The 144,179-nt window shown below is 39.9% G+C and overlaps 9 protein-coding genes across 13 annotated transcripts; 3 read left to right on the forward strand and 6 right to left on the reverse strand.

The window, feature by feature from the left end:
* Positions 1-10,606: 10,606 nt before the first annotated feature.
* Positions 10,607-22,804, forward strand: LOC133124933 (PRELI domain-containing protein 2-like). Its single transcript, XM_061236525.1, has 7 exons — positions 10,607-10,643; positions 11,178-11,254; positions 14,887-14,944; positions 15,658-15,728; positions 15,992-16,152; positions 19,225-19,330; positions 21,481-22,804. The coding sequence occupies exons 1-7, from the start codon at positions 10,610-10,612 to the stop codon at positions 21,535-21,537; spliced, it is 564 nt and encodes a 187-aa protein (XP_061092509.1). The 5' UTR covers positions 10,607-10,609; the 3' UTR covers positions 21,538-22,804.
* A 9,161-nt stretch (positions 22,805-31,965) lies between these two features.
* nr3c1 (nuclear receptor subfamily 3, group C, member 1 (glucocorticoid receptor)) lies at positions 31,966-56,204 on the forward strand. 2 transcript variants are annotated; one of them, XM_061235134.1, is made up of 9 exons: positions 31,966-32,365; positions 37,864-38,984; positions 43,640-43,803; positions 45,748-45,864; positions 46,267-46,548; positions 47,423-47,567; positions 48,672-48,802; positions 49,095-49,252; positions 50,375-56,204. In XM_061235134.1, exons 2-9 carry the CDS (start codon positions 37,873-37,875, stop codon positions 50,525-50,527), a joined length of 2,262 nt encoding a protein of 753 aa, XP_061091118.1. In that variant the 5' UTR covers positions 31,966-32,365; positions 37,864-37,872; the 3' UTR covers positions 50,528-56,204. The 2 variants fall into 2 exon arrangements, with proteins under 2 accessions (XP_061091118.1, XP_061091117.1); XM_061235133.1 differs by lacking the exon at positions 31,966-32,365 and adding an exon at positions 32,819-33,133.
* On the reverse strand, positions 55,562-63,401 carry gnpda1 (glucosamine-6-phosphate deaminase 1). Its single transcript, XM_061235138.1, has 6 exons — positions 60,775-63,401; positions 59,951-60,052; positions 59,589-59,771; positions 57,709-57,893; positions 57,427-57,601; positions 55,562-56,908 (listed from the first exon to the last, which is right to left on the reverse strand). The coding sequence occupies exons 1-6, from the start codon at positions 60,896-60,898 to the stop codon at positions 56,841-56,843; spliced, it is 837 nt and encodes a 278-aa protein (XP_061091122.1). The 5' UTR covers positions 60,899-63,401; the 3' UTR covers positions 55,562-56,840.
* A 675-nt stretch (positions 63,402-64,076) lies between these two features.
* Positions 64,077-65,715, reverse strand: LOC133124176 (cytochrome b-c1 complex subunit 8). 2 transcript variants are annotated; one of them, XM_061235136.1, is made up of 3 exons: positions 65,619-65,715; positions 64,426-64,597; positions 64,077-64,288 (listed from the first exon to the last, which is right to left on the reverse strand). In XM_061235136.1, exons 2-3 carry the CDS (start codon positions 64,577-64,579, stop codon positions 64,194-64,196), a joined length of 249 nt encoding a protein of 82 aa, XP_061091120.1. In that variant the 5' UTR covers positions 64,580-64,597; positions 65,619-65,715; the 3' UTR covers positions 64,077-64,193. The 2 variants fall into 2 exon arrangements, with proteins under 2 accessions (XP_061091120.1, XP_061091121.1); XM_061235137.1 differs by having other exon boundaries at positions 64,426-64,610; positions 65,619-65,652.
* Positions 65,716-69,526: 3,811 nt separating this feature from the next.
* On the reverse strand, positions 69,527-71,883 carry gdf9 (growth differentiation factor 9). Of its 2 annotated transcripts, none has more exons than XM_061236193.1 (2): positions 71,445-71,883; positions 69,527-71,153 (listed from the first exon to the last, which is right to left on the reverse strand). In XM_061236193.1, exons 1-2 carry the CDS (start codon positions 71,800-71,802, stop codon positions 70,315-70,317), a joined length of 1,197 nt encoding a protein of 398 aa, XP_061092177.1. In that variant the 5' UTR covers positions 71,803-71,883; the 3' UTR covers positions 69,527-70,314. The 2 variants fall into 2 exon arrangements, with proteins under 2 accessions (XP_061092177.1, XP_061092176.1); XM_061236192.1 differs by having other exon boundaries at positions 69,527-71,246.
* Positions 71,884-85,849: 13,966 nt separating this feature from the next.
* On the reverse strand, positions 85,850-88,679 carry sowahab (sosondowah ankyrin repeat domain family member Ab). The gene has a single exon (XM_061236466.1). It carries the CDS (start codon positions 88,638-88,640, stop codon positions 87,186-87,188), a length of 1,455 nt encoding a protein of 484 aa, XP_061092450.1. The 5' UTR covers positions 88,641-88,679; the 3' UTR covers positions 85,850-87,185.
* Positions 88,680-91,135: 2,456 nt separating this feature from the next.
* LOC133123465 (gamma-aminobutyric acid receptor subunit alpha-4-like) lies at positions 91,136-97,584 on the reverse strand. Its single transcript, XM_061233931.1, has 9 exons — positions 97,550-97,584; positions 97,265-97,371; positions 96,425-96,492; positions 94,976-95,196; positions 93,947-94,029; positions 93,717-93,860; positions 92,408-92,560; positions 91,958-92,196; positions 91,136-91,411 (listed from the first exon to the last, which is right to left on the reverse strand). The coding sequence occupies exons 1-9, from the start codon at positions 97,582-97,584 to the stop codon at positions 91,136-91,138; spliced, it is 1,326 nt and encodes a 441-aa protein (XP_061089915.1).
* A 3,799-nt stretch (positions 97,585-101,383) lies between these two features.
* On the forward strand, positions 101,384-129,817 carry atp7a (ATPase copper transporting alpha). Of its 2 annotated transcripts, XM_061233605.1 has the most exons (24): positions 101,384-101,868; positions 102,319-102,470; positions 104,693-104,823; positions 106,720-107,179; positions 110,618-111,262; positions 111,762-111,983; positions 112,264-112,427; positions 112,519-112,680; positions 112,771-112,847; positions 115,367-115,589; positions 115,793-116,026; positions 116,529-116,620; positions 116,802-116,929; positions 117,099-117,253; positions 117,451-117,585; positions 119,041-119,235; positions 120,751-120,933; positions 121,089-121,275; positions 121,680-121,826; positions 121,909-122,051; positions 122,566-122,769; positions 124,591-124,708; positions 124,988-125,090; positions 125,941-129,817. In XM_061233605.1, exons 3-24 carry the CDS (start codon positions 104,704-104,706, stop codon positions 126,218-126,220), a joined length of 4,377 nt encoding a protein of 1,458 aa, XP_061089589.1. In that variant the 5' UTR covers positions 101,384-101,868; positions 102,319-102,470; positions 104,693-104,703; the 3' UTR covers positions 126,221-129,817. The 2 variants fall into 2 exon arrangements, with proteins under 2 accessions (XP_061089589.1, XP_061089587.1); XM_061233603.1 differs by lacking the exon at positions 102,319-102,470.
* Positions 129,818-133,803: 3,986 nt separating this feature from the next.
* On the reverse strand, positions 133,804-141,496 carry pmt (phosphoethanolamine methyltransferase). Its single transcript, XM_061233932.1, has 9 exons — positions 141,391-141,496; positions 141,012-141,169; positions 139,821-140,006; positions 138,845-138,934; positions 137,291-137,380; positions 135,840-135,962; positions 135,250-135,381; positions 135,016-135,132; positions 133,804-133,914 (listed from the first exon to the last, which is right to left on the reverse strand). The coding sequence occupies exons 1-9, from the start codon at positions 141,494-141,496 to the stop codon at positions 133,804-133,806; spliced, it is 1,113 nt and encodes a 370-aa protein (XP_061089916.1).
* Positions 141,497-144,179: the final 2,683 nt, after the last annotated feature.

Raw genomic sequence — 144,179 nt, forward strand, 5'->3', positions numbered from 1 at the left:
CATGGCCTGTCTGTTGCAGCTCAGAAATAAATGTATGCTTTATCCCAGTTATATTGCTACAGTGGTCAACAATATATAGTTGTATGTACATACAATGGGCTCCAGAATTATTGGCACCCTTAATACGAATTTAGAAAAAAGGCTGCATAAAATAAACAACCTGGATAATGATTTATATATATATAATATATAATACATCAAAATCCACACAGAAATGGTAAAGTAAAAACAACAACCATATTATGCAATGGCCATCTCAGTCTCCAGACTTAAATCCCATCAAGAATGTGTGGTCTGAAGAGGGGGGTATCCTAAGGATATCAATGATTCTGTGTTCTACATTGAGGTCAAAAACCCTCCAATTGTGTTCTTTAACCTTACCACAAATTATTGGAAAAGCCTCATGGCTGTCATCTTTGCCAGGGGTGTTTGTGCAAAGTATTATACGGGGGGTGCCAATAATTGTTTTCTGGGGAAATGTTTTTTTTATTTGAAAAATGTATGCTTATCTAACCCCAGGCATATACTTTTATTGATATCTTAATGCTAATATATTTGATTCTTCTTGACTTTGTCAAGCAACATGTCCTATAAAGACATTCAATTTATTTCTGGTTTCTGTCTTAATGTGGTGTGATGATGAGGTAATGACATATTCTTTGGGGTCATATATGACCCCAGTCCAAAGCAACACATTCCGCCAATGCAACTTGATAAATTATAACTTATGAAGTGATTATGATTATAAGAATCCAGATTTCTGTGGAGCCAAGATATCAAGTGATACATACCCACATATTTCTTTGGCAGGTAAAATGATGTTCCAAATGAAAATGATTATATACATGTGCTTAATTAATATGTCAGAGGCTATATTTAAAATGTTTATGTAATGAACATTGACTGTAAAGTAAAACATGTGGTATTACAGCCCATGGTACAATAGAGTGTCTGGGAAATATTTGTACAATTGTAAAATTCTTTGCTGAAACATGAACTAGGGCACATCTGTGGTGCAGTGGCAAATACAGAGCTTGTGAATAGCACCACTGACTCCCCTGAATGAGTTCACTAATAGATATCAGAGAGCAGTGTCATATCACATTCAAAACATTCATGATATAATTATGCAATTTATCACAATATTACCTCAATCCATCCATCCATCCATTATCTGAACCCGCTTATCCTGAACAGGGTCGCAGGGGGGCTGGAGCCTATCCCAGCATACATTGGGCGAAAGGCAGGAATACACCCTGGACAGGTCGCCAGTCCATCACAGGGCACACACACCATTCACTCACACACTCATACCTACGGGCAATTTAGACTCTCCAATCAGCCTAACCTGCATGTCTTTGGACTGTGGGAGGAAACCGGAGTACCCGGAGGAAACCCACGCAGACACGGGGAGAACATGCAAACTCCGCACAGAGAGGCCCCGGCCGACGGGGGTTCGAACCCAGGACCTCCTTGCTGTGAGGCGACAGTGCTACCCACTGCGCCATCCGTGCCGCCTGCTATTACCTCAATAACATTTTATGAGTGATTGCCCCCCCTGTTAAAACATAACTTAACTGTGGTTTATCAAACCTGAGTTCAATTTCTCTAGCCACACCCAGGCCTGATTACTGCCACACCTGTTCTCAATCAAGAAATCACTTAAATAGGACCTGCCTGACAAAGTGAAGTAGACCAAATGATCCTCAAAAGCTAGACATCATGCTGAGATCTAAAGAAATTCAGGAACAAATGAGAAAGAAAGTAATTGAGATCTATCAGTCTGGAAAAGGTTATAAAGCCATTTCTAAAGCTTTGGGACTCCAGCGAACCACAGTGAGAGCCATTATCCACAAATGGCGAAAACATGGAACAGTGGTGAACCTTCCCAGGAGTGGCCAGCCGACCAAAATTACCCCAAGAGCACAGCGACGACTCATCCAGGAGGTCACAAAAGACCCCACAACAACATCCAAAGAACTGCAGGCCTCACTTGCCTCAGTTAAGGTCAGTGTTCATGACTCCACCATAAGAAAGAGACTGGGCAAAAATGGCCTGCATGGCAGAGTTCCAAGACGAAAACCACTGCTGAGCAAAAAGAACATTAAGGCTTGTCTCAATTTTGCCAGGAAACATCTTGATGTTCCCCAAGACTTTTGGGAAAATACTCTGTGGTCTGACAAGACAAAAGTTGAACTTTTTGGAAGGTGTGTATCCCATTACATCTGGTGTAAAAGTAACACCGCATTTCAGAAAAAGAACCTCATACCAACAGTAAAATATGGTGGTGGTAGTGTGATGGTCTGGGGCTGTTTTGCTGCTTCAGGACCTGGAAGACTTGCTGTGATAAATGGAACCAATGATTTTTGCTGTCTACCAAAAAATCCTGAAGGAGAATGTCCGGCCATCTGTTCGTGACCTCAAGCTGAAACGAACTTGGGTTCTGCAGCAGGACAATGATCCAAAACACACCAGCAAGTCTGAAGAAAAACAAAATGAAGACTGGAGTGGCCTAGTCAAAGTCCTGACCTGAAAGGCGGTTCATGCTCAAATCCTCCAATGTGGCTGAATTACAACAATTCTGCAAAGATGAGTGGGCCAAAATTCCTCCACAGCGCTGTAAGAAACTCATTGAAAGTTATCGCAAACGCTTGATTGCAGTTGTTGCTGCTAAGGGTGGCCAGTTCTTAGGTTTAGGGGGCAATCACTTTTTCACACAGGGCCATGTAGGTGGATTTTTTTTCTCCCTTAATAATAAAAACCTTCATTTAAAACTGCATTTTGTGTTTACCTGTGTTGTCTTTGACTAATATTTAAATTTGTTTGATCTGAAACATTTAAGTGTGACAAACATGCAAAAAAATAAGAAATCAGGAAGGGGGCAAACACTTTTTCACACCACTGTATTATATATATATATTTTTTTTTTAATGAAAATAAAATGTATTTTACATGTTTCATGACATTTTAAATTGGGGTCATATGTGCAAAATATGTTGGTCGCTTGAGGGTTAATGTATGGCTCTGTGGTATCATGGGTGTGGGGAGGAACAGAGAGGGCTTTGGCAACTGACAAGGCTTTATGCTGCCTACCAAAGACTGGAAGCTATTCAGGACCACAGACAGTGGAGGCCACACCAGCAGCAATGAAACACAAAAGTTGTTCATTAATCAGCCCAGATGTTCCTTTTTGCCCCAGTTAGTCCTGGTAGAGTTTGCCTTAAGGGAAGGTGACTTGCAAGTGTTGTGTTACCATAGTTTTCTGGGGGGAAGGGGATGGGGACAGCAAGACTTTATCAGATGCCATCATCTTTTAATGATTATTATTTCAAATGCTATAAATTAATTTTGATATTCACTTTTGTGGTTACCTTCAGATGCCCAAAATTCTTAAATAGGACTGAGTCAGCTGTGATTTTTAGGGAGCTTGTTTGGTATCCTTTTATGTGAAATGGAAATGGAAAACCTTTCTTTTGAAGAGAAAATGTGTCATTCTATTGTGTACCGTCCATTCCTTTTTGTTCAGGACAGGATAGATAATAAGACTTGTTGAAAAGCACAAGATCTTTGCAAATTGGTGGGCAGTAGTGAAAATTCATACTAGCTGACCAGGCCTATCTAAACTATTTCGCTAAATCTATGCTTTTTGACTGCACAGTCCGGCCTGGAGTTTATCATGGGTATTATTGTGAGATGTGTCAGTCATTCAGTTACCAGTGTTCGCAACTGCCAACAGATTAGAAGTAAATGAGCTGAGGACTAGAAGCAAACCAGTTTGGATAGCTAGTACCTGCAGTGTTACTAGTGCAACATGAATCACACTGTTCTGGAGCTAAATCCTTGCCATTTAGTGTGAAACACAGATACACAAATGATCCCAGGCAAACTATTGTCACTTTAGTGGCTACTGGGGCAAGAAGGTTGTCTTGGTGGCAATATCTGAACATGAATATTTACAATTTATTTTTTTAATTGGTAGCTGGATCAAATGTATTGTGTCTATACTTATATGTATATATGTTTATACTTATACATTTGTTTTTTTAATCCAAAATTGTACATGCAGTCCTGTTGTAGAATATGACTTTGCTGGCTTTGCTCTTTGAGATTGATCAGGCATACATGGTGGAAACAATCACAATTTTAGTGTTAATAGTTCATTTGTAATACAATTTCTACATCCTCTATTCCAATACCTATTTAACTCATTTGACAAATAACATAGTTAAGTCTGATTTGTTTCCAGGTTATACAGGCACTAGATGATACCCCTGATTGTCAAAGAGACATATTAACATATTTTCAAGGTAGGTCTGACATAAGACATTCACAACAGAATGAAAATATCTTAATATTCCATACAGTTGTCTTAAATGAAGAATCTATTTTGTTCAATTCCTGTAAACTCTTCATTCATTAATAGAGTGTATACATAATATAGGTGTCTTTCTGTACTTTGATCTGTTCTCCCTCTGGTGGTGGACTGAAGAAACTGCAGAGGAAAAGCTCAAGCATGTGCACAGTTCTGTCACGTATGAATTCCTGAAGTTGCTGGTAATATTTGACACCAATACAATGAAAAAAACATAATGACCCCACAATTATTATTAATGAGGGATCATAAAAAGAGCAATGTCAGTTTTAGTAAAGGCATGGGTAACTACATGCAATAATGTCTGTTCATTTCTATACCCATTTGTAATTTCTGGAAATTAGAAATGTGCCAAGGTGCCAAACAGAAACAGTTAGTAAACCTTTATAAATCAGATTTTTTTTAATCCTAAAATTTATTATTATTGGATATTCAAACTAAAATAACAATTTAATTTAATAATAATATAGATTTGAAGTACAAATAATTCTATCATATAGAAGGAAACAAACTACTTTCAATTTTAAAATAACATTTTCATTCAAAGTAAGGCTGCAGACAGACTTAATGACCTGGAGGCCCTACTAGGCTTTTCAGTAAGTAGCAACTGCCAGGGCCAGGAGGCTGCAATCTGCAGGAATGTCTTTGTTTCACTGCCCACTCTCGGGTGCTGCTGTCTGCCTGTGCAAGCTGCACAGGGGCCTCATTTATCAATATTTTTGGAAATCTTTGCGCAAATGTATGTGTGATAGGAAACTGAATGAACAAATTCTGCCGGATTCATCAAACAAGTGTAGACACAGCTTTCTTTTGTATCTATGTGAGTATGTTGGTAAATACTGATCAATCCTAAACAAAAACCATGTACTCTGAATTGTGATTAGCATAAGTTGATACCCCGACAGTAAAATACCTGATAAGGAAGGCTGTGAAGGCTGCACATGATCTGATTATTTTTTATCATTATATGACTGGTGTGCTACAGCTACATCTGTCTTTGCGAACATGTTTTTTAAAACATATTTAGGAGTTAACAGTTGTATGCCGGAATGATTGTCCTGGTGGAGAAACATAAAGACATATAGCTACTGTATGGCCCAAAGAACCAGCTATATAAAGACAACATTGAAGCATATGCTATTTGGAGCGCTGTCAACCTCACTGTTGGAGCTTCTGATGAGTAGTCGATTTGTGCCAAACTAACATCTAAACATAGTTTGTAGCTAATTAGCCTACTATTGTTTATATAGGCTACAGAAAGATAGGACTGGAATGCAAATGAACAGAGACGGTGCTGTATGCACACTGCGGACCGTGCTGTGTGTGGAGTGAAATGGGGGTAAGCAGTGGAAAGTCAGGGCCGGGGAGATATTGCTGTTGTTGTCAGGTAAAAAAAATTGGTTGACATTAAACTAGCCAACCATTTATAGGAGAGATATTGCTATAATTACCCAGGAGGGCGACAGCACTGTCCTGGGCTAGTCCCCAAAAGCTGAGGACGGAAAGCACCTGTGTGTGTTCTGGAATTGGACAGAAGGGTATGTCGCAACTATTTTTATATGGTCTATGGTTGGAACCGACTTGTGAGCCTCACCAAAGAAATCGGCTCGGCCTTTGTAGATAGGCTCTCTCTTAAGTACCTACGCCATGCGCCAAATCTAATAAAGCAATACATGTAAATGTAATCTAAAGAGAGGCCAGCCATAGCAACGAAGGTCTGAGCTATGCCCTATTTATGGTCAATTTATGGCAGAAGGATTTATGGTCAATTTTGTCTGCCTCACCTTTGATAAATGAGGCCTATTTTAGTTTAGTTTAGTTTATTTGACAATTCACTTTCAAATGGACAAATACATGGCTACATAACCAATGTACCTGCACAATAAAAAGACAACATTGCCTATTTTTTTACCAAAGACAATTGACAATTCATATCAAACCACTCAGACTAACTAATAGAGTTCCTTACATCAGCTACTTACATACAACCATCCCCACACAACTGTGTTTACAGGGGTAAATTGTCTAAAAGGCAGTGCTTCAATTTTGCCTGAAATGTAACTGGGCTTGTAATCTGTTTAATGACATTAGAAACCATATTCCAATCCTGGGCACCTGAGTACTTGAGTGAACTTTTACCCATCTGGCTACTAAAACTTACCAGTGTGAGGTTTTCTACAATAGAGCGCAGACTATGGAGTGCAGACTACGCCAACATAATGACTGCACAGCTTGTTTGGCTTGCAATACACATATTGACCTGTGCTTGCCTTGGTCTTACAGTTTCCTAATATTTACATACTGTGTTGCTCCAGCAACCTGACTGTGGTGCCCCGGGTGGGGGAGTTTGGCAGCGAGGGCAACAGCAGCGCCCTGCCTCAGGTGAGTGCAGTCCGGGAGGGGGAGGGAGTGACCGACTGGGGTCCCCTGTTCATTTGTTTTGGCTTTCTGAGATTGAATGCAGTGCAGCTGGCACAGAATGAAAGGTTCTTGGCATTGTGACTGAGGGATTGTTTTATGCCAATAAGGTGAGGTAAACCAATAACTGTAAGCTGTGGTGTCACTTTGCAGAAAAGGTCAGACAAGGGTACAAGTAAACAGTTGACCTTTGTTGTTTTCTGTTGTTTGGTTTGTTATTTTCTTGATGTTTTTTAATGTCATGTCAGGTAATGACATTACCATACACATGGCACTCCAATGCAAATAAGAGGCAGTGATAACAACCAAGTAAAGCAAACGTTTTTTAAATAAACACACCCCACGAAGAGGGGGGTAGAAACAAACCCCAAAAGAACAAAGAAATACATCCAGTCAGTACAACTCTATAAACAAACTGTATAAAGCCTATGCACTAACCTTTACACCATGGTGTTACAATACAAACAAACAAAAAAAAGAATGATAGATAATACAACAATATTTTTTTTAAAGGCATAAAAGATACATAACATTTACTATCTAACATACATCAGGACACTCAGTCACAAGAGGAGAGTCAGGACAATACAAGTTTTACAAAACAATTTTACAATAAAATGCTACCATATTGTACACTACTGACTGTGCCAAGATAAGGAGACATGCACTGTGGCACAACCCCGCCGCACCTACCTGAGGCAGGAACAGAAAAAAGGAACAAACATACCAGCGAAAGCATTATAATGGCTTACATGAATAACAAAAAGTCATAGAAACCAAATGAAATGCCTGCTAACCTGGGCAATTTTTGAATGGGTAACCGGAGCAAAATGAAAAGGATTAAGAAGAAAATGCAAAAATGGCTAGAAAGAAAACTGCATGCCTTGTGTCTCTCTCCAAGCCAACACAAACAAAAAAGAAGACAGGATTATAAAGACAAATCTACTATAAGTGCTCTAGGTTTTGGCAAAACATTCCTACCATGACAATACAACATGTGCTGAACCTGGTACAAAGTTAATCAAATACCATGCAACAGTTATGGCATCCCTGGCAAGAGACTTTTCCTATCTATTATGATAAGATTATAGAACACATTTGGAGGGATTTTTGACCATTCCTCCATGCAGAACTTTTCAGAATCATTGATATCCCCTCAGTTCAGACCACAAACAAGTGGAGACTGGGATAGCCATTGCAGAACATGGATGTTATTTTCACTTAACCTTTTCTGTGTGGATTAAGATGTTTGGAGTACGGCAGGACAAATTATGACGAGTGTTAGCTTCCTAGCAGAGAGAACCTGATTTTCTGCAAAAAGTTCCTGGTACTTTGCTGATTAATTCATTATGCCATTGATCTTAAATAGTGCCCCTGGACCTATAGCTGTGCTTTGGGCTCTTTTTATCCTTTGGGGATGTTTCTGAAAAGGCGTTGATGCAGGTTATTTTTTGTTATTATTAAACCAGAGATTAATAAAAATGAATGAAAAAAAAAAGAAATGCAAGTGAATGTGTTGTAGGCTGCTCTGAAAGTCAACCTGTGCTGTTCTTCCGGAGTTTTCTGAGCCTCTGTGGAAGGTTGTTCTTGAAACTGTTCTATTTATGCTGGTGATTATATCCACTCAGTTTTTGCCAGACTAATGTCTTCTTCTTTGAGTTTTACAGTGGTTGGCAAACCAAGAAAAGTACATTACTGCCACCTACTTATTATATTATTATAGTATTATGTAATTTTACTTCTTAGTTTATTTCTTTAAAGAAAAAAAATCTCTTTCCTAAATGCAGTCCATCTCTATTTCCCTGGCGTCTGACTGCCCCTAAACATTTATCCAATATTCCCTGAATCTCATCCTTCACATCAGATTGTACCAAAAATCTCGCTGACTGCATCCACCACCATCCTGATCCTATCCATTTTCATTTCAATCTCACAAGCATAACTGATAACCATTACGATGAACGCTAAAAACATATCCAAATGTACAATTTCTCTGTCGTATCCCTCTTGTTGTTTTTTCCCTGTCCTAACTCCATCCTATTCTTTCCTCAAATCCTTTTTCTGCCCGTGCTCTCTTTGTGGCCTCTGCATACATCTTGCTCTGTTCTTGTCCTTTCCACCTCACATTCCATCTTCATTCTCTCACACTACTTTGCACCCACTTCATGCTTTTCCCCAGAATGAAAACATATATCCTGGTCTTTAGATGGTTTGCAGTCTTCCTCTGAACACCCATCATTGCCACACCTTCTACACCGTGAATCTTGACACCAATAGCACCTTTCATATGCCCTCATTCCTGTAACTAAGATGATCTAATCACTGATCTACTCTCATGCTCAATTCCCTCCCTGTGGCTTTTTGGCCTCCTCCAGGGGGCAGGGATTACCATTCTCTTCGAAGCTCCCAAACTCCAGTGGTCACTTGACGTATTGCAGTGTTGTAAGCTTCTTGTTCCAAAACGCGAATTTCCCCATTGAAGTCAATTAAAAACTATGAATTAACCTTAGCCAAATAATATTATTTTGGACCGTACTATTGAACTCTAAAATCTCTTCCCAATGAGCCAATTACTCTCCATCGACCATTTTTTTCAGTGGAAAATGTTTTATTTTCAAGATTTTCAGCAGCGTTTCTGAAATATTGATTAGTTGAATTTGCATTCAATGTTGCAATAGCAAGATCACAAATTCCTGGAGGAATGATTTTTAGTAAATGGTGGAATTCCGAAATTCAATTTGCTACATGTTCCTGTATCCAGGTATGGGGTCGAAAGATAGTTTAAAAATAAACTTGCCAATGCTAGTTACTCAACAGAATCACGTTTCAGCTAAACCAACAGCTTTCACACATACAAACACTAACAGCGATTGGCTACCATGCAAGGCACCAACCAGCTTGCAGGAGTAACTATGGGCTAGGTGTCTTGCTCAGAGCCTCTTCGATACATCCAGAGCGGGATTGAACTGGCAACCCCTCTGACTGCCAGACGACTGCCCCTGTGTAGGCTATGCAAAAATGAGCCAAGAGAAGTTAGAATATGAAACACTCATAGGTGGATAGCTAAAAGTAACACTGATTCCGCCAGCGATCCCAGGGACAAGGGCTGGCAAAAATTGCTAATAGTGTAAATTTGTGACTTATAAACTTATTTAGTGCTTAGGATACCTCGCTAACCCCGTAATCTCACTCCGTAGTACACCCAGGTCAAGTATTCACAGGCAAACAAAAGGCTCATTATCGACTGGTCGTCACTTTCTAGTCGGTGTAGCCAATCAAAATGTTAGGCCCACCCACTGGGTTTGATGGGTGACCTTCACAGATTTCATTATTTCACAGAGCAAACAAGATAGCGACAATGAACTAAATAGTGTAACTAGTGTAATAAAAGTAATTAACTAATTATGGTTTTAACTTATTAATTGTGGTTTAATGAATTCATTGTCATTTTAATTTTTGAGTCCTATTTTTGAGGCAGTCCTAACCCTCCATAGAATACTCTCATTCTTAATCCTTTATGCTGCTTTTTCATTGACTGACACTCAATTATTATTCCACTGATTTTATTTTTGATCTCATTCTTCACATGTTTCCCGACTTCTTGGCCATCGTTAAAGTTCTATCCAGCCACCCCGTTCTATCGAGTTTAATTCCAACTGCATATTTTCCTTACTGATTTTCAATCCTCGTGCTCAATCCAATACTGCCGGCAAAAACTTTTAATTCCTACCGAACTGCTGACAAGCTGTTTTCGTTTACGTGGCTAGTTTACGTCAGTTTTATTTGACGCCATTGCGTATATACGTCAAGATCTGTCGCATGTACAGGCGCTGGATAAAACATAATTCGCCAAGTTGGTAAACGTTAACTTTATTTGTATACAATCGTGTTCGGAAACATAAAACATATGTCACCTTCCTACTGTGTTTCTAGACCAGAAAGAAAATACATACGGCACACGACAAAGCTTGATTCAAGTAGCCCAGGTTCTTATTTTGAAGTTGACAACGGGTAGAATAACACGAAGTTAAGCATATTCGCAAGAACACATTTGTAGCTACATAACATTTGCAGCCAGTAAATATATACTTTCCTGGCGCCTCGTTACCTCGGGAATTCTACATTAATATATGGTATTCATTGCCGTTTCAGTTTTCACCTTCAAATAAAGTATAGCTGTATCCCAGCTGCAGGGGATGTAGCAACCATCATTCTTATTGCTGAAATAACCCGAATTAACCCCACGTTCGTTTGCTCTCTCGTAAGATTACGCGAGATAATACGAGGAGCAAAGTATGTAGCTTGTGGCTATAGTTCAAATGAACAGTTCCAGCCCTAGTTATTGGATTCATTTTCTGCTCTTGTCTTCGTAAATTTTTTCTTTTAGCAATGGTCATCACCATCGAAATACGGAAGATGTACAGATATCCGTTTGAGCGAGTGGTAGACATGCATCTGAACAAGGTAACTTTGTGCAAAGTTTAGTAATTTAGAAGACACCCTTGGGTTAGAATTTAGTTAGTAATTAGTTTAATAACTAGCCTATATAAGCGCTATGTAAATAAAAGTGCTTCTGTTTTGAACTGAATTGCTGGTGGCACATTGAGTTTGCGAGTTGAATGTCGACATGGTAAAATGTCCCTTTTGTCTTTGTATCGTGCACTAACTATGAAAATGTTCTTCACTACGGTAAGATGGCCATAGTAAAGAGTTATTTTTACATTTTTAATCCTTAATGAGGCTCTTTATCCACTACCTGTTCCTTATATGAAAATATTAGTAGTATATTGGTGGAATTAGATACCGATTACTTTTGTGACTCTTGGTTTCTGCTACTTTCAGTGGCAGTTATGTTCAATACCAGTCATGCGAGCGGGTCAGAAGCATAGATCGTAGAAAAAATAGTTTAGAACGCGGTTTGGACGGGTGGAGCTGGAATTTACAATGCGCATGGCGTGCCACAGGCATAGTGCAATTTCATAATTTCTTCACACTTTATCATCTGCTTTGCCAGACGATTTAAGCGACTAAATGAAGTACATTTTTGTGGGGTTGGCTATAATTGTTGAAATCAGGGCATCATGTTGTTTTATGGAGTAGCCTAGAATCGTCAGCCTATCACACATTCTACAGCTGAATTATGTCAACTTAACTGCTCCCATAGGCACTGCAGTTGAAGTAACAAAGGTATATGGTACTAAGTGGTACAGTTTCTTTCTTTTTTGATTACCTGTTATCTCTTAACCAACTTATGCTTGATCAAATATGGACTTAACATAGCCTAATATTTGAAATGTAGCAGACCCCAAACCATATTTCCACAAAATTGCCATTTTTGCCCATCAATCTACACACATTAACCCATAATGACAAAGTGAATGCATGTTTTTAGAAATTTCAGCAAATGTATTAAAAATCTAAAACTGAAATCTCTCATTTACATAAGTATTCAGACCCTTTGCCATTGCACTCCACATTGTGGTCAGCATCCTGTTTGCATTAATTATCCTTGAGATGCGTCTAGAACTTCATTGGAGTCCACCTTTGGCAAATTGAATTGATTGAACATACTGAAGTTTGGGACAACCAGGTCGGTGGTTCAGTCAATTTCAAATTGGAAATCAATCCATTTCAAATTAAATCTACAATAGGTAAGTGACTTTGACTGCGGAATGATTGTGCCAGACAGGGTGGTTTGAGTGTCTCAGAGTTTTCAGAGAAAATCAAAAACATCCAGTGAGCAGCAGTTCTGCATGCAAAACGTGCAGTTTTTCTTTGTTGTTTTTTTTTCTTTTGAATGTGCTGTTAATGAGAGACCTCCAAGGAGAAGGACCAGACTGGTCGAAGCTTAATGGTCCCATTCGTTCGTCTTTTTCAAACCCTGGTCTCATTACATGAAATTATTGAATTGCATTTATATTCCAACATAGTATTGTCAATTGATGAATATCCCGATAATATAAATTAAAATTCTCATGTTTGCGTTAATTGTGTGTGTGCTTGCTCTTGCTTTCTGTCAGCATTATTCTTACTTCCTCCTTCCTCTCTTGCTCAGTCTCAGGCAATTCACTTGAGGATGCTGAAGATATTTGATAAGAAACATGTTTCCACTTACCCAGAGTAATATCTGTCCATCCACAGTTTCACTGAGATTTGTTGGATTTACTAGATATCCACTGCAGCTCATCCAAATACAGTGGACCTCAACAGACCCATATTTTTGTGGTGCTCAATTGCTCAAAAGCTACATTTGAAAAACCCAACAGCAACATCTCTTTCCAAATATAATGCCACGGTTATTCAAGGATATCCATAGAACTACCTCTACCAAAGCATGCCAACTCTGCACATGCGAGCAAAGGCTTGTGCAGATGGACTAGTATGAAACTTGAGTGGTTGTAACCATTCCATCGATGGAATGCGACCATTTGTTGTTTCAATATAGCAACTTGTTGGCAACTTTATCACAACATTATTATGACACAACAGCTTCAATATTAATGGTTGAGATATTCACGGGTATAATTTAGCATAGAACAAATTGTGATACTTGCTAAGGCTTGTTAACTGCAGACTTTATGTTCTACATGAATTGAATTGCTGTTGTTCATTAAGCCAAGCTGTAGCTCCTATTTGGCTGTTTCCTCTCAGCTCTAGGTCCATGTTGAAGGAAACATTTTCACACATCCTTAAGATTTTTCTTCTGTTCAGCTGTTTAAAAGATACTTTGAAACATTATTTTGAAACATTGAGTCCACCTATTAGCTTAATTTTTGATTATGTGTTAGAATGAATCCATTCTAAATCACTCTCAATCTTTCTGTGGTCAGGGTTGAAAACGGGGTTACTGGCAGTGAGAGTATCAGGCCCCTTCAGTCCTCACTGTCTTTTCTGAAAGTCCAAGTGGCACTCATTCTGCTGCACTTTGGAGAAATGTCTGAATAAATGGGAGAATTTGACAAGAGTTTAAAATTATCAGGTATTTTTGCTTAATAAAATGATGCATGAATCATTTTTAATCATCAATGATTATTTCCATGTAGATCCAAGGGTTTTTTTTACAGAACACAGGTCTAAAGGTGGTAGCAGTTGAACACTGGTGGTACAGTAATAGTTGAACGCTGTTAGTTCAGAACAGTGACTGATCGCCTACATTTGACTATCTGCTCAGACTGGGGAATAGCATCTAGAGAGACTGTGCCAGTAATGGGAAATGTGTGTGAGAGGGTATTTGAGAGCTGTATTGCTTCCCGCCCCAACCACCCTGGCAGTGTAAATGAAACGATGTGAAACACAGCTCAAATTTTTAGCTTTATATTTTAACTCATGGTTACCTCTATTTCACCAAATTTTAAGGTCTGAATTGGCAGAAACTGATTAACATATTGAGATTGAGAGCCTGAAAAAGTATACCTACACAAGTTGGTCAGTAACTGGAGGACTGGAGTTGAAGTGCTTTAGGTCATATTTGGAGCACTCTTTTGGACAGCAAACTAGAACTGAAAGCTTATGAATAAACATTTGTGTGGTTGCTTTTTTTAATAGATTAATCTAACTGTTTTTATTTGAAATTAGAATTTTTGCATAAGAAAACTGCAGTGGAAATGCCTGAAATATGAAGAAAAAAAAACACGGCAAAGGAAATGTTGGTGTATCGATAGAGAAGATTTTTTGAATAAATAATGATGTCCCGGGAACCTAAGTCACATGCTTCTGCTCCAGAAATCCCAATAATGGTCAGCTGACCCTGAGACCCTCCCCCAGGCCTCTGGCTGGGCCTAGCTGGCAGTCTTTTGATCACATAATCTTGTTGCACCCTCTACAGAACATTCACAAACAGTAGTTGATAGAAACTCTGGCTGCATCTGAAATTGCATACTATCTTACTATTTAGGGTGTCAAAATGGTATTAGTATGTCTGAACCAGGTATAAAACACTGGACACTATGCTGGTATAAGTATCCCACAGTGCACTGCGCTAGGTCACGAGTCAAGCAAACAGGAGGGCTGTGCTCAAACCAAAGCGGTGAAAGAGTTGAATCATTTAAAGACAAGTATTACCTTCTTTTTTTTAAATGCCGATGTTTCTTCTGCAGTATCCCACACCACTTGAAGAGCACGTCAGAGATGTCGAAACAGTAGAAGAAAAGAAAGGTATGCATTAACCACTTGTGGCCTAATTCCTGAAGTAAAATACTCTTGACAAAGTGATGTTACAGTATGGCTGTCAAAGTGCATTAGAATGGCACCTTGTCACCCTTAACTGGTTGTTTTTTTTCTGTATTTGTTTCGATAAGACAGGCAGTAGAGGGTTATGTACAGTATGTGTCATGCACACTTTTAGGTCATGTTGCCATTCTGTTCAGTCAAGTAGTTTTTATTTATTTTTTAAGACTGCATACAGGACACACAGGGCTTGGTCTTATTTAGGACATATAGTGTAATATAATCCCAGCTAACTGAAAATGTTCTCACAATGTAGCTGCCATGTAGTGGCAATGTTATAACATTGACAAAACATTCCAGTAACAAAGGATGTTTAGTGACATTGGCTTGTAACTCAAAGGTTGTGGGTTCATTTCTCAGCTGGGGAGCTGCTCGTATGCCCATGAGTACGGTACCTGATATCAGCAAAAGATCCAGTAGAGTAAATCTGCTCTGTGTAATTTACTCTTGATAAGAATGCCAACTAAATGCCAAAATGTCCTGGTGTAATCTAGTAAGGATTAAAGAGAGGCCAGGACAAATCCAAACTTGGTTCATTATTAAATAAAGACAGGAGTGGGATTGTCCCGATGTTTGAAAGCTCCCACTATGGATTAGTTGGCACAATTGACTTACAGTAAACCTGGTTGAAATTTTTTTAGACAGCTCTGGAATTATTTATAGACGACGGATTGCAACCTGCAATAATGTGCTTCCCAACATCTTACGAAGGGTGAGTTGGTTCTGCATACAAACATCTACATCACACACTTTCAAATATACCCTTCTATCACAAATATTAGTGTTGCAACATAGCAATTGCTGATGTATAAAAAGGTACAATGACGATATAATAACTGCTTTCCACGGTAAATAGTTAGATGCATTTTGACATTCATTTAACAACATGACTGCATGTAGAAGTGGGTTAGTTTTGATAGTTCAGATTCATATGCACATGTGCTGTGCTTTGACTGCAGTGTTGATTACTTGCAGATGCGCCTAATGAATGTGGATAATGTTCACATGGAGGAGGAGTCCTGGCTGGACGGGAAACGGAAGACCATGAACATTCAGAGCCGCTGTCTGACTTGGAGCCAATATGCAACCTTACAGGAAGTGTCCATTTTCAGAGAAAGTACAGCCAACCCCAACTGGTGTGTGCCCTTCCAGCTTTTCTCTCTCTGACTCAATAGATGATTAATATGATTTTAATGTTGTATCAGCTCAGGAAGCTGAAAGTAATTGGACATAATGAAATGGTGCCATTCAGTGCTGTTTCTGGTGGAAGAGCTAGCATTTTAATGAAGAAATGATGTTGTGCCTGTGTAGTATTGTAAGGAGAAATGAATAGATAAAGCTCCCAATTGAGATGGGCTGCCTCAGAGTTTAACTGTGGTATTTTGAAATTAATAGGCTGGTTAATGCGGTCTTATTTGCTGCTCCCACAGTGGACAGATACACACACAATGAGATTGTTATAGCACTATTAAACAACAGTTCTGTGGTTATATTCATTTACGTCATTACTTTTTAGTAAATACCCCGCTAGTATCTTGATGAGTATTATCCCTGCTTCTAATTACAGTCTGAGTTGGTATGGTAAGATCTCCCTCTGGCCCCACCTCCCAATTTAATCCTTTCATCCCTCCCTGAAAATATCTTCCCCTGCATGGTAAATACCTATCCTCCCATGTTGCAGAATGTCTTTCCCCTCAGAAGGGTTTTCTTCCAGGATGCAATGCCCCTATTCACAGAGCATGAAAGTGTCATCCATTTGCCTTCTCAGTCACTAGATCTCAACCTAATTCAGCATTCATAGGAGATTCTGGAACAACTGATGCCACAATTTCCACCAACAAGGAATGCGTTGGTTAACTTTCTTGTGGAATAATAGTTCCATATATCCACATACCTCCTGCAGAATTCCAGATGCTGGTAGATTCTATGCCAAGTAGATCCAAGTTGTTGTCAGGTGGTGACCCAACACCCTATTAAATATCCTCATTCACATAGTTTTTTCTTTTTTTTAAACCACCTTTTAAGTGTAACTAGTTTGTGTGAAATTTATCCATAGCTGTGAAGTAACTCTTTCTCTTGTTATTATGGTGGCAGATTTAGTTTGACATGCATGGACATTATATTCAAATCATAATTTGTAGATGTGATACACGTGTATGTTTTAGTGTGAAACAGATTAATGGTGGTTTGAAGTAATGGATATCACAGTGTAGACTGACAAGTAGACTAAAGGCCCTGACAAGCCAAGCCAAGCCAAGCCAAGCCACGCCAAGCCGACCATCAGCCATAGTTGGGCCACGGGTCATTGAGCATGGGTCGCCTAACGACGTTGGCGCCAGGCTGCAGGCCTATGTGTAGACTACTGGCCTATTGTAATACTTTTTTCATGTGTTACAGATAATCATTGACTGAGTGGGCTGGTGTGCATTCAAATCCACATGAGTTTAAGCTTACGGCTTGTGACTGCTGCTCTGTTTGAAGCAAAACATTTTAACCCTAGAATGCACGATATTTAATACAGATATCAGATAACATCAAAAATGAATACGGGTTCTTTATGACCCATGTTGTCAAATTTGGGGCCCTACAAATATGACTATTTTTCAAAACCTAAGGAAGAAATTAATACAAGTCCATTTGGACCCATGTTGTGCGTTCTAGGGGTAGACAAAAGCACTTTTTATTATAAAAGTTCCAAGTTATAAATTAAAATAATGGTATTTAATCATAAAAATCTAATAAATTGAGGATGTCCTAGCATCCTGAATGATTCTTTTTTTTTTGAAGATACAGCAAAAAGAAACTCTCCTGGGTCCATTTGGACCCATTTTGTGCATCCTAGGGTTAAAATTCCCCCGTCAAATTCAGTCATGTTTGGGACAAAGACAGCACTGCGTATAATTATTATCTAGCTAGGCGAAATGCTAGCTATTGCTAATGATGCTATCATAAAGAAATTTACTGTAGGTCTACATCAACTGGTAGCCTACTATCTATCGACTTTTCTGAACAAATGGCAGTCGGCCTCCTAACTACTTCGCAATGAATAAACACAAGGTGACCAACTTTAAAAAGAAATATGTCAAAAAGTGTGTAGTTGTTTATAATGTAAGTACAGATGTAACCAGATGTCCGCATTGCTTCCCATTTCAAGCGTTTCGGAAATATGTTCAGATTGTCATTTTGGCCATGGCGTCAGACCTTGATGGCAGGTTTCAGTCCGATGCAGTTGCACAGTGAGGACTGGGGTTCGGGTCCAGGTCCTGCCAAAAGCCGAGTTTGGCCAGCTGAAGTGGGAGCGGCATAATTGACTCGCCGCTCTGAGGGCAGGGGGAGGGACTCGGCTGGGTTACTAGCTGTGCCCTGATCGCCTCGGAATCACGGGCTGGAACGATGCGGCTTGGAGAAGGCGTGTCATTCTACGGATCACTCCATCTCTCTGGGCCGCCACGAGATGAGGACGTAGACGGTGTATCCTGAGTAGTTAGCCTGGGTAATTGGTACAATTGGCAACCAAATTGCGAGAAAATGGGTGTAGAAATCTGAAAAAAAAGGTAATTTCTTGAATAAGACGTGCTACTGGAGTGTCATATGCATTATTCCTTCAAAAACAGGAAAAAGCTTTGTTAATCTGTGTTTATCTTCTCACAATCCTTGGTCTTCCCGTTTTCTTTTTTGAATTGTGAATACAGACAATCGGCACCTGGTATGGAGAGGCCTTCATTGCCGCTAGTTCTTTGATGTCACTGTGTGTCTGGGCCATAAAGTGTTCGGAAAGGCTGAGTACTCATGCCTTTTGCCACTTTACTCAGCTTTTAGTAGGTCACTAATGTCAGAGTCAATTTGTTCTGTAAATGAAGGGGAAGTTAAAGAACGTCAATACAATGCACCAGTGAGTCTAAGCAAGATCATTGTGACTCAGGTTTCAGCAGAACCTGGAAAAGCTGAATACGTCTCCCCAGGAAAGATGAGGAGGGGGGCCCTATCTCAAGTAAAATTATTGCTTGTCTCACATGCAACAGGAGGAGAAGACTCCAGCACCCTTCATGTTTTATTTAACGTTATACTTAGAGGCTTCCATTTCAGTGCATGTGATCTGCTTTCTCAACGTTCCCCACCCCACAGGAAATGCTTCCTCTGTCGTTTAGTATAGCAGAAACTAAGACTGTATTCCCTTTGTTTTAGTGTGTGCTCGTGTATTTCTGCAGGACAGAGTTCTGGCAGACTGGCAGCATCAGTGTGACCGGGGTGGGAAGACTCAACCGACTGTTCGAGCTTTTTGCCCAGTCCTTCTTCAGTAGGGGATTGAACAAGGTAAATTAATAAATTAATCAATCAATAAAAATGATCATAGTGTGTACTCTTGGAGAGATGTATATCGAGTGATGTTGGTTTTCCTTTAAAATATTGCATCTCAGAAAATCTGTTTAGTCTGGTGCTGCTTACTACAGAAGTGCCGCTTAGGTGAACTCGGAACACTTTGAAATTTGATGTTTGCATAGTTTTATAACTATTTAACTTACACCATCTAACCTTCAAACCATATAGCATTCACCTAACCTTGCACCATCTAATAAACTGCATGTGATTAAATTATTAAAATATCATTACATTCTTGTGGGTTTCCAAAAAGGCCATTTGGAGACTCCAAAATGACACTTAGTAACCAAATGATCTCATGGAGGTGTAAAATGCTATTGTATACTACATGCGAGAAGAAGTATGCTCTCATCTAGTTTACTAATCTATTGATTGAGGTCAACTGATTGAAGTTATCGGTACACCTATGATACACATATCTAGTACTGGGTACTCCCTTTCCCTCCAGTACAATGGCATAGGTTCATCAAGGTGCTGGAAACATTCTTTGGTGCTGGAGATTCTGGTCCATATTAGTATCACGCTGGTGCTGCAGATTTGTCGGCTGCACATTCATGATGCGAATCTCCCGTTCCACCACATCCCAAAGTTGCTCTATTGAATTGAGATGTACTGACTGTGGAGTACTCTGTGTTTGTGGAACCAACTCCCCTGACTGCTCTCATTAACAAGGCGTTTTTCCCCATAGAACTTCCACTTTTTGCCGCATTGATACTCAAACCACCCTGTCTGGCACCAACAATAATTCCATGGACAAAGTCACTTAATTACATTTCTTCCACTTTCTGATGTTGGTCTGAACAACTGAACCTCTTGACCATGTCTGCATGCTTGTATGCTTCTATATATTGGTTGATTAGATATTTGCATTAACAAGCTGGTGTACAGGTCTACTGAAAACTGGTCACATGTACGCTATATACATTTATACACTCACCGATATCTGGTAAAACCAAATGAACATAAAAAGGTTAGATAGCAAGAGGCCATTTGGCCCAACTTGGCTTGTCATTAAAAAAAATTATTTGAATAAGTGAACTAAATAAAACCATCAAACAAACTAAAATAATAAAACAATCAATAAATATAGTACATCAATAAAAACAATGAAACCCAGTAAAAGACTATAAAATCATGAAATCAGTTAGAACACTAAAACAAACAACTAAAAGCCAAAATATCAAAAAATATCTTGATATAAAAGTTAAATGGAGAACCTAAAACTAAATAAAATCCAGTGCCATGTCCAGCCTGGTCTTGCCATCATCCATTTATGCCCCCCTAGTCCTGTTAACAGAACTCAACCTAAAGAATCTCCTGTGGTTCAGTTTGTTGAACACTTTTATGAATTCAAACGCCCATCAGTCACCCATCAGTCTTCTTTTACTGAGCTTGAAGAGATTAAGCATCTTTAGTCTTTCTCATAACTATTATCTTTTATACCAGGAATCAGTTTGGTTGCCCTTCTTTGAACCTTTTTCTAGTGGTACGGTCCCCAGAACTGCACACAATACTCTTAAGTGTAGTCTGAGAAATGCATTGTATTCCAGTGAATATTAAATATTTAATACAAATATTAAATTGATGTTCTTTTCAATATTATCGAGGATGTTGGTAAACCATGCAAGTTTAGGAACACCTGAGATGGGCCTTTATAAGCACAAGGAATTTAACCTCATATCCTGTGTAATGTAAAATAAAAAAGAAGAAGCAGCAAGTGCACTATTTTTAGTTTGTATGTAAATAAATGTTCCTTTAAATGGCATCTTTTCACATGTTTTAAAAAGAAATGATGGAAAGAACATTGATGAGGAATGAGAGATGTAGAGGCATGGCGGTTTGGGAAAGGCAGGATATGCTAATTGATATTGAGAAAAGGTTGCAGACACCATTTGAACATTAATGAGTTTCCTCAATCTAATGAGGGTCCTTTATCTTGTGTAGAAGTATTACTGAACTGTACTTGTTACTTGTATCAATGTAATGGAAACCATGCAAATTTGATTGTTACTGAGATGGAAGCTGGTTTTTATTGTATAGCAATTTGTAAAACTAATTGAAACTGTGCTTATCTTCTGCTACAGAGTGTACATTTAATGGAAGTTATCCTAGAGCAGCGATATGGACACCCCTGTTCTTAAAGAAAGACCCATTCTGGCGGCTTTGAAGATGAACACCAAAGACAGAGGCCAAAGAAAGCAAAAAAGAGCTATTATTTTTTTATGATTTTCAGAATGTCCATGGTTTGGCTGTGGTGCAATGCCTTTCTGGATGTAATTGTATAGTTAAGGTCTAAAAGATTTATTACAATTTTGATATTTTAGAGATCCAACAATAGACTGAGGCTTTTGATTAGCTGTTCTTGCTTTGACAAAAATAAATATGAATCCTCATTTTACCTAAGTTCAGTTAAACTTTAAGTTAAACTTTAAATTCCCTTTAGAAAGTAAAATATCCCATGCTGTTCTCTGCCCAAAATGAAAGGCATGTTTATTTTTACAATAAAATGTAAGGCAGCTGGTTTGTACTAGATTATTTTAATTTATTTTGCTGAGCACTAAGTGATGAGTTATGTTACAGAAATAAACATACAGAGCTAATTTATGCTAGTTATGATAATACTAGTATTTATTTTGGACAATCCCATTTTTGTCAGGGAAATTATTTGGGCTGATCTTTAGCTTTGGGATTGTTTTCTGTAAAACATTTTTCCAACATCCTCCACCTCACTATACATGGATCATTTCCGATCCTCATTCAGATCAGAGAAGAAATATCTTGTATCATTTTCTGTGAATTAATCATTTAATCCATGTAATGGATGAACTGTCCAAGAGTGTAGGAACATGTTTAAAATGTAATTGTGTAGATAAAAAATAAAAAAATTTGCTCAGGTGTAGAGCGCTCATTATGGTCACCCTGGTAACCATAATTAACTCTTTATCAATTCAGTCAGAGTTGGTATTTGTTGCCATTGTATTAAATTAAATATAATGGATGCTTTATAGAATTGCAGTGAATTCTATTGCTGAAAGAATAGTGTGGCTGGGGAATGAAGGCCTTGGCCATTGGAACAGTGTTATCCTGTTTGTACTATTTTCCCAGTGCCTTTAATGAACTTTGACTGAAATTAAATCTTTGAATTGCTGTGGATTTGTACAGCTGGAAAAATTGGGACCATTCAAGTAGAATCTTGGTGCCTACTCCATTTGCTCTGTGAATTGCTCCTGTGGGAAATTTTGGGTTGTCCTGGTATTGCATATCAGCACTGTCCCTGTACAGATCTTACAACTTTGCTGTTTAAATTTCATAATTTCTGTAAACAAGCATTTTCTGTGTATAAGACAGTTCAGTCATCTGTATACACTTGTAATCAACATTTTTATTAAATTCTGCATTTGTTTCTTACATACTTGTTTGTGACACTCCATGCATCTCAAAGCAAGGGTGAGTGGGTAGTCCTAAGGGGTGCTTTTAGCAGAGATTTTAAATTGAGGCAAAATAGGACTGAGACTGAGGCAGTATAGGACTGAGACTGAGGCGGTATAGGACTGAGACTGAGGCAGTGTAGGACTGAGACTGAGGTAGTATAGGACTGAGACTGAGGTAGTATAGGACTGAGACTGAGGTAGTATAGGACTGAGGCTGAGGTAGTATAGGACTAACCCCATTTTACACCGCATCCAGCACCCGGAAGTAGCTAAAATAATGTAATTAGAATGGTAAATAACATAAAAAATGATATGGTGAACACAGTGTGTCACTGGTTAAAAGCAAGTCGATAAAAAGAAGTCTTTAAAAGTGATTTAAAAGATGACACTGATTTTGCCAGTCTAATGTCTTCAGGTAGGCCATTCGATAGCCAAGGGCCCTGATGGAAAAGGCCCAGTCACCCTTTGCCGCAAATCTAGACCTTGGAATGGAATGTTCTCCTTGAGGATCTGAGGCTGTGTTGCGGCTCATAAGGAGTTAAAAGGTCAGCGATGTAACCTGGGGCCCAAGCCCTGTTAGTAAAATAACTATCCTATTCTAAAGCTCACTGGCAGCCAGTGTAAAGAGGCTAAAACTGGGGTGATGGGGTCATATGTTTTCATTCTTGTAAGAAGACATGCAGTTGTGATAATGTGTTCTGGCTAAGGGAAGTATGTAATGAGTTACAATAATCTAATCTACAGGCGATAAAAGCATGAACAACCTTCCAAGTCATTTGATGACACAAAAGATCTGATCTTTGCTAGAGTTTTTAAGTGATAAATGCAGGATTTTATTTTTTTTGTGGCATCAAAGTTTATTGCTGAATCAAACATGACACCAACATTTCTAGCGGTAGGCTTCACACTTTAGATTGCCAAGAGAAAAGGATTGGGCCTACAATTGATCCCTGAGGGACTCCATAGTGGATATATTCATGGGAGGATAGTGAGCTACCTAAAGACACTGAGAACTGTCTACTTGAAAGGTAGGATCTGAACAAATCAAGTGCTGTGTTAGATATCCCTACCCAGTTTTCTAGTTGGGATATCTAACACAGGTTATGAGGACATTGTGACCTATGGTATCAAATAGGTCCAAGAGGACTAGAACAAAGCAGTCACCAGCATCTGCTGCTAAAAGCATATAATTCATTACTTTAAGCAGAGCCGTCTCAGTGCTATGTGTGGAACAGAAACCTGATTGGAATGATTCAAAAAGCCCGTTCCATGACAGATAAGTTATCAGTTGTTGAAAGACAGCTTTTTCTAGAACTTTGGATAGAAAGGAGAGCTTAGATATAGGCCTGTAATTGGAAGGGGTAGAGTGAACCAGGTTGGGCTTTATGTGGCTGGCAGGGACTACATCTAGCAGGGACTACATCTAGAGGGCATGAGGCAGTAATTAGGTCTACTTTGGTTTTTATAGTCTACACAAATCCACATTGGACTGAAATAGAGTCTAGCAGGGACTACATCTAGAGGGCATGAGGCAGTAATTAGGTCTACTTTGGTTTTTATAGTCTACACAAATCCACATTGGACTGAAATAAAAAATTTTTTAAAGAACAGAGTCATTGTAAAATGTAAATGTAAATCCAAAGCACTGTACAATTGATGCTTCTCATTCACCCATTCATACACACACTCACACACCAACGGCAATTGGCTGCCATGCAAGGCGCCGACCAGCTTGTCAGGAGCATTTGGGGGTTAGGTGTCTTGCTCAGGGACACTTCGGCACAGCCCGGGCGGGGGATCGACCCGGCAACCCTCCGACTGCCAGACAACTGTTCTTACTGCCTGAGCCATGTCGCCCCCATGTAGTGCTTCCTACATGCTGGATACGTGCTGCATGTGCTGCTGGGAGTGACAATGGCTCAGGCGGTAAGAGCAGTCGTCTGGCAGTTGGAGGGTTGCTGGTTTGAATCCCACCCTGGGTGTGTCGAAGTGTTCTTGAGCAAGACACCTAACCCCCAAATTCTCCTGACGAGCTGGTTGGTACCTTGCATGGCAGCCAATCGCCGTTGGTGTGTGAGTGTGAGTGTGTGTATGAATGGGTGAATGAGAAGCATCAATTGTACAGCGCTTTGGATAAAGGCGCTATATAAATGCCAACTATTTGCACTTGTGTGGACTAAAATGGTGGATCTGAGGCAGTGCAGGACTGAGACTGAAGTAGCGACTTGGAGGTTATAATGTGGTCAGCCAGCTCCAGTATGCATCCTGTGGCAGAATTTCCTCTAGAAAAATCAATTTGGAATTCAAAGCTCTTAAATGGTACTGGACGACACTAGTCTATTTTGCCTGAGATGGAATTTATCATTGAGCAAATCAAAATATACTGTATTTGCATCATGCATTTCACTAACTATTGTTACAACACACTTCACAGAAATCTGACCTAAAGCCCTACAAGGGCAAGCCTGGGAGCACCAGTGGCTTGGAAAACTCCCAGGTCACAGTTAGGAAACAAACTGTGAGAGGAACCAGACTCATCGAGGAGCCCATCCTCTTCTGTCCAACTCTGGATTAATCTATTTCAGGTTTTTCCCCCATTGCAAAACCATCCGTAATGGCCTATTTCTGTTGCTTTGCCTCTGTAGTGCAGCACATTGGATTTGAAATGAAACTATGAATGTGAGGGTAAAGTACAGTCTGTCAGCTTTAAATTGAGGGTTATGGTGCCAGGATGGGAATGCAGTCCCTTCGTATTTGGACAGTGGTAAAATTTCTGTTCTTTTGGCTGTGTACCCCAGCATATTGGATTTGAAATAAAACAATGAATATAAGGTTAAAGCGATTGACTGTCAACTTTAATTTGAGGGTATTCACAGCCATATTAGGTCATCCGTGTAGGAATGACATCCCTTTTTATAGTACATAGTCCCTCCATTTCAGGAGAACAAAAGTTAGGAACATCAAGAAAAAAGAGAGCTCTGGTGATCTCAGTAATCACAAAGGTCATGGTAGGCTGGAAGACATCTAGAATTGCTGGATGAAGAACTCTCCATAATGACGCACAAAACACTATTCAGGGGGCAGTTGCAGATGTGTCAGTGACCACTGTTCACAGAGGACTTCACAAACAGAACTACAGAGGCTATGCTGCTTCTTCCTGAACAAAATTGATAAAATCTTCAACAAATTTGACAAAGAGCATGTCTGGTGCAACCCAGGAAGAAGATCACTTCTTCTTTTTTTTTATGCAGCAAACCGTTTGTCCTTGACATGCCAATCAATTGTTATGGGTGTGGCTATTTTTATTAAAATTGTGGTAAATTCAGTTTTTTTGTCCAATCATCACAAAACCTGGTGAGTGCCTTGAAGTCTTACTGTTACTTACTACCACATAACATTTGAGATCAGATAACATTTAGGGGGCGCTATAGCAAATGTGCAGGTTTGAAAGAGTGTATCTTTGGCTATGGTTAAGGGAAAATACTATAACTTACATCAGTAGATTTTATTCCTTCCCATGAATAAATTAGCCTCAATAACAACATCAGTAACCATTTTGACTGCTAATTCAGATGTGGCATTGGAAAGCCATTACAGTTGAAGTACATCAGTCTTCATAATTGTAATGGAATATGAAAAAGTCCTGAATAATTGTTTGTATATTGTCTATGTCCTTCTGTGTTTTGCTGTGTGTAATATACAATGTGTTATTGTTATATTTTAAGCCATTTTGGCCAGGACTCCCTTGTAAAAGAGATGTAAATCTCCATGGGAATACCCATTCACAAAATTAGCAAATATCTTTGCATGGTCATGAGGGCTGCCAGGTAGCTATATTGCTAAAATCACTAGATGCACCCTGTTCTAATGCCCTATCATGACTGTTGCAGGCACCCCCACAGGAGAGATTATACATCTGCAGTTTGCAGTCTCACATGTTTTTAAAGACAGTTTTACAATGGATGCCTGCACTATAATTGACAGATAACATGGAAGATTTAAGGTAGACCTGAGTTACATGGTACAAAGGAAACATTATGGGAAACTTTTATAAACTGAGACATGAATATTATACCTTTTTATTGCTATAAATGAACTATACTGAACCAGTAATGTTGGAATCCATAGACTGCTTTCACTGCCACATAAATAAATGTAGTTGAACATGAACATGCATGTATGTGCTTGCAAGCACACACAAGCACACACACAATATAAATTATAATTAAAGTCAGAGCTTTTGCAACTTCAACTCAAAGCAGATTTGTCTGATGTTCTTCACTTCTTTGACAGACAATAAAAGAAGCATGCTAAATATATGTGGGCAGTAAGATCTGGTCTGCCATTGTCATCATTGCCTCCTCAGTGGTGTCAGATCACTGTACAGACATTGTCGCATCTGGGTCTGTGGGCTATTTTTGTGCCTGTTCATGAATATTAAAATAAATGACTGTATACTCTCAGCTCTAAGCATGCCAGATGCTTTTCATACGGGTTTAAGTGTCCAACTGTGCCAACTGTGTAAGCCTTTACACAAACCTGGTTGACTCATGAATCAGCAGGATAGAGGGTAAAATGTCCTTAATTGGATATTGAGGGTCTTATTCTTAGAAATAACATCTCCTGTTAGAATTCAGATGGTAATAAAAACCGGCATACACAGTGGGTCCCAGAATTGTTTGAAAACCCATGCATTATAACATCTAGGTTCAAAAAAGTGTATTCATTTGAAGAAGCAGTAAATCAATTGCTCCCTCTTGTGGTAACTTCCAAAACGTTATAGTCCATATTAGCCTACATGATTTGCCACTCAGCCAAACAAGATGTAATGTAATATAACATGCAAGCATATGGAATGCACATTCACCAAACATATGAAAATGTGGGCTGTCAGGATCCCAGCTCTCATTCAGGGTCTCCCTGTAGACCAAGGAAATCCTCCCGCAAATACAAAGTCTCAACTTTGCGTCGGCCTGGCATTCTCTGCCTGTGGTACAAGATGCAACAAACATGCAATAATAGAGGAACTCAGGAAGGGGCAAATACATTTTCATGGCACTGTTTCTGTGATAGTGAATTTCTGTTTCAACTAAGTTGCAACACGTCAGGAGACATTTTTAATGTGGGGGAGAGTGTGGTTCTTGGATCAGTAAGGCTGTGGATTATTAGGTAAGAGATGCTCTTCTAATTAAGAATTAGAATGCAGGATTGAGTCATTTCAGCTACTCCAGCATAGCATTCAAATGAACCATTTAATATTAATTTGAGGAATAGCATCATAAACTTACATTGACTCACCGATGAGCACTGTTGCTGCTTTGCAGAGACAGAACACAAATATTAACATGTGCACAAACTAGAGGAGAGTATGTGCATTGAATTCATCTCATTAAATACAGTCACCTCATGGAGACCATCTATTTCAAGGAATTAGGCTGTACTGTTCTAAATTAAGCACTTGTGGTCTTCCAGTAGCAGTGTGAATTTCAAGCAGAAATCTTAATTGTTATTTTCACATCACAAAGGTGGAGTCATTGGGCCTTTGCTGTAAAACATAAAATAATTATATATTTTACAACAAATCAACAGTTTTGACTCATGCGGTAACTTTACAACACTGAATGAAAGTACAAGTAGTAATGCGACCAAAAATGATCATATACCCCTTGGTCTTAAGATATCACTATATCACTAGCGGCCACACATGGTGTGTGAAACAGGTCTATTGTATACTTCAATTCCCATAGTTCCCACGTTTCAGTTTGACAGCCTTCTCACACATTTTCCTTTTTCTGATTGTTGGGGTGGTTTCCTTTTTCGGTCGCATTACTACTTGTACTTTCATTCAGTGTTGTAAAGTTACTGCAAACAAAGATTAATTCCTCCTCCTATTTTGTTTATGCCGCTCAAATTCACCTGTGTCACTTCCGAAAGTATTTATCCAACAGACTGACTTAAAACTGTAATATTTAGAAACTGAATTAAAGAATGCAAATGGTCTCAATGGTCATTGCTAGAGAAATACCAGTGGGAATACGTCTCAAATACGGAAGGGTATTTGTTCATATGAAGAAAAAAAAAAGGAGACTGCCACTTTAAGATTAAACACTGATATCACATTAAAAAACAATGTAAAATAAATGTGTCACACTGTGCTACACATAACTAAACAAGTAATCATTCAGTCTCGTACGTTTTCTGTACTCTAGAGCAGTGGTTCCCAAACTCCCCTCCCTGGTCCTAGAGTGCCCCTGTATATGCTGGTTTTTGTTTCAACCCCAATTGTCATCCCCAATTGTCAACACATTATGCCAGAAATAGCTTTGCAATGGCATGCTTATTGCACCATCTCACACAACAGGGGTGGCCTGTAGCGTAGTGGTTAAGGTAAATGACTGGGACACCAAGTCATTATTAACTAAGGCTAGCATTATTAACTAAGGCTAAAAGTTGTCTTTTATAGCCAATGCGAAGATAACAATATCAAAAATACGACCATGTAAACTTATGAAATGTTACAAGCAATACATACATCTTGTTCGCCGAGTTCCTACATCCTCATCTTCCTCTGACTCACTGCCCAAATCCATGTCAGCCTGGTTAGAATTTGTTTTAGCCATGCAGATGATTCAGCTAAATTTGTATAATCTTCCAAAAGCCCACTTGGGTACCTGTATGTTACAGCATAATGTTATGCTGTTTATACTGAGCCTGCAATCACGCCTCTAAGGTTAGAATTAGGCATGTCAAATTCCATTGGAAAGCATATACTGTGCTCTCCTGGAAGAAAGAGCTCTCAAACCAAACTAGTATGAAATGGCATAAACTCCTTGTGGGGTGTTATCCATGGCCGATGTAAATGCCTACCCCTGCTTCCCATTTCTCTATTGGATTGTTCAAGACAATAAATGACCAGTGAATCTTGAAATATCTACTTGAAAAACCAATGGTAATATTGTATTCCATATTTAGTTGCAGATATTGATAGTAGTACAACGTGGTAAAATAACATATAAATTCCTCTTGTGTATTTAGCTATTCTGTGAGCAGCATTTTTCACCGATGTATTGGAATACATTTGATAAGTTGCCGTGTTTCACTTACTAATGAAACTAGAACTGCCGTTTGTTGCTTCCTTTCATTGTTTGGTTGCAGGGGCATTATCCCAACGGGGTCATCCCTATGTTCCCACAGCCCTATGTTCCCACATTTCTAAGATTTAATTTTTTTTCAAAATTAAATGTTTATTATTGATCGTGTAAACTGAACTTTATATATTTAGATGTCAAAATAGTCCTCAAAGGACAGCACTTGCAGATGCCTGTTCCTGGCACATAAAAGGTTGAAAAGTACTGATGTAGAGCCCTTTCCAGTTTTAAGTGAACTGCATAAATAGTGTTTTTTTTTTCTTATTTCGCCTGTTTGCTTGTTCATTAAAAACTTATAGATAATTGAACGTGTACTGTGTCTAAATTGCACAAACATACACTGGATTTCTTCAGGTCCCATGCAAGCAGCCTGCTGAGTGTGAAGTCAACTGAACATAGAGCTGTGGGAACATAGAGCTGTGGGAACATAGACACGCTCCCATCCCAACCAGTCTGAGATAATGAGTTCTTTGTGACATGATACATTATCACCATCAGCAGCCTGCACCATTGACACAAGGCAGGATGTATCCATGGATTCATAGCATTTATGCCAAAGTATGACCCTACCATCTGCATGTTGCAGCAGAAATCAAGATTTGTCAGACCAAGTCTAATCTTCAGTCATCCAATTTTGGTGACGTGCCAACTGTAGCCACATCTTCCTGTTCTTAGCTGACAGTAGTGGAACCCGGGGTGGTTTTCTGCTGCTGTAGCCCATTCACTTCAAGGTTTGATGTGTTGTGGGTGCAGAAATGTCAATCTACAATCTACTATTGTCGACAGCAGTTATTTGAGTATTTTGTGGCCTTTCTGTTTGCTTGAACAAATCTGCTTATTCTTTTCTCCTCTCCTTTTGAGAACGGGACTGCTGCTCACAGGATGCTTTTATTTGTCTCACCACTCTCTGTAAACAACAACTAAACCCCTTCACCATGTATGCATGCCTTGTATATTCAGATCCAGCTGCATGGTGTGCTGTTTGGAGGAGCAGGCTTATTTGAGTTAACAAGCAAATAACACAGCCGGAGTGGATGTGTGTGAAAGGTACATGTTATTAATCAGGGTGGACAAGCATATGTTCTTAAATAAAAAAAATTCTGCTTTATCAAAGTATTCCAAAACTTAATGTAGCTTATTGGCTAAGTGTCCTCTTCTCACCAGAATTTAAGTCACTAGCACCTTTTATCATCATAGGCCTATTAATTCTACAATATACAAAATCGGTCTGTAAGTGCTTTAGAAAAGTTCAGCGACAGCTAATTTACTCACAGTTGGTCACGTATAATAATGACAAACTAAATTGATACACATCACATGGAAGATCAAAGCAATTCAAACATGTATGAACAAAGGAAAATAATCCATAATCTACGTGAATTTCTGGGACTGCAAGAGGCAGCCACACCATAAACTCGGCTTCAACAGATACATTTGATCAACCACCACCAATGCTTTTAATTCGAGGCCGATTCAACTTTCCCCTCTGCGAACTACGTTATATTTATAACTTTCTGGCTTTACTTCGTCACTAGAAATTGCGCATCTAACTCATTGAACGTATATCAAATAGTTCTATGATATATCATAAGTGGTCCATCTAAAGATGTCTTCCAGATTGAAAAAAACAAAAACCATAGTTGAGTTGTGCGTTTCCATGCGAAGCAGTAATTCCGAAGTTTTCCTGTTGTGAAAATCGCTTAGTATGCACTGCCTAAAGTTCAAGATTTGGTAGCGGTGGCGTTTGGTATTTGAGTAGAGAGACGGAGAATTACACACTTCTTGTCTGCATTAGTCAAGGCTAATTAGTAAGCATGTTTTGATTTGCTATTTTTTACGTGCATAATTCATGTCAGTTATGTAGTTTTAACCTTAAGTTCGCTTACTGGAACCGTCTAGCAATGCCGTGAACACAACTGAGTAAGAACATCTGAGGTCCACTGGTGTGGCTTGAAAAGGACTTGAGTTCGAATGGGCGTGTGTCGACGGGGAAAATGATACAATGACGCCAGCTAGCTAGTTAGTTGCGTATTTGTAGCTGTGAGATACAGTAAGCGGTTAGCTACCCGGAACAAACATGCAATTGTGTTTGTATATCGAAAGAAGACGCATAAGATAGCTCGTTGTGGTGCGTGTCAGCTAGCTAGCTAATTTGTGTCAAATAGCGTGCGTTAGCTAACGTCACCTGTGTCTAGAATGAACAATTAATCTCAAATGAGTACTCTTGGACGTTTCTGTCTGGATCATGTGGGCAATGCAGTGACTGGCGGCAGATTGATTTGATCGGCGGTTCATGATTATCTCTCGATGATTTCATGTTAACTAACGTCAGCTAACTGGTGTCTGGCTGGCACGCGAAATGGCCTAAATATTTTCAGGATTGGAAACAGGTATGCTTTTTCTTTGTAATTTGCACACATTCACCAAGTTTCAATAATCTGTCTTTCCGGTGCAATAACCAATACCTTCCCATTTCAGTTCAATTCATGTCATCATCCATTTACTAGCTATCGTTGACTAGAAGATATGGCTCGCATGAGCCAGTAAACAGTGGGCGGTTACTGCCTCGCTGTGTTTTAGATTGCGTTATGAAGCTTAGCACCACCACGTACAGCCTTCGGTGGTAGGCCCCTATTTTAGCATGTTGTAAGAATTATTGTATATTATGCCTTCTTTAAATTTGCACATTCAAAAGTAAAGTTGGTAAGCTTGCGACAGGAAAAATAAGTTGATATATGCAGTATCCAGTCGCCACCAACAGGTTGCACTAGTTACTTTTGTGCATGAACAGGCGCCACTAGGCTTCTCACGGGAAAGCTCCATTTTGTCAATTTTGTGGCGGGTTTGGGGTTGTTTTCCTTAAGTCGAGACTTTTGTTGTAAACATACGTTAGCTAGCTAACGTTATATGTTTGCAACTATGAATATCACATTTGAAGAATGAAGCTAGCAATAAAATATGGTCTTGTTGTGGGTATTAACTTAAGCTCTCTTAAGCTATTCCGGGCTTTGTGGATGAGGGGAAATAGTTCTGCTAGTTGGCTAACGTTAGCTAGCAAGTTAGCTACGTGGAAGTCTGCAAGATGAGAGAGCCTTTTCAGTTATTAAAACAATGCTAAATTCGCGTGAAAGCACCGATAATAACGGTTCATCTGAATGGTAGGAAACTATTTATTTGCTTGTTAAGTTCATAAAATGCACTAAAAGGTGACATGTCTTCATAGTGGATTTGGGGCAAGAAAAACAGATTTACGGAGCTGTATTAGCTGGGTAGCTAGCTCGCTTGCATGCCTTACTTTGAAATGGTAGCTAGCTAGCTAGATAACTGACGTTTAGCTAGGTAGAAACATACTCGATAGAACTTTCTAAATATCACCGTAGTGCACTATGTAGGTTACACAAAATAAAATGTTGACAAAACCCACAGATAAGCTAACCATAGCCACAGTATTTGCTGTAACATATAGCTATGTTTAAGTAAGAATGTGTAATTGGCATTAGCTAACTAGTTCTTAATGTTACGTTACCGAATATAATTGTATATTTGTTTCGCTGGCCAAATGAACGTTCACGAATTGGCAGCTAGCTAGCTAGCTAATTAGCCTGCGTTTCAGCTCGTTTGCGACGTGTGGAAATATTAACGTCATCGCTTGTCGTATGGTTATTGTTGAAGTGGGAGATTTTAATATTAAATCCTTTCAATGTAACGCCTCGCTATCTGCAATTTGCATATTAATAATATTCGGCAAGTAGCTAACTGTTAGCTATTTACTTTGTGGGTCCGACACATTAAGGCCCAGCAGAGATAACTGTTACCTCGTTGTTTGTTGTTGTTTTCGTATTTCGGCCTGTTAGGTTCTGCGAACACTGTTAGCGAGCTAGCTGGTTAGGGAAGTTATTAGTTTCATTTATTTTGAATTCAACTCGTTGTTTTCACATTTCTTTAACATTGGCCACTCCGTGATTTTTCGACATGTAACTTATACAGACGGAATGTACTGATGATATACGTGCCCCCGACTGCTTTATTCTGTAATCGACCACCTTCCACTTAGAAATTCATGGCAAGCCCTTGTTCTTGGGACACCTGGCGTGGCGCAAATATAGGTGTAAGGAAACATTGTTCTCTGGAAAATATAAAATTCCTCAGCATTTTATATAGTTTTCAGTTTTCAGTCCAAATTAAGTGGTATTTCATTTATTCAGATATTCTTCACCAATCTGATGAAATAATTCATTAATTTACAATTACATGCATTTAAATACATTTTGCCTTGCCAAAGTACTTGTTATCCTGATTGTACTTTTGGGGTATCCACCAAAAGACAGAACAGAGGGACATATGCTGACACCTTCTCTATGCTTTAGCAACGAGACGCAAACTAAACATTTCCGTCTTTACTTTCCACTGTGCTGACACACTAAAACGTTTGATGTACCTCTCATGGTCACTTGATGAACATTCAGAACAGCACATAGCAAAACAAGTCACAGCCACAACTAAGAAAAAGCTGAAATGTGTTCCAAAACAATGTTGGTGAATGCCATATAATTTGCATACAGCATGAGTAAAATGTATTGTAAAATGCAGCACAACATGAAAATTGGGTGACGCTAGTATAATCCAGCAAGGATAGAATCGTTCATGTTGTGATGCGATTAAATATATTATTGGTTATTTGGCAGATACTAGGCTAATGCAGGTTACAGACCCTTGCCTCAACTGCTCGAGCAGATAGTCATGACACATTTTTAAACCATTGGCCTAGTGTGTGTACATGCAGTGTAGTCCATAAGTATTTGAACTGTGGTACAATTTCTGTTATTTTGACTCTGTATTCCAGCAAACTGGATTTTAAGTGAAATGATGACTGTGAGGTTAAAGTGCTGACTTTCACCTTTAATTTGAGGGTATGTACATCCATATTGCGTGACTGCTGTAGGACTTGCTCTCTCTTCATAATGATGTTCCAAACCATGGCACAGAAGGCAATCAAAAGCCTAGCATCCAGACTCGATGCTGAAAGCTTTCTTATGCCTGCACTAAGGAAGTGATTGAATACATCAGAAACAGCTCAGAAACCAACTGTCCAATTGCTTTTGGGGGATATACCAAGGGATGTAATTCCTAAAAGGGTCCTGATATGGATGTAAATACCCTCAAATTAAAAGTGACAGTCTGCACTTCCTCATTCCGGGTTTCATTTCAAATCCAATGTGCTGGAGTACAGAACCAAAATAATAGAAATTGTACCACTGTCCAAATACTTACTGCATTGAGTACACATACTTTTGAAACATGGAAGTGCATATCTGTGGAACAAGTGCATTGTCCCTTCAGAAAACTTTCTTCAGTTACCTATAGACAGAGAAGTTGTATGAAAAACAGGACTCAATGCACAAGGCCAAAGCTACATTGGAGTGATTTTAATGAGTGGCTCCGATGAATTCCTGTCTTGAAACTGACAGAAAATATATGGCAAGACCTTTCTTTGAACTTGTGCAAATGAGGGTCCTCATTAACATCTGTCAACTAGTTAATGCATGTCCAGCCTAGATTGATCCAAAAATATTAGGAATATTACATTTCAGCTTACTTGTTGAAGCAATAAAATGAATAACATGTTAATACAGCAGAATTTTCAAATGTTGTTAATCAGAGAAATGTCTAAAAATGCACGACTGCAAATGGAACAGTTATCAACAAGTATTCCCAGACCGCCGTGGTCAGAGATGGGCAGTAGTCCAACTGGAGGGTGAATACTCTGAAGGCACTGCACGAGAATGTATATTTTATAGCACTTCACTATGATAAAGGTAGATATCGTTTTTATATTGTGCAAGCAGTCTACTTATTTCCTTGGTTCTCATGCAGCGTAAGCTTTTCATTGTAAAGGGCCTGTGTAGTATGGCTGATATAGGAAGTCATGCCACCATTTCCATGGACAGGTTGCATTGTCATGGAAAATGGTTCCAGCTGAGGAGGTTCAACTTTTTTCTTTTTTTTTTAGGTTTTCATCACATACTGCTAATCAAAAAACATAAACTGAAACAAAATAAAATAAAAACCCTCCATAAAGTTACCTATCCCTATAACATTAGTATAATTATTAATAGGTTGATCACGTTGACAAAAATAAGTTTCGCAGCTATTACAGTGTACAGCAACACCAGTTTCGGCCTGTCTCCACCCACTTCGCAATTTTAAAAGATGCAAATTGGGGTCAAGCGTGAGAGCACAGAGGGGATGGGGGAGGGGGGAGGGATACAGTTGGGGGGAAGGGGCGGTGGATCCAGTTGGTAACATGTCTTTGGCACGTAGGCGGAGCCTATTCAGAATCAGAATCTGTCACTGTTCTGAATAGGGACCCACTGTAGATCAACATACTGAAAAAATATTTGCCCCCTTCTGTGATTATTGCATATTTGTCTTTAGACAAAATGTAATATTAGACATTACATCTGGGATCCTGAGTAAGCACAAAACACATTTTTAAAAATGATTTAATTTCTTAAATAAAAACCCCTGATATCACCCCTGTGAAACAGTAATTGCCTCCTTAAACGTAACTGGTTGCACCACATTCTGCAGCAATAACTAACCAGTTTGGTGGGAGGGAAATGGAACTTTTGCTGGGTGCAGGGTTGGGGAAGTCACTGCTCTTTGCAAACATTTTGTGGGTATTTTAGATGATACAACAGGATAATAAAACAGGAAGAGTGTACCCAGAGGTACAGGTTTTGGACTCAAAAAGTCTCCTTTTATAGAAATATAACAACCACACTCATTCAGTCATTATTTTGATGCACTGACAATTGGCAATCTGTGACTGTGTTCACTTCTGCTCAAGACCTTGCTTATCTACCTGTGTGTCATTACAAAAATAGTTTGGGACATTTCGAGGCATGACTGTGTACTGTTGGGTATCTGAAAAGCATGGGGCCAATTGAAGGAAGAGGTGGAGCAAGAGAGGAAATGTGTATGAATTGGCTGTAGCCAGTGCTTGAAGTTTGACAGCTATAAGTTAACAATTTCACTGGGGTTAACTGGTAGGCCGCAGCCAGGAGGTTGTCTAGCCTACTACCCCTATCTGCTGATGGGGAAAGGTGGCTACCAATGTAGCTAGCTAAGTTAGCTATGCGTGGTAGGTTGCTGCAGTAGGATAGACTATGCAAACTGCCCCAAAAGCACCTATCTTTTGACTAGTGGGAGCACCTGTTAAGATAATTTTAAGAGGCCAACAAATCTGGGAACAAATGTTTCTTTGGTTTCATTTTAGTTCATTTAACTTCTATCGGGGAGTGGGACACAAGAACATAAAGAGAGGGCTTGCAGGTGGAAGCTTGAATCTGTACCCAGGTGGGCCTCTCCAAGTGTAAATCATACCACAGCCAATATAGATTTCTAAAATTGGCTGTCCTCAATGGCAAGAGTGAACATTTGTCAGGACAAAACCTTGAAGGATTTGATGTTTCTAGATGTGTTTTGCTTTGTTTCTGCTGATTGCTAATAAAACCTGATTTTCAAAATGGGCTACTTTCTAGCTTCAAAGTTTTTAATAAAAAGGTGTAGTTAATGGAATTGTGTGTGTGTCATTTGTAATTTAACAAAACGGCAAACAAAATCTTTGGAAGGGTGGGCTACTTTTCTAAGGTATTTGTGGATTTGACTTTTGTAAGCACAAACACATGAGTAAAGTCTTACACATGAGTAAGAGAGTGAGGTTTGATTTGCTTTCTACTTTGCCGTATGCAACCTTACTTTGTTGGCTGAATGTGTTTTCACTAGTTATCATTGCAACCAAGGTGTAAAACTTAAACTGATGCTGCGCTGCAGTCTGTACGTACATATTTTTTGCTAATTTCTCTCTTCCTCTGAAAAACCACAGGCTCAAAACATGGATCAAGATGGACTGAAACATAGCAATAAACAAGATGAAAGCTTGACCCTTTACAGTGAAAGAGGAGCAGATGGAGCCTTTCAGAGTGGTGTGAGCAGCACCGCGCTGGTAGCTGGCTCGGCAGAGCCCCAGTGCAAACTGCAGCCTGCGTCTGGAGAAGTCTCCAATGGAATGGGCAGCGGTAACCCTCAGGAAGAGTTCACCACCACCATGTCCACCTCCATGGGACTCTATGTGGAGGAGACGGACTCTAAAGCCATCGGGAATGACCCCAGAATGCAGCTGCAGCCATCTTCTGGACTTTTCATGCTGGGGGAAAACTTCTCTCGCTTGGAAGCGAGTATCGCAGACTTTAATCGCTCTGCCTCTTCCATGGATTCCCTCATTGGTGGAGCTGACCCCAGTCTGTTCCCGTTGAAAACCGAGGATTTCTCTCCCATGGACAGAGGGGACATGGACTTGGATCAGGACACATTCGAGCACGTTGGGAGGGACTCCGATTTGGGCCAAAAGCTCTTCAATGATAACACTCTTGACCTTTTACAGGACTTTGAATTGGCGGGCTCTCCTTCGCAGCTGAACGACTTCTATGTCGGGGACGAGGCTGCGCTTCTCTCGTCCCTGGGAGTTGATGATTCCCTATTGGGAGACATTACCATAATTAAGCAAAGCAAACCAGTTGGCTGTGGCAATGGAAACAACTGCATGAACGTGAACGGCGCAGATCAGCAACAGGAGAAGAGTGACCCCATGGTCAAAACGGAGAAGGATGCGTATATCCAGCTGTGCACTCCTGGGGTGATCAAGCAGGAGAAGGAGAGCAAGCGCTACTGCCAAATGAGTGGCTCAGATGTGCCCAGCCTTCTCAGCTCCTCGGCTTCAGACTGCTCCGCCAGCACCACGGAAGGGCAAAGCTGCCCTTTCGGGGTTAATTCCGCTGTAGTCACTGTGCAGCAGCAGGACCAGAAGCCAGTGATCAGCCTGTACCCGGCACTGGCCACTGTTGGAGAGAGCTGGAATAGGGGCCAAGGGTTTGGGGAGACCACTGGAATACAAAGGGCAAGGGAAACCCAATCCGGTTCTTCACCTTTCCCTGTTAACTTTATCAGGTAAGCAATGCCAATGACTGCTTAATATTTCAGTTTTTCTATATGTGAGGGTAGTAGTGAGATGCTGCTGCTGTTGTTCCCTTGTGAACTGTGCATTCTTCAGGAATATGTATGAAAAGGGGCCTGATTCTAGGACTGTTGGTAACAGAATTTGCAACTGTACTTTGTGGTAAACGGTTAAACCGGGAGTGAGGGCCTTTTTCCTTTGCTGTTTTACTTTCTTAAATTTAAATTTTGAAAGTTTTAATACAAAGTGTTGCCTGCATTCATTCCTTTTTTTAAAATTACACATAGCAGCACTGGCTCAATGTTAATGATTGTTTTCACTGGCCCCACTTGCAATCTATGATTTTTTCATATTAACAAATGCCATATTTGATATGTATTCCCACTGGCATTTCTTTAGCAATGCCTATTGAGTTCTTTCATTTAATTTCAAAAACGGATGTGACAAGTCATCAATTTTTTTAAACGGTTACCACCCAACTTTGAAAACAGTTAACCGTATAACAAATATTTCTTATGACCGCTAGGGGTTGTATCTTATTTATGGGGGGAAAAACTGGAGTAGCCTACTGACAAAAATGTAATTGCATTTTCAAACTTCATTTTGGCCCATCTTAAAATAGTTCATTTGAATGTCAACATTGTATGTCAGATAATAGCCTAATTGCCAAATTAAGATTAACATTTACATTAAATTTGGGTTTCAAAATATACAGTTCATGGCCCGACACTGTTCCAAAACATTGTATAACCGTATTATTAGTTCAAAATTGGTTATAATTGCCACAGCCAATGGCGTTTCAATGTCGGCGCATTTACAGAGAAGGGGCTGAGATAATCAGTGTTGTGGTTTGAAGGTGTTTGTTGCTGCTATTCCTCTCTTGACCATTAGAAGTCCAAAATTACCTATTGAACTTTTATGTAAGGGATAATATGAACGAGTCGGTTATTAGAAAAATATTTGCCCGACAGGGTGGTGCTTTGCATTATTTCCTCATGATTGACTCGTTCATATTATCCCGCTTATACCACAGCAAAGTAAGGTACTTATGGACAAAATTATTTTTAGTTTAGAAACCCATTTATTAATTGAAACGTAATGGGAACAGGATTAAAAAATACTCCCTTTTGCTGAAAGTATTTGAGTTGTACAGCACAGCTGTCAAAATTAGCTGGCATGTCTCGTTCTTGCAGCCAGTCCTGCACAACAACATATTAAATTATTACGGAATATGTATTCACATATTCACGCAATATGTAACTTTCAGAGATCATCAGTGTAGTGAATATATTTTAGCATCACAAGGTGTTCCCTGTCTATATTCCGTGTCTAAGCATATTCCTCTACGGTGCCACTTTCTCTCTCTTCTCTCTTCTCTCATTATTCACTCGTGTGTTGTAAGTTGTGTTATTATTACTGTCTAAGTTAAAACGCTCAGTTACATTATGTTTGGAACATGGGTGTCTTTCCCACAATGCAAAGTGTAGCCTAACTCAATGCAATGTAGCCTACAGTAACATTTTTGTCACCAGGTTGGCTATAATCGGACTACATTCTTATTGCTGGAATTGCCCTTCCGGAAGTATACTTTTAGAAATAGTTAAACTACACAGTCCTAGAATATAGTAGGTAAGCTTGCTCTGGCCAACATTAGATATATTTTCAACTTGCCTACTTAGTAATGTTACGTGCAGCATTTGTTCAATGATGTATTGCTTTAATTGTGTTTATACAGCATCGTGGAAAGCTACGTTCAGTTTGCACATCAACGAATAAACACCTCTGTAAACCTTAAGAAATCAGTGAACCAACAGCTGCAGGTTTTACACCCACAGAAATTATTTCACAAATATAATTCTGCAGTATTCAGTGCCCAGTGGTGTTTGCATTCTTAACCGCCTGAAATAGCCAAAGACCACTTGCTAGGACTGGCCTGATGGAAGTTAATACGCAGCCAGAATCTTTCTTTCAATTGTCCGACCAATTTGTGTGTTTTGTCACTGGTGGTGAAAGCGCATTTATTTAATTGTACTGACCATTTCCACTTCAGAAAGAAAGAATCGGTTGTTGCTTAGCAACTTTTGGTAAACGTGTACAACTTGGTTTCGGTTAACCGTTTAAACGTTTAACCGTTCGCACTGCTAATTTCAATATATTACAATTTTTTAAGTTAGTGGAGGGCGCCCCACTCCCACCCTGTATGAAAATGCACACTTGGAAACAGTGGAAGCGAGTACAGAGATGTGTAGTTTGCGTGACAGAGAGTTTGAGTTGCATAAACATAGTTGTCTTTGTCTGCAGTAACTTTACAACAATGGATGAAAGGACAAGTAATATAGTAACCGTGTCTTCATGGGGAAGTATGGGAATTGAAGCGTAGAATCGACCTGTTATGACCAGCAGTCACCATGGGTGACTACACCAAATCCATGGAAATCGTAGATTGCCACCTATATAATGGACACTTTTTAAGAGAGAATTTTAAATGGATTAATGGATTAAACTGTCAAAAGCCAATATTAGTCAAATAATGTGTACCTTTCCAGTGTTTTTTATTGGTTATCAAAAACAATCCATCCAGTTTTACATGATATCAATGAACCTCTGATCTTATTTGTTCTGGCTACAAAGTTGGCCATGCTGAAGCAAATGTGGGCATCGTTGTGATGTCATTGCCTCACATAAATCCAAGTGCCAATTTCCTTCATACAGATTGTATGGATTTATTTTGGGACTTTGTTTTTATAACACCTTCAACTCTAACTACTTACTTGCCTCCGACATGCTACATCTGTCTGGGGTTGCGACCCCATGTGAACACCATTTTGTATTTGTATTTTAAATCGGGGCAATACTAAGGTCGATGAAGGGCTGTTTGATTTTAACCATGTGGTAGGCGGTGCTGAGAAGGATCTCCGTGCTCCGATCGTGTTAATTAAAAATCCGCCTTGCTATCATGTGAAAAGGCACATCGATACAACTATTATATCAGCCCCGTTTTGTGCTGATTGTTTGCTATTTATTATTATAAATACTATTTGTTATAACCTGCTGAAGGGACTGAAGATGGAAATTAGGTGTAGCTGGTATAATGCATCATTTGTGAAATCTTTTCATTTGTGAAAATGTCAGGCGGACCCCTTGAGGGTTTGTCTGTCATGTGTTTAGCTAGCACGTTGCTCCCTTTGATGAATGGACTGGTTTGGTCTGCTGAAAATGTCGATATGCCAAGCAAAACAGTAGAAACTTTGTCTCGTTATCTTCCCTGCCGTCATGACCACCTAATGCTGTACACTAGCCTATTTCATGAAAGATGGAGTGGCCAGATGAGTGAAGAGTGAAAATGTGGGAGTTTTTGCAATGACCCAGACTTGAGCCACAACAAAATAATTAGGTGTGTTTATTGATCATAATATTTACACAGCCATTGTTAGCATTGCAAGATTCAAATGGAAAACGCTTATAACTCTTTTTGAATGAAAAACTTAAAACGAGATGTCGCACTTAAACTCGCTTGCTCTTATTAAAGCAACCAAACTGCTCTTATTGCACAATATTGGTTTTGGCCTGGGATGATTTTTGAAACGGCAAAACATTATTTGTAATTCATTTAATTGCGCTACATGCTTCTGCTACATTTCTATAAGTGTTATAATGAAATTATAAATAAAATATTTTTTCAAAATATTTTTTAAATAATATTTTGTGCATATTATGGCATAATGTTATTATGTGCATATTATGGCAAAATAGTAATTTTTTTATCAGAACACAATTGGTGTAAAACATGAGCACTGGCCCATTTGGGCTAATACAAAATCAATCAACTGCCCCAAACCAATCTCGTAAAAACAAGATTTTTATCTCCAAAATATAATTTAGTTTTGATTTTATAGATTACTGAAATTAAAAACAAAAAGAAAATCATAGTAATCATGAAAACCGTGATCATATTTGCTGGATTAGTTGCTCGCAAGCTGATTTTTCTGGCAGGCCATAGGCCCAGTACCGTCCTTCCTCTCCATAATAAAATGTGTTTTCTATGACACAAGACCTTAGACTGTCAGCAGAAATGAATAGGGGGTGTGTTTCCACACACAATCCATTAATGCGAACTGCTCTCAGGCATGACCTATTTTCTGTGTCTGGCTTCAGAGCTGCATAGAGAAAAGGAAGCTCAACAGAATACTGGTGGAATTACCATAAATTTATTGGAATGGCCGTTCTTAAGAGCCATTAAATATTAAATGCATATTTTCTCCTCTCGTGCACAGCCCAATGAATGCGTGTTAGTGCACCAACTCGCTAATGGGCTGGATGGTTTTGAAAGTAATTTTATCTGTGTTTTTATATACATCATTATCGGTTATTATTGGATATTTTCCAATCCTACCAGAGAGTAAAATGAGTCATTAATATGCAATACGCTGTGATGATATGTAGAAAGTAAGCATACATGTTTTCTATAAACTCACTAGTTATCAGATATTTTCACTTGGTATCAGGTAACTTGTACTTTTCATATAGCAAAAAAATCTCCCTACGGTCATTTCAAAGGATCTTGCTGATCGTTTAACCATATTACTATATTTATTTATAAACCCAGTATGTTATTTTGAAGCCTGGCCTCTCTTTTAATGCCTTTCAGTTCTGCAGTCAGACCGGCAGCTGGGTCTACACCTTCAGCTCCCGGAAAGCCGAGCGGTCCAGCCCACAAAATATGCCTTGTGTGCTCCGACGAAGCTTCGGGATGCCATTATGGGGTCCTCACCTGCGGGAGCTGCAAAGTGTTCTTCAAGAGGGCTGTCGAAGGTGAGCTTTAGACACATCACCATTCAGAGCTTTTCTGCCTCCTCTGATAGCATCCTGACAACCCTTTGATTTGAATGTGCAGCAGCACCTCTCGGGGAATGGGGAAACACAATGAAGGTGCACCGATTCTATTAGTTTAAATTTTTGTTGGTTCGGTACTTCAGTATTCTTCAGTATTAAAGATTAAAGCCAATGCTTACATAATATTCACTGATGTGCTGCGTGACTTAGCCTAGTCCCTTTTGCAGAAATGGGTCACTGGCAGATTTGTGGGCTGTAAAATATTAATTTACTGAATTGAATCATGTTGCCGTTTGCCAAGCTTTGTTGTTTTCAATGCATCCCAGTGGCTGCCTGGATTGTCATTGACAACGAGGTCTCCTCAGGGCTTGTAGATGAGCTAGTTTCAGAAAGTTGTGAGCAGGACGGGGCATGCGTTTCATAGACTGTGTCAGAGTGTGCGCTACTGAGCGTTTGTCAGAGCAGTGCTGCACACAGTAACAATGACATCCAGCAGGGTTTCCCTCAGAAAAGTCGTTAGGCCAGGTGGCAAGTATCTTTTGATGGGGGCCAGCAGTCCGGCGCGGGCTGGCTGCCAATTGTCTGTTTTGATTGGTGCCCGGGGCGGGTCAAAGACAGACCAATGGCAGCATTAAGGTAGGGCCTTTCAGTTTCTGTGATAAAAGAATCACAGACAGAATCGCGGAATTGAGATTTTAAAAAAACACAGATTCCATCGGGCCCTACATTAAGTCAGTGCTAAAAGCTGACTGGAGATTTTAAAATACGCCTACGTAATGCAAATGTTTTTGTAAGTAAGTCATTTATTCAACACACATTTGAAAAATACGTGTTCGGATCATGGTGAGCTAACAAGATCTTCCGAACACAGGGACCTTGTGAAGTTATTTGTTGCTTTCTCTATAATTATTGGTCTAATTCACATCAATCAAAGTGTTTTAGTTCCTTTAGCTAGTCAATAAGCAACCATAATCATTAAGCACGTTCCTCAGGAGAAAAACTACCACTGGACGTACGTTAACTTCAGGTGGAGGTGGCGATTTCCCTGTGTTCTGTTCGGAACATGGAGTAGATTGGCTAGTTTGTTATTCCATGACTGAAAACATACCGTGATACCGTTTTGACCCCGTATCAAATTTAATTCTGGACTCTCTGGGTGGTGGTTCTTCTCTTCTGTTGTGCATTAAAACCATAACACAAAATGACCATGCATTATAGAAGAATATATTTTGATAAAATATGTAAACTGTCTGGCAGCATTATTCAATTTTCTTATCCTATATCAATATTTTCTCCCACCTCTTAATAGTGAAGCGGTTTAGTTGTTCCACCAGTCATTAGAATTGGGTAACATATAAATATATCTACATCATAATTCAATGTCATTGGCCATTCACAATAGATGGACAAAGCCATGCTAGCCACACATGTTTATTTACTTGTCGGTGGAACGTTTCAGGAGGATTTGAAGGGGGGGTGGCTTCAAATCCTGAAATTCTTTCAAAAATATGTCCCTATGTGATATTTTTCTGCTTATTTTTACATTTTTCAGCCCGTTTACAGGCACTAAGTCAAGCTGGTGTGTGAATGTGAATGTGAATGTTTTGCTTGATGTGGAGGAAACCAAGGGCATCCACCCAACAGACGTAATTTATTAGACTCGCTGCCTGGTGGATAACATTACGGGTTTTTGACACATCTGCTGCTGCAGAATCATTACCCGATTGTCTCACAGGAGCTCCTCGTTTGTCTTGTTTTTGTGCAGCCGAGTGAAGTTTATTTGAACCAGAAGGCCAACGACTCGTACTGAACAATTCAGGCCACACGCGTAAATCGCTGTGACCAAAATGTAGACGGGAAGTAGCGGCAGCATAGCATGTGGAACGTTGCGTTTGACGATGTGCTCTTACATCCGTCCTGCAGGGCAGCACAATTACCTGTGCGCAGGGAGAAACGATTGCATCATCGACAAGATCCGCAGAAAAAACTGCCCCGCTTGCCGTTTCCGCAAGTGTCTGCAAGCGGGAATGAACCTAGAAGGTGAGTAGCCCAGTTTTTTGGGCTGTGTATGGATGCTGTTGCTCTCTGAAAGGCCTCCCTGCAGCCTATCAGAGGGGGGAGTCCATCTGAACATATGACTGTTGCAGACAGCCTTAACTCAATAAATGCATGAGGGCTTGTACCAGACATGAAAGGCTGCTTCGTTAACGCTAGACATCCGGCCGTCCGCCGTCTGGTGCATTTTGTTATACAGTAAAACGCGTGACGCAAAAGATTAGCATACCTGTGCCAAGATTAGTCGCAATTATAGGGCTCTATTGAAAACACACCCAAATACCTTTGCAATGGTGTACCATTCATATTTCAAAAGCCAAGAATAGCCGAATAAAGCTCAGCAGCATTAATGCACCGGCTGAATGCCATCCTGGTGTCAAATTGCAGCTCGGAAAACCAAGAAGCTGAACCGATTAAAGGGAGTGCAGCAGACCGCAGCAGCAGAGCCGGCCATGCCCCCCTTGCCAGAGCCCCGGCCGCTGGTGCCCAAGTCCCTGCCCCAGCTCGTGCCCACCATGCTGTCTCTGCTCAAGGCCATTGAACCCGAGACCAGCTATTCCGGCTACGACAGCACCCTTCCCGACACCTCCACGCGCCTCATGACCACGCTCAACAGGCTGGGCGGGCGACAGGTTATTTGCGCAGTCAAATGGGCGAAGGCCCTGCCAGGTAAGGACTATTCACTCCCACTTGCATCCCCCCCCCCCCCCCCCCCATACCTCCATATGTTTCCAGCCACTGAGACTAGGCCTTCTCTCCAGCATGTCACTGGGTCAGTCCAGGTCAGTTCAACGCACTTTGGGACCGCATCGTCACAGGTTTGAATGAGATTTGGCATGGTGATTAGGTCTTGTAAAGAAACCCCTGGAACCAAATTTACACTAGTCTAGGATTGTCATTAAGGGAGATAAGGGCTAAAACTAAATTTGGGCTAATTAGTGTTACTTCATGACTTTGACTTGCCATGTCTCCTTTATTATCATCATAGAGGTCATAGAGAAAAGATCCTTTCCAGCTCTTATCTTTTGCTCTATATGTACTTGTACACCCAAATAATAAAGGTAACCAACGTATGAGTGAGTATAGAGATATTGAAAGTTGATCTGCAAAAAAACCTGTAGTGGATCACATTTTCACCAAAGTTGAGTTATAATGTCATCAACACATCCAGGAAATGTGGGTTAGTCTGGGGTTTTTGAGATTGAAAATGATATACATTTATTGAATGTTATGAATGTATGTGTGCCTCCCATTTGATATTGAATCTTGATGGACACCAGGTCCAAATGGCGGGAGGTGGTTCAGGGTAACAAAGGAACTGTCCATTTGTCACATCTTCATTTTATGTCCTTGTTTGACACCTTGTTCTTTCAAGTTGACTCTCCTGAACTAGGGGGCATTACTGTAGTGAACGAGACATGCATATAATTTAGTCCTGTGGGGTTTAGTTTAGTGTTCCATACTGGTGGGCTTTAGTTTTAGTAGTGTTTCATGTTGATGTGGTTTCATTTGGAGTGTCATTGTTCTTTCTCTTTCCCCTTAGGGTTCCGGAACCTTCATCTGGATGACCAGATGACCCTCCTGCAGTGCTCTTGGCTGGTCCTCATGTCATTCGGTTTGGGCTGGAGGTCCTACCAGCAATGCAATGGAAGCATGCTCTGTTTTGCCCCAGATCTGGTTATGAATGAGTAAGTATAATGATGAATACAGATGTTACCATTACCATAGCACTGCCGCCTCACAGCAAGGAGGTTCTGGGTTTGAATCCCCGTCAGCCGGGGCCTCTGTGCGGAGTTTGCATGTTCTCCCCGTGTCTGCGTGGGTTTCCTCAGGGTACTCCGCTTTCCTCCCACAGTCCAAAGACATGCAGGTTAGGCTGATTGGAGAGTCTAAATTGCCCATAGGTATGAGTGTGTGAGTGAATGGTGTGTGTGCCCTGCGATGGACTGGCGACCTGTCCAGGGTGTATTCCTGTCTTTCGCCCAATGTATGCTGGGATAGGCTCCAACCCCCCTGCGACCCTGTTCAGGATAAGCGGGTTAGGATAATTAATTCATTAATTAATGAATGAATATTGATATGATTCTGAACATTGCCAGTGCCTGTTTACATTAGTTGCCATACGGAGCTGAGCATAATTGTCTATATCCTCATGTGGGAACTGTGGGGTCCTATCCACTGCGGGTGCCCAACCCCCTCTGTGCACTTTGGCACCCACAGTCTGCCTGCACGTGCTGCACATTGAGGGATTTTGCCTAATTGACTTAATCTCCATCCTGTTTTAGCGCCTTATCTCCAGGTATGCATATGTATGAGCACATCTAACTGTGCATCAAACGGACAGTCAAAAACGGACCTAATCCCCACTAATGACATTTTAAGAGTGATCAATTGTGATAATTAGTATATCCCAGTAGATAGTGAGACCTTGTGGCAACTGCATTTGCATTGGAATAGCAGTCACAATCTTCTCGTAAATCTGGCCACCTGAGCTTAACTGGTGAATTGGATTTGAGTGCATACTTGACTGGGCTATTCTAACCGGATTTCAGCACTGAGCGACTGTTACCAGTTTAATTCTAAACTGGGAAAGAATCTGAAAGGTAAAATATTTAAAAAGCAGTAATAACATAATTCCACTTTTCAGTGATAAATCATGCTGTTAGTCAATCGTTCATGTCCCAAGCAGTCGCTTCTTGTACCTGTTTTGTGCGTAATGTGCACCCCAAGTAGTTTTATTTGAATTGTTAGTTTGTGGTTGGTATTCCAATGCTGGTGTCTGTGTGGCACAGGGAGCGAATGAAGCTTCCCTATATGAGCGACCAGTGCGAGCAGATGCTGAAGATCTCCAATGAGTTTGTGCGGCTGCAGGTGTCCCATGACGAGTACCTGTGTATGAAGGTTCTCCTGCTTCTAAGCACAAGTGAGTTTCACCCACAAAGCTAGCGTATTTTCTCATGAAGCATAAATCAAGCTTTTAGTGGCACCTGTCTGGTGACAATGAAACGGATTTAATTAGTTTACTGAGCACTGATGGAAATGGTGTCAACACAACTGATATGTAAATAGAACACTTGTTCCCACTTAAGCAGCCAGGGAGCGTGTTTGCTCAGCTTATTTTTTTTGAAGTATTGGAATCCAGCTGTGTCTTCATGGGTGTATTTAAAGTCATGGGAATTGTTCATGTAAATGTCTTGTCTTGTTCCTGTCTGTAGTTCCAAAGGACGGACTGAAGAGCCAGGCCATTTTTGATGAGATTCGCATGTCCTACATCAAGGAGCTGGGCAAGGCTATTGTTAAACGTGAGGAGAACTCCAGCCAGAACTGGCAGAGGTTCTACCAGCTCACCAAACTGCTGGACTCCATGCACGAGGTAAGCAGGACAGTATATGGCTTCATTTTGATGTTCTGCATGGGTTTGCATTATGGCTATTTGCATGGCCAAGTTAACAACCAAGTTTCCAATGTGTAAGTTTAGGGGCTATGCAAAAAAGAAAAAAAAAAGAAAAAGAAAAAAGGTTAACCAATAACAGACTCCAATGGCAATCAAAAACCTAGAATCAAAACTAGATGCTGAATGCTTTGTTATACCTGCACTAAGGAACAAGTACAATTACATAGCATTATGCCCACAGTAGCTCACATCTGACAGATTAAAAATGGATTTTCGTTGGTTGTATGTAATTTTACTGGGTTCTGTTAACCTAAGCATGCATAATGTGGGGAAAAAAAGGAATACCTTTTATTTTGTCTTTCTTGAAATTACCTGTTTAGGGAACTGTTTTGTAAAAGCTCTATTGATCTCTATTCATTCTGTGAGCACCTGCTATTAACAATAATTTCCTTACATTTTGTTCGAGATATTTCTAAAAAGCAGTAGTAGTAAACAATTTAATTTGTTTTTAACACTCAACCAATACAAAGTATTAAGCATTGTGGTTATATTTGTCCTGTATCGGCAACAAAAGTGCAAATCTTGCCTGCTGCTGCACTTGACCAAATAACTGAGCAGTAGAAGTCATTGACATGAATTTTGAAAATCTTTTTGTCATTGCAATACTTCCTGTTTTTTTGATAGCTTAATTTGTGCCTCCTATTATTACTTACTATCAAAAATGACTCCAGCTGTCTTTGGTTGACTTGTCTGATCACTGTATTATTTATGTGTTGATTTCAACAAGGCACTGAAAGTCTCTTGAACCATAAACCACACATTTAGTCTTATTTTGAACATATTTTGTTCAAATTATTATCCCTTATTGTTCTTGCATGCAGTCAGCAGAGTAAAATGGCACGTTGATTTAATCAATTAATTCAACTAAAGAATTTGATAAATGTACATTGGAAAATGTATGCCTTGAATGGTAACAAAGTAATGCTAACACCATTTGGCAAAGCAATGGTATTTGTGCAGTCAAACTACTGGTTTCTGCATCTCAGCTTGTGCAAAGCGTGGTGCCTGTGCATAAACGCTGTGGACTTGTCATTTCTACAGATCGTGGGAGGGCTCCTGAACTTCTGCTTCTACACGTTTGTGAATAAATCCCTGAGTGTGGAGTTTCCCGAGATGCTGGCGGAGATGATCAGCAACCAGTTACCAAAATTCAAAGCCGGGAGCGTGAAGCCGCTGCTCTTCCATCAGAAATGACAGCCTTACGGTGTGACACAATGCCTTAACTTCCACCAGCCCACCCCCCTGACCCTGGAGAAAGCATTCGGACCACGCGGACCGGAGCGTGAAAGAGGGAAAAGACATGCATCAAAACACATCAAGTGGTAAAATCCTGACTGAAATGGTTCTGTAATTGTATAAACTTAAACACTGTCTAGTGAAAGATAGCGAAGCAAGACAGTGCTGACGCTTGCATTTTAGCATTTTATAGGTCAGTCACCATTATACATGCTTAAATGACAAAACACACACGGTTTAATATGCTAATATTTGGTTGAGAACATAAATGCAAATTACCATGATTTTTTGGCAAATTGCCAACATTTAACAGCAGTTATTTTTTATGCAAGGGATGCCAAATGTGAAAAAAAACACATTTATGATTTATTTATATTAATCTATGAATTAAAACGTCTTGAGTTTAGCATTCCTTTGAATTGGCCCAAAATGTCTGAAAAAAACACAAGTATATTTTATACAGTTAAATCATTCAGTTTGTGCATGCAGAGTGCTTAAAAGGATGACAGCTCTATATCAGAAAAGGGAAAAGATGTGCCTTTTTTTTAGCTTTGGTGTGTAATTGTATCCATTTTCTTCATCTGTCCATTGCGAGTATTTTTCATACAATAACAATTGATCCTCATATTTGTATGAATTTTGTTTTATATTACTTGCACTGGCAATTTTCTGCTTTTTTGATAGCCATTCGTATTTTTCTGAAGGGGGCAGCTCAATATGAATTAAAACCTTAGACATAAGGTATAACCATCCGGAACATACTACTTTTTTATGTTGGTTTCATGTGCTTTTCTCATTATAAAATGTCTTTTCAACACTTTCGATTCTTTCGTAATCTCTGCTTTAATAAAGCAGTTTTAAACTCAGAGTAGAGGCCGGTTTGCTGTATATGATGTTTAATCAATAAGCTTTAGAGTTAGATTTGAATTGGGCCTAGTGACAAACACAAATATCTACTACTTTGGTTTCAGTTATTTTTACTGAAGAAAACAATGCTTTATATCTAGTCTTAGCTTAAACAGGGTAGGTATTATTCTCCCACCAACATTAAAGCACAGAAACAAAACGGTTTTCATTACTTTAGAATAAGGCAAAATAATCTAGTTGCCCAGATGTTAAAGCTGCTACCTTTAAGCATAAGCCATCCTTGATTCCCAGCTCTATGAGGTGTGTCACTTGCTATTCTTCATAACTATTGGATCTACGCCACTGTCTAGCTACAGCATCTTAAACCGTCCTTAAAGCTATGATGTCTACACCACCGTCTAACCGTAGCATATACACTGTCATCCAGCCTCACCTCTCCCACCGCCCCATTGTCTTCATTTCGCTTGTTGCATGTAGCCATTCCGTGTCGATTGGTGTCTGAGCATATTTCATTTCAAATAAAATATTTGTCTTGCTTTGAGTTTTTGCAGCTTTCCTGATCATGGATGAGCAAACTGTGGTTTGGGAGAGGAATGGGGTGATACTCGGGGAATCACTATACCTTGGGCTGTGTTTGAAACCACATACTACTCGTACTAAGTTAATTTTCATTGAAAAGTAGGACGCGTAGTATGCTAAGTATGCGGTTTCCAACAAGCCCTTGGTTTTGCTCATACATTTGTATTCCTTCTGTGCCAAACCGTTTAATTTTCATTTGTATATATATTTTTTTTTAACATTTTTTTTTTGGTTGTGCTTGTCTTAACATGTCAATGTTTATATAAAAAAGGAAAAAAAGCTGGATTGTTAAACCGTATTTTCTTATATTTATGACCTTAATAAAAACGGGTCACTTGCGCTTGTCTGTCCAGGTTTCCATTGTTTGGAGAATTGATAGAAAGACAGGCTTCACCAGCAGACGAATTCTTCATTATTCACCACTGGTTGCATATTTGATTGTCACAACAACTTTACATGCACATATTAGAAATGGAGGATAATTGACACCAGCACATCATCTGGTTCTCAAGAAAATGGTTTCCCACACCCTTTTGTACACAAACTACTACAGTGCATTCATTGGGATAGGCTGTCTATAGAGCACAAAGCTGGTTATGATGAAAGGTGTATTTGCATGTATGCATATATGCAAGTTCCTTCAGAAGTGTTTTATTGGAAATTGCCTAACTAATGGTTGATGAGTGATAACCCAAACGTTATTTCCAAAGGTTGTTTCTTGGTTCGATGACAAAATCCACAATCCATGCATTTTATTGTTCACTAATGCAAATGTTATAAAATGTTTCATTTTATACAGGTTTTTCAATAGCCTAATAACATTTTGAGTTTTTAGACTATGTTTTTTATTATTTCAGAATGTTCTCTATGTATGTCACAATTTGTTTCTGAATTGCTATTCAGAGTAAGTCTCACTGTTCTTGCATTTCATGAAATTGTCTGATACTTCCATACATGGAGAAATAAGGTGTTAAAATAAGATTCTGCTTTTTTGTGTGTGTGTGTGTGTGTGTGTGTGTGTGTGTCTCTGTGTGCAAGTTGTCATACCAGAGCAGACTTGGGACATTTTGTTGAGTTATGTGTGTTTTCTTAAACCGTAATCTCAGGCAGGTTCCATATTAACATTTATAGGAAAACGGCTCCCAAGACTATTTAAAAATGATCTGTATTGTAGAAAACTTTCTTTTGTATGAGTTTTGGATTACTTTCACATACAGTCTCACAGGTCTGTCAGCACAGTTTGGTCCCCCCCTCTTTGAAGTACAGTTGTGTTCAAATAATACGCATTTTTTATTTGTTATTTTTTTAAAGCAAAGAAAATTTATCTGTTCCAAAAAATGGCAGTGTCGACATTTTTCTCTTCAAACCCAAATGCTTACTGTATAAACTGAAGAAATTTTTCAAGATTTAACTTCACTTTAAATTACTGAACTAGTATTTAGTTGCACAGCAGTTATCAAAAACAATGGTTATGCATCTGCATTGCATCGAGTTAACCAACTTCTGGCACCTAGAAACAGGTATTTCAGCCCAGGATGAACAAACTACATTGCACAGTTCCTGTGAATTTTTGGGTTTTGCTTCAGAAACTGCATTTTTAATGTCACCCCACAAGTTTTCAATGGGGTTGAGGTGGTCACTCCATGACCTCAATTTTGTCTGGTAACCAACACCCATTTCAGGGGCATTTCCTCCGGCATACGGCAACATAATCTCTTCAATTATTGATCCATGATCCCTGGTATACGATAAATAGGCTGAACACCGTAGTATGAAAAACATCCCCAGACCATGATTTTTGCGCCACCATGCTTCACTGTCTTCACAGTGTACTGTGGCTTGAATTCAGTACCCAGGGGTCATCTGACGTACTGCTGACGACCACTAGACCCAAAAAGACCAATTTCTCTCATAAGTCAATAGAATGTTACACCATTTCTCTTTGGGACAAATTTTAGCCGATTCTGCATATTTTTCAACAATGGTGCTTCTTACGGTGGCTTCTTGCTGATAGCTTAGCTTCGATCAAACGTCTTCTGACTATAACAGCACTTACAGGTAATTGTAGATCATCTTTGATCTTTCTGGAGCTGATGAATGGCTGAATCTTTGCCATTCTGACTATTCTTCGATCCGTTTTAACAGTAGTTGTCATTTTAAAGCATTTGAGATCATTTTAGCTGTGCATCCTATAATTTGCTGCACTTCTTTATGTTTCCCCTCTCCAATCAACTTTAATCAAATGACGTTCCTCCGAACAATGTTTGGAGTGGCCCATTTTACTTTGCAATTCAGAAGGAAATATATTTTATAACAATGTTTGAAACATTTGCTTCCCTTCTTCCTATTAATAAAGGACAATTAATGACACCTGTTTTTTCACAGAATGAATTAACTCTACACTCTACACTGCTATTATTTTGCACACACCTCTTTCAATGAATGAGTCAATTACTCAGAGCAAGCAGCATGCATTTCATGACAGTTGGGTCTGTTGTTTTTCTTTACACTACTACATCTACAAGCGAATTATTTGCCATGCAGAAATATCACTATTAGTAATAACAGTGGTTTTTGAACACAACTGTAGCTTGCAATTAGAATCCGAGTCACTTTCCTAAACGTGAAGATAATTTCTTGTTGCAAAATATATTTGAAAATGTCAAATGAATGTAAGGGGATATAACAGAATGAGGGCGAAGGTTTCACATTATCCTACCATTCTCATCCCATTTTTAGCCAAGGCTTTAAGTCTAGTACCCATTATCTCTGCACAGATGTCTGATTTTCTGCAATGTAATTCATGCTGACAATTACAATTATAATTTCATTTGCACAAACAACCCATGAAATTATGTATTAATTCAGGAAGTCTAATAAGAATGGGAATGCTTCATTTTTGTTTTGATTATTTGTTTGTTAATGAGGTAACAGAAAAAGTGGTCCATGGTACCGTGGCTTCTAAAATGCATTGCTCCATGTACAGGCTGGGCCCTGTAGCCTAGGAATCTGTAGATGAATGACTGAGTGACCGTTTGCAGTGGCAGGATATAGTTCTCTTCTTCCCATCATGGTTCCGTAGACATAAGTTCCTCATACTATCGCTGCAAGTGTATCTTAGCTACTTAAAAGGAATTATTTGCACTGCTCTTTCATTTGGCACATCTGTAGAGCATTGTGGGGCCTGTAGTGTGCAAAATACTCGCGGTCATGGAGGCTAGTGTGTGCACTTCAGCTATAGTTTTCCTGCACAGATTCAGGAAGCATGGCAGTGAAACGAGGCCACCATACAGAAGCAAAATACTTTGATGGGCACACTACCTACTTTTGTTGTAATATACAGACTAGTTTAATCTTCATTTGATTCACATTCTATTACAAGAAAGGTGCTGTTTTGGTTGTTTTGTTGACAAAGAACTGTATGCAAATTGCTGATGAATTTCTGACTTGTAAATAAATGTAAATTCTGTATCACATTGGGAAAAATTTTAATAAATTGTCACATTTTCAATAAATCACGATTTAAATCAAAAACAGGAGAGTATATTTTACATATAATTTTTATTTATTTTATATATCACGGAACAACAATGACCAAAGCCGATAAACAGAAGGTAAAGCTCATCATTATCAATAATGAATTTGTTGGGTTTTTTTTTTTTTTTTTTTTCATTGTTGTAACTTGTTTTTCTTGTAATAACTGAAAATCAGCCAATCCCTAAAAAAGTATACTGTGTGTGAAAGTAATCAGTTAATTAGAGCCTGAAAATTTGCACTACCCTAAAGTGGATAAAAATGATTTTATAGATTATAAAATACATGCAATTAAGTGATCATTAAGGGCAAATAAGTATTCACTGGCATATGCTTTTCTTTTGCTTGTATTTCAATTATGTAAATGTATTCCAGTGTAAAGAACGAAGTCTATTAGTAAAAAAAAAGAAATAGTTTTTTATTCTGTATTATATCTCCTCTGTAGTAATTGTCTATCTTTTCACCCAGTAGATCAAATGTTGGAATATAAGTTTTTTTTTTTGTGTGTGTGTGGTACTTTTAAAAACCTTCACATTTGTACTCCGATAGATATGATGTTAATGCTATTGTACAGGAAAAATGGTAAGTTTATTGTAATCGCTTATAACGCAGTTAAGATGAGAAATCATTCATATAATAAATGCGCTTTTCCATTTTTGTGCTTATTTTCCCTTTTTTTGCCAGTCATTGCTTAACTGTTGTATTCATTGGATAATTACACAGCAGTTAAATGCATATCTATCTGTAAATGTTTCAAATACATGGGATGTTATGCTTTGTGATAGCTATGAAATCTGTATGCAACATTTATACCAGGAAAAGAAAATTAATGAAAATTTTTACTCTTCTTTGGTATCGGTATCAGTGCCAGAAAAACAGGGCAGCAAAATAATTTGAGACTGAGCTAAGCTCTATTATGAAGACTCCAGGACCAGACCACTGACTTGCTACATATTAACAAAGGCAAACCTACATCAGCAGTCTCAAGTATTACTTTTATTTTTCATAGTGCATACTTGTGGAGATAAACTTTGTCAATGATTACTTAATAACATGCTTTCCATCTGAAGCCTTTATATTTTCTGCCTAGTATGTTACAACATGTCACAGATTATTTTAATAGATGACATGCCATCAAAAATTGGTACGGCCTCAATGACCATGGCAAACGATAAAAAGGCATATGGTGTTTTGATGTGAGCAAATTCTGAATTATAATAATTACTCTCTTATTTTCAGAACATTTAGTACTGTTCATAATGGGTGTCGCAAACTGTATCCATTTCAGTCACTATGGTTTCTGAGACTTCTCTGTTGTTTGGAGGGGTTCCACCAGTTTATTGTGCATCGACATCATTCCTGCGAGTAGAAACAGTCAGACCTCAAAATATTAGGCCTCTGCAACAAGTCTTAAGAATAAGCACTGCAGTGATAAGCACCTATCTGAGTAGACAGTGAGGTATGTGTCTACAAATTATTAGGGGTCAAACACCAATTGCATATATCGCCTGTGACCATGGTTGTGTTGTCCGTTTTGTGCTTGGGCCGCAATCGGCATTTTGTATTTGTAATCAGATGATTTTTGGTGCTTTATTGGATGGATTAGGTCCAGTATAAATCAGCACTACTTAACTGTGGCCCGCAGTCTCTGCAGGTATTTGCTCCAACCATGCGCTACACCACCTGATTCTGCTAATTATTTTACCTGCTTGGTTAAGATAATAAGCTAATTAGTGAAATCAGGTGGTGTAGCACATGGTTGAAGCAAAAGCCTGCAGACACTGCAGCCCGCAGGACGCGGAGGTGAGTAGCGCTGGTATAAATGGTCACATACTTTTGATAATGGTGGCATTTGGGAACACATTTCAGACCCTTACCTTTGAAGTACTTGACAGTTTTCACACGTAGCTCCAGGGTGGCATCCTCGTCACACACAAAGATAGTCTGCGGGTGCTGCTGGAACGCCGACACCGTCCACATGTGATTCACGCCTTCTTCAATGGCTTTGTAGAGGGCGAATGCCTTATGCGCTCCCGTGATGAGGATCAACACCTACAGACACAGTTTCCGTCAATTCGTCTTGCGAAAATATGGGAATTTCTATAGTCTGTTGAAGCAAATAGTTTGTCGATTGTATGGCCAGACAAACATTATTCTACCTCCTTGGCATCCAGGACGGTGCCCACCCCCACAGTGAGGGCCATGGTGGGGACTTTGGAGAGGTCGCCATCAAAGAACCGAGCATTGGCCAGGATGGTCTCCAGGGCTAATGTCTTTACCCGGGTTCGAGACACCAGACTGGAGCCCGGTTCATTGAAGGCAATGTGGCCATCAGGTCCAATACCTAAAATGAGTTAATAATATTTGAAATGTTTTCAAAATGTCAAGGACAAACATAGCAGAATGGATGTGAATGCCACACATACATATATATAAATTGCTGATATTTTGAAAACTTTTTGGAGTTGCATTTCATTTCATTGGAATGCATTTCTAAAAAAAGTTTTTACTATTATTGGCACCCCTGTGATTCTGTGATTAGTAGGGGAGAGTAGGGGGTGACCTTGAGATGTAGCTATAAAGTGACACAGAACTTGCTCAAAATCATTGTGATATTGTGTAATCAGCAACTTGGTTTCTTCTAATAGTACTAATGTTTTTGTAAATGGATTATTATATATATGTACATATAGTTTAGAGTAGCAGACATATCCCTGCACTACACAAGACAGGCTGAGTCTGACTATGAAATTGATGCTTGTACCCAAGAACTGTCATGGGGGTTGTTGTTGGTCGCAGAATTCCACCTCCCAGATCCAGCCCCACTGGTCATTTGATTAAGTTATATTTGGTTTTTAATTCTAAATGTAAAAAAGTTTATATTCACTATGACTTGGTTGTATTCTTATTTATTGAGCAATCTATAAGTCTGTACTAAAATAAGGTATAAAGATGTAATTAATACAAAATATGTGCCTATGACTTCTTTTCTTTTGGTATGACATTTTTTCCATTGTGATGTATTGCTCCCAATAAATGTAAGAAAGAGTGAAAACTGTGATATGCCCCGCTTTCCCCTACTTGTTCTGCCACCCCTAAGGGTAACAGTATGGTTTCTTTTCCTATGATTGATAAAGATGGAGATGGATATTTGGTGCATTACCCAATTTTCTGTTAATTAGAATTCTGCCTTAGGTAGGAAGAAAATCTAGCTGTCATACAAGTCATGTAAATAAGAGCCTGGCAGTGCATGTCAGCACAGCTCGTCTGGCACACCAAACTCAGATCACTTACAAACATGTGTCGCAGATGAAATATTAATCAAGATTCAGTACTTATTTCTGGCCTCAAATGTTTCCATAAACATATTTCAGTGGATTGTTTAGGAGAAAAAAATAGTTTATAAACAATCTGCTGTATTGTTATGTTGTCAAAAACGAAGGAACCGCAGTCTACCCAATCAAGTGTCAGTTATCCCTTGTACTTGTTAATCCCATTGACCATGTGTTCGACTGAACCCACCTACAGTACCGTATATACTGTGTAATAACGAATATCTTCATTTAGGACCATTGTCTGAAGTTCATTACGTTTGTTGAATCCAATGTGGCACACTTGTATGAGCCAAAAAAATAAGAGAAATTTATGAGGCACATTGATTTAGTTTCGAGATAACTTTTTTTGTCTTGTTGGAAAGTCCACGTATGGCTAGATCTCAGTCTCCTGGTAGAGGCAACCATGTTTTTGGCTAAAATGACATGGTACTTGTTTGAATTATTATATTGATCCCAACAAAACCACATAAATCATTGGCAGCAAAACAACCCCATAGCATTAATGATCCACCTTTCCAATGGTGTACAAAAATGTTTCACTTTTGCTCATCTGGCCATAGCACCCCTGGCCCTACTATAAGCGCAAAGCACAGGTCACTTAACATTCAGCCATGGGCTGCGTGATTTCATGTTCAGTTACCACGAGGTGCTTGGATTACTGTAAATAGATCTTTGTCTTTCTAGATTATCTGAGCCCCATATACCTCCGACAAAAAGCTGGATGCCTCCGGCAGCTTTGATCTTGCTTTCAAAATCCCGGCACTCTGCCTCTAGATCAGCAGCGTTGCCGTCCAGAATGTGGGTGTTCTCTGCGCGGATATCGATGTGCTTGAAGAAGTTATTCCACATAAATGAATGATAACTTTCTGGATGATCTCTGGGAATTCCTGCGAGTTAAAAGGGAAGCCATGTATTCATCATACTTTTGTGTCGATCCTTAACCAAAATCAACCCTCCCACAATACTGGTTTAATAAAGCATTTTTATTTCTCAGTAACTAATAAATATATGAGCAACAACATGATAGCAGATTTCTCATAACCTTTAGAAAAGTGAAATAACATACCCACATACTCATCCATGTTGAAGGTCTTTACATACTTAAAGGAGATCTCGCCATTTTTAAAGAACTCAATCAGTTTCTTATAGCATCCTAGTGGTGTACTTCCTATGGGATTAATACAGAATAAAAAATTTAATGCACAAAGATGACACAAAAATCTTAAACACGTCCAATAAAGCTGAAAAAGGCCTAAAAAATATCTAAAAAAAAAATAGAAAAAAAAAAAAATCTTAAACACACACTTCTATGAAATATGATAGATTTGCAGGACATTAAACTGCAGGTAATAAACTGCTTAGAACAGAAATAAAAACTAAGTCCTGGGGGACACCGCATTCCAGCTACAATTTCAACAACTGAAGTATTACAAGCATTTCATTGTTCTGTCCAACCTTTAATATATTTTGCAATGAAGCATCTTAAGTAAAAAAAAAGGTATAACCTTGTCACAAAGAGTAATTTAACCACATTCACATCCCATGATTTTATCTTTATCAGATAAGATAAAGCTTTCATTTCTATGTGACCAGGCAACCGATTCCATTAAAGAGGTTATGTTTTTAAAATGTATTAACTGATAGACTGAAGTGTGAACACCGGTTCTTCAAAATGATACCATTACTTGGAAAGGAAGGGTTCAAAGACAAAGCAAATGGCAATGAATCAAATCTATTGCTGAGCTTATGACAAAAACATCTGAAAGAATTTAAAATGCATTTCATCATTCTTCACTGATCAAGAGATTATACTAACAGAATGTTGACGGTATCAGAAAGGATGAAAGTTTTTTTTGTTTGTTTTTTTTAACATATCTTCAGAGAGCTTACCTGTGGGGAGACCTAAAGTAAAGAGTCTGTCCGGCCCTGGATTAAACAGAAGGATTCTGTTCCTGATGTATTTCGCTGCCCATTCGCTTGCCTTGTCATATTCATCAAGGATAATGAGTTTCATTTTCCAAAACTTGATATCAAAAATGTAATCCTGAAAAACGTACTCGTTGCTGCTAAAGTAAAAGAAAAGCTGCAGTTTGAGAACTTGCCAGACAATACAGCTTGCTTGAAGTTCTGCCCCACCTCATTCAGACTTTAGCCCCATTAAACAGGTGAAACTGGAACACCAGTCAATGTTCAGGCCATAGATGATGCCTGTATTAAGTTAATACAAGAACTATAAACATGCAGGCTCCAAACATTTGCACAAGAAAATGTGTTTGACTGCACTAAATGCATAAGTTTAAAGGTTGTTTTGAGTGATTTATTTATCCCAGTAATGTTCATTTATCTAAATAAACTTAGAATAACTGCTCCATTAGTAATATCTTATTCAGTTGCTTTCCCTCCCTCTTTTCTTAAACCATAAAAAAACTAGTCATATCATATGGCAGGTATGGGTGAGGCTGTTATAAATGCTACATAAGCAACATTACATCATAGCCATCAGGTATATGAGGACTAGATCAACAAACAAAATAAATACATTGCTGTTTTAATGTGTTGCAACGACAAAAACCCCATGAAGCATCAAGTGTGTATTCATGCTGTTGACAAGTACAAACATTAACATTTGTTTACTTTTCTAACAACCAAATATTAAGCGCCATACAAAGAAGGAAATTGACAACGTAGTCCTTTATATCAAATTGATTTGAGGGTATAGTGTATATACTTAAGGTTACAGAGTGTGATAAGTGGGATTAGGGGTTTTTAACCCAGAATAAAAGCACAAGGATCAAGGTTTGCAGAACCAAGATTCAGTTTGTACAGACAAGTTTCTAGTTCGCATCTCCATTGAGGGGCTATCCTTAAAGGCTGACTGATTAGAGTCGAGGAGGCTGCTTTCAGTCAATGGATACGACTGTAGTAGTTTCCAAGAGGAAAGGGAGGAGAGATTCCGGTTAGTAGTTTTGGATAAGGCTATGGCTGCCTTTTTAAGTAAGGGTGTGACTCAGGCCTGCTTAATTCACTGAGGACACAATCAGTTTTACAGGACTGAAGGGCAAGAGGGGTGGGGTCTAACAGGCAGGTAGCTGGATGCTAGGAGCTGTTGGAGAACAGCACTGGATATTTGCCGAAAATGTTGAGTCTCTTGGTATGTTAGCATCGGGAACAGTGGCCACATGGGTGTGGGAAAGTGGCTCAGTCATGTGTCATGTTTGATGCACTAATTTTGCTGTGAAGCTTCGATATTGCCAGCATTTTCCTGATGGTAGGGTACTATTTTACTGTAATCGTATCATACACAATGTAGACTATGGGGTGTTAGTATCTCCATGGGCTATACTTATACATACTAAAATGTAATTCCAGGGCATACAACAAAAGATAACATTCTGCAGAGTACACCAAACATGGTGTTTATTGTGTTACAAGAGTGAATGATTACATATTTAGTGTGTGTACCACAGCTTGTCATGCTTTTTCATTACTTTTTAGTATATCAATGTTTTCATCTTAAACCATCATAGGGGGCAAATGTATTTTTATATTGGACAAAAATAATTTAATTCCATTTCAGAGAGGTTTTTGACCCCTAGATATCCATCCCCATATAATGTTGAAGAGTACAGGTGCATCTCAAAAAATTTGAATATTGTGGAAAATTTCCATAATTTTATAATATTGAGTTGCAGCGACATGATTCACTGGTTGGCAGAGCATGGTGTTTGTGTTCACAAGCATATATTTTCAGATATTCTAGATTTGTTACACATAAAGTGAAATATTTAAAGCTGTTTTTGTTTTAATCTTGATAATTACAGCATACAGTACACAAATCCAGTATCTCAAAATATGAGTATAATTGAATTATACATTAATAATACAGAAATGTCAAGAACAGGAAGATGAGGTGACAGTGTGCACATCTGGGCTTCAATGCACTTGTGTCCCTGGTTCAGATTGGCACCTTATTCTACGTTGCCCTGGATAAGTGCGTCTGCTAAATGACTGTAATGTAATGTAAATATAATGCATGTCCAGAGCACAAAAAGTGGAGGATTGAAGACTGGGAAAGTATTAGTAATTAGTATTTTTTTGAAGGTGCAACATTTTGGTCAGATATACCAATGCTGTATTTGGCATTGAAATAGACGCATAAAAGGAGATTAATATACATAGTATCTTTGCTTGGACTGTCTATTTACAGCTAGTTTAATACCGCAGACAGTAACATGTCCATGGTTTGGTTTATCATTTGCTGTGATATCCCACATTACATGTGTTACCATTTATTCTATTTTTATAATTATACCAGACCAGCAAGCAGTGGATGGGTACCCCTCTATAACTGGGTTTCACCAGACATTTTTCCCCATTGGAGTTATTTACCACACCACCATTTGAACATTTCAGCGTTTCTTTCTCTCCTGTACTTCACTTTCCTATGTAAAGCATCTTTGAGTGTTAAAGAGTTCAATTGCACCTCCATTTGTGTAGGGAATGCTCTTCTGCACCAACCCTTTCTTCAAAGTGAGGGCATACGCCACTAAATTGGCATAATGAGCAGCCACCCAAGAGTTGCATGCAAATTGCATGGCTGTGTATCGAGTTTGTTTTTTCCATATACATGTGTCTCGAACAGAAACGTAAAAGAAGCAACTCAGTGTTATATCTTTATTTTTTTTTATTTATGAACAAATCTAGGACATTAAATGGAACTCATTAAACCTTTACCAGGATTTTCATTTCATTTCTTTATTTATTGCAGATTTTCCCCTGCACTTTCTCCCAATTTGGTTGCCAAATGTCACCTGTTTATTTCAATCGGCCATGGTAGTAGAGGAAACAATGCTACGACCCTGTGAGCTCTTTGATCAAATGTTATTCAAAGATTGAATAATTATCTTCAGCCACGAGCAGACTGAGAATGTGTCAATATTAAGCTCCATTATTGCATCCATTTTGCTCTGCTTTCAGTTTGTCAAAGAAAAATAGCTCTTTTTGATTCAGAACTGCACATTCATTAACACTAGATTTTGTATTTTTAGTAAAAATGACTCATTTCAGCCAAGTGGCAAAAAAAACAAACAGAAAACAAGTGTAGTTTACATATACCTGTGGTTAGGTTAGGCAACTGTACCAATTTACATATATAGTGGCTGGCAGTGGGCTTATAACAATGAACCAATGTCTAGGCGATAGCATCTTGAATTTTATTGGAATGAATAAAATAAATATTTAATATTTAAGCTCAAAAACAGACAGCGATATATTTGATGACAGATGTCCACCAACTTCTCTGTCTCAGGTTACTCGTCATTCTCATAAAGTTTGGGGTCCTTCTTCTTGCCTTGTTCATGGACGTGGTTTCCCCATGTGTAGGTGATGTACATTGCCAACATTGCTTCAAAAGAATAATAAAACAATAAAATATTAAAAATGACCACTACGCAATGTGCCCTTCCCCATTTCCTGTTATTTTCCAACTTTTGACTATCATTAATGTTACATACGTGCGCGCAAATGACAAACAAAACTTACGAGGGGCAACTTTGAAGATGGATGCTGTGACTCGTCTCCACACATTGGGAATTCCCTTGGAGAAATAGTTGGGAAAGGCCCTCTGTTCAAACGGTGAGAGGCTGTAGGTGATCACATGCCTGACCCTGGCCAAATCTCCAAAGTGGCGGCCCATGGTCTCCGGAGAGGTGATCTGGGGTAAATAACTAAAACACACGAGACTAGTCTCAATTTATTATGAATCTCATTTGGTTTTTGTAGGCATTTAAACACAAAACTAAGAATTAAAGAAACGTTGTGTGAATAAGGTCCAATGTCTGAAATTTTATTAATTTCACATATCATAATATTCCTTCATTTGAAATATGAAAACTACAAAGAGGTGAATCTTTCAGATTTACTGCAGAAATGCAGCAATACATGTACAAATGTCTAGGCTTAAAAGGTACTCTTAACTGTCACCTTTGGTGACCTGATACCCATGCACTGTTAAGTGTAAGCAGGGCTTCCACCAATAGCGGAAACAAAGATTTCAGGAGATGTAACTAAGAGTTTAAGATTCAAGTTTAAGTCATTCAGGTCCAGATGATGTCAGTTTTAACAGCATAGCTGATCTAGCCAGAACATCTTCCCAGTCACGTTAACGTACCGTTCCAAAAACTTTTGAATGTTTTTATTACTTCGTAGACGAGAACACCGATTGCTTGTCGAATAAAAAGGAAAATATGGCTAGCATGTTAGTCGTAGTTAGCTAACTATGTCACGCAGCAGTTAGTTGCAAGTTATAGCGAACGTTCGCCAACTAGCTGCTAGGTAATGTCTTCGCGTGCAGCTATACAGCTAACCAAAACCAGCACGTCACTCTGCCAGTGAAATAAAGTGATTCGCCTTGCTAGTTTTGAAATCGCAAATATTCACACCTAAACTATAACTTGATTTGCTCTCTAAATGACCACAGCCAGGGTGAGTCATTTTGATAGAAAATATATGGTCGTAGCTAGCTAATGCTAAACCTCCGCTAACTGGGAAATTAAGGAGACCTTGTTTGACTTTCACAAGGCAGGGCTTTCACAATGTCTATTGCGCTAACACAAACTGAAAGAAAACGTTCATATATAGAAAGAAATTTAATTCCCAAAAACAAAGTAATGCTTTCTAAACACAGACAGCCACACATCAAAGCTCGTTTAAAAATTACTTAGATTTCATTTTACCTTACTGCTCCAAGTACGTTTCGCTAATGGCGATATACAGGGGTCACTTTAAACTTCCGGGTAAAGCATACGTCGGCTCCGGTAGCAACAAAGGGGCGGAGGCATGTATTTATTTAAGCAATAGTAAACACAACTTCAGATTAATGTAATGAAAAACCAATATAATAAAACATATTTTGTGTAATATCTTTGGTGGTGTCATTATGTGGTGTTTACCCTTAATTTCAGGGGACCAAGGATTGATAATTCCCACAGAAACTCACAAACACCAGTGGTTACGGGAGATATTGCAGTTTATTAAGCTCTGTTAAGATACTCTCTGAGTACTTTCAAAGTAAAACATTTCTTTGCACTGGACTAATTACACTCCAGGGACCGCTATTTATTTTCTGATCCACACTTACAGTCAGTTCCAGGGTTATTTGCACCGTTAATACAAATGGGAAAAAAGGCTGCACATAACAACACAGATAATATTTCTGTGATTTTCAAACATATGGGAAAACTACATATTTTGACTTCAATACATTTACTCATGTTTCAATGTATTTATTACGTAATCTCACCTTTTTCTGAAAACCATAGGTGTAAAAATTATTGGCACCCCTAACAATTCTTATTAATAAAGTGAAATAGGCAATAAAATGTTACTTAATTTAGTTAATCTTGGTCTAAAGGAACTGTATTCCCATCACCTCCTGTTTTGCTAGAGAATAAAAATGAGGTAACAAGCATGAAAAATCCCTTCGTCAACCATCAGCATGGGATAAGCAAAAGAATGGTCAATTCAGAAGAGACTGGTAATGGATACAAAAGGAACATAAACTGTGAAATATACCACTTAGCACTGTAAGGGCAATGATTAAAAAAATACAAAAATATTGAATGGTTGCAAACTTGCCAGGAAGATGACACATTGTCGCCACGGATGGTGAGGAAGATGGTGAGGGATGATATAAAGAACCACAGGCTGGCATGAAGACAGCCCTTACTGAGCACAATGAACAAAACTAAGCATATGGAGTTTGCCGCATTGGAATTATGACTGGAAGAGTGCTATGTTCAGATGATGGACGTGACATCCAGAGCTGGATGGACAACCACCATCTAAAGCTCAACCCAGGTAAGAATTAAATGATATTCATCCCTGCTAATACCTCTCCCCATCTGGAGCTTAGACTCTCTCCATTTCCCTCGGCGATACCACACTTACGCCATCACCCAGTGCAAGGAACCTCGGCATGGTGATGGACAGCAGACTGTCCTTCTCCGAGAACATTGCGGCGGTGACCCGGTCATGCAGGTTCTTCCTATACAACATATGGAGAATCCGCTCCTTTCTCACCCCCTACTCGACCCAGCTCCTGGTCCAAGCGATGGTTCTGTCCCGCCTGGACTACTGCAATTCCCTCTTGGCTGGCCTCCCAGCGTCCGCCATCAGATCCCTCCAACTTATCCAGAATGCAGTAGCTCGTCTGGTCTTCAACCTTCCCAAATACTCACGTCACCCCCCTGCTTACTTCCCTCCACTGGCTGCCTGTCATGGCTCGCATCAAATTCAAAACATTGGTGCTAGCCTTCCAAGCAGTTAAAGGGTCTTCCCCAGCTTATCTACAAAAAATCATCAGACCCTACACCCCTGCCAGACCTCTTCGTTCAGCCTCCACAGGCCGCTTGGCACCTCCCCCTCTCCGAACTTCCACCTCACGCTCATGACTACTGTCTGTTCTGGCTCCACGGTGGTGGAATGAACTCCCCGTTGAGGGGAACTGTAGAATCTCTCCCCACCTTCAAGTGCAAACTGAAGACGCACCTCTTCAAGCAGCACCTCTCCCTGTCCCTCCCTACCTCCCTGTGAACCTTAATTGTTGTCTTTCTGTGATTTACTTTTTTGTGTATCGGTATTTTTAGTTTGGCTAGGTAAGCAGTGTTTGGCTAGTTAAGTTTGGTCACTTTTGCTTTGTTGTTTGTCTATTTGTTAGTTTATTTAAAAAAAAATTATAATACGCCCTGGTCCTTATCTTTGTTGTACAGGTAGCAGTTGAAATTGTACTTCCCTCTAGGGTCTTTCAGTGCACTTATCCCTGGTTATGGGTATGCACTTTGTTGTACGTCGCTCTGGATAAGAGCGTCTGCCAAATGCCATTAATGTAATGTAATGTAGATGAGACCAAAATTAAAAATTTTGGCCATACACACTATTGACATGTTTGGCAGCAAAGGAAAAATGCATTCAAGAGAAGCACCTCACACCTACTGTCAAATATGAAGATGGGTCTTTGATGTTTTGTTGCCATTGGTCGAAGGGCACTTTCAGAGATCAATTGCACAATGTACCAGGACATTTTCACAGAAAATTTGGTTGTCTCTGCTAGGAACCTGAGACTTTGTTGTATGTAGATTGTACAGTAATCTACATTCATAGAATATCACTTTTGAAGACAAAATAAAACTGTGCTGATGGGATTTTCAAACTCGATTAACAATCCTTACATATCATATGAAAAGCTAATTATGAAAATATGGAATGTCTGGACCAAGTAACTGTTATTTCACAAAATGCTACACATAATGACATTTATGATCACAAAAAAATGACAGATGAGGTTTTCTTTGGTTGTTAAATGTTAAACTAGCAGAGGCTAGTTTCCAATTACTTTCTAGGCTTCACTGCTTGGCCCCTCTTACAGTTCCCATGTACATTCTATGAGTGGAGGAAGATGGTGACATCACAGATAATGAAAGTATCTCTGATATAATAGGGCCCTGTTTCATAAAGCAGGATTATGGAGTTAGCTGGATAATTTGCACTGTGTAAAACCTGGAACCCTCCCTGGTACTTACTACACGGACTGAAGTAAAAAGAGCTGTTCAGGGTTTTACTCAGCACAGTTATCTAGATTCAGTAATCTTGCTTCATGCAACAGGGCCCTGAATGCTTTGCTAAAATCTCAAATTAAAATACAATTTGACAAGCAATGTGCCAGTTTCACAAATGCAGATTATGTCCATCAAAAACTATTTCCTGAACAAAGCTTAGACTGCCTGTTAAATTCGCCCCATATTTGTGTCTACAAACAGACGAATAAAATAGCTGTACACAACAATTTGAAATATTTATATTAGTATGTGAGGTTGCAAAATTATTCACATAATACACATTCTAGAATGAGCCATTTCTTTCAGTACAACTTCAGAGATTAAAAAAACCCAAAACAGACTGACCAGTCAACCAAGTGTGAACCTTAACCAACTGCAAGTACCATAACCTACTGCCCCTTTTCATGCTCCTTGTACAATACATTCATTAAAAAACTCCCTTTATCATTGTTTCTTATCAATTATGCTAAAAAATGAGCATTAAACAGTCACACTTTCCACTGATAAAAAAAAGTCTTGGGCACAACAAAATTTCGGTTAGCATTATTCTTTAAGCATCAGTTGGGTAGGCACTGATGCAGTTCACTGATGACCTGTTGTTTGTAGGAGCGAGAAGTTTTGAGAGCTACTGAAGGACTCAAGTAATGCCTGAAATGCTATAATAAATATTTTTAATTCTAGGTGAGACCAGTATCCAGTGTCAAGAAGCCAAGATTGGGGTGGTGTTGACATCGACATGCACAAAACACTTACCCAAATAAGCAAATACTGTAGTGAAACATTTAACCGTGGTGGCCAGTTGAAATAAACCTTTGTTATATGAAAATGTTATATGATGTACTGTACAAGGACCAACCAAATACTGCAGCAAAATAAATTAACACTCTATTATGCTTAATTAAATTAAGATCTCAGTGCTTAGGAAAAATTCCAAACAATTTCAAATTTCTTATCATTAAGAGGGTTAAATAGTAAATGTTAAGTCGCTGATTTGATTGTTGATCATACAAATTAGAACAGCATAGATGGACATGTGATTGCTTTTTTATTCTTTCCAATGAATATTTCAATATTCAAAAATATTTAGTGAATTCAGCCCAACCAGACCTCACAAACCATTTACACAATATACATATTAAATATCGCTGTTGTACAATACATTTAGATTACCACATCAGTCATCTCCATTCAGTATACAGTAATTTCATGGCTGAGAATAATAAATAGAGACTGACACATTAAATTGTCCATGAGACAACTATCTCCAATCCCAAAGTATAAAATTAACAGTAAAAGTCTTCTCTAAGAGTTTATGACTGCAATTTATTGTATTTTGTCCAGAACAGGTTTACTTAAAATGTTGCCAATTGTAGTAATGCATTAAGCAAGAAAAAACAAAATGAAAACATCAAATAATAAATTAACAAAAATAACTTAAAAGGATATCTATAATCCAGAATCGAGGAAAACAGCCCTTTTCAGTTTCCCCCCTAAGCAACATTATATTACAAAGGCAACAATCAACAATAGAACAAAGGGATACCACTGTTTTTAGTTAAATGGTTACAATAACAACAAAAAAGTATTTCAGCATTTACATATTTTCCTAGTTTGGCCAAAATATTTTGGCAAACAAAACATTTGGTTAAGTAAATTCTTCTGCTCTAGATACATGTAGTGCTAATGCATGGTAATTTCCATAATTTGTCTCATTCTGGGTAAGGGTCCAACAATGAAAGGATGAGGAAGAAAGTCCAAGTGCGCGGGCAAGTTAATCATGTGCATCTTAGTAAAATTGCATGAATACGGTAACAGTTCAGCGACATGTACACTTTGTGGCTATCATATCCTCATATTCCTTGTAAGCGATGGAGCCATCCTTTTCAATGGTTAAAACACTCAGGGGATTGTATTCAGAAGGCACACATGAGGGCCTAGGTACTGAGGAGTCCAGCTTCTCATAAATGATGTTTTGCACCATAGTGTGTACGGGTGAGCCATAGATGGATCCCAAGGCCCTTGGACAAATACCTTTACAGTAGCGAGGGTTATATTTGTGCGGAGCTATAATCCAGTGGTCTAGTTTGAGTTGGCTGAAGCTTACTCTGAAGTCATACAAGTCACAGTCATCTGTTGGGAACTCATAATTCAGGAAGTGGTCCGCAGGGTTGTCTTCCAGGTTGGTCTGAGTCGCTTCGCTACTTGGAAAGTTGCGTCTCCTCCGTGAAGCTCTTTCATCTGGCCCATGCTGCACATGACTCTTGTCTGCTCCTGTCACCAAATCTGCCATTGGATTTTCTGACCTAGCTGCAGTTGGCCATCTCTGATAAGCCAGCTCACTGGTGTCATTGAGGTACAAGAGAAGAGAGGGTGATCTGACAGCAAGTTCCACAGGACCCAGGTTCCTGCTGTCAGGTCTTCCATCCGTCACACAGGTAAGGTTGATGAGCAGGTGGATGCCTTTCTTTTGGGACTTAATAAGGGGGTGGAGAAAAGCAGTAATGTCGACCTCCACCCATTTACGGCGACTCCTTTCTGTGTGAACTGGAAATTTCACAGAGTAGTGACTACTTGGGCAAAGCTGCTGCTGCTGCTGATCATCTTCCTGCTCTTGAACGTCCAGGTAGCAGACTGAGGTGAACGAACTGGTCTGGTCTTTCTCAAAGGAGTAGAGGAAGACAGACTTCAGAAGCTGTTCCTTCATTCTTACACGCTCAAGGTTGTAGGAAAGATCTTGCATAAAAAAGTCTACAACAAAATATGAGACATGTTATGGCTTTAGTTGCTAAATAAATTGCATTGCATAGCCCACGGTTTGTTTAAAACAATTAAATACAATCGAATTCATAAAAAGAAATGTAGTATTTTATAAACAATGAAAAACAAGTAATTATGCATGACATTTTTTCACCAAGCGTGTTACAAGGTTTGAGAAAGTATTGATACCTTTGTTTTGTTGAAGGCATTCATCTCGTGGAGTGATCAATCTCACGGTGTTGTACAGCTGACTTGAGGTACCTTCCCGACTCCTCTTATGTTTTGACGACACTCTATAGAGTCTTTTCATGTAACGGACGTATTTGGATTCAGGGATTAGTTTTGGGGCGAAATCTTCCCAGGTAGCTTGCTCCGATAACGCTTTCAACAGGGGGGACAATATGGTGCCGTAAACAGTGGAGTCGACCGTATCTTCCGTGCCGTCGACTGTGCCTTGTGAGGATGTGCCAGGAAAGTCACCAAAAACCAGAGGTAAAATAATTCCATGGAAGTAAAGTACGATAAATATTTTCACTAGATTCTCCATCGTAATTATTCCAGAATTATACTGAATAGACTCGAAGATCAACCCTCGGGACCAAGCAACCTATTCGTGCGCTGCTTTAAACAGGTGTGTCTAATCAAAAGAAGTTTGGCTAATCAAAACGTCCTGAATAGTCCCTGTGCAAAGCGAGGCAAACCTGTTAGCATCATTTTATTTTCTATTCATTCATATAACTGTAGGCCTTCATTTTTTAAATGAGAACACTTGGTGAATTGCCTAGTCTGCCTTTAGAATTACAGGATTGAGGGTGAGTGTAAAAAAGCAAAATGGGTGGTTGTGAATAACAGGAACGTGCTACTATAGTGTTCGCGGTTGGCGTTTTATGTTCTGTTGATATAAAAAACATTGTTGGCTAATGTTCGGCTGAGCAAAATTGATAGCCTACGAGAAGAAAACCAAATTGGACTGGAGGAAACCGTGATGTTGCTGGAAGGGGTTAAAACAAACAAATCCCCAGATTTAGGATACGAAAAAAGAATGAGCTCGCAAAATAATTTAAATGCCACCTTCACCTAGGCCTAATTGTCGTAAAGTTAGTTTCATATTGGGATATTTGCCGGATATTCGGAATTCGGAATTCACTAGCTCACGAACGAAACGTCCAAATAAGACAGCACGAAATCTTAAACCCTGGCAACAGACAGTCCACTACAAGCTCTTTTTCGTAAGAATTAGGTTTTGAGTCACATCGATCTCTAAGGCAATCGTGACATTTTAGGGACCGTCTAAAAAGTACAAGAAATGTAGGAGATTTCAAAGTATTAAAAGCTTCCAATCAACATGAATAATAGATGTAAAACGTATTCCACAGTCCAAGGAACATATGGAGACCAATACTATAGCTTTTAGATTTATTATATATATATTTTTTAGATTGGGAAATTTAAACTGGGTTTAATTTTGTTTGAATTTTTTGTAGCTTCTATTTATTTTTGTTCTGTTTTTATTTGCAAGACTTAAGACACGGGTGATGCAGTGAACAGCTTTGGCACCTTACAGTTGAATCCCAGCTGGGGCCATTCAGTGTGAAGTTTCCATGTCACATTATAATGTACACTTAGTGAGCACTTTTAGGTATTTACTAGATTTATTTCTTAGACTTCTACTGCTGTAGCCTATCCACTTAGTTATGATGTGTTGTGTGTTCCGAGATGCGCTTCTGCACACCACTGTTGTAGTGTGTGGTTAATTGCATTACTGTCACTTTCCTGTCATTATTTGCAAACTCTAGAGACTAGTGTGCATGAAATTCCTGGAAGAGTTTCTGAGATGCTCAAACCACCCTGTCTGTCACTAACAATCATCCCACATTCAAAGTCACTTGGATCACATTTTTTCCCCATTCTGATGGTTGATGTGAACATTAACTGAAGCTCCTCACTCATATCTACATGATTGTATGCATTGCATTGCTGCCACACAATTGGCTGTTTAGATAATTGCATGAATAAGTAGTTATAATAAAGTAAAAATGGTGCAAATAAAGTGCATGGTGAGTGTAGCTTATGGTCATTTAAAGCTGAATGTATTTGGGTGCAACCATCAGACGGACAGCACAAAGTCTTAAGAGAGGGCCCCCTACTGGTTATACAACAAGTTTCAGAATTCAAAATGTGACCAGTTTAATTTTGTTGAAGTTTTTTAAAGAAAAAAGTAATAGCTTCTCAGCCTATGAAATAGAGAGTACCAGTAGGGGCTCTCTATTTAATAGAAAGCCCATACTGGCCATACTACAACTTTCAAAATTCAAAATTGTGCTACTGTTTAATTAATTATTATCATTTATTTATTTTATGAAAAAAAAATCTAGAGGAGCTCAACCATAAGAAGGACAGTGATAAAGCCAACTGTACTTAAAGGTACAATAGGTAATTTCGGACCCTTAATGGTCAAGAGAGGAATTGCAACAACAGACAACCTCAAACCATTACATTACATTACATTACATGGCATTTAGCAGACGCTCTTATCCAGAGCAACGTACAACAAAGTGCAAATCAAACACAAGAACAAGTGCAAAGAGGACCTGAGAGGACAGTACAGTTCCGAGTCCTAGTGTAAACATACAGAACCCTTGAAGAGTACAATCAACTTTCAAACTAGCATACCACAGTTGGCAGCTAGAATACAACAAAACAACAGCCAATAAAAAACAACAATACCTATACAAGTAAAAATATCTATATAATCTATACATAAGTGCCATTACAGTCTAAGGCTAATCATGATGGTGAGTTGGGGAGGGAAAGGTGTAGCCTGAAGAGATGGGTCTTCAGTCTGCGCTTGAAGGAGGTCAGAGACTCTGCCGTTCTGACATCCACCGGGAGGTCATTCCACCACCGTGGGACCAGGACAGATGGCAGTCGTGAGCGTGAGGTGCAGGTGTGGTGAGGAGGAGGCGCCAGACGGCACGAAGTGGCAAAACGGAGGGGTCTTGTTGGTGTATAAGTCTTGATAAGGGATTGAATATATACAGGGGCTGATCGTTTAACTGCCTGGTATGCCAGCACCAAAGTTTTAAATTTGATGCGAGCCATAACAGGCAGCCAGTGGAGGTTGCGGAGCAGGGGGGTGACGTGAATGTCTGGGAACATTGAATACCAGATGGGCTACAGCATTCTGGATCAGTTGTAGGGGTCTGACGGCAGATGCTGGAAGGCCAGCCAGCAGAGAATTGCAATAGTCCAGGCGGGACAGGACCACTGCTTGAACAAGGAGCTGAGTGGAGTAGGTGGTGAGAGAGGGTCGGATTCTCTGGATGTTGTACAGGAAGAACCTGCACGCCCGGTAGGAGAAAATAGAGAACAGTTGACGAGGGTTAGAAGTGGAATTCTGGATTTTTGTTTGGAAGTAATTTCTTTTGGCAGTGGTGATAGCAGAGGAGAATTCCGCCAGGAGAGACTGGTAGGAAGACGGGTCCGATGGGTCTTTTGATTTCCTCCACTTCCTCTCAGCTGCACATAGGCTGGGCCTGGAGGAACGTAGAAGGTCAGAAACCCATGGGCTGGGAGGGGAGGATCGAGCAGGCCGGGAGACAAGAGGACAGAGAGAGTCAAGGGCTGAGGAGAGAGAGGAAAGCAGCGTGCAAGATGCGGAATCAGTGGGTAGTTTGGAGAAGGATTTAAGAGGAGGGAGGGAAGCGGTGACTCTGGGGGCAAGGGAGGAGGGTGATAGAGAGCGGAGGTTACATCGGATAGAAACAGTGGGGGTGAGAGAAGGGGAGGGAGCTAGGGGGATGGAGAAGGAAATGAAGTGGTGATCGGACTGGGGTAAAGGGGTAACAGTGGGGTTAGAAGAGGAGCAGTTCCTCAGAAAGATCAGGTCGAGAAGGTTTCCGGCCTTGTGAGTTGGGGGAGAGTGCTGCAGAGAGAGGTCAAAGGAGTGAAGTAGTGGTAAGAAGGCAGCAGACTGGGAGGCTTCCAGGTGGATGTTGAAATCTCCCAGGAGGATCAGTGGGGTGCCATCCTCAGGGAATGAGCTGATTAGAGTGTCAAGCTCATCAAGGAAACTTCCCAGGGAACCTGGAGGACGATAAACGACGACAATTTAAAGTTTAACAGGGTGAGTAATTGAGACAGCGTGGCATTCAAAGGTGGATAGGGATAGGTCAGTGAGGGAAAACGCAGAGAATTTCCAGGAGATCAGCAAGCCAGTGCCACCTCCACGGCCAGAGGGCCGGGGGGTGTGTGAGAAGGAGGGTGAGAGGGCAGCGGGGGTGGCGGTGTTCTCTGGTGTAATCCAGGTCTCAGTGAGGGCAAGGAACTGTAGGGACAGGAGGGAGGCATAACCAGTAATGAAGTCAGCCTTCCGTGTGGCAGATTGGCAGTTCCATAGCCCCCCTGCAACTGTGAAGTTGTCACAGGGGGTCATTGAGGGGTAGCGTTCTGAAGGGGAGATAGCAGACTGTAATGGGGTGCTGACACACCATACCATTCCAAAATGGGAGGGAGCGCTCTGAGCACGTCTATATAAACTGCTAATTACTAATGCAAACTAGCGATCTAATAATTATCCTAACAATTGCAGCGTCCAAAGTATCTAACTGATTCTGATCACCTAATCAATAAGAATAACAGAACCGAGCAAAACTGCCGGCGGCTGGTGAAAAACACACTAGATTTGCTAACTAATAACAAAAATGCAACACACCTGGTCTAACTAACCCAGCAATTTGACAACAAATCTGCAACAGCTGATAGACTAACAAGGTTTCTTTATTACCTACTGCTCACACGCAAAAAAAACAGAAACAATACTTAAGTTCCCTGGAGGTCTTCAACTACACACAGCTAGTGGAAAAAAGGCACCACAACACTGTTCATGCTTCCCACAGTCTATGAATATAATGTGTTTTGGAAAGCTGACAGTGACAAACGCAACAGAGCCTGCCGTCTTTTCGTAGTGTTCTAGTAAGGAAATGTTCGCCGAACAGGTGACAGATCTTGAATTTGGTGTGCTACACAACACTATTTATAGTTTCACTTTAGCTAACTATATTGTGAGCAAGCAAGTTATTTGGCTACGTAATTAGCTGGCCATATAACTAAGATATGATAGTGTACTACAAACGATGCAACTGCAACTTACAGTTTGAGAGAAATAAAGGTTTACGGATGATTGAACACATAAAGAAACAAAAGGAACGTGTAGCTGCCCAAATTGCACTCCAGACAAGCGATCACTAAAACTCTGAAATTCTGTATACTATTGCTTATCTAGTTAGAAAACAATACCAGTTCACTATAACAAGCAAATTAGTGATCACTTGTTAGCTTCCTGAATGTACAAATATCCACCTGAGGCACAATGCTTGTGCAATTGCTACTATGTTTGTATTGCCTATATTTTATCATAAGTGGATATTTGTAAATTCTTCAAGCTGGCTAATTAGCTTGTTGCTACTGATAACAAACTGGTATTGTTTTATAACTAGATATGTTGTCTTTGCTTGGATAAAAAGCAATAGTACACAGAGTTTCAGTGGTTGCTTGTCTGGAGTGCAATTTGGGCAGCTACACGAACAATCCGGCACCATGCCCTCTTCCCTGATGAGGGCCAGAGTCACTCCCCTGCTCAAAAAACCTACTCTTGACCCCTCTGCTCTCAACAACTACCGGCCTGTCTCTCTTCTTCCCTTTCTATCTAAAACTCTGGAATGGGTGGTCTGCTCCCAACTGTCCACTTATCTTCTCCGGCACAATCTCTCCATGATCCCAACCATTCCGGCTTCAAGAGTGGCCACTCCACTGAGACCCCCTGCTCGCGGTCACTGAGGCACTCGACCTGTCGGTCGCCTTCGATACAGTCAACCATGAGATTCTGCTCTCATCGCTGACTGAGATGGGTGTCACAGGATCTGCACTGGCATGGTTTTCCTCCTACCTCTCTGGTCGTTCCTACCAGGTGACTTGGAGGGGCTCAGTCTCTGACCCTCACCCTCTACAAACTGGAGTCCCGCAGGGCTCAGTTCTTGGTCCTCTCTTCGTTCTATACACCATGTATCTTGGTTCTGTTATCTTTTCCCATGGCTTTTCTTACCATTCTTACGCCGATGGCACGCAACTCTTTTTTTCCTTCCCCCCCAATACCCAGGTCAACACACAGATCTCTGCCTGCTTGGCTGATATCTCTGCATGGATGACTTCCCACCACCTGAAGCTTAACCTTGCCAAGACTGAGCTTCTCTACATCCCTGCTAAGTCCTCTCCAACAATCGACCTCTCACTGATTGTTGAGGACTTTGTAGTATCCTCCTCCTATACGGCTAAGAATCTTGGGGTGACTCTTGATAACTGCCTCACCCTCACTCCACATGTATCCTCCACTGCCAGAACCTTCCTCTACAATATATGCTATAGCCGTCATCTCCTGACAGAGAAAGCCACCCAGCTCCTAGTCCAGGCACTCGTCATTTCCCGCCTGGATTACTGCAACTCCCTCCTAGCTGGTCTCCCAGCTTGTGCCATCAAGCCCCTCCAGCTGGTCCAGAATGCTGCAGCCCGCCTGATCACCAGTCAGCCCAGGTCGGCTCATGTCACCCCACTCCTCATTGGCCTCCACAGGCTTCATTGGCCTCCACGCATCCGCTTCAAGGCCCTAGTGTTGGCATTTCAGGCTGCTAAGGGGACTGCCCCACCTTACATACAATCCTACCCTACTCCCCAGCTATACCACTCCCGTCTGCCAGCTCTGGTCGCCTTATGGTTCCCTCACTACGAGCACCTGGCAGTCGAGCTGCACGTTCACGCCTGTTTTCCGTTCTGGTTCCTCAGTGTTGGAATGACTTGCCTACCACTGTCAGGACAGCAGAATCCCTCCCCCTATTTCGACGCAGACTAAAAACACACCTTTTCAAACTGTACCTCCCTCCTGATTTCCCCCCCACACCCCCCCTTTCCAATATCCCTCTTGTCTAACCCAAAAAAATTAAATGAAATGGCACTTGCGATGACTGTATTATTGTTTGAACAACACTTCATGTGTATTTTACTAGTTATGGATGTGATGCTTTAACTTGTGGAAGAACCTATGCACTTGTAAGTCGCTTTGAATTAAAAGCGTCTGCCAAATGACTAAAATGTAATATAAATGTAACAATCCGAATAAGCCCCACGCCATTGGATGTGGCAATTGGAACCAATTTTCAACCAATGAGCTTGAACTGTTGTACGGTTATTACCAGACTCTGAACTATTGGGTCAGGGTCCTTGATGACATCAAGAATTCCTTGACGTATAGATCATTCTCAATCACGTGACAATTACCTTGATGATTACATGTTGGACGACAAGGGGCCATAGCAACCCATTCATTTTTGCAGTAAATCACAGGGGTTAAACTAGACGTACATGAAATGGCATTCATTAAAAAAAAAACTACAATGGTACCCAGTCAATATCAGTTTTCATAAAAAGTTAGGATGGTTGACCTGTAACTGAAGAAAACAAAGATCTAAGGGGGGGAAGTTCACTATTGCAGCAACCCTTTGCGCACCCGCTGGAGGACTGGGTTGCACCAGCTGTACTCTAGTTCAAACGTAGCCTAGTTAGCTATAAATTTAAATCCTTCTAATATTCTTGATTTATGCATTACTAATATAAGAGCGGTGACACAACGAAAATAAGCTAAGAATGTAACTATCTGACAGTCTTATAGCCTACACCTCCATTTAACAGGTATAATCACGCAGTCACTCACTAACGGTAAAACATAGCATTATTTTTCAGTAAGGCCATGGCATTTTGCAACTCGGTAATCAAGTACAGGTTTCATTTGTGGATATGATATTTAAGTAGCGATCTAGCTAGCATATCATGTCAAGTGGAAGTTTTCATAGTTGATTATCCACTTGTCTTCGTAATGACTTTGTCCAAAAGAGTTAGGATATAACCAGTTAGCTAGGATATAGAAGTAATCATGGTGCCACAACATTTATTCACTGATTTCGTTGTAAATTACCTCGTAGCTCGCCAGTTTGGACTTTATATTTGATAAAACTTGTCCTTGGGATTTTTCAGGTCACTGGTTAGCTTGAATGTGAGGAGTTGTATGATAGAACACAATAAAAGTAAGCTTACCAGTGACAAAGTGATCCGAACAAACTCGTATATATTCAGATCTTGCCTACTTATACAGTATAGCAAATTACATTACATTATTGGCATTTGGCAGACGCTCTTATCCAGAGCGACGTACAACAAAGTGCATACCCATAACCAGGGCTAAGTGCGCTGAAAGACCCTAGAGGGAAGTACAATTTCGATTGCTACCCGTACAACAAAGATAAGGACCAGGGCCTATTTTTATTTTTATTTTTTAATTTTTTTTTTTTAAAACAACAAATAAACAAACAACAAAGCAAAAGTGACCAAACTTAACTATCCAAATACTGCTTACCTAGCCAACTAAAAATACCGAAACACTTTTTTTTTATTCCAGCCACTTTACAGTCACTTTAAATTCTAAAAGTTGTAGTCTGGCTTAGAGGTACCCTTCTATTATGTTTTGTTGGCTTTAGTGCTCTCCGACTGACAGGTTTGAAGCTACTGACTCTGTTCTGATTAAACCACGATCAAACCTAGCAAAAATAACCATATCTAAGAGCTGAATTGGTGGCAGAAGAGGACCCTCTAATCTGATATTAGGCTGAAATGATATTAAGGCATTTAATTTTACAGCTGAAAATCTATTGAATGTTCAACGGATAAAATATTCAGGAGTATTCATTTCCAGAAAGCCCCTCCGAGGAATCACCACCTTAACGTGGTGGAGGGGTTTGTGTGTCCCGGTGATCCTGGGAGCTCCCCAATAGGGTCTCCCAAGGCAAATTGGTCCCGGGGGAGGGGCTGGACTAAGAGCGATTCAAAGACTCCATGATACGGCCACACAATGGCCCAGTTACCTCGCCCGGAAAAGGGAAACCGGGGCCCCCTGCTGGAGCCAGACCCGGGAGGGGAGCTCTTCGGCGAGCGTCTGGTGGCCGGCCTGGTTCGCAGACTGGTTCTGGGGACGTGGAACGTCACCTCTCTGGTGGGGAAGGAACCGGAACTAGTGCGGGAGGCGGAGCGGTACCAACTAGATATAGTTGGGCTCACCTCCACGCACAGTACTCGTTCCGGAACCAAACTCCTGGAGAGGGGCTGGACTCTGTTCTTTTGTTCTTTTCTGGAGTTGCTCAAGGTGAGAGGCGCCGGGCGGGTGTGGGGATACTCACAAGCCACCGGCTGAGCGCCACTGTGTTGGAGTTCCACCCGGCGGAAAAGAGAGGGTCGCCTCTCTGCGACTACGTGTCGCTGGGGGGAAAGCTCTGACTGTCATTTGTGCTTATGCACCAAAAGGCAGTTCAGAGTATCCGGCCTTCTTGGAGTCACTGGGCGGCATCCTGGGTGCCACCCGGAGACTCCATAGTTCTGCTGGGCGACTTTAATGCTCACGTGGGCAATGACGGAGAAACCTGGAGGGGGGTGATTGGGAGGAATGGCCTGCCTGATCTGAACCCAAGTGGTGTTTTGTTATTGGACTTCTGTGCTGGTCATGGATTGTCGATAACAAACACCATGTTCGAGCATAGGGTAGCTGTAAGTGTACTTGGTACCAGAGCACCTTAGGCCAAAGATCGATGATCGACTTTGTGGCCGTATCATCAGACCTGCGGCCGTATGTCTTGGACACTCGGGTGAAGAGAGGAGCAGAGCTGTCAACTGATCACCACGTGGTGGTGAGTTGGATCAAGTGGCCGGGGAGGCTGCCGGACAGACCCGGTAAACCCAAACGTGTAGTGAGGGTGAACTGGGAACGTCTGGCGGAGGCCCCTGTTCGCGAGGTCTTCAACTCCCACCTCCGGAGGAACTTCTCACGCATCCCGGGGGAAGCTGGGGACATGGAGTCCGAGTGGGCCATGTTCAAAGCCTCCATTGCAGAGGCTGCAAGCAGGAGCTGTGGCCAGAAGGTCATCGGTGCCTGTCGGGGTGGCAACCCAAGAACCCGCTGGTGGACACCAGTGGTGAGGGAGGCCGTCAAGCTGAAGAAGGAGGCCTTTCGGGCTTGGCGGGCTGCGGCTTCGGCAGTCGCTGAAGCAAAAACCCGGGTATAGGAGGAGTTTGGGGAGGCTATGGAGAAGGACTTTCGGTTGGCCTCGAGGAAGTTCTGGCAAACCATCCGACAACTCAGAAAGGGAAAGCAGGGGAGGAGAACTGCTGACCTGGACTGGGGATATTGTCGGGCGGTGGAAAGAGCGCTTCCAGGAGCTCCTGAACCCGAACAACACGTCCTCTGTCGAAGAGGCAGAGCCCGAAGACTTGGGGGAATCTGCACCTATATCCCTGGCGGAAGTGGCTGAGGTAGTCAAAAAGCTCCTCAGTGGCAAGTCGCCGGGTGTAGATGAGATTCGCCCTGAGATGCTGAAGGCTCTGGACATTGTTGGGCTGTCTTGGCTGCCACGCCTCTTCAGTGTCGCGTGGAGGTCGGGGACAGTACCTGTAGAGTGGCAGACCGGGGTGGTGGTCCCCACTTTCAAGAAGGGGGATCGGAGGGTGTGCTCCAATTATCGGGGTATCACAATCCTCAGCCTCCCTGGGAAAGCTTACTCTAGGGTGCTGGAAAGGAGGCTCCGACCGACGGTCGAAACTCGGATTCAGGAGGAGCAATGTGGCTTCCGTCCTGGCCGTTGAACAGTGGACCAGCTCTTTACCTTGGCAGGGTTGCTGGCGGGGTCATGGGAGTTTGCCCATCCAGTCCACATGTGCTTTGTGGACTTGGAGAAAGCTTTCGACCGTGTCCCCCGGGGAACCCTGTGGGGTGTACTGCGGGAGTATGGGGTACCGGGGCCGTTGTTACGAGCCATCCGGTCCCTGTATAACCAAAGTGAGAGCTGTGTCCGCATTCTCGGCACAAAGTCAAGCACGTTTCCTGTGGGTGTTGGACTCCGCCAAGGTTGCCCCTTGTCACCGGTCCTGTTTGTGGTATTCATGGACAGGATCTCAAGGCGCAGCCGAGGTGAGGAGAGTGTCCGGTTTGGTGACCTCAGAATCGCATCTCTGCTTTTTGCGGATGATGTGGTTCTGCTGGCTTCATCGGACCGTGACCTTCAACACGCACTGGAGCGGTTTGCAGCCGAGTGTGAAGCGGTCGGGATGAGAGTCAGCACCTCCAAGTCCGAGGCCATGGTTCTCTGCCGAAAAACGGTGGATTGCTCCCTCCGGGTTGGGAACGAGTCTTTGCCCCAAGTGAAGGAGTTCAAGTATCTCGGGGTCTTGTTCACGAGTGAGGGTAGAAGGGAGCGTGATATCGACAGGCGGATCGGTGCAGCGTCAGCAGTAATGCAGGCATTGCACCGGACCGTCGTGGTGAAGAGGGAGCTGAGCCGGAAGGCAAAGCTCTCGATTCACTGGTCGATCTACGTCCCAACCCTCACCTATGGTCACGAGCTTTGGGTAGTGACCGAAAGAACGAGATTGCGTATACAAGCGGCCGAAATGAGCTTCCTCCGTAGGGTGGCCGGGCTCAGCCTTAGAGATAGGGTGAGGAGCTCGGACATCCGGAGGGAGCTTGGAGTAGAGCCGCTGCTCCTTCGCATCGAAAGGAGCCAATTGAGGTGGTTCGGGCATCTGATCAGGATGCCTCCCGGGCGCCTCCCTTTGGAGGTTTCCCTGGCTCGTCCAACTGGGCGGAGACCCCAAGGGAGACCCAGAGCCCGCTGGAGAGATTATATGTCTCCTGGCCAGGGAACGCCTCGGGATCCTCGGGAGCTAGAATGCGTTGCTGGGGAGAGGGACGCCTGGAAGACTCGGCTTTGCCTACTGCCACCGCGACCCGATTCCGGATTCCGGTCATTTCCAAATCTGAACTATGGCCAGTAGGGGCCTTCTAATATGTGAAGGTGGCTTTGGTGTTTTACTTCTCATGTTAATTAAGCTACAGGATCTTTTTTTAATTTTTATTGACCAACATTAACCAAGGTAGTTTATTTATGTATTTAATTTCCTTCCCAGAGACCATGCACACAATTCTTGTCCTGGATTTAGCTGTAAAGCTCATTTTAATCCACTGTCCCTGGGAAGGCAATAAAAGTGCTATGTTCACGTAATACGATACACAACTATACAATGTGTACTACAAAAAATCTACAGACATAATACAATACAACACAGTATGATGTCATGGGGAACAGCAAATTGCATGGCTGTAGTGCTCTAAATGCATATTTCTGTGCACAGAAGTGGAGACATTAGTGGTTACATATTTTTCTTGCTTTTAACCAGGTTTTAATTTGAGCTTTAAAACTCATGAAGGTTGTGCACTCTCCAACTGAGAAAGTTGCTTTACCAAACGTTGTGGATCTGATCAGTCACCTCTTACAACAGCTCACATTGTTCTGGCGTTCTGAAATATGATTCCTTCAATGATGATGGAGCCATATTATTAATTATTTTGTAAATTAAGCAACCATCTTCACAAGATGGGAAACTCAAATAAGAATAACATTTATTTTGTGAGTTGAGGATTAGAAGGTTCTATCTGTGTTCTGAGGAGTTTTCAGCTATTGAGCTTCAAAGATTCCAATATGAATGGGCTCCAAGCATTTTTTCATACCTGTAAGCAGTATTTATGCATAAAACTTAAGACCTATATTTAGTGCCCAATAAACAACATATTTGACACCCAGTTTTGTTAAAAAAACTAATATTAGAACATTCTAATTCTCAGTTCACGATTTCCTGATTATGTTACATTGGTGAAAGATTGTTGGCTTTTTGCCCAGTATTTTTAACACTTGTTTGTATAAAGTGAGTAATTGCACTTGCTTCCACATATAAAAGCTGTGGTAGGGGCTGCTGATGGATCATTGTCTTGTCGAGTCAGGATTAGATCTGTAAATCTTTTGTTTATCAAGAAAAAAAAAAAAAAAAAGATTTCTGGTGGTGAACTTTGTAGACGGTGCCTTACGTGTCAAGGACGAGAAGCTGAACATTTGCTTTTCAGAAATTCTAAGGAAATTCTAAGCTTGTTGACTTTTGTATCTTCATTCAGAATTTGGCATTTGTTCCAGTATTTGACAAATGCTTCATTCCTGAGCTATTGAAGCAGGAATCAGAATATCCCAAACCAACTTTACGGCAGTCTACACCTTAACCTTCAAACTTGAATGTTTTCAGTATAGGAGTAAAAGTTACAAATTGCTACACTTAAGTTACACTTCTGACTCTTTTTTTAATGATGCATATGGCCCCAGGTGGTCTCCCCACTTGCACCATGTAAATGGAAAGGGCAACCCACGTTCCCTTTAGTGTATGGTACCTCCAATTAACTGATATCATCTGTCAGAATGTTCCTTCAAGCTAATTCCAAGACTTTAAAGGATTCCAATCACTCAACCAAATTTCTGAAAGGGACAAAGACATGGTCAGGAACAGAACAGTCTCCATTAGGCTTATAACAAATAAGTGGATACGCCGTATTTTAGAAAGTGTTGGCTGCCTATCACAGTATGAATGAAAATGTGGCCGCAGTGCCTCTGGGCAAAGCACATTTGGCATTGCTGAGAAGGCATGGATCCAGTCAGCCGGGACGACGGCAGTTTATCATGCCCTAGTGACCCCACTAGTAAATCAGGCACCCATAAGTCCACTTGCTGAGCTTCAGAGCATCATACTCATGTCATTGTAGGCCTACTGCAGGGGTGCACAGCAAGGGCTGATCCACTTGATGCCAACTTCTCCTCTTAATTATTTAATTAGCTAAATAATGTCTCTCAGACATTTGTATATGCACCAGCTGCAGACAGCAAGTGTATCCTACAGTACGTTGTAGGTTGCTCTGGATAAGAGCGTCTACAAATGCCAATAATGTAATCTAATGTAATGTAGATTTTACTCTGCTCAAGTAGAGGAGTGAACCAGCATCATTTTTAGAGCTGTGAAAAAATTAAGTAATTGGTTGAAACAAAAACCGGCTCACAGACCGGCCCTCCACGACCCTGCCCTACTGTCGATTATGTGGTCATATAGGTTTTTCATATTGAAGACTATTTGGTTTCATTGATCAGGATGTTGCTGATTTAAACAGACTGCCAGAATGGGCATTAGGTAACCTGCAATTTAGCAGGTTTAATGAGCCTGGTTTGCTGCAAGATGTGTTTCCCAAAACTGGAAAACCTCTGTTCCACAATATTTACATTAATTTGTAAGCTCATTGATGCATCTTTATGAAATACCCCCACACCGACACAAATGGCTCTTACTCGTGATGTAAACGCGTTAAGTGTGTGAAGGGCTGTCTGCGTGTAATCTGTTATTAAACTGGGGAGTCATGCAGAGTAATGTCAGAAATGTCAGGCTTGTGATGACTCATGTCTATATGATACAAGGTCAGACCCAAACCTGCCAGGACAAGTTCTCCAGGTAAGTCAACTGTCATAAAAGACATAAATAGAACATGTTTTATTTATTTCTCCTTTATTTAATCAGGTGAGTCCCAATTGAGATGGTTCTCTTTTACAAGGGAGCCCTGGTCAAAGGAGGAGCAAGCAGAGATTACAACATAACATTCAAAACAAGACAAAAGCAAAAGCACAATACAAATTAGACATTTAAACAATCACAAGTAAAATAGCTGGAGACCAGCCAATGAAGCCATCTGCGGTGGGATAATGAAGTCAGACCTGCCTTTTCCTACAGATAACATTTATGTGCAAGGGATTTAGCATTTGAGATAAAGCATCTTCAGATGAAGAACATCACCATAATCAATCACTGGGAGACCAGTTTTTTTTCAGAGTGGCAAAGTTGTCTTATTTCTAAAATAAAAACCCAATTTAATCTTTAGTTTTTTCACAATATTGTCAAAGTGTATTTTAAAAGTAAGCTTTTCATCCAGCCAGATTCCTAGGTATTAATAAGACACCCGCTCACACACTTCCCATCTGTCAGTTTTGCTGCTGTAAAGAGCAGGTTTTAAAGGTTTTTAAAACTTTCATGTTAATAATTCAGCTATCTATTGTGTTTATCATTGGAACGTGAAAAGTCAACTAAGAGTATATGTGAAAGGGAAAGACAGCATTTTCAATGCATTTAGAGTTTTTATTTTTAAATCGTCCATTTGAATAGCATGTTCTCTTTATATTATCTATAAAGAAAATCTGTCACAAATATGTACAGAAACACTTCATTCACAATGAAGCACCAGTGTAATAACCCAGAGGGGTGTATCAGGAAGCAGGGCTACTGAGTTAGCTGGATAAGTTCAGTCAGTGCCACACATGCCACAGCTGACATACTTTCCCCCGGTGAGGTAAATTATTCACGTTCTTGCAAATACTTTTGTAAGTTAAATAGTATAGTTTTATCAATATATTACAATACTAGTACTAATATGCATATGATACAAGCATTGTTCCTTCAATGGTAAACACTCCATGTTGATGTTTTGTAGAAATGCATTCTGTTGTCACAGCAACCAGCATTCTGCACCTTTTGTTTTTCAAACAATAGGATAATAATGAATCCGTCGAAGGTGCTCCTCTCTAGGTCACGCCTAAACATGAATCACTCACGTTGCTTCACAAATAACTATTTGTACTACACCATGATGAGCATGAATTGTGTTTTAAAAATATACCTTGGCACAAAATAGTACCTGCAATTATACGTAAGTATATGGTGTAGTGAATCATTGTAAATAATAAAATAAAATGTACAAGCCTGTAAACGTTACCTCAAGTAAAGCCTTGAGCAGCATACGGTTTCTGAAAAGGAAACCTGTTTTACTTCATAGGTACACACAAAGTTATTTTTTTAACAGGAACAAATAAATACAATAGTCAAATACAGATTCCCCAAACAAATTCTAGCTGTGAAGAGAGTGCATATTCAATGGAAAATGTCTAAAAGGGGTCTAGGTTTGACTGCATTGTCCTCATTCTCAACCTCCACATCTTCACTGATGGAACTAAACGATGTTCGTTTGGGCTTCTTTTTGTGACCCACATGAGGATGAAACAGCCGACTGAAACTGTGAAAGCCCTTGTGAAGATCATGGAAATGAACGTCGTCGTGCCTTTCCGCATTCGTCTCATGCAATACCTGCGGCTCACCAACCATCATTCTTAGTTCAGGGGACATACCTTTGAGCATGTAGTGATATGGCTTCTTACCACTATTATCCCGAATATTTGTGTCGGCCCCATAATTACTCACAAGCAAAGTCATCACACATTCCTGGCCATGTATGGCAGCAATGTGTAAAGGTGTGTAACCGCCATGGGTTTTTCCGTTTACATCAATGTGTACACCCGCTCTCTTGGACGTCTCGATTATTTTACGAACCATCTCACTCTTACCACTCTTAGCAGCCCAGTGAAGTGCTGTAAATCCAGACATGAAGTCTTTCTTCTCAGCCAGCTGACTGTTCTCCAGTAGGAGACCATAGACTTGAGTCCAGTGCCCTGCTGCAGAATGTACCAGCCACTCGTGCTCTGTATGTTCCAGTGGGATGGTTTCAGAGTATTTGGGCTGCTGATCACCTGGTTTTGTGATTCTGTGTCCTCTCCTCATATCGGGGGATCCTGGCGCTGCACATTCCTCTACTTGCCTCCTTTTTGTTCTGGGAGATATGCAAGGGTCTGCCTCTGAAACCATATACATGTCCCTGCAGTCTGCCATTGTGTTTAACTGGGTTTGTGACATCTTTAAGAGCATCATGTGGGGCTTCGAAAAGGATTCACTTGTCCCTTGATTCAGTATTTTGAAGTTTGATACATCCTGCCTGTCCTGCAGTTCAGCTCCATGTTCATTTGCATGGGTCTTGACTGCCACAATGGCAAAAACAGAACCAGCCTTGCGCTCAAAGGAGCGACATAACTGTTCTGGTAATTCGGTGGGCGAATTGAACGAGTTATTGTTCAAATAGTTACTGTTCAAACGGTCGTCACTTGTACTTGAAACAATTGGAATATTACCGTTGTCAAGTTCGGAATGGAGGATTTTACCCACTTCATCATGAGAACAGCCGCGGAACTCCGATGGCGAGAGAGATTTTGAGCAGTCCAAACTTTCCAAAAGTTTTGAATTCTGCTGTTTAAGCGTAATATCTCCTTTCAGTAAGTACTGGTACCTTTTCTTCATCACAATGTACTTCATGCCCTCGATTTCTTTCACGACCGCAATATTGTTAATGAACATCTTGAAAAGTTCTCTGTTGTGTTTTTCTTCCGTAACATCACAGCTGTTTATGATGCATTTAAACGCATTCAACAATTCAGAATTCTTTGCCTTGCCGCCCTGTTCCACCAAGAACTTTAAAACAGTTTCCTGAGTCAAAGCCATCGTTTTCACGCAACAAATTATCACGTAGCCTGTTCTCTATCCAGCCTCTCCGTAGTTATAAATGCAGCTTCCGGCGTGTTTGCTCAAATGGGAATAAATGGAATAAATTATGCGTGGATCAGAAAGGGAGGGAACAACAGAGTTTCAGCGGTGCTTTCTGGTAAATGTAGTCAGTTGTGGAATCAAATTATCTGAGGTTCTCAAATTGACTCCTTTCTATGCCGTTTTTTAAACGATAATCTCTTGGTCAGTTATGTTGAAAACGTGTGTGGACAGCAAACATTCTTTCACCCTGAATTTGTAATTTAGCTCAAAATGCCAATTGTTCCCTTTGTAAAAAGTTATGCAATATCTTTAAAAGGGAGTATAGCTGATGGTTAAGACCAGGGATGAGAAAAGTACCCAGGGTGTGTATGCTCGTTGCCATTCCAACAGTGACTGCATAAACTTAACAAGCTGGTAACTGAGCTGGTGCTCTAACTCTTAATGAGAGGCTTTGTACTTTACACAAGCATCTTTGGCACATCCTGTGCAAGTGTAAGTTCTCATCGCACATTAAATATAGTGAACGCTTTTTGAGAAAAAGTTAAGTCAAAATGGAACCACATGGAGTTGATCTCCCTTCAAAAATATCATGCAGTAGAGAAAATACGGATGTTACTCACATGGTATAATGGGAGCCTCTGTTGACTGAAAATATAATTGCAGGCAAAGTGTGAAAGTGTGGCAGGGAGAGTGTTATTTGAGTTGCTTGTAAGATGTATGATAACTTGAAGACCAAAGACTGGCATTGTTGTGGTGTCTATAGATTTAGGAAAAATCCACCATGTTGTTTTTTTTCTATAAATCTAACTTTATTTTTACAAGAAAATAATTGAATGTACAGTCAGTGTTACCTTTAGCCCATAAAGCAAACATTTCTATATTGTTACAAAACTCAAATTACTAATGCATTTACAGTCTGCTTTCAGAGCACATTACATTTGAGTAGTTTTGTCATGAATTCAGTTTTACTTGCTAGGTGCAGAAAACCTAGAAGAATAACACTTGACAAAGCTAGCATAATGTCCATCTATACCCCTGCCTATTTCAAACTCAAATCATTTTTCAAAAGAATATCCATTTCTTTAGGACTACATATCAGTCAATCATACAATGTTCCCTGGCAAACAGCAGGGTCTCCCATATTTCTGAAGGACAGAAATGCCAATACATTCTGTACAATGAGCATGGGCCCTCATCTCTGTTTTTGTAAGTGTATTTTAGGATATAACAACAATAACATATGGTCAAGGATGTACCTCTTATTGAGTGGTGCCTGATGAGCTCAGCCAGTTAGTGGGTTTTCTTGAACAATTAAAATTATAACTGAAATGTTTTTCAAAATTGTAATCACATTTATGAAATATAAGTGCATAGCGTGTGGTGACATTTTCAAATACAGTGCCATGAAAAAGCATTTGCCCCCTTCCTGATTTCCTCTATTATTGCACATGTGTCATGATATTTATAACAGCGGTGGCCAGCCTGGCAAGAAGTCTTCAAGGGTGCATCAGCAACTCATCCAGGAAGTCAGAAACCAGCCCAGAAAAACATCCAAAAACCTGCAGGCCTCTCTCGCCTCAGCCATGGTTAGTGTTCATGACTCCACAATAAGAAAGAGACTGGGCAAAAATTAGATTCCATTACTGAAGGAACCATGAATTCTGCTCTGTACCAGACAATTCCTAAAGGGGCTCTTCACCCAAAAATGAAATGAAAGTAAGTTTAACTGCCGAAACAATTGTTTTCCATTTGTAGAAAGGAACCTCATTAAATGTCCTCCCTGTAACACACAAACACACCCAGAGCACTGAGCACATAAATGCACATTGCAACAAACTGAAAACACTGAACATTGAAGTTCACTGCAATGAACAATGGAAAAAACACACTCAGTGGGGGATCTATGGGGGAGGGTGCATAAGGCTAATACGCTGGCTGGGAACTACGCCAAACAGGACTACCTGGACTATAAAATGTGCTTTTGAACATTATAGAGATTATGACTTGATATTGAAAGCATTAACTCATATCTTTGGTTCACTATTGTGCCAGAGTTAGGCTTCCTGACTCAGATATGACTGTGCAAATGTTTTTCCAATTTTCTTTATCAAGCCAATTGAGAACCAAATGTAAACCTCACAGTAAGCAACCATTACTAATACAATCTGGCAATAGCTTTATGTGTCAGGTCTGCAATCCAATCAGGTTTGGAATCCAATCAGTTGCCTGAATAGACTATTCATTAATAGCCTTCACAAGTATTATTGCCTTCATAAGATATTCTTGAGTTGACCATTATATTCCCTGAGTCACTGGAAACTTGCTCTCAAAAGTGTCTGTCTTTTCCCCTGTCAGTTCAATAATGTATATATAAGCATGCATTTCTTCGGTTTATGTCACCATCATTCGAGAATTCATCTTTGGCTGCTTTTAAGCTTGTAAATGGTGTTCTACAAGTATTGGTTGAGCGGTGAATCCCTGTACCTGGATGCCTCCATGTTGTCCTTAGTCAGATAGACGATCCAGTAGACCAGGTTGAAGGCAGCAAAGGAAAGCGGGAAAAGGATGCGAGCGTACTGGTCGATTATGCTGGTGCCCGTCAATATATGGTCGGGAGGGATGGCTGAGCCCTGCTGCAGGAAGATGGGGACCCGAGAGGCCATAGGCTGCTCACCGTAATACACAGAGTTCCTCTTCTTCAGCTCAGTGTAGTATTCAGACTGGAGCTGTGGGCAGGGGGAGCAAGTGGAGATCTTAGTTGGAATGCGCACATGCATGCGCACCCACACACACTGGCAAACATGCAAACTATGTAAATTAAGCTATGGGGCACCCATCCCTGCCTTCACTGTGATCTCTGTGTTCAGTTTTATGATTTATGTGTCCTGATTTGTTCTGCAACAATTGTGGAATTGTACTTTTTATTTTGTACGCTTTCTGGTCATTAGCTGCATTGTCTCTATTTTAAAAATATATACGTCTATGAAAGATTGATACATTTCCCTAATTTTCCACTGAAGAAGCCACATGACTGGTCTGTTGCTAATGGATGAAGCAGTTCACAGATTAAACTTGGGAACTAGCCAATTTTATTTTGAATGAAATTACCCCACTTTGTAGAACAGTCCTATTCTTTCAAAATAATTTCATGGGATTGAGTATATAGTGGAAATAGGGAGTGAATGTAGTCCTGTAATATTGAGAGGTATAGTTGAAATATAGTTCACAAAATACAACAGAAAAGGAATGCGAAGATGAATGGAGGCTTTTACCGATGTGAGCTCCTCATCGCTCGCGGAGGCTGCTGCCTCCAGTGCAGCTTTCTTTTTCTTTTCCCGATTGGCTTGCAGCGTGGCGAAATAATTCACTGCAGCGAACTCAATGAGCGCAAAGACCACAAAGGCGAAGCACACGGCGATGAACCAGTCCATGGCTGTCGCGTAGGACACCTTGGGCAGCGAGGACCGAGCACTGATGCTGAGAGTCGTCATGGTGAGAACAGTTGTTATACCTGCAAATATCACAACCATACATACTTACTTTCTCAAAGATGTTAGTTAATGGTTGATACAACAATATAAAAAGCAAACATTACAATTGATGTAGTATGGAACACTGTAAAATACTATGAAATACTAAAATACATATGTACGCCTCAAAGGTATAAACAGAACACTGAATAGTTAGTGTCAAGCAAACTGAAAGTTTGTATGTAGTCATACCTGCCACAGTACGTGCAGGGACAGACTCTTTGTTGATCCAGAATACAACTTGCGACAGAACAACTGTCATGATCAGCGGGATGTATGTTTGAATGAGGTAGTAGCCCAGTTTTCTTTCCAGAAGGAAATGGATAACCTGGACGGAGTATTCGCCTAGAATTAAAGCAGACAAACATAGTGCTGGCATGATGAAAAGCAGATGGTGACGGCTTATCAGTAGAATATTTACAAGGGAAAATGTGCTTCAAGTTGACTTTCAGCTAGGCAATATGGCAGCACAGCAATTGCAAAATATATCTTAAACCTTTCACCAGTTGCACTGCTGAGATGTATATCCTGTTTAGGCACAGCTCTAATGCGCAGGTCGGCCCCATGGTATTTCAAATAGAAAATTTCCTGGTACTTTGCTGAATTCATTATGGCATTGATCTTAAATGGTGCCCCTGGACCACTCATGAAACCATCCATGACCCACTTCCATATTTGATCATGGGTATGGGGTGCTTCTTGTGTGCATTCCTCTTTTGTTGCTAAACATGTTGATGGTGCGTATGGACAAAACCTTCAATTTTGGTCTCATCTGACCATAGCTCTCTACCGGCTTTTTTCCTCTCCTGGGCAGGGAGCTAAATCAAAAAGACTCCCGGACTTTCATAAGACTTAAGATGTCTGATAAAAATAAATGCAACAATGTGCAATTGTGCAATGCTTCCTTCCAGGCAGGAAGCAACTACTAAAGCACATGCTTTACGAATCATATTAGATGGCGGTTTTCTTAGCTCATTGCTATCACTGCTATCACACACGGTAGTCTGCAACAGCCAGAATCATCTTGGGGTGTAGCCGGGCATTGAGAATGGGGGCATAGATGTTTTTATGTTGTTAATGCTTAGATGTTTCACATTAGTGAAGTGAGGAAAGAAATCCTGTATACTTTTTTTTTTTTTTTGTATTTTGTTTTCTGTATGTCTTATTATTATTTTAGATGTGGAACTGAAAACGAACATTCTCATTGTTTGGCAAGGTGCAGGACTTAAAAATAACACTTCAAAAGAAAGGTTCCACACGCTGTTTCCTCCAATGCTGTTTTTTATTCACCAAGATACCCTGACAAAGGCTGCTTGCTGTCAAAATGTTGGTCACTAAAAAACTGCGTTGAGGGAAACGGAGTATGCTGAATGGTCTCTGAAGTAAACTTTTCTTGAATCCGTATGATTTAACCCAGAGCAGTTTCAGAAAATAACGTCTGCTTTTTATTTTGTCTTTCATTAAAAGATATACAAGGCCAAAGAAAGTATTTGGGCCTCACCAGTTTTAAACTTGAGGGTTTCGTTGGATGCTCTCTGGCCCACAAGATCGTACTGAAGTAAGCTTGATGAATCTTCTGGTACTTCTACTGAAAAAGATGATCCCTTCTTCCAAGTATAAATAAGTTCACTGGCAGGGTATCCATCTGTTTGTCAAAACAATAATATCAGTTTTCTAAAATACTTTAGAAAAGTCCTTCTGATAATTGCTGCTTAATAAAGCTAAACTTACAGCTGCCAAACTTAAGAGGACAGGCATGTCCATCCATCGGAAAATCCATCAGTCTCATAGGACACTCTGCACTGATAGTAAGTCTGAAATGCATAGAAGGAAAACTGTTATTAAGAAAAATATACTCTTTATTAAACCTCATGGGGTAATTTGTCCTCTGCATTTGACCCATCCTAGTTACTTAAGAGCAGTGGGCAGCCACAGTGTGGTGTCCGGGGACCAACTCCAGTTCTGAGGCCAGTGCTTTGGTGAAGGGCAATGGCAGGAACCCACCTAACATGCATGTCTTTGAGTGTGGGAGTAAACCCACATGAACACAGGGAGAACATGCAAACTCCACACAGAGAGGATCTGGCTGGCTGGGGTTCAAACCCAGAAACTCTGTCTTGCAAAGTAACAGTGCTAACCACTACGCCACCACCCCAAACAACAACACCAAAACTATAGTTTTGAATTCACCCGACAAATTAATTGAATCCATGCAATGTTGTCATGTGGGTTTAAATATGTCTTCTGCTGCTGTAGCCTATTCACTTAGAGGTTTGACGCGTTGAGATACTCTTCTGCATACCACTGTTGTAATGTGTGGTTATTTGTGCTACTGTCACCTTCCTGTTAGCTTTGAGCAGTCTGGCCATTCTCCTCTGACATCTCCCATTAACAAGGCATTTCTGTCTTCAGAACTACTGCTCACTGGATGTTTTTGTTTTTCGCACCATTCTCTCAAACTCTAGAGATTGTTGTGCGTGAAAATTCCTGGAGATCAGCAGTTTCAAGTCAACTGCCTTGTCTGGCACCAACAATCATTCCACAGCCAAAGTCACTTTGATCATATTTCTTCCCCATTCTAACATTTGGTCTGAAAAACAGCTGAAACTCTTGATCATGTCTGCAGGCTTTTATGCATTTAGTTGCTGCCACATGATTGGCTAATAAAAAAAATTTCCATCAACAAGCTGGTGTACAGTTCAACATAATAAAGTGATCACTGAGTGTATACATGCCTCGTGCAGAGGATTTTGGACTTACTTCATGGTGTAGAGGACTGTGCCATTTTGCATGATGCGGAACATCTTGTTTGGAGTGGTCATGTTGTGACCAAAAGACTTCCTTGCATTCCGGAAGAAGGTATCCGGGGTCCAAATGTTATCCACCATGAGGTTGTTGAGCCGGAGGATCTCAATGGGCCCTTCAAATACCAGCCTCTTGTCCACCCATGTTTGCCGAAAGAAAATGTCCATGGTGTACTCCTACAATGTTTAATTTGAAACAACACTGAATTACTTTAAGTCTACCTTATGGATATGCTATCCAAAATATATATTGTTTTAGTATATTTTCTGATTATCCAAATGAAAACATAAAACTGCGTATTTTTGTCCTGTTCGATAAGAAAATTAAGATTTTGTTTGACACAGTATAATCAAGATTTTTTATGTAACTATAAGGACCTCTAGGACACTTTAAATATATTATGATTCATTTATTCAATACCAATTTGATCCTATTGTTACTTTTTTCAAAATTCTGGGATGCCCCATTGTATTTTTATGTAAGTACCTTGCCACAAACACCCTCTATTAGGAGATTCCTGCGAGTTGCTTGATTTTTTCATTATATACTCTACAAGGTGAAATGTGTCGTGGTTGATTGGACTATGAATCACACAGGTAAACTGCAGTTTACAAATCAACTCGAGGAGGCGCTCTTATATGACAACTCAATGGGAAACCTTCCTTCCTAGGGCAACACTTTCACCAAAAGTACCTTGCTCAACATGACTCCCAGGCAGTATCAACAATAACATGGCTGCATCAATGTACTATTGCTGCCCAGAAGCAATGATATTTGGCACTCTTGTCTGAGGCTCATTGTGCAAGACCAGCTCTGGTCAACTGATGGTCTGCCTGCCCCATGTGTAGATGAAGTGTACTCTGGCTTACTAGATTCCTAATTATTAGAGCTTAGGTGGTTGACTGTAGAAGGAATATAAAGCTGTGTGTAACAGCACACTCCTCAGAGAAGACCCCAGCTTTTCTGTGCTTACCCTGATTGCCAGAGGATATTGCAGTGATGGAATGGGCCTAAGAAAATGCTTAGGCATTCCGGATTGGGAGACACTAAAAGTTCTGAGATAATATGGGTCAGAAAATACTATACAATCCTGGAATTCAAGCTGCATAAAGTGTGCAATCTTAAAGTGTGTGGCTCTAAATGGCTTTTAAAATAGTAAAGAGCATGCCAGAAATAGAGCACTCAATTTAAACCTCCAAGGCAGAGATTACCAAGATTACACTTCTCAATCTGTTATACATGCAAACTACACAATAGTAACACTATAAGAACACATCCAAAATAATGACTAAGATGGAATGGAGACTGTTAAGAGGTTGGCAGTTGTCCACAGCTGCAACACTTAAACACAAATCACAGCACTTAATAGTTTGTGCAAGTGAAATATCAGCAAGAGCAACATACCATTTCAACATCTGAAACGGGGCCAAAGCTGGTGACAAAAATGTCTGTTTTGATCTCAGTCACAGGACCTTAAAAAGAGTAACGCATGATTCTAAATTCATTAAACATTTTCATTATTTGAATATGGTTGAAAAATATATAGTAGTTAACACTGTTAATATTGATATAGTAGCTCATAAATAACCTAAGATACTTAGAATGTATTTCTGCATGTTCTTGATACAGCATTATAATTGCATCAGGTAGCAAACCAAAAAGTAGGTAAAAGTAGTGCATATATGTGGCTCAACACCACCTTATATGGCTTTACATGAGTTTAATTTGTTGTTCACCAGTTCAATTTATGCAATTAAGGTTTACATGGTTAATGTGTTGACAACTGCTTGTTGAAAAATTGAACATGTTGTATTGCAAACTAGATTGTCACACAATTTTAAATGTATTTTTGTTTTCATTTTAGAAGTGTAGTTGAATTTTATTCTTAGATCATATGCACTAAATGTAATAGTAGTGCATTTAATCTTATAAAATCACATTGGTAATGTAATTCAAATAATATCTATTTATTTAATTGTTTTTATTAATGAATACATTTATTTCACGCTAAATTAAAAATAAACGATTTAAATGATGCACAAAGTACATAGCAATACTTTAATTCAAGAAGCCATTGAGGCACCATCTCTGAGGAAATTCAACTAAAAAAAGTACCAATTTCTTTCGTAGGTTTGTTTAACTATGAATGTGACACTGACTTTTCTCTTTTCAGCTTCTCATTTTTCGTTTTTTGACGCCCCTTAACAACCACGTTTACACAATAGTGATAAAAAATCGAAGTACCACCAAATCCTGGTCGCAGCCGGTTGTCATAGCCATCTAGCAGTCTGTCCAAAATTCTCGTGATGTTATCGGAATATACTTGCTGATTTCCCCATGCACTGAAAACACTGAAAAGAAATGCAATTTAAGCTTTCAAAAAAGTTTTTTTTTTTAATTTCCTGGTTTCTCCACGCATGAATTACGCTTCAAAACGTCGATTTATTAGGCTATAGTTGTATTTAATGGCCTATAATAACAATGTGTAAAGAATAAGACACAGTAAACGTGTAAAAAAGGGCTACTCACCACGCCAGGAACAACAAAATGACAAGGAAATACATTATTGACCCAAAAAGCTCTTGTCAGCTGTAATACTTTGAATATCCCATCGTAAACGTTAATTCCATGTAAACCGGCAACGTGCTTCTTCAACAAATTTGCAAGAAAATGGTTATGGACGAGGTTATATTGGTTAACAACAATAAATCACATTTTGAATAGCACCAGAAAAGGAGAGCCAGTCCTAGACATGAACGAAGAACGAACTGAAATAATTTAAACCATTACAGAAGATTAACAGGCCGTCGCTAATCCAATGGTCGTTTTGTGAAAGAATTAGCCAGAGCCGTTTAGGACAAGGGGCCAGTTTTCGAGCTGTCAATTTCGGGAATTGATATGAAGTCGCCCCCTAGTGATAGTATAGCATATTCACAGTCCCCTCCAAAAGTATTAGAACAGCAAGGCCAATTCCTTTGTCTTTACAAAACAGTGAATACAGCATAGCACCTTTGGTATCAGACCACCTAATTTTTAGGTGAGCAAAAGTATTGAAACAGAGAGTATTTAAGTAAATGAAAGTAAATAACACTTAATATTTGGTAGCATATCCATTGCTTGCAATAACTGCATCAAGCCTGACAGTGTGTTTTGGATCATTGTCTTGCTGCATGATGAAGTTCCTCCTAATTAGTTTGGATGCATTTCGTCCATAAGTTGGCTTTTATATACTTCTGAATTCATCCTGTGCTACCATCAGGCATTACATCATCAATAAAGATTTGTGAGCCCACTCCAGAAGCAGCCATGCAAGCCCAAGCCATGACACTTCCTCCAACGTGCTTCACAGATGAACTTGTATGTTTTGGATCAGGAGCAGATCCCTTCTTTCTCCATACTTTCCATCACTTTGGTTAATCTTGGTCTCATCAGTCCATAAAACTTTGTTCCAGAACTTTTGTGGCTCATCTCTGTACTTCCTTTTCAATTTGTAATCTCGCCTAACAATTCTTACTACTGATGAGTGGTTTGCATCTTGTGGTATAACTACTATATTGCTGCTCTCTTCGAATGGTTGATTGAGATAGTTTCACCCCTGCCCTGTGGATATTGCTTGTGATATCACTGACTGATGTTTTGGGGATTTTATTCACAGCTCTCACAATGTTTCTGTCATCAACTGCTGTTGTTTTCCCTGGTCGACCTGTTCCATGTCTGTGCAATGGATATGATTGATTTCCAATCTTTTCTGGCTTGCTTTTCTCCCAAAGACAGCTCTCTGGTCTTCATGTTGGTTTTATCTTTTCTAACACAAATGCAGTCTTCACAGGCAAAACCCAAGGCTAAATCCAAGAGTAGATATTCAGAACTATTTTTGATTTAAGCAATAAATCTAACAGGACACATCTGGGCAACAAGAAACACCTGTCAGTCACATGTTTCAATACTTTTGCTCATCTAAAAATTGGGTGGTCTGATACAAAATATGATATGCTTTAAGTTGTTTAACAAATCTAGGTAGAACTACCAGGAAATAAAAGCTGAAATTCGGATCTGTCATCTCATGTACATCTTTTGACCTCAAACTAAAAAAAAAATTATTCAGTGTATAGCAAAAACAAATGAATTGACCTAGCTGTTCCAATACTTTTGGTGGGGACTGTATATATGTGTGTGCGTGTGTATCAGAGGATGCTCCTCAAAGACAACAGGTGAAGCAGTGCTTCACCAAAAAGAAAAAAGAAAGAACATACATATCATACATAACACATATTTCTTTCATGTTAAATTATCATAACAATGTCTGTTCCTTTTGTGATTTTGCCTCTGTTCAAAATCAAAACAGCGCCCCCGCTCGTGAATCAAATGCATTTTTTGCTTCACTTGGCCTATATATTTCAACGAGTGACCTTATAAGGCAATTGAAAAAAAGTGTTTAGAGTTTAGATTATTTGAATGATTTTGGGTTTTGAAAAATTATCTCAAGGTTCTGAGATAAAGTGATTATAAAAAACTGTAAACAGGTTTAAATTGACAACCAATCACAATGGTCATGCCATTTAAATTGAACCGCCTCCTCTTACTGTGTTTTTATTGTGTAACATTACTCCTAAAGCATAGTTTTATGGAAACTGATTGCTATTACAACATTCCATGTTTAGATCATGAATGTTTTAGGATAAAGAAATCTATTGACACCAATGACTTTGGAACAGGATCAATTTTTCCATATTATCATTGAATGTAATATTGCATCACCATCCCTTGTCACAGGGGTTTTCACCCTTTTTTGACACACATGTTTGAACTGGTGGTCAAACCACTGATAATTGATTTTACATAGTGATAAAAGCAGGAGTAAGGATGTGTATCCACCTGCAACAACATAGTGACAACATGGAGCAGTCAGATGATCCATGTTAGAACAGAGATCAAGCAGTGAGAGGAGGAGGAAGAGGAGGTGGAGGTGGTCAATGGGATGGCCTCCTTCAGAGAGGTGGCCTTGATTCTCGTCTTAGAGGTGGGGGGGCCTGATAGAGGATAGTATATTTTAATGCAGTTAAGGATTTTTTCCCACTTTCTACCTAGGATTTTGTTGCTATGATTACAGTTTTTTAATAATTGCTAAAAAATAAACTTTTTCAAAACTCTTCATACACAACTCTCTGCACCAACATGCAGCTTATCAGTTCATTTCATTCACAAAATGGATCAAAACAACCAAGCCACTGCGGACATGTCTCAAAGGAAAAGCACCAGCAATATAATTGTTTGTATCAGTCGTAGAACAATTATCTAAAAAACACTAACAACCAGTGGCAGTACAGTCGATGCACTATTTTCTGTTAGTGATTTTCAAATTGGACTGTAGAAATGTATAGTTTTCAGTGGTTCAGCCTGATTTTTTGTCAAAGCAATGAAAAAATCATTCAGTTTGGTCCACATACAATGCTCTTGTGTTAACTGTGAAAAATAAAAAAATATATTAAAAAATGCAATTTGCAATTGTCAAAAAAAAACTATGTTATAATTCTATATATTTTTTAATGATTCCACTCTCTTCTACTGTTTCCACCATTCTTTTTATTTAGAACCACAAAAGGACGATATTGAAACATGTATCAAGTATTTTTTTATGCTGTAGTAAAGTATTGTCAAAACAACTAAACAATAAATCTATAGGTATCTTTTGTGTGGGCGATCTAAACAAATGTTCCTATCGTATTTTATGAAAAATTAGGAATTTGAACCAATGAGTTTGGAAGTGCAAGATTTATTCAAAGATATGAATACACAATGCATGTTTTGAACAAGCGAACGGGCTGTGTTACAAGTGCTTACCATTTTGAATGTTGTGTCTAAGGTTTTGAAAATTGGGAGATTAGGGTCCAAGTGGTTGTAAAAAAAACTGTAACAGGCTGCCTGTATCTGGCTGTGTGATATGGTCAGTGTTTTTCACCTCAAAAAGGCCTAGGTCAACAGGTAAAGCATGGCACTAATGGGTTTGATTTTCACAAGGAGTGATGGTGGGTTTAAAATCTGGCAGGCAGCCGCCACTGGTGTGTACATACTGTATGTACACTCACCAAGCACTTTATTAGGAACATTTTAACTTTATTCCACCTACTTATTCATAGATCTAATGTCAAATTATTGCAGTGCATTTTTCCAATTACCTTTTGCTCGACTTCTGACGGATAGTTCCATGTAAAAGTACAATAAAGGCAGATCCAGGGTACGACTTTAAAAATATGCCTTTATTTTGAAAGTATTTAGCTCTTGAAACCAAACCGGAAGTAACGTTTGTGCTCATCACTTCAGTTCGTAGCTACAGGGTTAGCTAATATTTTGTCTGAAGATGCAGTCAGCCAGATGCATTATGTCACTGATGGGATTCATTTCCTAAAGATTTGATTTAATTATCGTAATCGTGCCTGGGCCGGATAATGGGACGAATATCGAAACAATAGTTAAGTTACTAGCTATTTTTTTTAATTCCGAACGTCAGGATTAAGCTAACTATATAAGAGATTGCTATTTAGCTGACTAGTGTATTGTAGCTAGCACTATGCTGCAGCAACATACATAGGACCATCTATTTATAAGTTTTGGTTGGATAATACGTATTTCGGGTTCTAGCTTAGCTAGCTGTAGCTAATCCAATTGATAGTTTATTACGCCGTAGTTGCTTGGTCGCTGTGTGAATAACCTCGAGTAATCGGCCAAAAAGTTGAACCAGCTACATTAGAGAACCGGCAAGGATCACTTTCTAACTTATCTAAGTTAACTTTAGTTGTTGACTGCCTGTCTGAGGAGAAAGAGGAAGTTAAACCAGGAATGCGTCGTTGGTAAGTATTTGTCAAGTTACGAATTCCGACTAAAATCTCAGTTAGCACTAGATATCTACTGCAACTGGCTCGCTATTTTTCAGTCAAAGAGTCCTAAATAATACAAATTTGCTGTTTAGCTGCTGGCGAAGTCATGGTTGGCGTCACCGTTTTACTCCATGTTAACTGGATACACTTAGTGGCAAAACCTAGAGTCATATTCTCAATTTGGATAAATATGTTGCCAACATCAGGAATTACTTGTGAGTTTGTATAGTCTGACGCTACCAGGTCTCACGACTACCAGTTTTTCAGAGATGCACAAAGTGGCAACATTGTCAACTGTGGGCTACTTGGAAATGCGTATACACACGTATACAAATACGCGAATATCACCCACGATAGCCAGGGAACGTTCGCTGAAGCATCATCATCATCATCATCATCAAGCAAGTACTTTTCTTTTCGTAGCAGACCACAACTGAAAATCTTGGGGATCGATCCCAGGGGGCACACGCATGTGACTCGAGTCGTCTGCCTAGTAAACTGCGCCACAGCTCTCACCACCCGAAGACACGTTTATGAAATGTGACACCTTGACTTGTGTCCAAATGGCAAATTAGGTAAAGCTTTCTACCTTGATTCGTGTACAAGAAAGGGTTTCACAATTATTGAGAAACTCTCGATACGAAATGAAAAAAACTGTTTACGAGTCGTAACTTGCACTGAAGACTTCTATATTATGTTAAAACGGCGTAATAGAATATCCACTTCGTCAGTACATTACAATAGCATTTTTACGATACAAATGATAGCATTACACAACTTCCCCACCACTCACTTTCTCAGTGGTCAGATGTACTTTGCTGTGATAAATGTGCGTTAAGCCAGCCGTAATATCTTGGGTCTTGTTAGGGAGGGGGTTGGGATATGTGCATAGCATGCATCTTTATTGAATTTGAAACCTGGGTCTAATTATTGTTTTATATGGGAAATAGTCAAATGGTCGCCCTGTTGTGATGTATGGACATTGTTGGCTCATATAATATGTTCGGGAAGCATTCTGATTTGCATGGCGTTCTATTAACAAAGTTCAGTGTTATTGCTGCAGCCTTATGAAAGGTCAGCACTCCTTAATGACTTTGCCAAGGGCAAAGGGCATGTTGTATTTTACTGTATTACTGAATCACACGAGTTCTGGTTGCTGTAAAATATGGCATTTTTTACCCTGTTCATTCAAGAAGGAGACATATACAGCATTTCCTTAAAATAAAGTTCTAGTTTATTTGCTTGCTTGCAGAAGTTCACTTATGATAAAATTACTTCATTGTGTCATTAACAAGTGTACTTCGTAGCTTTCCATTGCCATGTCATTGGCTGCTGGCGTGTCACAAGAGTATGACCAGCCCAGAATGGTCACCCTAGCTGCCAATGGAGCCAACGACAAAACTCACACAGAGTTGCTTTAAAATGTTTAATTTTGTTGTTATGCCGACTGGGCATAATGGTAAACTCACACTTTGCCCTCAGCAATTTCAACAGACAACCTAATTTGAACCTTTGTTTGTATACCACATAAGAGGGAACCTACACACTGTAACATTTTTTGGGCAATGAAGTCCTTTCTCTTCACTTTACTCCTACCTAATCCGCTAGCCAATAAGATCACTTGAAATATATCCAATAAGGAGGCTCACTGTGTGTTACACAAATGTGTTGGTGGTGGCTGTTGTAAACTGTGGCTGTTGCATGACTTGGCAAATTAAAAAAATCTGCTAGTCACTGTTTGCAATGTCATTGTCAGTAAAATACTTCTCAATCCTACAATGCAAAATCTTAGTAATTTCCTTTTGAGCTACAAATTGTCTTTGACCTGGCCTTAGGTTGTAACAAGATTAAAATTACACTGCATAAACCATAATCTATAATAAGCATGACTATGAATGCTGGATGGAGGTTGGAGATGATGGGGTAATTGAGGCATATTCTGTTATTACTGGCCTGTACTTGGTGAGCATTTGGTATGACTCTTGCTGTGTCACATTTCATTGACAATGTCCATTTCATTATTTCCTGTCGTGATATTTGGTCATATGTGTACTCTTCCCACTGTGAGTTTGAATACCTTAAATTGAATACTCTGTGCAGAAGACTGCTACTTAAAGCTCAGTGCAGAAGAGCCTTAGAGGACAGCTGGAGGCACCATTCATATTTCCACTCCACTCAATAGTAGACTTTGTGGATTAAGTATTTCCAGTGTTTTTATGACATTCAGTAATGGAGCATTTTTACAGTTTCTAGGCTGAAAGAAAACGGCACAGTGATTTTTTTGGTTTTGTGACAGGTAAAACATGAAATATCTGTTGTAAGACACTGGAAATGCTTTTGACAAAAGTGTATAACATGACATGCATTGTTAAAAAAGGGACTTGTATTCATTATTTTGCATTGGGGTGTTAAGCAAAATGAACTTACAAAATGAGCCTTTGTTTTGGGTGGAATCACTTTACTGTAAGAGTAATGACTTCTTTAATCTGTTAATCAGTCAAAATATGTTTTAATGTTTTGTAAAGTACAATGTATTTAATTGTGATTCTTTTTGGTGATCAAATTTGGTGGAGAAAACGTCAAAGATATCTTTAAAAAAAGGCTCTAATGTCTGGTATTACATGACCTGTTTCATGTGAACTCTCTAATTAATGTGAGTACTTGATTAGATTAGCAGTGGTTGGGCTGTTCACTCCTCTCTGTTGTCTGGTATAATGGTAGATGCTGCTGTTTGCTTTTATATCCTGATGCAGAGCTGTAGGCTTCAGTACGTTTCTCTGTTTCTCTGTTTTATCAGACTACGGGACTATGGCTCTGAAGACCACAGTGAGCTCTATGTTGGTGGGGGTGGAGGGCATGACTTGTGGATCATGTGCGCAGAGTATCGAACAGCAGATCGGTGGGATGCCTGGCGTGTTCCACGTTCAGGTCAGTTTCAGTCTTCTCTTTTGCAAATCGGTTTTCACACAGGATTCGGGAACTTTATAACATTTGATGGATAATTTATTGGTTAATAGAGCAACAGCAGTATCAATATTACCGTTCCTTAAGGAGATGTAAGGTTTTAAATTAAGCAGAATTGAATACATAAATCACTGAATAGTTGTGGGGTCACATCAAAGATTACATAATTGTCATATTAAATGTCTTTTCTAGCTGAATGGGTCACAGATCAGTGTTCGGGGTAGCTAATGCAGGATTCTGTGTTTTTCATGCAGAGGAATAGAGCCAAACATTGGAAAAAAATACACGGCTTTCTATATACGCAGATATTCCAAGGTCTTTTTTTTAAAAGATTACTACAAACAAAATGATTACTCCTATTTCTTTGAGCAAGCCAATGGTGTCTGACATTCGTGTTGTTACACAGCTGTTGGTATCATTACATGGTTCATAGAACGCCAATTCATAGCTGATTTAATTTTACCTTACTTCATCCCTCTTCTGGTACGCTTGTCATAATAAAATTGTGAACAACGTACATTTATTGTGATATTATTTTAAATTGGCATATCGTTTTTTTGAATATCACAATGCAAGTGAATTGGTGTAAAATACAGATTTTAAAATGTTCTGCGTCCCAAAGGCGCCGCATTCCATGGACTAGCTTACAAGTAGATGATTGTAAGGATGTGAATTTCAGCAGATACCCTAAAACCACAAATCTTGAAATTATATAGTAAACCAGATTTAGATGTCACAGATGTTAAATAAAACAAACAATGAGACGTGGCACAGGATTCTCAAATTTATGGGCTAGTACCTCAGGGCTTTCCAATTAAGGTTGATAATTCAATTTTCTCCAGCTTTCCCCTGTTGTGTTTCCATAACATTTCAGGGAAAACGGTAGGTTGTTTTGCTGCCAGATAGCCTGAAAAGGTTTTTAGTGTGGCCTGACCTATCCTCGATCAGTATGTTTCCCTGCAGGGTGAGTTGAATGAGGAGATAATGTAATAGTCTCTCTGAAACACAGCTGCCCTTTTCAAAAGCCAAGCCAACAACATAATTGTTGTCTGACTGTCGGATACATTTACCTCAAATGTGAAATGGAAAACGTGGCACACGTGATTGCTAAGACAAATGTTCACAATTGGATGCTTGGGCAGCTTTCTACACAGAGATTGGTATTTATGAAATGAAAATTGACGTTAGAACTGCCGCATACATTATCATTGACGTGCACAGGATCTGACCAGGCGTGCTCCTCTGAATTCACAGCATTCAATGCCACGCCGATTTCTTGCCATTCCACATATTTCCTTTTGTTTCACATACCACTAGGCCTACTCAGGACACCTAGGAGGATTTTCTTTTGTTTTCTCTCCACACAGAAAAATGTTCACGCATATATTGGGTACAGGTTCTGAGCAAACTTTGATACATGTAGCCCCCAGGATCTGGCAAGGCTTGAGTTCTGGTCTTCAGTGGGAGAGGCTGTCGTACTAACCACAGCACTAAATTAGTGGCGCAATCACGTCACTAGTTACTTCAAGTCACCCATCCACACGCCAAAGGCGAAGGGCCATGCTAGGCACCAATCAGCTTGTTGGAAGCAACTTGTGATTTCGCTCAGGGACACTTTGATACACCCAGGGCGGGGGATTATTTTATATATCTTTTTTGCAAGGGTTCCAATGCTTCTAGACCTGACCGTATACCCAAGTGTTTAATGGTTGGGAATTTATGTGATAAAGTCTATGTATTGATGCTGTTTTTATTTATTATACCATTACATTGTTGAAACTGTTGTAATATCTTTAGTTCACTCTACTAATAGAATCCCACATTACTTTGGGTGAGCCTGAATCAGATGTTGTCTTGCAGGTGTGCCTGGAGATGAAACAAGCTACAGTGGTGTTTGATGCCAGCATGCAGAGCCCAGATTCCCTCTCCGAGGCCATTGAAGATATGGGCTTCGATTTCAACCAGGCCAATTCAGCCACAGTCTCAGCTGTGTCCACAGAAACCAAGTTCATTGCCATGCCAGATCTTCATGCATTCCAGCCACAGGAACTCCACAGGCTGTCGGAGTTAAAGGGGGTTGTAGAGATCCAGGCAGCCCACGACCAGAAAGGTTGCTCCGTCACGTTCATTCCTTCTGTGTTAAATGCTGAGCGGCTGAATGAGGCGATGCGTGATCTGGCTGTGGACAGGCCACCAAAGTCCCTGGACACGCAGTCACAGGAAGTGGTGAAAATGCACATTGAAGGAATGGTTTGTCATTCCTGCGTCAAAACCATTGAAGGAAAGATCGGGAAACTGCAAGGAATTCAGAAGATCAAAGGTGAATCCCTTCATGACTTAAGCTAAATAAGTATCCTCCTGGGGTGAATTTATGTCTTCCTTGGTATGTATTTACAGCTGAATTATGACCATCTGCTTCAACATTAGCGATGCTATTTTACACTAAATTTGTTAGCTTCTCAGTAAACTTTGTAAAGTCCTTGGCATTGAGCTTGCATAGTAGTGTGTATACAATTTCACGTGTGTGAATTGTCTGATCCCTCATAGTGCTCTTAAAAGAACATTATGGTAGAAGCACCAATGTATAAGCCAGGTGTCATTAATTGTTTTGTTATATAGAGTGTACATTTTTTTTTTCTATATTGGTGGGTGAAAATATGTTAATATTACCAATTGACAATTTATGATGATCAAGAATGACATGTCCACCAGGAGGCATGACACATTTCATAATTACAGGCAAGATTTAGCCATTTAGTTCATTATAAGTATGGGAGAATACATCTGCTTACCATAAGACCACTGTGAACTGTAGCGTTCAGAATTCTTCATAAGAATTGGTACGATGAGTCCTGCACTGTGATAATAATCACCGTTTCTAATGGTACAGCACAAGTGACCTTAGTCAAGGGTATTATTAGAGATTACATCAACAATGTTGATAATGTAGTTAATTATTTATTCTTTGAATTAGACATTGGTTACTGAAAGAAAGAAAAAACAGCCATGGGCTAACATTTGGAAGCCTAGTAGCAATCAAGCTTGCAGTGATGTATCTTCTAGAAGAATTAGAAACAACTAAGTGAGAAAAAAATAAAAGAATAAAACTATATATATATATATATATATTTTTTTTTTTTTTCTTTTTTTTTTTTTTTTTTCTCTCGCAGAGAAAGCCAGCCAGAACGCGGAAAAATAAATATAATTTATAGTTCTTTGATCACAAATATTCAGAGGTATTTTATTTTAAATATTACAACAGACAATGACCCAAACATTAACCACAGCATAATAATTACTCCTATTTCTTTGAGCCCAATTTACATAGCTGTTGATAGCATTGCAAGATTCAAAGAGAAAGCACTGATAAATCGAAAACTAGATTTCTTTTTTTTTTTTTTTGAGATAATGCATTTGAACTGTTTTCTGTGCGTTTCATCTTTGTGTTAAAACCAAGGCCAGTTAAAACTCTGGTACATCAAAAAGGTTACTGTGCACAGTAAAAAAAGAAAGAAAGCTAGTATTACTGTGGTATGGATGTCCTCTGTAAGTCGTGCTTTCCCAATTACCTCCTCCACAACAAACATCTGGTAGGCTAAGCTAGAATGAAAAAGCTACATTTTTCATGCCAGCTGGGCCAATGTTGCTATAATCATAATGTAATTAGGTGCCGTCTTGTACGATAACATTAGGTTTGTCATTGTTGGCCTTTGAAAAAGTAATCCCATTTTTATCAGAATACAAGTGAATTTGTGTAAAATGCATGTTGCTAGATTTATTTTTTCATTTAATTTTTAATTTTTGAATGTCCTATTTTTAAAAATACTATGTCCTCTTTATAATTGGGACAGGAATATACATTAGCATTCTGTATGACTCTTAAAATAGGCAATGTGTTGTTTATCACAAAGTTTAAAAAAAAGATATTAAAAACCCACTAGGTTCATAAGCCTGCTTAATGATGGGTGGGATGCCCTTGGGGAAACAAAATCATAATTTTCTGTATTTGTGAATTGATTGACTTTGAGCTGCTATCTTTTGCGATTTAGAAAAACGTTTTTTTGGTACAGCAGCAGTTTATTTTCCCAGGAGGTTTTCTATGCTAACGGTGGTAGTTCACCAAACTTAGCTTGAGCAGCTTCACATGGGAAGGGTGCAGGGTGGTATGATTGCAGGCCTTGTTCAGTGACAACTGAGGTTGTTTATAAGGCAGCTGAATGAAAATGACTACATGGCCATAGTTTTCTCAGATATTTACTCCCGTTTGACATTTTTCTCCCAATTTGGAATGACTCATCATTTTGAAGATTTTGAAGTGGTTCACTTTTCCCCCCTCATGTGACATTTCAGTGGCTTTTAGAACAGCATAAGCAGCAAAAATCAACACCAAGTCACATTTGAACATGTGACCTGTACAGTGTGTGCGCGTGCGTGTGCGTGTGCGTGTGCGCGTGTGCGTGTGTGCGCAGATAGACAGACCGACCCCTTTGCGCCCTACTGTAAAACCCCAGAAATAGGAACACGTATGTAAATTATGAAATTATTTTTGAAGTTAATATACAATCACTGAGCACTTTATTAGGTAGACCTGTGCTCCAGCCTGTGAATTAATGTATCTAATCAGCCAATCATGTGGCAGCAACTAAATGCATAAAAGCATGCAGACATGGTTAGGAAGTTCAGCTGTTTTTCAGACCAAATGTCAGAATGGGGAAGAAATGTGATCTTTGACCGTGGAGTGATTATTGGTGCCAGGACTGGGTGGTTTGAGTATCTCAGAAACTGTATCACACACAACAGTCTCTGGAGTTTGCAGAGAATGGTGCTAAAAACAAAAAACATGAGCAGCTGTTCTTTGCGCCAAAACAACTTGTTTATGAGAGGTCAGTGGAGAAGGACCAGACTGGTCAAAGCTGACTGGAACACAAATACCCATGCATTACAACAGTGGTATGCAGCAGAGCATCTCTGAACACACAACACATTAAACCTCTTAAGTAGATAGGCTACAGCAGCAGAAGACCAATAAGTCTAAAAAATACCTAATAAAGTGCTCACTGAGTGTACCTAAATAATCTGTGAGCAGGATCTCATCGGAACATTATTTTCTTTCCATTTCGGCTTGCTAGAGGATGGAGCTTAGCTAACATTCTGAAGATAGGCCATATAAGGATACACAAGGTGAATCTATTCATGGTTCTTGCCATGCCAAAGTGTAAAAGAACCGGCAGCTTCTGACAACACAGCTCTGCTACTAGCACCGCAAATGCAAATGGATAATTAAAATGAAATCCATTATTACCTGTAAAGCTTGTACAAAGAGATGTAATTCCTACACTGATCACCCAATATTACTGTAAATACCCTCAAATTCAAGCTGACAGTCTGTATTTTAACCTCATTCATTGTTTAATTTCAAAGCTGGAGTACAGAACCAAAAGAACAGAAATCGTACCGCTGTCTAAATACTTGCTGGCTGCACTGTATGAGATGTGCTAAAAGCTGATGCCATGGGGATAGCCTTAATACGTATGTAATTTTTGGAGTTATAATCCAAAATGGCAAAAACTGGGGTGCGAGTATTCAGATAAATATGTATGAGCAGAGTCTTGTGATATTTTAAAATGTATTTATTTCTTTATTTGTTTTTTTTTTTATATAAAGGTTCTCTCGCCATATTACTGATCCCCCAACAGGTTTAAATATAGATTAACATTAGTCAGGAGAATTACATTTCCTTCCCCTTTTTATTTTGCAGTTTCCTTGGAGTCCCAGGAAGCTACAGTGTTGTATCAGACTCACCTCATCACGCTGGATGACATCATCCTCCAGATTGGTCTAGCAGGCTTCAAGGCCAGCACAAAATCCAAACCCCGCTCATTGCAGCTCTCCAGCAGTGAGCTGGATCTCCTGATGGGCACCTCCAGCCAGAGTGCCCTGTTGCCAGGCATGACGGTCCCACAGCAGGTCACTGAAGATGCAACCACCGCTTTGCTGAATGGAAGTGACTGCTCCACTCCCACACCTTCCCCACATTCCAACCCCAGACTCGTCAATGCGATTCCAATTCAGCAAGGAATGGAGACTTTGACACCTGGACAACATGTTGTCAAGAACGACAGCGGAAGCCCGCCGTTGCTATTGGTACCACCTGCAACCTCATCGCCAGTCTCTCCTTTGTGCCAACCTTTGGGGGCGGTAGTGGAAATCCGTATTGAAGGCATGACTTGCAACTCCTGTGTACAGTCCATTGAGGGAATGATTTCTCAGCACAAGGGGGTAAAGACTGCCCAGGTTTCCTTAGCCAACCACAATGGGACCTTTGAATATGACCCTCTGGTGACCTCTGAGGAGGAGTTGAGGGCAGCCATTGAGGACATGGGCTTTGATGCCTTTCTTCCTGGTGAGTTTTACCATTGTTAACCTTGTAGTCAGAATGTTTTCAGCAAGTTATGTGGTCTCCCTGGTGTGTCTTTCAGTGCAGCCATTCACCCCACAATCCAGAATTGAATCTTGACCGCTGGTATGATACTTTTTATTTTTTTGACGTCTGCTCTCAACTCTGGCCGATCAAGGACCATGATGGAAATAAGTCCAGGACTTTTTTTGTTTTATCCTTGATAATTTCTTCACGTCTTTTTGATACATGTGTTTTAATTTTGTCAAATAAACAAAACTAAAATAAACAAATTGACCATAGTGTCACACAGGGAGGGGGCAGATCAGGTCAGCAGGGTAATGTCCTCATGAAACGGCTACTGTGAAATTGTAATGTTCGGACGGACTTAAGGTGGAACGGTTGCAGTACGTACTTTCAACCATATTTGACGCACATATTTGGCATTTCTGTCATATTTGACATCTCAGTTTGATTTAATTAATGTCCTCTTTGTCGTTTGCAGAAACCAATTCCCTCGTACCAGTCTCAAAGAGGCAATCAAGTCCCAGCAAGCCGGTCTCGCCCTCTTCTACGAGTCCAGCACCCGTGAAGGAGGTGGAAGCGCCTGTATTGGAGGGCAGAGGGGGAGGGACACAGAGCCTGTCCAAATGTTTCATCAAGATTGGTGGAATGACCTGTGCCTCTTGTGTGGCTAACATTGAGAGGAACCTCAAAAATGAGGATGGTAAGGCCAGCATTCTTAAAGGTCCCATATTGTGGAAAATTACATTTCCCTTGAGTTGAACACTGTGGATGCATCAAAACGAAATAAATCTGCGCAACCAGAAATGTGCATTTATACGAGCCATTTGGAATTCCATAAACATATTACCTTGAGAACACTGTCACACTACAATAAAAGTTTAACCATTGATGCAATACTACTTCTTAACTGGTTTTATGGTGTGTATTCGGAAAACAAAATGCTTGTGCATTTCATTGGTGTGTTTTTATATTTTATGCAGGGATTTATTCAGTCCTTGTTGCCCTCATGGCTGGCAAGGCAGAGGTTCGCTACAATCCTGGAGTCACTGACCCCTCCGACATCGCAAATTCCATTGCAGAGCTAGGCTTCAGTGCTTCCGTCATGGAGAATATGGACAACTCAAATGGAAACTTGGAGCTTGTGGTGAAATATTTGTTGCATCCTATTTCCATTTTGGAATGAGGGGAAAAACAGAAGAACTTGTTCTAATTGTAGTATTTTGTTTTTTCTAAAGGTCCGAGGAATGACATGTGCGTCCTGTGTCCACAAGATTGAGTCGAATCTAATGAAAACCAAAGGTATTGTTTATGCTTCAGTTGCTTTGGCGACCAACAAAGCCCATATTAAATATGACCCAGAAGTGACTGGACCACGTGACGTCATCAGATTGATTGAGGTGAGTTTTTGTTAATGTGAAGTTACAGGGTCAGTTATTTAGGAGAGCGTGATATTTGTGATAATTAATTGGCAAAACCTCTTTTGACAGAACTTGGGCTTTGAGGCATCTCTTGTAAAGAAAGATCGCTCTGCCAGTCATCTGGACCACAGTAAAGAAATACGACAGTAAGTACCCAACTAAACTTAACCCTTTCAGTATGGCACTCTCGACCTAACACCTTTTCAACCAATCAAAATGACCGCTTTCCTATTGTTTTGAGCCCCTGTTGTATTTTATGAATAGTCAAAGCCATTGACATTAAATTCAAACCATACTGCTATACAAGTGTATTTCATATTTTGTGAATAAGTTATGGCAAGTTTATTTGATAGCAGCAATGACAATGAGGATTTTGAAGGCTTTACAGAAGAAGGTTTAGAGGAACGTTCTGCAGATAACAGCATCCTAGATCATCGAGAATCTGAGTCTGATGTTTCTGTCGAGTCTGAGGAGGAAAGTGTTGAAGAAGAACTGTAAAATGTCAACCTCTCAACCGAAGCCGAAACCTCTTGGGATTTGGGAGGAGCCATATCATATTGGGCTTGGGACTTAAAGGGTGAAAGCACTTTCAAGCTGTTATTGAGTAAATGCATTCATCAGTGTCAAACAGTGCAAAGCCTGTGTTATTTGTATGTAAGTTGATATCGTTGTTCTTTTTTCATTCATCATATTCCCTCGAGTACTTGTTTGCCTCAAAACCATTGTGCTTTTAGACAGATGCCAAGAGTAGCCATATGCTGAGTGTATTTCCATTTCGTCCTGTTTTTACAGGTTTGATGGTGCTTGTTTTGAAACCTCATACCCATTGCCTTGTACAGGCTTTGTGAGTTAATGCAGTACTGACACTTTTGCCAGGCCTGGGTGGGGCGGGGCTGGGTTTTCTTTCAGAGCATGTGCAAACAGAGCAAAGATTGTGTAGTGCACAACTGCATATGAGGTAAATCTGGTTAATCTTTGCTCCCCTCATTTGCTATAATGTCTTCAGCATCCTCACACATGACCAGAAGTCAATAAACCAGGTATGGCACGGTTCTGCATATAGACAAAGTGACATATGTTTGTTTCATGTCTATTGTATTCTATTGGAAGATAATAGACATTTTTTATGGGAGATATTTTAGCCTTTTAGTGCAACTTCTCTTTTACATCTAGCTAACTGGCTATAATAAACATGATCTTTATTTTTATTTTGAACTAGCTAGCTATAGTTTAATCTACTCAATTTACAGTTATAAGCAGCTGATGGATGAGGAATTAAAATGATTGCCTCTTGCACACAATATTACATTACTCGCATTTGGCAGATGCTCTTATCCAGAGTGACGTACAGTTGATTAGATTAAGCAGGAGACAATCGTCCCCTGGAGCAATGCAGCGTTACGGGCCTTGCACAAGGGCCCAACAGCTGTGCGGGTCTTACTGTGGCTGCACCGGGATTAGAACCACTGACCTTGGTGTCCCAGTCATTAACCTTAACCACTACGCTACAGGCCACCCCACAATGAGCACAACAAAACATAAGTCAGATGCTGCATGCAACACAAATCTATCAAAATGTGATCTGCTGTCTTTATGGCCGTGTTTCCTATCAGTGCAGCCATTTTGTTTTAACAATCTCTGCCATCACCCTGTTCATTTTGCTTCCATGCCATATCCCTGGGTCTGCTTTTACTTTACTCATACTGTAAATGTTCACATATGAAATCATATTAATCGTGTGTCAGTCATATGGGCAGGCATACTAATAGACAATGTGAACACATTAGATTTGTAGAACAGGCCTTGTTCCAATATGTGATAGGGGAGGTAAGTTGTCACACTGTTCATTTCTCCAAATCAAGAGGCGCTGCCTCAAAAATTCTATATCCATTTTGTGTGACTTTGTGTTCTGTGGTCAACTTCCTGTTTACATGTGATCAAAATAACACGGTTTCTTATTTTTCACCTTCAAATTTGTACTGAGTAGAGGAGAGCATAAAGTGACTTTTGTTACATGTGACAACTTTTCCCCATTATAAATTGACACATAGGCTATCAAAAATCATTGTGATATTGTATAATTAGCAACTAGGTTTCTTGTAATAGTTATTATGTTATTGTAAATTGATTACCCACTTATGGGGCAAGTTGTCACAAGTGCACGCCCTCTACTTAATGCTCTATAACGCTGTACTGAAATAAGATATGAAGATGTAATGAATGAACCTTATTTCATTTGGTGTGACATGTATTCCATTGTGATGTATTGGGCCCAAGAAATGTAAAAAAGAGTGAATGCGAGTGTGACAATATGCCCCGCTTCCCCCTATTACTTGCGGCAAGCAAGAAAGCAGTCACAAAGAACTGGTATAAAGTTGAACCTCCAAAAAAGGGCCAGAGGTTAGGCATTGTAAAGGGAATAAACGAGATGGAGTATCTTTTGAGACTGAATGAGGACTTATTTAGGAAAAGATGGGCATACAGTATGGATCAGGAAGATGCCATCATTAGTGAGGAAGTAATTTGACTGTAATAATTTGGGAAATTAATGTGTTTTTCTTGATTACTGTGACAAACTTTAAGTGAAAAAGAAAGGTCCTCTGGGGTGTTTGTCATTACACTTTCTTTATTAGCAGTGAGGTGTTCCTCTCCTTGTTCCTCACAGGTGGAGAAGGTCCTTCTTGATCAGCCTCTTCTTCTGCGTCCCCGTGATGGGAATGATGATGTACATGATCATCGTGGACCACAACGTCTACACGGAACACCAGCACAACGTCACCACAGAAGACATTGACCAACATCACTCTACCATGTTCCTGGAGAGACAGCTCCTCCCTGGGCTGTCTGTCATGAACCTCATATCTTTTCTGTTCTGCCTCCCTGTGCAGGTACCATAGTCCCTTCATTAGGAACCTCAGTCATTTAACTTAGAGATATCCCAGCTGTCTCATTGTATGATCTATACAACATATAATATTCAATAAAACATGAGAGATGTTCTTACTCAAAATAAGATTAGGGTAGAATGAGCCTTCTCACGCCTTCCGATACTTACTTCAAATGTATTTTTCATCTCTTTATACCTTTGTAGTTCGTTGGAGGCCGATACTTCTACATCCAGGCCTACAAAGCGGTGAAACACAAGACCGCTAACATGGATGTTCTCATTGTGCTGGCCACATCCATCGCCTTTACTTACTCCCTGCTCATCCTGCTGGTGGCCATGATTGAGAAGGCCAAAACCAACCCTGTCACCTTTTTTGATACGCCCCCAATGCTCTTTGTCTTCATCTCATTGGGAAGGTGGCTTGAACAGATAGCAAAGGTATTATTTCTTCCTTTCTCTTGTCTAAGGCCTTAATATTCACCTGCTGGTTAACGCAAATAGCCTGCTCCTCCAAACAGCCACTAAGGCACTTGGACCGTGGTATGATTGTTGGTGCCAGATGTGGTGGTTCTAGCATCTTAGAAACTGCAGCAATCCTTTTCATGCACTACAATCTCTAGCATTTACAGAGAAAGGTGTGATGAAAAAATCCACTGAGTGGTATTTATCTGAAAACAACTTATTCAATTAGGGAGGTCAGAGGACAATGGCCACACTTGTTGAACCTAACAGAAAGGCCACACGTTCTGTAATAACAGCTGTTTTCAACAGTGTGCAGAAGGGCATCTTGTCAAACCTTGGAAGTTTTCAAACCCATTTTCAACATTGTGTTAGTGAGCTGGTAAAGCAACTTGCTAACGATGAGGATTCCCATCACAGCATACAGTAGAAAATGTAAACTCTCTTGTTCTAACCTGGTCTGTTTCTCTAATTATTTCAGAGTAAAACCTCTGAAGCCTTGTCCAAGCTGATGTCCTTACAGGCAACCGAGGCCACTGTTGTCACCCTGAATGATGATATGACTGTTCTGAGGTATTTGGCTTTTGTGTTTGTGTTTTTTTAATTTTTTTTTATACACTTTTATTTTGTCTTTCTTCCAGCATTCTCATTTATATTAGTGAGGCTGCTTTGCACAACAACGGTGACACTATATGGCATGCCTGAAATGTTTACGAGAATTGTCGATTCTTGTCCCCTTGTTTCTCCCTGTCAGCGAGGAGCAGGTGGAGGTTGATCTGGTACAGAGGGGAGATGTAGTGAGAGTCTACCCTGGGGGGAAGTTCCCTGTGGATGGGCGTGTCATTGAAGGGCACTCCATGGCAGATGAGTCTCTCATTACAGGTAGGGCTCATTTTGTGTGACTGTATGTCTGGTATATTGGTATCCGCTTAAATACATTGTTGGTCTTGCTCTCTCTGTGGGTTAAGCATTGATTTTCTCTTTGTAACATATTTAGTTGTTATTGTTGGCCAATGGAAAAAAAATTATAAACTCCCTGTTTTTGTGTCAGGGGAGGCCATGCCTGTGACCAAGAAGCCAGGGAGTTCTGTCATTGCTGGCTCCATAAATCAAAATGGCTCTCTTCTCATCACTGCTACACATGTGGGTGCTGACACCACCCTGTCTCAGATTGTCAGACTGGTGGAGGAGGCGCAGACATCAAAGGTGATTATTAAATTCCGTGGGTTCATGGATTTATTCATCAACCATGACGCACATTATGGGTATTTTCTTATTTTCTAATAATAAAAAATACATTGTGGGGCTTCATTTCTTACTATCTGCTCTGCAGATTCATCTACATTTAGACACTATGATGAAGATATAACGGTGAGTCACCTTTTTTCCCCCCCCTCCTCCAGGCACCTATCCAGCAGTTTGCTGACAAGATTAGTGGATACTTTGTCCCCTTCATCGTTGGTGTCTCTGTCCTAACCCTCATTGCGTGGATTGTGATTGGATTTGTTGACTTTTCTCTGGTTGAGAAATATTTTCCGGTAAGTTTTTCTTTTCTTGGCGTAATCTAATTTTAGTTGTTTGATTTTTCTATTTGCTACATTGGTTTATTTGAGCGGGAGTCTGCAACTGTGAAACTGCTGGATTAAATCTGCTGGGTTAATGTTTTATTTTACAAAATAGGAGAACACTGCCCTACAAAGGCAAAGGACAGGAACTTCTCAGAACTGAGAAAAGATTATGGGAGACGGTGTGCTAGTTTGTTGGCTTTTTAGAAGTTGATTTCATCTACATATTTACCCTACTCTCTTGAGTTGACCTTTGACCCTTATTTAGAAGTTACTGTATTCCCCCTTTGCATGGTATACATAAAATATTGGGTTGTACCAAAACAAAAAGCAGTAACTGCCCTTTTATCTTTCACTTCAAGTTGCTGATCATAATTGAAAGCAATATATTGATTATTATTATTATTATTAGTTCATTATTAATAAATTGATTATTATTAGTCAAAAAAGATGTATGAATTAGCTGGAACTGTTCATTAATTAGCTGAGGCTGTGTGTGCAATTGTACTTCAGCATTAAGATTTGATAGCCTACTGTATTTTCCATTGGTAGGTTAACTCCCAAGAATGGCAAAACAGTAACTTCATGTTAAAGTTCTGCAAAACAAAGGCAGAGTAGGCTACAGTGTCTCCACTTGATGGGGCAAAACACAGGCAGAATACAGGCAACTTCAGTTACTGTGGTTTGCTTTGGCTTCTCTAGGACTTTTTGTATTTACTGTAGAGTGACCTCACTATGTTATCCAAAAAACAAAATAGTTGAGACATGATAGTTGTCCACATGATAAATAATGTCTTTATGTTCCTAAATTAAGTTATGACCTTTTGCCTTTGTACCGCAGAATGGTATGCGCAGCCTTTGAAAAGACATGAGTGAGTGTGAGTGTATGCTCATAAGTGAAATGCAATATTCAACTGCCTGAATCCTAAATCTTTAATGAATTATAATAACATTGTTTCTAACAATGTTTCTATCTATAATAATTTTTTTTTAGCGTATTACATTTTTGATTCCAGCAATGTTTATCAGTCCTTCTTGCAATATCAATGTTGATGATTGGTTATATTTATGACAAAACAAACATATCGGGGCGACATGGCTCAGGCAGTAAGAGCAGTCGTCTGGCAGTCGGAGGGTTGCCGGTTCGATCCCCCGCCCGGGCTGTGTCAAAGTGTCCCTGAGCAAGACACCTAACCCCCAAATGCTCCTGACGAGCTGGTCGGCACCTTGCATGGCAGCCAATCGCCATCGGTGTGTGAGTGTGTGTATGAATGGGTGAATGAGAAGCATCAATTGTACAGCGCTTTGGATAAAGGTGCTATATGAATGCCAACCATTTACCATTTATATCTATGATTTCAACAGTTAGATCCTGCTCACTTACTCTGCATTGTGTGACTGTGGTGTACCTCCTGGTTTTTCCTGCAGGGCTACAATAAGAGCATCTCTCAGACGGAGGTGATAATCAGGTTCGCCTTCCAGGCTTCCATCACAGTGCTGTGCATCGCCTGCCCCTGCTCCCTTGGGCTCGCCACGCCCACCGCTGTCATGGTGGGCACCGGGGTTGGTGCGCAGAATGGCATCCTCATCAAAGGTGGCCAGCCACTGGAAATGGCTCACAAGGTTAGGAGTTATTGCAGCTCTGTAAAGGAGAGTTGATGTTCATGCCGGTAAAGGGAGATTTTACATCATGCCGGTATTTTTTTTCCTTGATTGCCTTGGATGCCAAGCGAAATGATAGCTCCCTGTCTCATTATTTGAGTGAAATAATTTGACTCATTTGCAGTTTTAATACATTCGTAGTCGTGGTGTAATTTACTAATCACTTTGCTGTTTCGAATCAGTTTGTTCAGTTCAATACAAAGATTCTAGGCACTGAGTATGCGATTTGTTCACTAATGCAGTCAGTTAAGCAAGAGAACACATATTCCAACAAGCACATCCAGATCACTCTACTGTATCATTCGTCAGTGTATGTGAGGAAAATACAGTCATTTGCACTGCAAGTAAAAGCATATTACCTCATGTAAACGTTTTGTATTTTTCCTTGAAGTTCGTTTTCTGGATTATGCCAAGTTCCATGGTATAACATATTTGTAAAACAAATTTTTTTCTCCTCATTGAATGTCTGTGTGCAGTCACCTGTGGGGGGAGCCCTTATACAGAGGGTTTACTGATTCAGTTCACTGCAGTGTGGGTATTGATTTCAGTTCCAAGTTCACTAATACTAGATAGTCATCAGTCAGTTCAGTATCAGTTAATTCAGGTGGGTCAGTACAGTTACTTTGAAAATCCCACCCCCGTTCTTGCTCAATCTGATTTGTGATAGGCTGCTGCTAGCCAGCCTATGCATAGCAAGCAGATTTTCTCATTCCCCCTAGAAGGCCCACTTTTACCCTTGACGCGCACAGACATACAAACAAATAATTTAGTGAGCGATGATCCGGTACACTCCGTTCTACCGTGAAAAAATGTATTCATTTACATACCACCCAACACTAATTGATACCAGTAATGTACACTCAGTGAGGACTTTCTTAGGAATTTATTTTACTTCATTTTCAGAATGAACTCTGCTGCTGTAGCCTATCCACTTTTTTCAAGGTTTGACAGAGTTTCAGAGTTACTCTTCTACATACCACTGATATAATGCGTGGTAATTTCCGTTACTGCCAGCTTCGACCAGTCTGACCTCTCATTAATAACGCGTTTCTGCCCGCAGAACTGCTGCTCAGTTTTTTTTTGCACATCATTCTCTGCAAACTGTTGTGTGTGAAAATCAACAGCTTCTGAGATACTTAAACCACCCTGTCTGGCACCAACAATCATTCCACAGTCAAAGTCACTTAGATCACATTTCATCCCCATTCTGACATTTGGTCTGAAAAACGGCTGAACCTCTTGACCATGTCTGCAGGCTTTGATGCATTTAGTTGCTGTCACATGATTTGCTGATTTAAATATTTGCATTAACAAGCTGGTGTACCAGTCTACCTAATAAAGTGGTCACTGAGTTTATATTCCCCTTGATATTTGCTACATGGGCAAACATACATCCCCCTTTGGCAACAGTCCTTACATGCACTTCCTGGCCTTCCAGCTGTTCACTGACCAAAAATGATCGGTCTTCCTCCGCAGATTCAAACGGTAGTGTTTGACAAAACCGGGACCATCACATACGGCACCCCCAAAGTGATCCAGGTGAAGATGGTGGTGGAGGGAAACCACGTTCCCAGGACTCGGCTGCTGGCCATCGTTGGGGCCGCAGAGAACAACAGCGAGCACCCGCTGGGAGTGGCCGTCGCAAAATACTGCAAACAGGTCAGTGCCAGTCTCTCTCCCCGAGCAGCACCTTTTTAATGCAACAGCTCGGAAAGTTCTCAACACTCCGGAAAGTTCTCAATACTCCGGAAAGTTCTCAATACTCCAGAACGTTCTCAACGTCCCGCACCTTCTTTTCTTCCCTCTGTCTCCAGGAGCTGGGCAGGGAGCTGCTGGGCACCTGCACGGACTTCCAGACAGTACCTGGGTGTGGGATTCACTGTCAGGTCAGCATCACGGAGCCTCTGCTGCTGCAGAACGATGGAGACGATGAGGAGAAGAGCATCTTGGTGCAGATCGGTGACAGCACACACCCCCTCAGCACAGACCCGGAGTCCTTCAGTGAGTTGGGATTCATTCCCCAGTGATCAAACAAATGTTGTGAATCAGTATCAGTTTTGAATCTTCTCTGCAAGCGTCAGCGCATGTCTGTCGACGTGTTTTGTAAGCTTCTGCTAGATTTCAGATGGACGCTTGCATAAAGCAATACACTTAATCCTTATTTTTAGGAATCAAACAAGTACCAAATCCAGCAACTGCCGCTATGCTAATGCTGCTGCTGTCAGTTTGTAAATGGCCATACTTCACTTAACACCCTTAGAAGCCTAGAACATTCTATACGGTACCCAGATAAATGGTACCTTAATTAATTTAGCAAATGGTAGTATCCAGAGGAACCTAGCAGTTGTAGGCAGTGCAAACTGCTTGGATGCCCTCTGGCTCATCTGTGCATTCTGGGTCTCCAGCTCAGGTGCAGCTTCCCTCCTACACGGTCCTCATTGGGAACCGGGAGTGGATGAGGAGGAACGGGCTTCAGGTGCAGCGGCACGTGGACGAGGCCATGATCGAACACGAGCGGAGAGGCCGCACTGCAGTCCTGGTGGCCATCGACGGTAAGGAGTCGTGTGTAAGACGCACTGAAGAAGTTCTCCAGGTATTTAGCTGTGCTAAGCTAACCACTGTGTCCTTCTGCAGGTCTACTCTGTGCAATGATTGCCATTGCTGACACCGTGAAGCCCGAGGCGGAGTTGGCCGTCCACACGCTCAAATCCATGGGTCTGGAGGTGGTGTTGATGACGGGGGACAACAGCAAAACCGCACGGGCCATCGCCGCCCAGGTATGGTTACAGTTGAGGTTGTCAAATTTCTAGTTATCAAACTTTGTTATGGTATGTCCAAGTCTCTCGTCAGTATGGAGAACAAATATGTATTTTAAGCATAAAAGTTAAAATTATTCTATTATGAGCTATGAAAACAAAATGCAAGGATGTGTTATTATGATCCAGAGGTGTAAATGGGGAGAAACATGTTAATGTTAATGTTAATGCATTAACATGCTTCTCGGTTAATCGGATAGCAATAGCACTTGACTGCATAAAAATGCAGGCGCAAATTCACCCAAGAGACTTTGAGGATGGATTGTGACCCGATCACCCAAGCCATCTTCGCAGGTGGTTAGGGGGCGCTTTGTGGCCACATTGAACACAAGTGTAAATGCACATTTGTTTTCATTCCACAACAAACAGCCGCCTTGTATAATCCCAAAATGGTCACAGAGGCAACTGGCTCTCTACAAATTTAAATGGTCTCTGAATGATAGCACTTATGTGCCGTGTTTTGCTCTTATTCCAGGTGGGCATTAGGAAGGTGTTCGCGGAGGTCCTGCCCTCTCACAAAGTGGCCAAAGTGGAGCAGCTACAGCGGTCAGGCAGGAGGGTGGCCATGGTGGGAGATGGTGTCAACGACTCCCCAGCCCTGGCCATGGCGGATGTGGGGATCGCCATTGGCACAGGGACGGATGTGGCAATTGAGGCAGCAGACGTAGTGCTGATCAGGGTAAGGACTAGAGCACGTTCCATATGACGCTGCATTACTTACATTACATATACACTCTTGGGTTGTCAAAGTCCAGGAAAACGTCAACTAAATAATTTTGGAGCAAATAAAAACAATTTTAAGCGGGGAGCAGTCCTAGACCACAAAGTGTGTATTTTTTGTTCATTGAACTTATTAAAATAAAGATAGAAAAAAAACGTTTTACAACGCATGCTTGTGCATTCTACAATTTTCATTTTCACATTGCGCAAAAAGCACAGTGTCTGTGTCACCCAGACACTGGCTGCTTCAACAGATTGTTAGTTTCAGACCCTGCAATGTGTGATTGCGGCATTCCCCAGATTTCCCTGCTCTGGAAAATTGATTGCAGTGGCAGGAGAAAGCAGGTGCTTACTGTCAATCAGCTGTGATGTCATTGCTGTCACGGTTACTGCTGCTATAATGACACATTTAAAAGGAAAAGATGATCCCTTGACTCCTAGCATTTAGATCTTGAAATCCTGCAGTGCTAAAGATATTGAATAAGATCAAAGAAGAAGAACGGCATGTACACGCACACAGACATACATATGCCAGGCTCTACACTCGTGCAGCATGGGAACTTCATGCTGGGTTCATTTTCTAACCTGTACCGTCGTGCAACGGCTTCTATAGCTGCCTTTACCATTTGCTCACATATACCAGTTTTTAACCTTTCCCATGGTGTATAAATTTGAAATCTCATGTGAATTTGGAATTAATTGTTTCCTCACTATTTGTGTTCTACTATTTACATGGCATTACTCATCTGCTCATAGCAGACTGCTGCCTTTCTAGAAGAATACAGCTCGATTGGCTCCTTCTGGCATTTCACGTCACAAGCTTGGTGGCGTGAACATGAAGCAGGTTTTACTGAGCCAACATTAGTTGAGCTGAATTCCCTCTGGACAGCAGAGTGAAAAGGAGCAGCAGATGGTCACACATGCTTAGGAACACATGCTCATGCTTATCTGCACTCTCAGAAACGTGTCAAGGATATAATTAAGACCAGGCACTGTAATTTGGGGGAGAGAAATGGATGGGAACAGGGGAATAAAAAGGAGGAGGAAAAATGTTTTATCATGTGAGGCTTAATAAATCACCAGTATTATTTATTTTGGTTTTTGTACGTTTTTAGTAAGTGATGTTTGTGAGTGTTAATCTGCAAAATCCCTTGCAGAAGGCCATCTGTCTGTGGCATGCTAACTAGCAGGCAGGCAGTAGATTAATGTCAACTGCTTGTTAGAAACACACTTGCTAGCTATTGGACATACCACTTAGCCAGGGCTTCCACCCGGAGGTACCAGGGCATTTTAGTGAGCCATTTAGCTTGTGTAATGGAGACATGATGCTGGGTGTACTCTCTTTCTAAGCTTGTGCTGCCAGTTGTCTCTTCTCTTCACACACAATTCCACCAGCTGGCTTGCCACAGGCGCACTTACACAGTCAACATTTCATGTTGCCCCACTGAGCACATTCTCACTGAGTGGATCCCAGTGTTCTAGGAGTCACTTAACAGGCCAAAAACTGTCCAACCGTTCATTTATGTTCATTTTTACTGATGGTCATAATGAAAGTTCTCGAGAAATCAGAACTTTAATCCTTATTCTTGCTTGTACCATAATCCTGTTGCCACAGTTGTACTGAATATGACCCAGAAAATGTCAGGATGCCATTCGGGCGCTGTCTGTAGGATATATTATCACACAGAAAAAAGGTCATTAAATCCTTATCTAATGTCTCAGTTTGTTTCAGAGGCACTGACCTATTTATTGTTTAAATGTTTCTCCTCCCTGCTTACAGAATGATCTTTTGGACGTGGTGGGAAGTATCGATTTGTCCAAGAAGACGGTGAAAAGGATTCGGATTAACTTTGTTTTTGCACTCATATACAATCTTATTGGAATTCCAATTGCGGCTGGTAGGTATCAGAAAGACATGGCTATTTTGTGCATCTCAATTACATGACCTCTGTTTCCTCTAAACTTAAAGAAATCTCAAAGGATTTTAACAATTTGGCAAATGTAAAATATAACATGCAGAGCACATTGGATTGAGATTTCATACAATTTGATTTTTCATGAAATATAATCCTTATGTCAAATTTGTAGGGGCTTTTGTGATTGTGTACATGCCGTAAAGTATAGTCGTCATGGAATATTTGAAGGGATTTTCATAATTGTCTTTAAATGTAACGTAGGGGTGTTCCTTCCTGTGGGCCTGATTCTTCAGCCTTGGATGGGATCTGCAGCAATGGCCGCTTCTTCTGTCTCTGTGGTTCTTTCTTCTCTCCTGCTTAAATGGTGAGTGTCCCAAACTTTTTTCTTTACATCAATATATTTCACACAGAGCACGTTTTGTTATGAGGTTTGGCATGTTTGCATAGATCACTTACAGGCTAGTTTGGGGGAAGGGTTGACTAATCTTTGCTAAAGTGATCCATAAAAGGTTGCCAGATCCGGTAAAATTTGTCTTCACATCCTCTCAATGAGAATTTAATTTTTTCCAAATGCAAGTGTTGCATAACATCTCTCATAAGGTTAGAGCAAGTTGGAGGTTGAGCTTGCTTCCAGTTTAATAATATCAGTCTGCGTGCTAGAAGGCATATAAATGTCATCATATATTGAGAGCTGGATAGCACGACACCATGTTCTTTAACACCAAAGACTGCCATCAATGGATTAGGATCGATCACTCTTCCTATGATGTCCGAAAAAGATTGGAAAAGTTTTTGCCAGTATGTTGTTAAACTTGGGCAGTGCCAGAACATATGGGCTAGTGATGCTGGTGACTGTCCACATCTATCACATGCAGGGTTTATATTCTTATACATTTTACAGAGCTTTTCCTTTGAAAAGTGTAATCGATGTAACACTTTAAACTGCAAGAGCCCATGTCTCACACAAACCGAGTGTACCAATGTCAGAGCTTTCGACCAAAGTTCATCCGTGATGGCCACTCCTAGGTCATTTATCCAGGCTGTTTTTAGATAATCCAGAGAGGTGGTGCAATTTAGACATGAAAGTGTATTATAAACAATATTTACATTTCTGCTGTCACTTTTAAGAAGCTGTTGTGGGGTTTATAAAACCATTTGCAACGTCTGGTTGGTTCTTTTCAATAATTATTCATCCTCTTCTTCTCTCATTGCAGTTACACCAAACCCAGTGCGGAGAAGCTGGAGTCTCGGTTGAAGCATCGCGGGCAGATGAGGCTTAGCAGCATGTCCGACATAAGCATACACATCGGCATCGATGAGTGCCAACCGCCCTCACCCAAACTCAGTCTTCTGGACCGCATTGTCAATTACAGCCGGGCCTCGATCAGCTCGCTCCGCTCAGACAAACATTCGCTGAACAGCATGGCCCTGGTGGAGCCTGACAAACACTCTCTGCTGGTCGGGGGCGCTCACTGTGAGGAGGAGATGGTCTAGGACCTGCGGCTCATCTCTAAGCCTTTATTCCACAGCTGTCTTTGCCCTGACATTCATTTTAGCAGAAGCTGGGAGTTTTACAAAGAAGGTGTTTTATTCATTTATTATGTTTGTTTATTTATTTTTGTGTGTGTGTTCACGGAACAATGTTTTTAATACAGTCTATATATGGTAAATGTCGTAAATGAATACTCTACGAATATAAAAGCATGGTTTGCTCCTTGAAGTGTGCCTTTGTAAGGTGACCCAGGTTGAAATGTCAGCACTAAAATGCAGGAGATGATTTTTGTCAATATTTACTTTTCTTTTGCATAATCAGGAGATTAATGTACAGTGAGATAGCAGACGAGTAACGGGTGTTTTTTTTCAGGTCATCACTCGGTAACAGACTTTTGGAAATAACTTTGGTGTTGCCTCCTTGAGAATCGCTGAAGTCATTTATGATTAAGCTGCAAGTGCCAGTGATTATGGACTGGACTTTTACTTGACCCCAAACAATCTGGCTTCACGTCTAGCCACTCCACTAAGACTATTGTTTCCGAGAACTTTCACCCTATGCTAGATCCCCCCCACTACTTGCACAGACCGATGAATATGTTCATATTTTAGCCGTTTAGAAGACATTCATTCCTTATTTAGCTGAGCTTTTATCCATATTTTAGACTAAGCAGGAGACATTCCCCCGGAGCAATGTGGGGTTAAGGGCCTTGCTCAAGGGCCCAACAGCTGTGTGGATCTTATTGTGGTGACATCGGGTCCCAGTCATGTACCTTAGCCACTAGGCTACAGGCTGCCTGCATACAGAGCAACTTGCATAGTTATATCCTTTGCATACAATCCATTTATACAGTGAAGAAACTTGGGTTGAGTACCTTGTTTGAGGGTACAATGGCAGTGCTGCACCTGGAAATCAAACCTTCTTCTTGGGAGTTGCAAGTTCCGTTCCCTAACCATTATGCTACACTTCTTCTTAACTATAGCAGAAATGGGAATCTTGGGCACTGCCTTCACCTAAATCTCATCCTACCTCTTGAGGAGTTCCTACCATGTAACCTGGCAACCTGTAACCTCCCACTCAATATCACGCTGCCTTTCAATAGGAGTTCCCAGGGATCAGTGCTTGAGTGATGCTCATTTAATTCTTTTTTCCCCATTCTAACCATTCATTGTAATCACACAAAATGACACCTCCATAGCATATCTAGAAAACGTGTTGCCAAGATGTTGACTTCTCAAGGTGTCCTTAGACTTCAACCATCCAAGACTGGTATTACCATTCATAACACAACCATATCATCTCAGACTGACAAAAAAAAACCTGGCATGACAAAACTATTGTTCAGTGTTAATATAGCATCATCAGCGCAAACCTCTAGATTCGTCCTCTACAAAATCTAAAAAATCTAAGGACCATGCCCATTTCTTACTCCCTACTGATCCTAGCTGCTTGTCTTGACCATTGCTTCCGTAGCTGAACTATTGTGGCTCTGCACGCCATGTTTGATTTATACTTTACCATTTCACTATTGTATCTATGGGAGTAGGTCTCACTGCAATTTACACAATCTTTTACATTAATACCATCGTATTATTTATTATAAGTCAATATTACATTGTTTTAATGTTGCACTGATTTTCAAATCTCTTTTTTAAAGCTTGCATGCAAAGTTGCATTACCGTAGCTTATAGGGGTGTTTCAACCCGAGTTGGAAAATATGACTATTGTAATGACTTTGGACAATTTTACCACTATATTACAATAATTTTTGGAGATATCCATTGTCGTGAAAATTAGAGTTGACTGGAAAAATGAAATTGAAAACCAGAGACTTCTTGTAATTCCATTTTTATTTAATTTCGCGACTGCAAATCAAAGATGAATACCATGATTGGAGTAAATATCTTGAATCTGCACCTCTGTACTGTAGAAAATCCTTCACTTGCGTGGGCTTCAGTGTTAAACCTTGCCGGCTGATCATTTCACTCTCATTGTCAACAACACAAACAAGAAATATACAGCCTTACAATATACAAGTCCTTCTGCTGTATATTTTCTTTATTCGGTTTACTTACTGATTTAGTACTATTTCTGAATATGGACATTTGAAATAATAATATACCTTTAACAGCACTTTTCCTATCATTTGGTATCCCAAAGGATATAAAGAAAAAAAAATACAGTAGCATGTATAAGAGTGTAAAAAAATAAATAAGTTTTTAATTGGCTCTTCAAATTTTTAGTCAGGCTTGAGTAAGGCAATCCAGAATTTCAGCATTTAAGAAATGAAATGAATCCTCCCTGCTCCTTAGGAATATTAAGATGCTCAGCATCTGCAGACCTGATGGAATGTTGTGGCTTGTATTTTGCTATCAAGTCAGTAATGATCAGTGTATCATTAGTGTGGTGCTAAACTAATGCTTTAAGACAAGAAAAATAAACAGTGAAAACAATGCAGGTGTAGGTGAAAAATGTGTACGTTTTGGTTCTTCTTAAAGCACGTGCTGCCTTGTAGCTGCTGATCAATATTTTTGGGGAAACCAGAAATAAGGCCATGGCAGTCTATACAGTACAAAGCAAAAACCGGTATTAACAATTCTGTATCTGCCTCTGGAATGGTCACACAACGGCAATGTTTATAAATGTTTCCAAAGCTTTTTGTTACATTCTTATTGTAAGACTGATCAGCATCGAACACATAGGTTTTTATAATTAAAGTTTTCTGTTTTATAGGCCAGTGAGCATATGTTTTTTGATTATTTACAATCTTGGGGCCATTGCTCCAGTGACTGACCTCAGTCTTAATTTACTATGAGAAAATAACCCAAATTTTATTTTGGGCTACTTGGCAAATGATTTTTCTAAATGAAAACATACCTTTGTATCTAAATACGACACAATAACTTTAGGCTGGTATTTTCAATGTTCAAACTCGTGCTGTGTATTAGGAAATATTGCTGCTTTCCCTGTATAACTGCTTCATGTTTACTTGCTTATCTGTTCACTCTTCTACTGTAGCACTTTACACATTTTATGGTTTTTGTACATCTGAATATGCAACAGTGGCTTTTGCTAAGCCCTATAATTATAAAAATAAATGAGTAACCTCTCCTCGATATAAGAATAGTAAGATGAGGATTTGGGAAAACTGCTTGTTGATCATTTCAAGGAAACCATCTTTCCTAGCTAAAATTGAATCAGATAATTTGTACTCTTGAATGTTTTATATGAATAAATCTTGCCAAAAAGAACAACAAGCATAAAACAAAATCATAAGTGGTTTTGCATTTAATTTTATTTAAGTTCATCAGTGACTATTATTTAGCCATAAAGCTATGTTATTTACTTGTGCTGTAAAATAAAATGGTAAATTCAGACAAATGAAGAAATCTGTTTAATCCCAGCTTCAGTCTCTTCAGTTTCATACAGAACCTATTATAGCTTTGTGTGACATGTTTAATATAATACTACAATCACAGAGGTTATATACTGTTTGTTGAATGTGTTTTGACATTGAAAATATGTGAGCCATATCGCTGTATTTTCTTTTATTTTGCATTTTTACCATTAAATAAAACAAATTTGAGCCATACTGTAAACCTTGATGAAAAAATGTCTTTTAAAATAACACCAAAAGATAATTATTTATTCAGTGTGTGATATATACCCATTGGTCTGGTGTCCAATCCTGTTGGTGCTATGGCCAGTAGCTCCAGAGGATGGCACATATTTGGCTGTAGCAGGCCTTCAGGCATTAGGTTTGTCCATTAGGTTTGTAGCAGGCCTTCAGGCATTAGGTTTGCCTGTGCATTTAGTGTATTTCTCCAGTGCAGTGAGTGGAAGGGGTAATGGACTGTGGAGTGAAGCCTTTGGAAGAGGGCATGTGGGCCCAATCGAAAGCGGCATAGTTACAAGGCCCAGGATTTTGACATTCTCAGTGACCCCCTGGCAGTGCCAAGTGTGGCTAGTAGCTCTGACTAAGTAGCCTGTGATGCCAGGCGATGCCATAATGTTGGGACCGAGAGAGGTGTTCCTCTGTCAAACTTTCTTATATTTCATATACTGTCCAATATTCTTGTCTACCAAAGCCTGGAACGACCTTCAGGACCATGGATAGCAGTGACCCTGTAATCGGCACAGGTTCTGCTTGTGATCATGAAGCCTTTTTTAAATGCAGAGCAATTACAGCTTTGAGTCTTCTTAGATAAGTTTCTCCAAGCTTTACACACCTGGATTTGGGCAGTTCATCCCATTCTGCTCCGTCAGATTGGATGGGAAGCATCTGTGAACTGCCATCTTCAGGTCACTCCACAGATATTCTATGAGTTTTAAGTCTGGGCTTTGGCTGGCCCACTCAAGGACAGTCAGACATTTGTCCCGAAGCCACCCCAGTTTTGTCTTGGCTCTATGCTTCGGGTCATTGTTGTGCTAAAAGGTGAACGATTACCCCAGTGTGAGATCACAAGAACTATCCACAACCAAGGGGTCCAGGGGGCAACTAAGTGACAAGTAAGTAAAAATCTTGGTTGTGGATACTTCTTCCAATGAATCCTCCTATTGCTGTAGAAGAAGTTGGTAAGTACTGCAGGATGTAGCAAGGGTTCAAAGTTATTATTGGCAGTGATGCAAAGTCCATGTTCAGTTTCTCCCAAAAGCCGTTGCCCTCGACCCCATTCATGGCAGCAAAGGCTCTCTGTCTTGGTAGGCATGGTTTCACAGTGCCCACACTGACACCAATTCCTGTTCCCACTTCTCTGCTCATCCGGCTTCGGCTGTCTCATCCTCCGCTGTGTCACTCTCGCTTGTCCGAATCACAGCTGTCCTCATTTTGCTCAGGCTAGCCAAGTTAGGTTCCGTGATATTTCTATGCTAACGTTAGCGTATTTTCGTGGGAGTGTCATGTGATCGCCTGGATGGGTGCCCGCCCATAAAGTGAGTCTCTGCGTTCGAGGAGTTTGAGCACCTGTTACCTTGTAACACAGGCTTAAAAGTTTTGCCCCATATTTAGGAAATGGCTACACTGACAGTGATTTAAAAAAAGGCCTGCACAGAATTTAAGCATTTAATCCAAATAATCTCAAATGAAACAAGTGTGACTGAACAATTTCTGTTCTTTTGGCTCTGTACTCCAGCACATTGGCAATGAATAATGAGGTTAAAATGCAGACTCTCTCCTTTAATTTGAGGGTGTTTGTAGGATTACCTGATATATACATAGCCATTTTAGTGGACCTGTAATTGGACAGTTGGCTTTTGAACTGTTTCGTCCAGTATATTCAATCACTGCCCTAGTGCAGGTATAAGAAGGTTTTGATTGCCTTTGGAATTTTTTTTTGACAAAATGTTTTTGGCATGTGTCAAGATGAGGACCAGAGTTGTGACAATGAAAGCCAAAGAAGCTTGAGTGGCTGAGAAATAAGAAAAGAACAGAGACATAGGCCAGAAAATAGGCTGGACATCATTAAGAAAATAGGACTACCAGTGAAGGCAAGCACCTGTGCCAGCCATACATGCCGAAACTATTAACACCCTCACCACCATTTGCTCTTTCCATCACTCTGGTACAGGCTCATCTTTCACATATGTCAACAACAATTTCATTAATTCATTCATTATCCTAACCTGCTTATCCTGAACAGGGGGGCTGGAGCCTATCCCAGCATACATTGGGCGAAAGGCAGGAATACACCCTGGACAGGTCGCCAGTCCATCGCACTCACACACTCATACCTACGGGCAATTTAGACTCTCCAATCAGCCTAACCTGCATGTCTTTGGACTGTGGGAGGAAACCGGGGTACCCAGAGGAAACCCACACAAACATGGGGAGAACATGCAAACTCCACACAGCCCCGCTGACCGGGATTCAAACCCAGGACCTCCTTGCTGTGAGGCGGCAGTGCTACCCACTGCACCATCCATGCCGCCTCCATAACAGTTTGTTTCAGAAATCTACTGGGTTTTTAAAGGACACTGTATCCTGGCCATTCTATTCTTGAGGCTTGCCAGAGGTTTGCATCTTGTGGTGAACCCTCTGAGGTTATGCTGGCATAGTCTTCTCTTGACAATCATTTTATAATCTGTGTCTACATTCTGGAGAGTGTTCTTGATCTGTAGAACAGTTAGAATGGGGGGTTTTCTTCACACTTCCATCATCCACTGCAGTAGTCTTCCATGGTCTACCAGGTCAGTGTGTTCTTCCTTCTTATTTAATGACTGAACCAATCAATCCAGCAGAAATGCTGTTAAATCAGGAGCGTGAGTTCCTGGCTACAACAAAAACCTTCTGGCAAGTGGGCCCAGAAGACTGGAGTTGAGAAACACTGGCCTAAAGCACATCAATGACTTCAACCTGAACATTGATGGAGTGAAGATTCTCCCCTCATTGTGGAACTCTGGACAATCATCTGACCTCACACCAAGAACATCACCAGCTCCACCTCACAATTTCAGCCATGGACCAAACTAAAGTCCTCTGGAGGCACAGCTCCACGGCTGTGGAATTTTGTTTGGCTACTTTCATGGCTCTTCAGCTCTGCCTATGCCAACTATAAATGTTTTTTCATTGATTCTTTCACTTGTATAACATTCGCTGTACAGCACATTAGCTTTTATAAATAACATACTCTACCGTTCAAAAGGAGTAACTGAGAAGCGTTTGTTTGGTTTTTGTTTATTCAACAAGGTAGCATTAAATTGATCATAAATACAGCCACTGATAATGTTACTAATTACTAGTACTGTTTCAATTTTTACATAAGATTGCAAAGCCCCATTTTCAGCAGTCATTACAATTTTGGTTTAAAAAAGAGAAACCACTTTCTCAAGATATTGTTGTTTTGAGAGATGAGTGAGATGGAAGATGGAAGCTTTGTATGAAACTGAAGATTTCATACGAAGCTGTGCACTACTGCCTTGAAGCAAACTGGATCTAACCAGGACATAAAGAGAAGTGGAAGGCCCAGATGCACAACTGTGCAAGAGGACAAGTACATCTCACGTCCTCAGCATTGAACAGTACCTGCCAAGCATCGGTTTAATCTGCAACAGTGAAGAGAACTCTGGGATGCCTTATACCATACAATCTTTGTGTTCTTTTGCCAATTTTAACCTTTTTGTCTTGTCAGGAGTGGCCTTTTCTTTGAAACTCCAGGCTAACATCCTGGAGAACATAAAACATTTATCCTGGAGGAAATTAATTAAAACACCTCCTGATCACCTGTGCCAACATATTTTATATGTTTATGTAAACAGTAATAGTGATGTTGATAGTCGCTGATGCCATCTTTGGTAAGATTCTACTGCAGACCCAGTGGCTTTATTTCTGGGTATATTTCTATGATCTTCTATGATCACTTTGTGTTTCCTTATCGCTCAGATACTCAAGCAGTCCAATTTTGTAGAACTTTCCAACTAACTGAAAACCTTCCTAATACATCAGTTACATTAGAAATCATTTTTTAATTATTTAGGACACAGTCTTTTTAAGACTTCAGTTTTACCTTTCAGCTGATATATCCTCGTCATTGATCCTGTGGAATTACCAAACAATGTGTTTTTCTATGTTCCTGTGTGGAGTGAGTCCTCAGTCTCGCTCAGCATAGAACAGCCCCCAGCGCTGGTCTCCTTTCTGACAACGGTGCAGTTTTTCTTGCCAGCCAGTCACAATCGCATTGTAGTCTTCTTCAGAAAATTCCTGGTATAACAAACAATTGAATATAAATAAATTAAATAAATAAATGAACAATTTGCTGAATATTAGCTGAAGAAAATTCACTGATGCGTTTACTCAAATATGCCTTTTTTTATGCAGCACAGCTGGCACAGTTTTTATCTCTTTTGGGCTTTGGTACTACCACAATACAGTAGCTTTGCTTCAGCTACTTTTCCAAGGAAAATGAGAGAAGCTATTCCAGCAGCAAATCACGTACCTATTTGGAAATGAAAGGATATTGGGAGTCATCCATTTTGTCTATAAGTGGTGAAAGAGCATTTATTTTAAACTGAACTTACCTTTTCAGCTTCAGAGAAACAAAAAATGTTTTGTGAATGTTTTTAACATTTCAGTTCACCAATTAAGCTGTTTAACTGCCCACACCTCTAGTGTCTATTCTGTCCATTGGGACTGTAGTCTGCTTAGTTTATTCTAATGGTATTAACCAGTATGTAATGATAATTTAAATGCAATGTTAAACAGCAATGCAATCATACAATTGAATTTAAATTTTGCACACATATATGCATTTTTTTAAATTCAAATATCTTATTTGTATTTGCCATTTCAGATACTATTTTATTTAAACAGAACTGCGCATTTTACTTTATTCAAATGATAATGCAAACTGGAAAATAAACATTTCCTAAACTGCATGGATATGTTCCATGCGATTATGCAATAATGGTGTCAAAATTATAATTGTCATTTACCATACAGTATATGCATTTGCGCACTCTAACAAGGCATTTGAAATGTCATGTTACAATACTAGGTTATAAAGATGGCAAAATTCTAATATTTATCCAAAGGTAAAAAGGGAAACAGTGCCTCCTGTCTTGGACATTAAATATACACTCAGTGAACACTTTATTAGGTATTTATAAGACTTATTTTTTAGACTAAAAAGGTATTCTGCTGCTGTAGCCAATCCACTTAGAGGTTTGACACATTGTGTGTTGTGTGGCTGCATTGTTGTAATTCATAACAAATGATGACAGCTGCAATTGTTGCACCACAGTCGATTTTATCAGTGAATAAACACACATTCAGCTGTTCACAGCAAGTGTTAAACTGATTTACCTTTATGTACTCTTCTCTTATTGCCTCTGCCTTCTCCAGTTCCATCTGGATCACCTGTATAAACTGTGACGTCCTGTCGTCTGCACGCACTCGAGTGAAGCCAGCTTGTTCCAGGAACTGGAAAAAACAAAACCATGTACTGTACGCAGTCTTTCATACACAACAGCCCTGCATTACTCAGTACTCTTGGAAGTATATTTCTCACTTTTCTCAAAGCGTGTGTGCATATAGTACCTTCCCATACTGTGGTGGGGTGAAAAGGATGTACCCCCTTTGTTTGACATAGTCCTGGAATTCTGGTGTCCATGGCAACTCCCCACAGCAGTAATCGCTGATCAGAACTTTCCCCCCAGGCTTCAACCATGACTGAAGACAAAACATGTACCAAATGAGAGGCTAAAACACAACAAACACACTCAACAATGGACTAAAATACACTGCATAGTATTGGTATTACTGAATACACAGCTACACACAATTCAGGTTAGCTGTGAGACTATAGCACAACATTTATTAACTACATGTTAATAATACATTAATTTGAGAAACACAAAAACAACATTAACTCATTGTAGATCGGTCGCTGGGCAAGAATAATTATGTGCAATGAAATTTAGGATTCCTTAGCTTTCCGGCTTCCAGCTTTACAGTGGCAGGTATTATTTGAGGTTAATGGTCTTAAACTTTATGTTTAAGACTTAAATGGTTAACTTGTGCAGTGACACTATGCTTCCTGGAACTAAAATAATATCAAGAAACAGGAAAGAATCTTCCTGTACTTTACTCATGAGACATTATGGATTATGTATATGAAACACACTCACATAGAAGCTTTTGAAGAGCTTAAACTTGTCCGCAATGTGTAATATAGTGTCCCTGCTGTATATCACATCAAAAGACCCTTCTTTGAAGACCCTCTTGGTGGCATCTCCCACTTCAAACTCAACCTGCAGGAAAAGCAAAGAGATTTTTTAAAGGTTTGTGTATTAAATCTTCTAAACATCAACCAGGTTGGCAGATTTGGCAGACATTTGACCTATGATACATTAAGGGACCGAACACCAAAGATTGTTCACATCACTATGACACATTACTATGACCTACAAGCATAGCCTTTTTCAATGATAGGAAGGAATTTACAATAATCTTAGAACAATGTTTAATACAAAGGTCTTACCTATTGTACCTTTAAGGCATTAATCAACAAATAATATGAAAAAAACACAGACAATCAGATTTTATTTAATGTGCCTCCCCCATTTTCAGCTGTGCAAAATGAATATGCACATGCATGCTGTGCATGGCTTATTCACACATAAAAAAAACGAGACACGGTGAGCATCTAGCCTTGGTTTTAGCATTTTGGAGACTGCATTTGAAGTCAGAACACATACACCATTATGAAGACCAGAAACCTATGGCTGAAAAACAACTAATCAGTAAGCTGAGAGAACAGATGAATTTATGAAAAAAGATAGCACAGAAACTGAGTATATCAAGTACAGAAAGCCTGGAAAAAGAAAGAACCCACTGGAGGACTCACAAATGAACACCATATAGGTCGCCAAGGAAGGCAACTGCAGTTGATTCACATTAAGTGCTGTGATGAAAAACTCTGAAACAATGGTTAATGACAACACCAGTAGTCTCCAGAGGGTATGGGTGAAAATATTGCAATTCACTCTAAGCAGAATATTTTGAGAGCAGAATCATGTCTTCCTTGACCTTCCAAGTGCATTGTGATTACAGAGCTAACCAGAGCTCTCTTTCTATGTGTTTTATTTCTCAGTCTCATAATAGCTTCCTTAACTTTCATTAGTGTAACCCTACTCTTCATATTGACAAACGCTAATAACAGACTCCAAAGGCAATCAAAATCCTAGAATCAAGACTGCATGCTAAATGCTGTCTTATATAGACTAAGGAAGCAACTGAACACATCTGTTGAACTAGAAACAACTGTGAAGCTATTTGTCCCAAACATTATGGTGCCTTGAAATGGGGGGAGCCATGTATAAAATGTTCTGTAATTTATACATGGTAAACCCAATATACAAAAATACCTCTTAAAAGCTGAGAATATGCACTTTAACCATGTGTATATATATTTTTTTTTACCACAAATTTAAACCAATAAAACCAATAAAAAAAAGTATCTCTCAAGAGATATGGAATAATATGAGCAATATAATATAAATAATCAACAGAAAATTTTCCCAATTATTGATGGTTGAAAGAAACATTGATGCCAAGCTTATTAGACATTGGTGCTCACTGAAGGCAGGTTCTCCTTCAAAGCTCTCTCGGTTGCAATCTCCACCATATTTGAAGACAAATCCATGCCAAGGACTTTCACACCAAATGTCTGTAAAATAAACATATGAGAACTGTTTAGAATTGTACAGGCAATTAACACATTACCAAGGCAATTAAAAGATGCATTTACTAAAGGTACAAATTGAATTTGGTATTATTATTTATCAAATGAATGTTTATGAAAAGACATTTTCTCTTCAACGCTTACTGAAACGACAATCTATAATGCATTTATTTATCTCATGCCTGCAACCGTGCAAAATAAATCCATTGCAGTCTTCGAAAACAAGGTAGTGAAGAAACTAAAATAATAAATGAATAGTTGAATGTGACAAAATATTGAAGTTGAAATTGTGATACAATTGGTGTAATGCTCTCAGGACACCTGTGTGCAAATGCCTTGATACCCCAACATTACATCTGGGCAAAAACATAAATCCCCACGTGATTACTGCTGTGAAGGGTAGTGATATTGTTTAGCTAACTGCATGTAATAATAATTCCTTGCATTTTATATAGCGCTAGTGACTCAACGTGCTTTACCACCACCAATGTGTAGCACCCACCTGGGTGATGCAATGGCTGGCATATTGTACCAGAATGCTCGCCCCACATCTGAGGTGGAGAGGGATAGAACCATTCTTTAGCCAATTAAATAGAGAGATCATTACGGGAACACCGGGGCAGGATACTGGGGAACCCACACTCTTTGCGAAGAGTGTCACGGCTAGAGTGAGTGTAATGGCCACAGTGAGTCAGGACCTTGGTTTAAAGTTTTATCAAAAAGACAGCATCTCCTACAGCACAATGTCCCCACACTTCCCTCTGGGATTTATTTGACCAGAGAGAAGACCGCCCCCTACTGGCCCACCAATACCACTTCTACCGAAATTATTTTACAAACTATACAAACTGTGATAAGCTGTGATACACTTAGTAAAGGCACGGATGGACAGGACACAGGCTAATAGGGAGACAGGAAAGGGGAAACGGTGAGAGAAAAATTAGGCAGCCTGGGGTATATATGTGTATTTCCATTCTACAGTTATTTACAAAAATAGGGTGAAGCCGCTTCAACAGACAGGTGGACAGACAGACAGACAACATTAACAACATTAGTAATAATAATGACACTAGTAGGAAGATGGAGCTTGATTCCCAGCTTGGGGGAAACACCACTTCCATCACCAACACCACTTCCAGCAGCAACTTAGTTTTCCCAGTAGGTTCCCCATCAAACTACTAACCAAGTCCACACCTGCTTAGCTTCAGCCACTAGGCAGGAGCATGCGTTATGATGGTATGGCTGCTGGCATGTGTAATCAAAGGTTTTAATGCGTATCAAATCATTTTTCCCCCCAAGTACATGCAGATGTAAATTGCATTAAAACTGGAAACTAATTGGATTAAAATAGGAATAAAAAATGGAAAAGTTTCGTATAAAACTAAATCCAAATTCCAAAACTATCCACATTGCCAAAGCATGCACTGTGATGATTAACTTTGTGCTCACCCTTGCCATGTAGAAGTCTCCACCTCCGATTCCACAGCCCACATCCAGGACAATTTGGTCAGGGGTCAAATTCAGAAGGTCTACAAACTCCTTCAATCACCCACACAAATGTCAGATTAAAGAGACAAGATTAATATATTTGCATTTAAGCGGTGTGCTAAAAGTGCCACAAAGAAATAAAAAGTAATATAATCAAACGAATGTCATCATAATATCAAAACTAAACCTTTAAGTGTCAGTCAACATTAATCATGAAGTGAATAGATGTTTCAAAGCATTCATGTAGTACTGTAACATAAAAGTTTTCATAGTTCTAATAGCTGGCAAAGTTGGATATCCTGTGGAAAACATATTCAGGAGAAATAAATACTGCTTATGGTGGCTTGAGGCTCTTTTGATACCTTGGACCCTTGATGACTTAAAGCCATTTAGCCAACAAATGTGTTCTATACTTTATTAGCATGATTTACACTGTATCTAGTTCTATCCCCCAATTCCCATAGAGATCCATTCAAATGCAAAGACTTTTTGTATCGCTTGTAGGACAACCCAAAAGTAAGATATCCAGACTCTACTGAACATAACTACTTTCATTGACATAACATTGCTGTGTCCCAAACATCAGGTGCCCTGAAATGGGGGGATTATTTATAAACACTGCTGTAATTTCTACATGGTGAAACCAAAATGTATAAATATACCCTTTTTTAAAATCTGACAATATACATTTTAACGACATGTGATTTTTAAAAATTACAAATCTCAAATTGTACAGAGGCAAATAAATACATTATGGGTCTTATGTTCTCATAAAAGTATATAAAAAGGTGAAAGAAAACTTATATTTTATATTAAACATATATTTTTTGCATGTCACCATTTATTATTATTTAAATATTTTACTCTGAAGATAACTAAACACTTTTTTAAAGCTTGCTGTAAGAGCTTGCCCTTTAGTTGTCTTAGAAGCGCTTGCCTTGGTAGTGCTGGGTCCTCCTGTGCTGACATATCCAGTTCCAAAGATCTTTTCATATCTGAGGATACCTCGCCGGGAGTACTGTTGGTTGTCCAAGAAATCTTGGAATGTGTTAAAGCCCTTGGGGCACTCAATACGTGGGACCTTCTGCATCAGCCAACATACCTGATTCTGATTTTTCTTCACCTGGAAAAGAGCATCATTACAATTATTTTCTAATTTGCCAAGACTGCCACGACTCAGCGATTGTCCTCATAAGTCATTTACCTTGTATTTAAAGAAACCAGTTAAAGTTTAAACCATCAAACTTAAAGGCATACTATGCAGGATTTTCACCTTGAAAATATTATTAAACAAACATGTTCAGTCATTAAAATGATACACTGGCAACCTGTCTGTGTTTACTTCTGCCCAATACCTTGCTTGTCTACTTGTATTTGTTGCATGTGGCCAAAACACTGAACTCATATACTCTGTGAACCAATAGAAGGAGGAGACGATTGGCTATTACAGTGGTGAGCAGAGATTAGCCTTGGTCTGAAAAAAAAAAAAAAGCGATAATGAATTGATTGTGTTTGTGAGTATGCATTTTTATATCACGGAATTGTGCAGGCAGGCTAGAGAGCAGACTGAAATACTCTGGTGTTAGCACTAGGATCAGTAGGTAGCGTCACCAACAGTTAATGTTTAGCTATGGTTAACTAACAAAATACAGACACAAGTAAGATCAGTTAAATAGCTAGCTAAATGGCCTGTTAGCTAAATCTGTTTTTTCCCTGATTTAATAGCAAAGATATGATGCTCCAAATTCAACACAAACCCCAATTCCACTCTTGAGTGACAAATATCTCCAGAGTGACAAATCCAATGTTTTGGATGTTCTTTCTTGAATATATAAAGAACATTTACACAAAGTTTTAGCAAAATTGGAGTGGTCACCTCTCTTTGATTTTTTCATGGAATTACCCTGTTACAAAGTACTGTACGGTTAGTGAAGAGTCTTGCCACCCTCATTACTGAGAAACAGGCCACTCCTTCAGTTACAAGTAATTCTCAAATGGGAAGTTGGCCTTGACAGGCAAATTAATTAGCAGAGTGAACATATGCAAGCACATAATATGTCGAAAAATGTTATTGTACCTTGTTTTCTGTTCCAAAATATACCCAAAAATGTTCTTGAAACCAATTTACCTTGATGTAGGTCTGCACTGCTTTACTCATGACTACATCAAAACCAAAGGCTTGCTCCCCTCCCTCTTCCATCTCCTTCTGCAGGACCGATGTTATTAGATGGTTGTATTCAGTTGGCGTGCGGTAATGAGTGGGATTGAAATCTCTCTTGCAGTCCCCTGTGTAGAGAGATTTAGTACTTTGTCAACTTTTTGAGACTCTTTAATATTTTATATCTGAATACTTTGGTAGTGATTATTACAAAGCATACAAAAAAAATATACTTTGTCTGGACCAAAATGAACTTTTTAGCAATGCTTAATTATCTAAATTAAAAATCAAAAAGCTAATATCTCATTTGGAAAAACAGCCATAGCCGCAAAAACGTAAAATCCTTGACCTGACTGGTGAAAGCAGGACTCCCTGAAGAAGAGGTAACCCCCTGGCTGAAGCCAAAGCAGCATGTTCTTTACGAGGGAAACCAGCTCCTCGTTGCTCAGGTACATCATCAGCCAGTTTGAAAAGATAAGTCCAAAACTGTGGCATACCAGGGCACAAATACAGCTCAGATAAGTATTTGGCATATTTATGATTTCAGCATATTCAATATAGATGTTCAGCAACCATACATAAATTAATTTATCTTCGACATTTCAGTCCATGAATGTTAAATATCTGCAGCTCACACTGCACTGATACTGCAGACTGAAATACTAAACTAATATACACACAGTGAAGACTTTATTAGCTATTTATTGGACTTCTTTTTTTAGTCCTATTAAGTCTTCTGTTGCTGTGGCCTATCCATTTAGATGTTTGATGCATTGAGTGTTCAGAGATGCTGCATACCACTGTTGTAATGTATGGTTATTTGCATTAGTGTCACCTTCCTGTCAACATCAACCAGTCTGGCCCTTCTGATCTGACCTCTCTCATTAACAATGTGTTCTGGCCACAGAACTGCCACTAACTGGATGTTTATTGTTTTTTGCACCATTCTCTGCAAACTAGGGACTGTTGTGCATAGAGATACCAAAATATTAGCAGTTTTTGAGATACTCAAACCACCCTGCCTGGCTCCAACAACCATTCCACTGTTAAAGTCACTTAGGTCACAGATCCTCCCCATTCTAACATTTGGTCTGAAAAACAGCTAAACCTCTCGATCATGTCTGCACTACTTTAAGATTATGAACTCTTTGAGGTTTGAATCTTGAACAATCTGCCCAGTGGTGAGCACATATTGTTTGATGTACATTAGACATTATACATTATCATTATACATGGCTGTAGCAGTTCTGTGAGATCTGTGCTGATACACCTGGAGAGCAGGCTGAGTGAACCTTTCACGTAAAACATAGTTTTTTGTGATTAATAACAAGTTATACAAATGTTTAAAATATATACTATTTGGTTAACTGTTAATATTGTGAATATGTATAAAGATACTGCTATTGTGCCATGGTGAGCTGTCATCCAAGTGAAGTGAAACTGAATTTACTGATTTAATTACTCCACAGTGGTATTAATATGAATAACGAAGGGGTGTGTATACTACATTTAAATGCATTACATTTACAGTTTGTTAATTACATTTAGTTGGTAAATAGTTACACAGTTAGGAAATGTCATGGCTCTGAACTCTTTCAACCCGCCAAACTCTGAACTCATCTACAGACTAAATTTAGAGGGACTGCTATCAGAATTAGCAACTGTTTAAAGTCACTGCAGCCCACTGAGGACTAAATATTACCCACACGTGATGACAGATGTTTAACTTTCAATCATCAGCTGTCAGTGACAGTGAACATTTGGAATTCTCAATGTGTTACACCCAGGTTTCCCAACCCTGTTCCTGGAGATACTGTCCTGTAGGTTTTCAATCCAAGCCTTAAAAAACACACCTCATTTTACAGCTAGAAATCTTGTTGAGCTGCTAATTAATAGAATCTGGTGTGCAAAATTATGCTTGAAATGAAAACTTACAGGACAGTAAATCTCCAGAACAGATTATGATGGAATATGTTACAACGAACTGTATCTGCTAGTGATTAGGACAACTACACATTAAGCATTTAAAACAAATACCATACATAAAACATAAAATTATTCATAAATAAATAAATTTATTTTACATAAATATATTAAATAAATAAGCAGAAATTCAGCATACACTCAGCGAACACTTTATTAGGTATTTAGGTGAGAGTAACGCATGGTTATTTGCGTTACTCTCACCTTCATATCAAGCATCCAGTCAGGCCCTTCTCTGACCACTCTCAGTAACAGAACTGGCTGCAGAACTGCTACTCACTGAAAGTTTTTGTTTTTCGCACCACTCTCTGCAAACCCTAGAGACTGTTGTGCGTGAAAATCCCAGGAGATCAGTTTCTGAGATACTCAAATCACCCTGTCAGGCACCAACAACCATTCCATGGTCAAAGTCACTTTGATCACATTTCTTCCACATTCTGACATTTGGTCTAAAAAAAACAGCTGAACCTCTTGACGACTTCTGCATGCTTTTATGCATTTAGTTGCCACCACATGATTGGCTGATTAAATATTTGCATTAACAAGCTGGTGTACAGGTCTATCTAATGAAGTGATCATGAGACGGGTGCGTGGGGGTTGGACCCAAAATGCACGACTCAGAAACAATAATGGAATAAAGTCCCGTTAGGGCTTTATTTGGGACGAATCCCAGGAGCGTAGTCACAACAAGCAAAGTCCATACACGTAGATCCAGCCAAACAAACAATAAACAAACAAAAAGCACGGTGCCGAGGGAAGAGGCAAACTCGTAGTCGGTAAACGTGCAGGGAGGTCCGGTAGCAGGAGAGCTGTCAGCGGGGCAGATGTACAGGCGGACGGCAGGCAGAATCGTAGTCGAGGGCGATGCGGAAGTCGAAACCGTAAAACAATCAGCGAGGCAAAAGTACAAAACGGTAGGCGAAGACGTGGTCAAAAAACAAACAATGGTCAACGAAACAGAAATCAATAACGATGGTCGGTAAAACAGGCTTGGATCTTAACGTGAATCAAATCAGAAATAATGCTCAAGAGTTGCGTAGTAAACTAGAGGCAGACAATTTTGCAGTGAACAGTAGCGCGACTGGGCTATAAATGCGGGTGTAGACAGGTGTAGACAATTAGTTAGAGCGTAGCAAGGAAATGGAAAACAGGTGC

This window comes from Conger conger, chromosome 3 (genome assembly GCF_963514075.1).
Source record: "Conger conger chromosome 3, fConCon1.1, whole genome shotgun sequence".
Taxonomy (NCBI): Eukaryota; Metazoa; Chordata; class Actinopteri; order Anguilliformes; family Congridae; genus Conger; species Conger conger.

Bases quoted from the DNA above. Each gene is read 5' to 3' on its own strand.
- LOC133124933 (XM_061236525.1), top strand. From the start codon at position 10,610: ATGTACAGGCGCTGGATAAAACATAATTCGCCAA. The intron at 15,729-15,991 runs GTGAGTTGGTTC...GATTACTTGCAG, and splicing joins TTCCCAACATCTTACGAAGG to ATGCGCCTAATGAATGTGGA. The intron at 19,331-21,480 runs GTAAATTAATAA...CTTCTGCTACAG, and splicing joins TCAGTAGGGGATTGAACAAG to AGTGTACATTTAATGGAAGT.
- nr3c1 (XM_061235133.1), top strand. The intron at 38,985-43,639 runs GTAAGCAATGCC...AATGCCTTTCAG, and splicing joins TTCCCTGTTAACTTTATCAG to TTCTGCAGTCAGACCGGCAG. The intron at 49,253-50,374 runs GTAAGCAGGACA...TCATTTCTACAG, and splicing joins TGCTGGACTCCATGCACGAG to ATCGTGGGAGGGCTCCTGAA.
- gnpda1 (XM_061235138.1), bottom strand. From the start codon at position 60,898: ATGAAACTCATTATCCTTGATGAATATGACAAGGCAAGCGAATGGGCA. The intron at 59,772-59,950 runs GTATGTTATTTC...TTTAACTCGCAG, and splicing joins CAACATGGATGAGTATGTGG to GAATTCCCAGAGATCATCCA. The intron at 57,602-57,708 runs GTAGAATAATGT...CTGTGTCTGTAG, and splicing joins CCGTCCTGGATGCCAAGGAG to GTGTTGATCCTCATCACGGG.
- LOC133124176 (XM_061235136.1), bottom strand. From the start codon at position 64,579: ATGGGCCGCCACTTTGGAGATTTGGCCAGGGTCAGGCATGTGATCACC. The intron at 64,289-64,425 runs GTAAGTTTTGTT...ATTCTTTTGAAG, and splicing joins CATCTTCAAAGTTGCCCCTC to CAATGTTGGCAATGTACATC.
- gdf9 (XM_061236192.1), bottom strand. From the start codon at position 71,802: ATGGAGAATCTAGTGAAAATATTTATCGTACTTTACTTCCATGGAATT. The intron at 71,247-71,444 runs GTATCAATACTT...ATTTTGTTGTAG, and splicing joins ATGCCTTCAACAAAACAAAG to ACTTTTTTATGCAAGATCTT.
- sowahab (XM_061236466.1), bottom strand. From the start codon at position 88,640: ATGGCTTTGACTCAGGAAACTGTTTTAAAGTTCTTGGTGGAACAGGGC.
- LOC133123465 (XM_061233931.1), bottom strand. From the start codon at position 97,584: ATGTATTTCCTTGTCATTTTGTTGTTCCTGGCGTG. The intron at 95,197-96,424 runs GTATGTTGCTCT...TAAACATTGTAG, and splicing joins CCGTTTCAGATGTTGAAATG to GAGTACACCATGGACATTTT. The intron at 94,030-94,975 runs GTAAGTCCAAAA...TATGCATTTCAG, and splicing joins ACAGTCCTCTACACCATGAA to ACTTACTATCAGTGCAGAGT.
- atp7a (XM_061233605.1), top strand. From the start codon at position 104,704: ATGGCTCTGAAGACCACAGTGAGCTCTATGTTGGTGGGGGTGGAGGGC. The intron at 107,180-110,617 runs GTGAATCCCTTC...TTTATTTTGCAG, and splicing joins AGGAATTCAGAAGATCAAAG to TTTCCTTGGAGTCCCAGGAA. The intron at 117,586-119,040 runs GTAAGTTTTTCT...TTTTTCCTGCAG, and splicing joins TGGTTGAGAAATATTTTCCG to GGCTACAATAAGAGCATCTC.
- pmt (XM_061233932.1), bottom strand. From the start codon at position 141,496: ATGTACCTGAGCAACGAGGAGCTGGTTTCCCTCGTAAAGAACATGCTG. The intron at 135,963-137,290 runs GTGAGCACCAAT...CTTTTCCTGCAG, and splicing joins TGAAGGAGAACCTGCCTTCA to GTTGAGTTTGAAGTGGGAGA. The intron at 135,382-135,839 runs GTGAGTGTGTTT...TTTTGTCTTCAG, and splicing joins AGCTCTTCAAAAGCTTCTAT to TCATGGTTGAAGCCTGGGGG.